At 42.5% G+C, this 144,179-nt stretch overlaps 2 protein-coding genes across 2 annotated transcripts; both read right to left on the bottom strand.

Moving 5' to 3' along the window:
* Positions 1-18,403: 18,403 nt before the first annotated feature.
* Positions 18,404-31,351, bottom strand: LOC112249962 (solute carrier family 35 member F6). Its single transcript, XM_024419723.2, has 6 exons — positions 31,156-31,351; positions 28,481-28,553; positions 28,119-28,290; positions 24,451-24,666; positions 19,602-19,712; positions 18,404-19,288 (listed from the first exon to the last, which is right to left on the bottom strand). Exons 1-6 carry the CDS (start codon positions 31,230-31,232, stop codon positions 18,810-18,812), a joined length of 1,128 nt encoding a protein of 375 aa, XP_024275491.1. The 5' UTR covers positions 31,233-31,351; the 3' UTR covers positions 18,404-18,809.
* Positions 31,352-77,899: 46,548 nt separating this feature from the next.
* Positions 77,900-128,516, bottom strand: kcnk3a (potassium channel, subfamily K, member 3a). The gene is made up of 2 exons (XM_024422650.2): positions 128,108-128,516; positions 77,900-80,065 (listed from the first exon to the last, which is right to left on the bottom strand). Exons 1-2 carry the CDS (start codon positions 128,388-128,390, stop codon positions 79,101-79,103), a joined length of 1,248 nt encoding a protein of 415 aa, XP_024278418.1. The 5' UTR covers positions 128,391-128,516; the 3' UTR covers positions 77,900-79,100.
* Positions 128,517-144,179: the final 15,663 nt, after the last annotated feature.

Here is a 144,179-nt window from a genome sequence, read left to right as displayed (position 1 = left end):
TGTTTTTCATGGCTAGGCCCCTTAGTTCCAGTGAAGGGAAATCTTAATGCTACAGAATACAATGTCATTATACACGATTCTGTGCTTCCAACATTGTGGCAATAGTTTAGGGAAGGCCCTTTCCTGCTTCATTATGACAGTGTCCCCCTGCACAAAGCGAGGTCCATATAGAAATCGTTTGTTGAGATAGGTGTGGAAGAACTGGCCCAATACTCCTTATCGCCCAACATCAGAGCCCGACCTCACTAAAGCTCTTGAGGCTGAATCGAAGCAAGCCCCTGCAGCGTGCGTGCGTGATACCGTGAGTGCCTATACATCTCACATATTACTAGAGCTGGATAACGTTCGATATCTATAATAGGCCTGGAACATTACCTAGGCCAAGTTATTTTGACTTCAGAAAATGATGTTGTTATACCTCTCTACTTGATTTGTGGTCGCTACCAAAACAATTAAATCAAGGTTATGATCGGGCGTGTTCTCACAAAGCGACATTTTACACCGCAGGTATCAACTTGATGGATTCCAGTTTTGTCAACGCTCCAGAGCTGTCTAAACAGACCGTGTTTTACGACCTCTGAAAGTACAGCTGTCAAAATTACGAATAGCCTAAATCGGAATTGTCATTAAAACAGAAACATCATCTAAGCAATGACAAAATGAAATAATAACATAAATTGAACACTCATGATGGTTATTTTGTTTAATTTCCGAGTCGTCATCGCGTCTAAATCCACATAGGCCGAATTCAATCACGAATCTGGGTATTAATTTGACATAGGCATAAATCAAATTGTATAGCGTCGAATATAGACTAAAGTAGCCTAGCCTATAGCAAAAACATGAATAAATTATTCATTTTTGTGAGTAAGACAAGAAGCCTACGTCCAATTCTTCCTATATGCTCTCGTGCCTAGGCCTATATATTATCCTCACGTTTTGAAAAATGCATATAGGCCTGGACGTCTTTGGTTGGCAATAGTGTTTTCTCTAATCAATAAATCAGCGTTTCCTTTTATTGTGCAGTTTTCATTATGGACGTCTGGACAGCCACAGAAGGCAACAATGCACTTTCACTTATCAGGATCACACCCCAGGGAGAAGAGGTCAGGAGGAGAACATCCATAGATCCAGTTAAAAACACAACAGTAATAGTTTTCCACACTATCCCAAGCGCCTTGTATTTCATGTACCGTTTTAATAGAAATTGCCTTTCGGAACATATTTTCTCCTGCCAGCCTAAGGGCACATCGACACGTCTTCACCTAGTCGGCTCGGGGATTCGAACCAGCGACCTTTCGGTTACCATCCCAACGCGGCCTCTTAACCGCTAGGCTATCTGCTGTCCATATACAGATACTACAGTAGCCAATTGTTTTATTATGAAATAAGTTACTTTGGAGGCACGTCAAACTACTTTGGCGCTATGAACTCTAGTGCCTTGTGCATATCAGTAGTCTAATTGAATTTATTCATGCTATTTAAATAAATTAAAGTGATTATATTACATTAAATGTGTTTATTGCTTGTCAAATAATAATTATCTCTAGAGGCTATCGTTTCCAAAGAAGGGTTATTAAATTAAGGCTTTTGGGCAAGTAAACTACACGCTATAAAATTATAATATGTAATGTGAAGACAATAACTTTCAATTATCCAATCAACAGATTTCAGGCCCACACACACATTTAAAAAAGTATAAACGCAACATACAACAATGTCAAACATTTTACTGAGTTACAGTTCAAATAAGGAAATCAGTCAATTGAAATGAATTCATTAGGGCCTAATCTATGGATTTCACATCACTGGGCTGGGGGTGCAGCCATGGGTGGGCCTTGGAGGGCATAGGCCCACCCACTGGGTAGCCAGGCCCAGCAAATCAGAATGAGTTTTTCCCCACAAAAGGGCGTTATTACAGACAGAAATACTCCTCAGATGATCCCGCAGGCGAAGAAGCCGGATGTGTAGGTCCTGGGCTGCGGTTGTGAGGCTGGTTGGAAGTACTGACAAATTCTCTAAAAAGACATTGGAGGCAGATTATGGGAGAGAAATTAACAATCAATTCTCTGGCAACAGCTCTGGTGGACATTCATGCAGTCAGCATGCCAATTGCACACTCCCTCAAAAGCTGAGACATCTGTGGTATTGTGTTGTGTGACAACTCTGCCCATTTTAAAGTGGCCTTTTATTGTCATGTTGTTTAATCAGCTTCTTGATATGCCACACCTGTCAGGTGGATGGATTATCGTGGCAAAGGAGAAATGCTCACTACATGTTGCATTTATATTTTTGTTCAGTGTAAAAAAAAAAAACAATTAAAACACTGCCTTTATTAAAATGTTTATAAGGTGCAGGCCTAGCCTCGTGATGATACCCTACTTATGAATTATTTAGACTACATTACTAAGATAATGGGATCACCTAAACTATTATCACAGAGCCTCTCCATTTTAATCAAACACACTACTTATTCACCGATTAGGCTACAGTATCTACTGCATCCTTTTAATATAGTCCAACACCACTCTTGAAATCGGATACATTTTTTGGTCATAAATCCATCTGTTATGCACATGATTGTTTTTTTTAATGCGCTCAACTATGTGATCAGACATTCTGATCCTCATGCAGGTCTTTACTTGGGGTCCTTATTATAGCATAATAAACTCAATACACAGGTCAACTTTAACAAAATGCTGTCATCTAGTGGTGGTTCTTAGAAACAATCTGGCATCTAAAAAATGAAAATGATCACGACAGCTTTCACACATGCAGCCCAAACCTGAGCTTTTAACCAATTATTGGCAAAATAGCTAATGTGATTGGTCAGTGGGGGGGTCAGGTAATTAGGCTACCTGTGTAAACGCAGCCGTAGAGACACAGGCCTATTTATGAGCGTTATGGCAGTGACTGTAGAATATTGCACATAAATAACGGAAAACTTAAACAAAATATCAGTCCGATTCGGATGCTGATGGCGATGCAATAAAATCTGTTGACCTGGGTTCAGTAATGTGTAGAACAACATGCTATTTTTCTCTAAATCATCACTGCACATCCCAACGTCATCTCAATCCGGATAACACTTTGGGCTATGTTTAGTGCATTGAGTGTGAGCCAGTTGAACAGGGTTCCGATATAGAGCCCATGAGACTCATTCAATCCAGGAGCAGTGAGCATATTTTGGACCAGGCACATCTTCACTTCAACACGTAGGCCTAGGCTAATGCACAACATGCTTGTCAAGTGTGAATAATTTACGACAGGTGGGATTCATCCCGTTAACTTATCCCAATAAACAATCTATTTGTCTTTCCTCATAGCACAAGTTCAGCTGTGGTAAGAATGTTAAAGATTCAGCTGTCCACTTGTGAATTGACAGTCTGCTGTGGAACTGAACTGCCCCTAAAGAGACACTTTCGATTCAGTTTCATTGTTCCATTTTAGGCTAAATGGTAAGTTTTAAAATGGGAGCACACGCGGTTTCTTTTGTTAGGCATGTGTAGTTTATCCAATTAGCCCATTTCTCTTTTCAGAATCGGCCATTAAAATTACATTAAGTCTTCTACTCTTAGGATGAAAACTTTGAGCTTGAATGACCAGGCATACCCAGGTTTTCAGAACAAAATTATATTGGGTTGAGTTGAAGCCATAGCCATTTTACTACATTACCACATATGTTACAACCAAGCCATGACATTTGATGGAAATATTAACTTTCAGTTTCCTGTAGGGGGAAACCCAATCTAATGGCACCACAAAATCTGAGAAAACACATCAGTCACGAAGTGGATTTTCCAGACGAGCCAGCTGCAGTTAGTCTATTGGAGATGGTTGGAGTTGGCATTGAGGTTGTAGTATGATCTAAAATAAGGACCCGCGACAATGAGGTTCTAGCTCCAGCCTGTTTATTAACCTAACCCTCGCATGTCATACATAGGTACGGATACCCCCAAGGGACATCCTACTACATCTTCCCCTCTCCCATGAACAAGAACTCAACATGCATAACCACTGAAGCATAACTGAAATGCAATTTGGAAACCAGTATTATTCTCTAACATGCTACTTCCCATCCTGAAACAGTATGAAAGCATTAAATCACACAATGTTCATACTAACTTAGGTACAGTCTCTTTTTGCTGGGTATGTTCCCCAGCAGTATGTTTTCTCTTCACGTAACATAGTCTTTCAGCCACTCTGGTGGCTTCACATCCCTTTTTGGGCGCGCTTGTGGCTCTGTGAGCATTCTCTCTCCTTCACCCTCTTTTTGTGCATTTTCTGTGGCCTCAGTTTGTGTGGCTGGTAGATCTGGAAGAGCTCTGAGATGTGTTTTGTTCCTTCGTACCTCTTCTGAGCCTGTGTCCACCACATAGGAGCGTGGGGCATCCGCTTTCCTCAGCACTATTGCTGGTGTCTTTGAGTTTGTAATCCACACGCGTTGACCTTCGGTCAGCTCTGGCCTCTCCTTAGCACGGTGTCTCCGATTAAAGTCTCCAGTTTGCATTTGTTTCAGACGTTTGTCCCTCTCAGCGAAGGCCTTCCTGTTAGGCCATCAGGGTTTAAGCTGAGCTGGCGAGACAGGCAATGGGGAACGCAGCCTCCTGCCCATCAGGAGCTCGGCAGGCGACAGCCCATGATGCAGTGGTGTAACTCTGTAAGCTAACAGAGCCCTGTATGGATCCTTGTTCTTTTTCAGCAGTCCCTTGACTGTTTTCACAGCTCTCTGCCTCACCTTTACTCTGTGCATGGTAGGGGCTACTGGTCACATGTATGAAGTCATATTCTGCGGCAAAAGCAGAAAAGGAGCTCGCAGACAACTGGGGAGCGTTATCTGTAACCAGGACCTCAGCGACCCCTTGCCTGAAAAAAATTGACTTCAATCCATTGATAACACCAGCTGATGTGGTTATGGGTGTCTTTGCTATTTCAATGTATCTTGAGTAGTAATCTACCACTAGCAGATAAGTGTCATTTTTCCAATAGAACATATCCGCCCCTACCTTTTGCCATGGCTGTTTTGGCAGCTCCGTTGCCATCATTGGCTCCGGATGACAAGGTTGACATTTTGTACAGACCTCAGACCAAGCCACCACACTGATTGTTGAGCCCTCAGTCTGCATTTGGTTATCCCCATGTGTCCATCATGCACTCTAGCATTTCTGGTTGTAGAGTCTCTGGGATAACTATCTGTTGTCCTTTCATGAGAAGGTCTCCATTACAGTGGAAGTCACTTTGATGCACCCAATAGGGCTTCAGCAGCTGAGGCAGTTCCTCCTGCCTGGGCCATCCCTTTTTGCACTGCTGCACTATCTGTTGGCAGATGTGGTCTCGTTGTTGCTCCTCTGCAATCTGCTGCAGTTTGGTCTGAGATGCAGGTAGACTGTCCCTTATTGCATTAATGGACACCTGTACCTCACCCTCTATAGACATTTCTCCTCCTCTGATAATGGACGTTTAATTGGGGCCCTGGAGAGTGCATCTGCTGTGATCAGTGCCTTCCCTGGTACATACACGATCTTGTAGGTGAACCTCAGTAATCTGAGGCGGAAGTGCAGAATTCTGGGAGGCAAGTCGTCCAGTGCTTTTGTCCCTAACAAAGCCAACAGTGGTTTGTGATCAGTCTCTGCTGTAAACTGCAGGCCAATAAGGTATTGGCTGAGCCTTTCACATGCCCATGGGATAGCCAACGCCTCCTTCTCCACTTGAGCATATCTTTGCTCTGTGTCGGATAAGCTTCGGGAGATGTATGCTATTGGACGCCACTCCATGTTGTCCTGCATCTGTGTGAGGACCGCCCCTAGCCCAAAGGATGATGCATCTGCTGATACTTTTGTCTTAGCGTGGGGACGGTACTGTAAATTTCGGTGTTCCTCAAGGTTCCGTTTTAGGACCACTATTGTTCTCACTATATATTTTACCTCTTGGGGATGTTATTCGAAAACATAATGTAAACTTTCACTGCTATGCGGATGACACACAGCTGTACATTTCAATGAAACATGGTGAAGCCCCAAAATTGCCCTCGCTAGAAGCATGTGTTTCAGACATAAGGAAGTGGATGGCTGCAAACTTTCTACTATTAAACTCGGACAAAACAGAGATGCTTGTTCTAGGTCCCAAGAAACAAAGAGATATTCTGTTGAATCTGACAATTAATCTTAATGGTTGTACAGTCGTCTCAAATAAAACTGTGAAGGACCTCGGCGTTATTCTGGACCCTGATCTCTCTTTTGAAGAACATATCAAGACCATTTCAAGGACATCTTTTTTCCATCTACGTAACATTGCAAAAATCAGAAACTTTCTGTCCAAAAATGATGCAGAAAAATTAATCCATGCTTTTGTCACTTCTAGGTTAGACTACTGCAATGCTCTATTTTCCGGCTACCCGGATAAAGCACTAAATAAACTTCAGTTAGTGCTAAATACGGCTGCTAGAATCCTGACTAGAACCAAAAAATTTGATCATATTACTCCAGTGCTAGCCTCTCTACACTGGCTTCCTGTCAAAGCAAGGGCTGATTTCAAGGTTTTACTGCTAACCTACAAAGCATTACATGGGCTTGCTCCTACCTATCTCTCTGATTTGGTCCTGCCGTACATACCTACACGTACGCTACGGTCACAAGACGCAGGCCTCCTAATTGTCCCTAGAATTTCTAAGCAAACAGCTGGAGGCAGGGCTTTCTCCTATAGAGCTCCATTTTTATGGAACGGTCTGCCTACCCATGTCAGAGACGCAAACTCGGTCTCAACCTTTAAGTCTTTACTGAAGACTCATCTCTTCAGTGGGTCATATGATTGAGTGTAGTCTGGCCCAGGAGTGGGAAGGTGAACGGAAAGGCTCTGGAGCAACGAACCGCCCTTGCTGTCTCTGCCTGGCCGGTTCCCCTCTTTCCACTGGGATTCTCTGCCTCTAACCCTATTACGGGGCTGGGTCACTGGCTTACTGGGGCTCTCTCATGCCGTCCCTGGAGGGTGCGTCACCTGAGTGGGTTGATTCACTGTTGTGGTCATCCTGTCTGGGTTGGCGCCCCCTCTTGGGTTGTGCCGTGGCGGAGATCTTTGTGGGCTATACTCAGCCTTGTCTCAGGATGGTAAGTTGGTGGTTGAAGATATCCCTCTAGTGGTGTGGGGGCTGTGCTTTGGCAAAGTGGGTGGGGTTATATCCTTCCTGTTTGGCCCTGTCCGGGGTGACCTCGGATGGGGCCACAGTGTCTCCTGACCCCTCCTGTCTCAGCCTCCAGTATTTATGCTGCAGTAGTTTATGTGTCGGGGGCTGGGGTCAGTTTGTTATATCTGGAGTACTTCTCCTGTCCTATTCGGTGTCCTGTGTGAATCTAAGTGTGCGTTCTCTAATTCTCTCCTTCTCTCTTTCTTTCTCTCTCTCGGAGGACCTGAGCCCTAGGACCTGAGCTCCAGGACTACCTGACATGATGACTCCTTGCTGTCCCCAGTCCACCTGGCCATGCTGCTGTTCCAGTTTCAACTGACCTGAGCCCTAGGACCATGCCCCAGGACTACCTGACATGATGACTCCTTGCTGTCCCCAGTCCACCTGGCCATGCTGCTGCTCCAGTTTCAACTTCCACCTGACTGTGCTGCTGCTCCAGTTTCAACTGTTCTGCCTTATTATTATTCGACCATGCTGGTCATTTATGAACATTTGAACATCTTGGCCATGTTCTGTTATAATCTCCACCCGGCACAGCCAGAAGAGGACTGGCCACCCCACATAGCCTGGTTCCTCTCTAGGTTTCTTCCTAGGTTTTGGCCTTTCTAGGGAGTTTTTCCTAGCCACCGTGCTTCTACACCTGCATTGCTTGCTGTTTGGGGTTTTAGGCTGGGTTTCTGTACAGCACTTTGAGATATCAGCTGATGTACGAAGGGCTATATAAATAAATTTGATTTGATTTGATTTACTGGGCCAGCACTCTCTGTGAGGCCAGATCTCCTTTGATTTTGTCAAACGCTACCTGTTGCATGTGACCCCATGACCAGTCATTCTCTTTGGCTAGTAAGTCTCTCAGAGGTTTGGTTGTATCTGAGAACTGTGGGAGGAACTTACCCACATATGTGGCCTAAGAAGGTCCTGACTTCAGCCACATTCTGGGGTCTGGGCATATCTGTGATGGCGCTGATCTTCTCTGGGTCCGGCTCTATTCCAGCTGCACTGATTTTGTGTCCCAAGAACAAGACCTCTGATTGTGCAAAAGTGCATTTTTCATTGAGTGTCAGGCCAGTCTCCTGGAGTCGGGTCAGAACTGCTGTGAGCCTTACATCATGTTCTGCTCTGTCCCTTCTGCACACGAGCACATCGTCCGCGTGGACTATGATGCCACTCAGCCCCTCCAACAGCTGGGACATGCGTCTTTGGAAATGCTCAGGACCGGAAGCGATTCCAAATGGCAAAACATGAAAACAGTAACGGCCAAACGGTGTTATAAACGTTGTGAGTGCCCTATTCTCTGATGACAGCGGTATCTGCCAGAAACCTGAGCGGCATCCAGCTTTGTGAAGACTTGTGAGCCATCCAACTGAGCCAGTGACTGCTCCACTGATGGTAAGATGTGTCTCTCTCTGCAGAGTGCCTCATTCAATTTAGTCATGTCCACACAGATCCTTATTTCCCCATTGGCGTTTGGGACCACCACCATCCCTGCACACCAGTCTGTGGGACTATCTATTTTAGACACCGCCCCAATTTCTTCCATCCTCCCCAACTCTTCCTTTACTCTGGCCAATAAAGGGATAGGCACCCGGCGGGGGGTGGTAAGGGCATAGGGGACAGCATCCTCTTTCAGGCGGATTTTGTAGTCACCTTCTATCCTTCCTAGACCAGAAAACACTTTTGGGAATTTCTTTTTGAAAACCTCACCTGGGTCCACCAGTTCACTCACTCTCTCAATGAGTTGCAATGCTTCAATTGCTGGCAGCCCCAGCAACGGTCTGGCTAGAGTCAATGACGAAGACAGGCTGGATGGCACTTTTGTCTTTACTCTCCAGTTTAATCACCAAGTGCCCTACCACTGGTAAAATCTTATTACTGGGCCCGTACAGTTTTTTGTTTGTAGAGAGCAAAGGGCCATCTCTGCTATAGCTATACAGCCTAGTTGGGTTAGCTGTCACTGCTGCCCCAGTGTCTAGTTTAAATGACACAACCTCCCCATTGAGTTTAATGTCTGACTGCCAGCCAGTATTGTTTCCCTTTACTTCTCCCAGAAAGATGCTGTCCTGCTGTACCTCCTCTGAAACCTCATGCATTTGCTTTAATCGACAGACAGTTGAAAAGTGTCCTCTCCTGTGACATTTCCTACATTCCACATCCTTTGCTGGGTAATCTTTCCATTTGTGGAAAGGGGATTTCCCACATTTGCAACAAACACTTGAACTAGCTACTGGTGCTGTCTGTGATTGTTTTCTCCACGTCTGTCTCTGTTCTGTGTTCCCCTTCGTTGTTTTAGCTCTGTATGAAAATGCATGTATTTCCCCACTCTCTTCGTTCTGCAAGGAGCTGCTGTCGCGCAGTATCGTCTGCTGTCTTTTTACTGTCTCACTCTGCCTAAACTGGTTTACAGTTTTGGACAAGGTAAACTGGGAATCCAACTGTAAATTTTCAGAAAGTGATATATTTATTATTCCGACTACAATCCAATCTCGGATCAGCTCTTCCCCGAGCGCGCCAAACTGACAATGTTCTGCTAGTTTGTGAACAGCTGTGATAAAACTGTCGGTGGTTTCACCCTGCTCCTGTTTGCGCATATTAAACCTAGCTCTCTCAAAAATAATGTTGTGTCTCCCTACAAAATGCGTTTCAAAACAGTCTTAAACGGCAATGTAGTTAAGTTTCTCTTCCTCGGTCACGTTGAAGCATTTAATATATCCTCGGCTTCATCACCCATAGAGTAGATCAGTGTATTAACTTGAAATGCCTCTTTTTTCACGTTTAAGCCTGATCCATTTCGGCCAGTTTTGAATGTCCACACAAACAAAATTCTCCGGGGGACTAATGCGAAATCCGTCAGCATTAGCCACTGGCCTGTCCGTGTTTGAGCCAGAGCCCGTTGAACTTGGAGTCGCAAACCCTGAAATCCCGCCAGCTTCTTCCTCTTGCAACATGTTGCTTAGCAGTAACTTAGTCCTTGCTCGTTAGCTAGCAAAATAATGATATGCGCTGTTTATCTCCAACACTGTGCCCTCCCTGCTTTGAAACAGCCTGAATGTATGATTTACTTGGTACGTCCTTCACGTTTATGTGAATTTTAAAACCATGCAGTATGATCTAAAATAAGGACGCCCGACAACGAGGTTCTAGCTCCAGCCTGTTTATTAACCTAACCCCCGCATGTCCTACATAGGTACGGATAACCCCAAGGGACATCCTACTACATAGGTTATGCTCGGGTTTAACCTCTGACCTCAATAAGGACCTAAACCATTAGGGAGGCAGTTCCATGGAAGCAGGCAGGACCAGGTTGACATTAAATCCAGCTGGTGGTCTGATAGGACACAGGTGACACCTGCACTGGATTTGATATTAATTTCACACATTAAAGCTGGAATCATTAATGGTGAAACGGCCACATCCCTTTGCGATATTACAACAACGTTACTGCAAACTTTTTGTCCCCTGGACATCATTGCACAGCAAAAAAAGAAGTTTTACCCTGATGCATGACACTCCCCACATCTGCCAACAAAACAATAACAATGGCCATGGGGTGGACAGTGCTGCTGTTTCCCCCTACTGCAGAGTCCATATTTCAAACCGAGGTAAGTTGGTTTTATAGTCACACATTCAGACATTTGGCAAAAGCCATTTAAAAATGTAAAAATCAATAACTAATTCACAATTTGTCACAGAATCATCAAATAGACATGATTTGTCTATAAATGTCTAGCATACTTTTACAACCTTTGTTTTGACTAGAAATTCCAGTTGACTTGATAGAAATACATTACATCTATAATATGCAATTTCAAGCGGTATAAATCTGTCATGTTGTCCCTAATAATGATGGTCGGACCAAGGCACAGCGTATGTAGAGTTCCACATATTTCAATGAATAAAGTGAAACTTAAGCAAATACAAAACAATAAAGAATAAGCGAACCATGACGACAATTCAGTGCTAACAGGCAACTAAACATAAACAATATCCCATAACCAACAGGTGGACAAAATGCAACTTAAGTATGATCTCCAATTAGAGACAACGATTACCAGCTGCCACTGATTGGGAATCAAACACAAACACCAACATAGAAAAATAAACTTAGAACCCCACAAAGAAATAATAAACTAGACTAAACACCCCTAGTCACGCCCTGACCTACTCTACCATAGAAAATACAGGCTTTCTATGGTCTGGACGTGACAAAATCAATAACTAATTCACCTTTTGTCATATAAACATCAAGCTAGGTCATCATACTTTTACAACCTTTGTTTTGAGGACAAATTACAGTTTTGACTTGATAGAAATACATACAATCTATAAAATGCCATTTAAAGCAGTATGAATCAATAACTACAGTTGAAGTCAGAAGTTTACATACACCTTCGCCAAAAATATTTAAACTCAGTTTTGCAGAATTCCTGACATTTAATCCTAGGAAAAAGTCCCTGTCAGTTAGGATCACCACATTATTTCAAGAATGTGAAATGTCAGAATAATACTAGAGAGAATGATTTATTTCAGCTTTTATTTCTTTCATCACATTCCCAGTGGGTCAGAAGTTTACATACACTCAATTAGTATTTGGTAGCATTGCTTTTAAAATGTGTAACTTGGGTCAAACCTTTTGGGTAGCCTTCCACAAGCTTCCCACAATAAGTTGGGTGAATTTTGGCCACCATTTGAACACCATTCAAACGTATCCTTCCTTCCAACTTTCCTTTGGGTAATCACTGATCAGACAACACTTATTTATTTTTTAGGTTGTAGATCAGCTTTAATATTACAGATGCAGTTGAAGTCAGAAGTTTACATACACCTTAGCCAAATACATTTAAACTCATACACTACATACACTGAATTAGTATTTGGTAGCATTGCCTTTAAATTGTTTAACTTGGGTCAAACGTTTCGGGTAGCCTTCCACAAGCTTCTCACAATAAGTTGGGTGAAATTTGGCCCATTCCTCCTAACAGAGCTGGTGTAACTGACTCAGGTTTGTAGGTCTCCTTGCTCGCACACACTTTTTCAGTTCTGCCCACACATTTTCTATAGGATTGAGGTCAGAGCTTTGTGATGGCCACTTCAATACCTTGACTTCGTTGTCCTTAAGCCATTTTGCCACAACTTTGGAAGTATGCTTGGGGTCACTGTCCATTTGGAAGACCCAACTTCCTGACTGACGTCTTGAGATGTTGCTTCAATATATCCACATAATTTTCCTTCCTCATGTAGCCATCTATTTTGTGAAGTGCACCAGTCCCTCCTGTAGCAAAGCACCCCCACAACCTGATGCTGCCACCCCCGTGCTTCACGGTTGGGATGGTGTTCTTCGGCTTGCAAGCCTCCCCCTTTTTCCTCCTAGCATAACAATGGTCATTATAGCCAAACAGTTCTATTTTTGTTTCATCAGACCAGAGGACATTTCTCGAAAAAGTACGATCTTTGTCCCCATGTGCAGTTGCAAACCGAAGTCTGTCTTTAGAATGGTGGTTTTGGAGCAGTGGTTTCTTCCTTGCTGAGCCGCCTTTCAGGTTATGTCGAAATAGGACTCATTTTACTGTGGATATAGATACTTTGTATCTGTTTCCTGCAGCATCTTCACAAGGTCCTTTGCTGTTGTTCTGGGATTGATTTGCACTTTTCGCACCAAAGTACGTTCCTCTCTAGGAGACAGAACGCGTCTCCTTCCTGAGCAGTATGACGGCTGCGAGGTCCCATGGTGTTTATACTTGCATACTATTGTTTGTACAGATGAACGTGGTACCTTCAGGCGTATGGAAATTGCTCCCAATGATGAACCAGACTTGAGGTCTACAATTGTTTTTCTGAGTTCTTGGCTGATTTCTTTTGATTTTCCCATGATGTCAAGCAAAGAGGCACTGAGTTTGAAGGTAGGCCTTGAAATACATCAACAGGTACACCTCCAATTGACTTAAATTATGTCAATTAGCCTATCAGTAGCTTCTAAAGCCATGACATAATTTTCTGGAATTTTCCAAGCTGTTTAAAGGCACAGTCAACTTAGTGTATGTAAACTTCTGACCCACTGGAATTGTGATACAGTGAATTATAAGTCTGTAAACAATTGTTAGAAAAATTACTTGTTTCATGCACAAAGTAGATGTCCTAACCGACTTGCCAAAACTATATTTTGTTAACAAGAAATTTGTGGATTGGTTGAAAAACTAGTTTTAATGACTCCAACCTAAGTGTATGTAAACTTCCGACTTCAACTGTATATGGTGCATTGGTTCCTCTCAGCAGTGACACTTTAGCTCAACGTGAGCTTTGTGGATTTAAAGAGTGGGTGGGATTTGCATTCAGCGAATGTAGACATTGTGAATGTACTTTTGACAATATGCAGATGTAATTTAATGAGGATGTTTTTGTGCAAAGGACATTGGACAGACATATTCGACAATGCTGTGAATTTGAAAAGGCCAGCACTGACTTCTTAAGAAACAGACTTCACACAACATATGGTATAAACAGAAAGAGCAAGCTAGTTGAATTCCCTGTTTTTAATCTTATACAGTAAACACGGCATTGATCCATTAGAAATGAAGTGTGTGTTGAAACACCTAGTTCTTTCAGGACAATTGGACTTGGACACTTTAAATGCTGCTCTCCTTGATTTCCCCTACTCTTCCCTGGTTGTAAGAGCTAATGAGTTTTAATGACTCCAACCTAAGTGTATGTAAACTTCTGATTTCAACTGTAATTCACTGTTTGTTACATAAACATAGGTATGATTTATTCTATAAATGCTATCATACTTTTACAACCTTTGTTTTGAATAGAAATTCCAGTTTTGATTGGATAGAAATACATTATCTTTAAATGCAATATTTGAAATGAAGAAATCTAATTCAGTGATTGTCTCAGAAAAAGAGAAAATATGCATTTATTTGCAATAACTTTAAAGAAATGTTAATTTGAAGTGCAATTTGCTCTATATGAAGTTAGACAATGTTTACATAAAAGATGTACAATGTTTACAATGTTAAATGTTATGCCAAATCAAGGTTCGCATTTTTTGTGCAACAGTTCCACATTTTAAAGTAGTTACAAAGGCACAACAGTCATTTATTTACATGTCTCTAATTTATCAGCAAAGAGGCCCCTTCCAATCATTTTCTATTTAAGTCCTTCTTTGTCATCCCCAGACAAGCTGAATGGTACCATCTTTGGCACACAGAGCATTCTATCTGCAGTATTAAAAACATAAACAGGGTTATATTCATTTACAGTTCTGGAATAGAGAGCAAATAGCATAGGGACAGCCTGGTTGAAGTCCTAGTTTTTAATGGTTAGTGCCAGTAGATTGCAGAGGGGTTCACATACAGTTCAGCGGCAAATCATAATGTATACATTTAGCCCAAAAACCAAACATGTACCCTTTACTTCTTATTTTACTTTAAAAAATCCATCCTCTGGTATCTTTCAGTATCCATGCTAATACACACACACACGTACGTTATGGTTTGCTCTTAGTTTTCCTTATCTCCACTGTGGAATGTCCATGTTGATCCTCTTGGTCTTCTTGATCCATCCACCGGTCTTCTTTGTTAGTCAGGCCTGACGTCTTCATCACATAGTTTTTTCCTGTAATCTAATTTAATATGACTGAAGATGCAGAATTTTCTGCCAGGCCCCTTCTAATAGGGTGTAACAGACTCGTTAGAACTTTGACCACACGCCCTCTAGACGGACTACATGCCCTCTATCAAATCAAAACTGGAATTTTTACTCAAAACAAAGGTTGTAAAAGTATGCTAGACATTTATAGAATAAATCATATCTAGTTTTATGATTGTGACAAACGGTGAATTAGTTATTGATTTTTACATTTTTAAAATGGCTATTGGCGAATGTCTGAATATAAAACCAACTTTACCTCGGTATATTACAAGTGGAAGTTCAAAGGGACATTAAAGCGGAATGCCAAGTTATGATGCCTGATTTTTGCCACAATTGTATCATGAATAACCTTTAGTGCACAATTGCTACTATACTGATTATTTTTTATTTTGTCATCATTTAGAAATAATACCCATTTCAACTCTATAATCTAGCACATTCTCCACACAAAACATTTTATTTAATTATTTTAAAAAGCATTTCACTGAAAACCCTCTCCATTTCCCTTTTTTTAAGCCAAGTTCATTGTATCCAGTCAGCATTTCACATGACACTGCAAATCACCAAAAAATCTATGTCCTAATCAAAAGGTACAGCATAGGTGTCAAAAAAAGCCTCAACATTAATATTCTATGTCCCGAAAACTGTTCCCTTTCACTTACGGAGACAGTGGTAGGCTGCTCAACTAACCTATTTAATCTATGGCAAAGCCTTAGTGATGGCGCCAGCTATATTCACAAACGCTACTCAATGATAGAAAAAGATATACCAAGAAGCATGTGCTTTTTACAACATTTACATGTGATAATGAGCCAGTGAATTAATATATGAATATAGCCAAAACCAATGCAATCATGCATGAATTATTGAATCATAGATCCCAAATCACACTTGAGGTAGTGCATTGATATTGGCACTCAAACAATGTCAGTCATTCTTCAACAAGTATCCGTTGGGGAACATTTCAGCTAACTGTGGTCGTTGGTAAAATGTACAGAGCAATAATGGAAAACCATTTTAAAAAGCATGAAACCAATAGCTCGCAAGTTCCATGTTGCAATATCTTGTCTAAAGGCTCTATTCACACTGTAAAACTGAAGAGTTACAAACACTGCAACTTTTCAGGGAAGTCAGGAACCAATATACTCAGTCAGTTAGGAAAGCTAAAGCTAGCTTTTTCAAACAGAAATTTACTTTCTGTTGCACTAATTTAAAGAAGTTTTGGAACACTAAAATCCATTTAGAATAAGAGCACCTCCTCCCAGCAGCCCACTGCACTGAGGCTAGGAAACACGGTCACCACTGATAAATCTAAAAAAAAATTGAGAATTTCAATAAGCATTTTTCTACGGCTGGCCATGCTTTCAACCTGGCTACCCTTACCCTGTCCAACATATCAGCACCCCTTGCAGCAACTTGCCCAAGCCCACCCCCCTCTTCTCCTTCACCCAAATCCAGACAGCTGGTGTTCCGAAAGAGCGGCAAAATCTGGATCCCTACAAATCAGATGGGCTAGACAATCTGGACCCTCTCTCTAAAATGATCCGCCAAAATGGTTTCAACCCCTATAAGTAGCCTATTCAACCTCTCTTTCGCATCATCTGAGATCCCCAAAGATTGGAAAGCTGCCGCGGTCAACACCCTCTTCAGAAGAGTGAGACACTCTAGAACCAAACTGTTTTATACCCATATCCATCCTGCCCTGCCTTTCTAAAATCTTCAAAAGCAAAGTTAAACAGATCACTGACCATTCCGAATCCCACTGTATCTTCTCCACTATGCGAGCTGGTCATGGGTGCACCTCAGCCACACTCTAGGTCCTAAACGATATAACCACCATCGACAGAACTGCGCAGCCGTCTTCATCGACCTGGCCAAGGCTTTCGACTCTGTCAATCACCGCATTCTTATCGGCAGACTCAAGAGCCTTTGCTTTTCAAATGACTGCCTCGCCTGGTTCACCCACTACTTTTCAGAGTTCAGGATGTCAAATCGGAGGGCCTGTTGTCTGGACCTCTGGCAGTCTCTACGGGGGTGCCACAGGGTTCAATTCTCGGGCAGACTCTTTTCTCTGTATATATCACGTCGTCACTCTTGCTGCTGGTGATTCTCTGATACACCGCTACACAGAGAACACCCTTCTGTATACATCTGGCCCTTCTTTGGCACTGCTAACAAACCCCCAAATGAGCTTCAACGCCATACAACACTCCTTCAGTGGACTGCAACTGCATTTAAAATGCTAGTAAAACTAAGTGCATGCTCTTCAACCTATTGCTGCCTGCACCCTCCCGTTCGACTAGCATCACTACTGTGGACGGTTCTGACTTAGAATATGTGGACAACTACAAATACCTAGGTGTCTGGCTAGATTGTAAACTCTCCTTCCAGACTCACATTAAGCATCTCCAATCCAAAATTAAATCTAGAATCGGCTTCCTATTTCGCAACAAAGCCTCCTTCACTCATGCTGCCAAACATACCCCCGTAAAACTGACTATCCTACAGATCCTTGACTTTGGCGATGTCATTTACAAATTAGCCTCCAACACTCTACTCAACAAATTGGATGCAGTCTATTACAGTGCCATCCGTTTTATCACCAAAGCTCCATATACTACCCACCACTGCGACCTGTATGCTCTCATTGGCTGGCCTTCACTACATATTCGTCGCCAAACCCACTGGCACCAGGTCATCTATAAGTCTTCGCTAGGTAAAGCCCCGCCTTCTCTCAGCTCACTGGTCACCATAACACCCACCCATAGCACGTGCTCCAGCAGGTATATCTCACTGGTCATCCCCAAAGCCAGCACTTCCTTTGGCCGCCTTTCCTTCCAGTTCCCTGCTGCCAATGACTGGAACGAATTGGAAAATCACTTAAGCTGTAGACTTGGATCTCCCGCTAACTTTTAGCACCAGCTGTCAGAGCAGCTCACAGATCACTGCACCTGTACATAGCCCATCTGTAAATAGCACACCCAACTACCTCATCCCCATATTATTCCTTACCCTCATGCTCTTTTGCACCCCAGTATCTCTACTTGCACATCATCATCTGCACATCTATCACTCGTGTTTATTGCTAAATTGTAATTATTTCACCTCTATGGTCTATTTATTGCCTTATCTCCCTACTCTTCTACATTTGCACACAATGTACATAGATTTTTCCATTGTGTTATTGACTGTACGTTTGTTTATGTGTAACGCTGTTGTTTTTGTCGCACTGCTTTGCTTTATCTTGGCCAGGTCGCAGTTGTAAATGAGAACTTGTTCACAACTGGCCTACATGGTTAAATAAAAGGTGAAATAAATAAATGTTGGCTCAACTGTAGTCTCTGCTAAAGGGGGACCATTGACATTTGTACTGACCTCTTTCTGACTTCCCCTGGTATGAAATCATGGACTTGTATTAACTTAGGTCTCTATTCGACCCGCATCGTGGAAGTTCAGGTTTACATTTTTAAATCAACGTTCTAGCTTTTTTTATGACTTGTTAAACAAAATCATTTATCAGAGTAATTGTATTAGTATAAAATATAATTTCCCACCAAAAATAGAAAACAATATAGCTCAGTATTTGTATGATTTATTTTAGTTGTTTTTGCTCATCTTTATAAAGTGTGCAAACAATTCCAGTTGTGATTGTATCTATCAATGACCACAGTATGGCACGGTGTTATGCTTAACGTTTTGGTGCTTTATAAAATGCCTGCCACCATTAACACACATATTTAACTGATGCTGCAACAAGCCATAAAGAAGGCTATTCCAAGATTCTATAAACATGTCACCTGAAATTTACTACCAGGATTGAACACGGTTTTAAAGACTGGGTCTTGTACAGTAATCTGAGAAATGTGGTGTCTTCATGTCACACACCCCCGGTGTGGTCAGGAGTATGGCGAGGTTGTCATATCGATGTCAGACCCCGCTCCCCCCACCACCACTTTCAGCATTTTGCAAATCATCATGTCAGTTAGGTCTCCTCCTGCACCCTTCCCTCATCCAGCAGTCTTGCCCTCTCTGCCGGGTTGCGCTCCTCTTCCTCCACCATGTTGGCGCAGCATGGAATCTTGGCCAGCAGGGGGCGATGAAGTCCATTATAAAGCGCTGCACCCACCAACAACACAATGAAACCCAGAACCTGTAAACCATGGAACTGCTCCCAGCCCAGAGCCAGACTGACCACCCAGATGACCACAGTGCGCAGACTGTCCAGCACCATGCGCGTGGTGGCGCTGATTTCCTTGGTGACGGAGATGCCGGCGAAGTTGAAGAAGGCGATGGACACTGTGTTGCCGAGCAACGCCAGAATGATCATGGGGTTGTGGCCGATCTGGCAGAAGGCGTCCAGCGCGTCCTCGAGAACGTGTCGGGGGTTGTTGCTAAAGCTCCCCACCGGGATGTAGAAAAAGGGGATGAGGAGCAGCGAGAGGATGAAGAAGCCAAAGAACCCTAGAGAGATGGAGAAGGAGGAGGCTGGAAATTAATGGAGTCTGGATGAATTACTAACGAACTACAAACATTCTGTCTTTGATACAGCGCTAAAGGTGACAACACAGACATTATGATTATTTTCACAGAAACAAAAGAGAAATGTCAAACAGGTTACTAAGTACTACTTACACATGTAAAAATCTGGTTGCTACGCTTGCATATCTTCACTGTAAGCTTCTCTCAAAGCTGTACAAACACCACTGCTACATTCTGTAGCTAGAGTTATACATTAATTGATGCATACACCCAGAAACGTATATGTTCACTGTACCTTCAGTGCCCACGGCCCGTAAAGGATGAACGTCATGCTTGTAGACAAACTTCTCCTCCAGAACCATCTGGACAGCCGCAATGACCTGGGCCATTATGATCAGAAGATCACCTGGGGGTCAGAAGAGATGGCCTTTACATGGTAGTTCCTCATTGGATATTTGTTTTGGCAAGATGTTGCTGCTGAGGGAAAACAAGTCTCTGGAGAAGTAAAATGTAAATGGTAAAAAGTAAATATTGACTCCAACTCAATCATGGGCCTTGTTTGAATTGAACACCATTCAAATGTATCCTTCCAACTTTCCTTTGGATAATCACTGATCAGACAACACTTATTTATTTTTTAGGTTGTAGATCAGCTTTAATATTACAGATGCAGTTGAAGTCAGAAGTTTACATACACCTTAGCCAAATACATTTAAACTCATACACGGAATTAGTATTTGGTAGCATTGCCTTTATGTTGCTTCAATATATCCACATAACTCCTGCAGCAAAGCACCCCCACAACCTGATGCTGCCACCCCCGTGCTTCATGGTTGGGATGGTGTACTTGCAAGCCTCCCCCTTTTTCCTCCAAACATAACGATGGTCATTATGGCCAAACAATTCTATTTTAGTTTCATCAGACCAGAGGACATTTCTCCAAAAAGTACGATCTTTGTCCCCACGTGCAGTTGCAAACCGTAGTCTGGCTTTTGGCAGTTTTGTAGCAGTGGCTTCTTCCTTGCTGAGCGGCCTTTCAGGTTATGTCGATATAGGACTCGTTTTACTGTGGATAAAGATACAGAAGTATCTGTTTCCTCCAGCATCTTCACAAGGTCCTTTGCTGTTGTCCTGGGATTGATTTGCACTTTTCGCACCAAAGTACGTTCATCTCTAGGAGACAGAACGCGTCTCCTTCTTGAGCGGTATGACGGCTGCGTGGTCCCATGGTGTTTATGCTTGCGTACTATTGTTTGGACAGATGAACGTAGTACCGTCAGGCGTTTGGAAATTGTTCCCAAGGATGAACCAGACTTGAGGTCTACAATTGTTTTTCTGAGTTCTTGGCTGATTTCTTTTGATTTTCCCATGATGTCAAGCAAAGATGCACTGAGTTTGATGGTAGGCCTTGAAATACATCAACAGGTACACCTCCAAATGACTCAAATTATGTCAATTAGCCTATCAGAACCTTCTAAAGCCTTGACATCATTTGCTGGAATATTCCAAGCTGTTTAAAGGCTCAGTCAACTCAGTGTATGTAAACTTCTGACCCACTGGAATTGTGATACAGTGAATTATAAGTCTGTAAACAATTGTTGGAAAAATTACTTGTTTCATGCACAAATTAGATGTCCTAACCAAATTGCCAAAACTATAGTTTGTTAACAAAAAAAAATTGGAGTGGTTGAAAAACGAGTTTTAATGACTCCAACCTAAGTGTATGTAAACTTCTGACTTCAACTGTAGATTGTTCCTTTTATCAATGTAATTGTCTGCATCATTTCCAATCCCACATTCATACACACACAAACTCAGCAAAAAAAGAAACATCCTCACTGTCTACTGCATTTATTTTCAGCAAACTTAACATGTGTAAATATTTGTATGAACATAAGATTCAACAACAGACATAAACTGAACGAGTTCCACAGACATGTGACTAACAGCATTTGAAAATGAAAAGTAAGTCAAAATGAAAAGTAACAGTCAATGCAGCTGGAGGCCACACCAGATACTAAGTACTGCAGTGAATCTCCTCCTCATGGACTGCACCAGATTTGCCAGTTCTTGCTGTGAGTTGTTACCCCACTCTTCCACCAAGTTCCCGAAAATTTCTGTTGGGGGGGGTGGCCCTGGCCCTCACCCTCCGATCAAACAGATCCCAGACGTGCTCAATGGGATTGAGATCCGGGCTCTTCGCTGGCCATGAAAGAACACTGACATTCCTGTCTTGCAGGAAATCACACACACAGAACAAGCAGTATGGCTGGTGGCATTGTCATACTGGAGGGTCATGACAGGATGAGTCTGGAGGAAGGGTACCACATGAGGGAGGAGGATGTCTTCCCTGTAACGCACAGCGTTGAGATTGCCTGAAATGACAACAGCTCAGTCCGATGATGCTGTGACACACCGTCCCAGACCATGGCGGACCCTCCCACTCCAAATCGTTTCCCACTCCAGAGTACAGGCCTCGGTGTAATGCTCATTCCGTCGACGATAAACGCGAATCCGACCATCACCCCTGGTGAGACAAAAACGGACTCCTCAGTGAAGAGCATTTTTTTGCCAGTCCAGCGACAGTTGGTTTGTACCCGTAGGCGACGTTGTTGCCGGTGGCGTCTGCCTTACAACAGGCCTACAAGCTCTCAGTCCAGCCTCTCTCAGCCTATTGTGGACAGTCTGAGCACTGATAGAGGGATTGTGCGTTCCTGGTGTAACTCGGGAAGTTGTTGTTGCCATCCTGTATCTGTCCCGCAGGTGTGATGTTCGGCTGTACCGATCCTGTGCAGGTGTTGTTACATGTGGTCTGCCACTGCGAGGACAATCAGCTGTCCGTCCTGTCTCCCTGTAGCGCGGTCTTAGGCATCTCACAGTACAGACATGGCCATTTATTGCCCTGGCCACATCTGCAGTCCCCATGTCTCCTTGTAGCATGCCTATGGCACATTCACGCAGATGATCAGGGACCCTGGGCATCTTTCTTTTGTGTTCTTCCAGAGTCAGTAGAAAGGCCTCTTTAGTGTCCTAAGTTTTCATAACCATGACCCTTAATTGCCTACCGTCTGTAAGCTGTTAGTGTCTTAACGACCATTCCACAGGTGCACGTTCATTAACTGTTTATGTTTCATTGAACAAGCATGGAAAACAGTGTTTAAACCGTTTACAATGAAGATCTGTGAAGTTATTTGGATTTTTACAAATGATCTTTTCAAGACAGGGTCCTGAAAAGGGGACATTCTTTTTTTGCTGAGTTCACATGAAATGAGTTGCAAAATGAATTGGAAATATAGTCAAGATGTTGACAGGGTTATAAATAATGATTTTTAATTGAAGGAATAAATTGTGTCCTTCAAACTCCGCTTTCGTCAAAGAATCCTCCATTTGCAGCAATTCCAGCCTTGCAGACCTTTGGCATTCTAGTTGTCAGTTTGTTGAGGTATTCTGAAGATATTTCACCCTATGATTCCTGAAGCACCTCCCACAAGTTGGATTGGCTTGATGGGCACCTCTTACGTACCATACGGTCAAGCTGCTCCCACAACAGCTCAATAGGGTTGAGATCCGGTGACTGTGCTGGCCACTCCACTACAGACAGAATTCCAGCTGACTGCTTCTTCCCTAAATAGTTCTTACATAGTTTGGAGCTGTGCTTTGGGTCATTGTCTTGTTGTAGGATGAAATTGGCTTCAATTACGCGCTATCCACTGGGTATGGCACGACTTTGCAAAATGGAGTGATAGCCTTCCTTCTTCAAGATCCCTTTTACCCTGTACAAATCTCCCACTTTACCACCACAAATGCAGCCCCAGATCATCACTTCTCCCCCACCATGCTTGACAGATGGCGTCAAGCACTCCTCTAGCATATTTACATTTTTTCTGTATCTCATGAATGTTGTTCTTTGTGATCCGAACGCCTCAAAATAACACTTTTGTCCAATCTTCCTCTGTCCAGTATCTGTGTTCTTTTGCCCATCTTAATATTTTATTTTTATTGGCCAGTCTGAGATATGGCTTTTTCCTTTGCACCTCTGCCTAGAAGGCCAGCATCTCAGAGTCGCCTCTTCACTGTTGACGTTGAAACTGATGTTTTGCAGGTACTAATTAATGAAGCTGCCAGTTGAGGACTTGTGAGGTGTCGGTTTCTCAAACTAGACACTAATGTACTTGTTCTCTTGCTCAGTTGTGCACCTGGGCCTCCCATGCCTCTAACTATTCTGGTTAGAGCCAGTTTGTGCCGTTCTGTGAAGGGAGAAGTACACAGTGTTGTACGAGATCTTCAGGTTTCTTGGCAATTTCTCTCATGGAATAGACCTTCATTTCCCAGAACAAGAAAAGACTGAGTTTCAGAAGAAAGTCCTTTGTTTCTGGCCAATTTGAGCATGTAATCGAACACAAATGCTGATGCTCCAGATACTCAACTAATCTAAAGAAGGCAGTTTTATTGCTTATTTAAAATCAGAACAGTTTTCTGCTGTGCTAACATAATTGCAAAGGGTTTTCTAGTGATCAATTAGCCTTTTAAAAGGATAAACTTGGATTAGCTAACACAACGTGCATTGGAACACAGTGGTGGTTGATGCTTGATAATAGACCTCTGTGCGCCTACTTAGATATTCCATTAAACATCAGTTTCCAGCTACAATAGTCATTTACAACATTAACAATGTCTACACAGTATTTCTGATCAATTTAATTTTAAATGGACAAAAAAAAAGTGCTTTTCTTTCAAAAACAAGAACATTTCTAAGCGACCTCAAACTTTTGAACGGTAGTATGTGTAATATATATATATATATATATACACACATTCCCCCTTTACTCTTTTCCCATAACCCTACCACCCCTCCCCTAATTGGAGCAAACTAATGGACAACAATACTTAAGCTTACACTGACAGCTTTGGAAAGCTTGCGTTCACATATACAATCATGAGTTAGATCTGTGAATAACTCAAGTGTGAAAGAAGGGAAAGATTATTTTCGATCAGGACCCTACCTTTGCCACTAAGTGGCTACTCATTATACTCTTAACAATGTGTCCTAATCCCAGGCCTACCCTCTTAACAATGTGTCCTAACCCAGGCATACCTTTGACACAGGAAGTATTCCCTTCCAACCACCATTCTTTCTCTCTTACCAGTGATGACCTCGCTGAGTTTGTGTGAGTCATCCTTGTTTCCGCTTATGAAGTCGGCCAGGCCCACCATCACCAGGCCCAGAATAGTGACAAAGATGCCCGTCCACTGACTGGCCACTAGGCGGCGCCCCAGGAAGGCCACCGACAGCAGGCCCGTGAAGATGATCACCGCCCCACGCAGCATCTGGAAGCTGGAGGCACTCGTCATGTTCAGGGCTGGGGAGAAAGGATAGAGTCACAGAGGGTAACAGACAGACCTTGGTTCAAATAGGATTTGTTTTATTTCTTGTTCCAGGCTGTATCACAACAGGACGTGATTGGCCCAGCGTCGTCTGGGTTTGGCCGGTGTAGGCTGTCATTGTAAATAAGAATTTGTTCTAAACGGACTTGCCTAGTTAAATAAAAAGGTTAAAACACACACACTACACACACACTACTCTGGATGGTTCTGACTTAGAATACGTGGACAACTACAAATACCTAGGTGTCTGGCTAGATTGTAAACTCTCCTTCCAGACTCACATTAAGCATCTCCAATCCAAAATTAAATCTAGAATCGGCTTCCTATTTCGCAACAAAGCATCCTTCACTCGTGCTGCCAAACATACCCTTGTAAAACTGATCATCCTACCGTACCTCGACGTACCTTGTCATTTACAAAATAGCCTCCAACACTCTACTCAACAAATTAGATGCAGTCTATCACAGTGCCATCCGTTTTGTCACCAAAGCCCCATATACTACCCACCACTGCGACCTGTGCGTTCTCGTTGGCTGGCCCTCGCTTCATACTCGTCGCCAAACCCACTGGCTCCAGGTCATCTTCAAGTCTCTGCTAGGTAAAGCCCCGCCACATCTCAGCTCACTGGTCACCATAGCAGTACCTACCCATAGCAAGCGCTCCAGCAGGTATATCTCACTGGGCATCCCCAAAGCCAATTCTTCCTTTGGCTGCCTTTCCTTCCAGTTCTCTGCTGCCAATGAATGGAACGAACTGCAAAATAAAACACTGAGGCTGGAGACTCAAATCTCCCTCACTAGCTTTAAGCACCAGCTGTCAGAGCAGCTCCCAGATAACTGCACATAGCCCATCTGTAAATAGCCCATCCAATTACCTCATCCCATACTGTATTTATCTTGCTCCTTTGCACCCCAGTATCTCTACTTGCACATTCATCTTCTGCACATCTACCCTTCCAGTGTTTAATTGCTATATTGTAATTACTTCGCCACCATGGCCTATTTATTTCCTTACCTCCCTTATCCTACCTCGTTTGCACATACTGTATATAGACTTTTCTACTGTATGTTTGTTTATTCCATGTGTAACACTGTTGTTGTATGTTTCGAACGGCCTTGCTTTATCTTGGCCAGGTCGCAGTTGCAAATTAGAACTTGTTCTCAACTAGCCTACCTGGTTAAATAAAGGTGAAATAAAAAATAAAAAATACATATATATAACAATAGCCTGCCTGAAGTGGCAGATGGGTGGGGGTTGCACTTTTGGAACTATTCAATTGTCAATTGTGTCAACTAGAGGTCGACTGATTATGATTTTTCAACGCCGATACCGATTATTGGAGGACCAAAAAAAGCCACTGCCGATTAAATCGGACAATTTTTATTTATTTATTTGTAATAATGACAAATTACAACAATACTGAATGAACACTTATTTTAACTTAATACATCAATAAAATCAATTTAGCCTCAAACAAATAATGAAACATTTTCAATTTGGTTTAAATAATGCAAAAACAAAGTGTTGCAGAAGAAATTAAAAGTGCAATATGTGCCATATAAGAAAGCTAACATTTAAGTTCCTTGCTCAGAACATATGAAAGCTGGTGGTTCCTTTTAACATGAGTCTTCAATATTCCCAGGTAAGAAGTTTTAGGTTGTAGTTATTATAGGAATTATAGGACTATTTCTCTCTATACCATTTGTATTTCATTAACCTTTGACTATTGGATGTTCTTATAGGCACTTTAGTATTGCCAGTATAACAGTATAGCTTCAGTCCCTCTCCTCGCTCCTACCTGGGCTCGAACCAGGAACACATCGACAAGAGCCACCCTCGAAGCAGCGTTACCCATGCAGAGCAAGGGGAACAACTACTCCAAGTCTCAGAGCGAGCGACGTTTGAAACACTATTAGCGCGCACCCCACTAACTAGCTAGCCATTTCACATCGGTTATACCAGCCTAATCTCGGGAGTTGATAGGCTTGACGTCATAAACAGCAGAATGCTTGAAGCACTGCAAAGAGCTGCTGGCAAAGCGCACAAAAGTGCTGTTTGAATGAATGCGTACGAGCCTGCTGGTGCCTACCATCGCTCAGTCAGACTGCTCTATCAAATCATAGACTTAATTATAAAATAATAACACAAAGAAATACGAGTCTTAGGTCATTAATATGGTCGAATCCATAAACCATCATCTCGAAAACAAGACGTTTATTCTTTCAGTGAAATACGGAACCGTTCCGTATTTTATCTAACGCGTGGCATCCATAAGTCTAAATATTCCTGTTACATTGGACAACCTTCAATGTTATGTCATAATTACGTAAAATTCTGGCAAATTAGGCAGCCCAAACTGTTGCATATACACTGACTCTGCGTGCAATGAACTCAAGAGAAGTGACACAATTTCACCTGGTTAATATTGCCTGCTAACCTGGATTTCTTGTTTATGGCATTGATGTTTATGGTTAGGTACACATTGGAGCAACGACAGTCCTTTTTCACGAATACGCACTGCATCGATTATATGCAACGCAGGACATGTTAGATAAACTAGTAATATCTTCAACCATGTGTAGTTAACTAGTGATTATGATTGATTGTTTTTTATAAGTTAAGTTTAATGCTAGCTAGCAACTTACCTTGGTTTACTGCATTCGCGTAACAGGCAGGCTCCTCGTGAGGCAGGTGGTTAGAGCGTTGGACTAGTTAACTATAAGGTTAATAGATTGAATCCCAGAGCTGACAAGGTAAAAATCTGTCGTTCTGCCCCTGAACAAGGCAGTTAACCCACCGTTCCTAGGCCATCATTAAAAATAAGAATGTGCACTTAACTGAATTGCCTAGTTAAATAAGGTGTAAAAAAAAAATGTGTACATTTTTTTGTATATATATATATATATATATATATTATTTATCGGCCAAATTGGTGTCCAAAAATACCGATTTACGATTGTTATGAAAATCGGCCATTCCGATTAATCGGTCGACCTCTAGTCTCAACTGGCAATTAATTTCTGTCAAAAGAAAGCAAATACTAATTGATCCCAGGTCCACAGAGAGTCAGCACAAACTTTCACTATGATGACTCAAAAATCGTGACTTCTCGGTTATTATGTCCAGTTCCTTAAAACAAATGGGAGACACTTCACAAGAACTTAAAGGGGAATACAGTTTAAAATTGTGCCTCTGACCATAATATTTTATAGATCATTTAGACTTTCTTGCAGTTTTTTAAGAATATTTTTTAAGAATCAAACTCAGAAGCCCTTTTTGGTGTGAATTGTCAAATTATGAAAATATTATGTAAAGTGCGAGGGAATTAAATGGTGGCGTAAGCAGCGAGCGACACATTCCCAGAAAACTCTGGAGCACGCTGCAACACAAAATGAAGATAAATATCTAGGATGTTCGGATCACGTACCAACATACATGATGGAGGTAGCGGTCATGTCACAGAGGGCAGGGGGGAGGAAGAGGAGGGGGTTGAAGCTCTGGCCCGTGTTCATCTTGGGCTCTGGTCTTCGTCTGTCGTGACAAAGCAGCATGTGGAAGACGACCAGACAACTGAGCTCCCCCAGGAACATCCCTACGGCCTAGAGAGAGACAGAGCGATGTGAGGGGGGGGAGGGAGGGGGGGGCAGTGAGCCAGAGACACACAGTTGAGACAATGACAGCATTTAGGAACCTTCCTATCAACACGGTTGATAAACATCAAGTAATTAATTTAGGTCTAGCTTATATAGTCATATTCTGTGTTTTTTATGAGGGGAAGGGAGACTGTACCTGTACAAACGGGTGGGAGAATGTGTGTTCAGGGGAGTCTTTGCAACCCTTTGCGGAGAACATGTCAGCCCATCTGGGGGAGAACAGGAGAAAGTTTATTAAGTTTGCTCAAGAATGTCACACTAACAGTCAGAAACCAATCTGTTCATGAGACCAATCTGTCTCCTTTCAAATACTTGCGCTTGATTGAGCTCGCTTTGCGCAATGGAACCAACAATATAGTCCCAAAAGTTCAAACCACACCCATCTGGCACTCCAGGCAGACTCAATCAAATGCTCAAAGTATGATACGGTGACATAGGGGTTAATGAGTGACTTAGTCGTCTGTGCCTAGCTACCTGAACATCCACTGACTTTTATAGTCCAATAGGCCTGATCAGTAGATGCATGACCAGCATGTGAGTTCTCCTTGCTGAGTGAATATAGACTAAGGGCTGTGGTCACAGCGCCTCAAAGTGATGATGTGGCCCTTTCCTCACAGTAGCAGTCTGAGCTCCATAACACCACTGTACCCAGTTGAGTATCTGTTTGATTGACTGAATTTAGCTGTTGATCTGAGAAAGTTTTACATTTACACATTGCCAAGTCCAATAACATATACAGTTGGTTAAATCAACTCAAAAGGCTACTGACATCTACATTTTTAATCAACAAGAGGAAACTGTCCTCAGCTCAAGATAACATTCTCCTCAGTGAAGCAGACAGTGAAGTGTTTGGTTTCTGGTGACCGCTCTGGAAAGAAGCCCAAAGAAAGCAGATGAAACGTGATCTCTCTATTTGCTACATTGTCTCATTGCACTGAGCAAGAGCAACCATGTATTTTATACAGTATTCTAGTACAGTTGTGACTTGAGACATACTGATGGGACTTGCCAGACTAGACCACATTGATAAAGTGCCATTTCCACATGACATAAAAAAAGCACACAGTAGCACAACTACGACCTATAGGCCCAGCCTATATCACATTTTGCATGACAGCAAAAGAGAAGTTGAGACACCAAGCCGTAGTTTAGAGAAGTCTGCTTCTTTTGTGGCAACTAAGCCAAGGTGATTTGCAGAGACAGCAGGGTCCTCGCGCTTCATGTCATCAAAATACATGTATTAATCAACAGTGACGCAAGAGCACGTGAAAGGTTTCCCTCCCTGTGTCTGGCACATGTCTAATGTCTAGAAATGTCACAATTTCAAATGTAGTCATACATTGCATTTAGGCACCTAAGCTAAGCTAGTAAGCAAACATACAGATTCTAATTCTCAACCAGGCATTGTTTACAGACAGATTGGCTCGTTGCTGACCAAAGCCATTTAAAAACAGGCATTTAGGCCTACAACAATGGCATCATGGAAATCTAGCTTTTTCCCAAAAGTACAATAAAATGTCAAGTAGCTTCACCTAATTTAGCCTACTGTAAATATACAAAGAGATTGAGCCACAATAATTCAGTTCACAAGGATTCAACAGTGCAATAAACACTGTGGCCCAAATCTTGATGTCTAGGACAGTGGTCACCAACCTTTTGAGTCAAGATCACTTTCTGAGTCAAAATGCAAGCAGAGATCTACTGCTCCGATGTATTTTTATTTTTAACATTACTTAAATGTAAGACTATGCAACATTATCCAATTAAAAACAGTTCTGTAACAATGAGGTTTGTGCAGTAGGCTATAGGCCCAATACAATATCACTGCATATTGGCTAAGCTTGAATTTCCCTGCCAATGTTCTTCTCAGACCATTTTGAAATTATATTTCAAAATTGTAGGTATATGAGAACATTGGTAATACATCATTTTTTGTATTACTTTTGAGACACAGCTGAGTGAGCATAATAATTGTATTTTTACTGGACTGATGGCCTGCATCTGATGGTCAGTATGAGAGGAGGGTGAGGCTGCCTCTCACCCGACTTACAGTGCCTCCTCTCTCTCCCGCCATAGGCTGAGAAAAGGGGACACAGTCTTCCAGCTGTTGGTGAAACTTAAATCGCACTGCATTACTTTGCCTCCTGCGCCAATTCAGGTTGTTACTCCTATAACCAGAGAAAGTGAAATATTCCTCGATATTAACAAATACACAAGCCACAAATAATAACAACGCAAGCTTATCAAAACACTGCTAGACTCATTCATTACAACTGCAGTGCTGGTAACGCGCATTTTATGACTAGTAAAACTGTTGGAGAAAAAAAAAGTGACAGTTCTGATCGAAAACTTAAACATGAATTTAGTTATATAAACAGCAGCTCTTTGTTGTATTCGTCGAGTTTTTCACTAGTCACGGTTTTAAAAAGGTTTCAAATCTCACATTATCGAGGAAACTGCAGACTCAGTGATCAAAACTATCGGATTGGCCAGCAGTAGAACTATAGGTCCACCTCATTTGCTATCTGGGACTACCGGGTAGGCAAAGTTCTATCTTCAGACACAAAATGGTTCAAAATTGGAACACTTTGCCTTCCCGGCGCTAGGACTACTGAATCAAGCGCACCTACCGCGAAACGAATAACACAATTAGGGACCCAATGCTTTATCGTTGTTGTTTTTTTACATAAATGTTTGTTGAACGAATAGGAATGGCTTTGCGATCAACCAGATGCTCAACACTGGCCTATGCCATTGGCTACATCGTAGACCGTGAAATCAATTGACAACGTGAATGAAGCGTTCACTTACTTTGCCGATAGCGTGTTGATAGAGCCGGTTGTGAGCATAAGACCCGCAAGAAAGAGTTGATACTTTGTCCAAGCCATGTTGGACGTGCCGGGATAGAAAATACAACTACTAGATACTTTGTTTCAAACGCAGCGACTTGTGTTCACGCTCTCTGCCTACAGGAATTAAATCACATGACTTCGAGTGTGTCAGCTGACCGAGTGCGCACAAGCAGTTAAAGGATCGTTTCCTGTTGGGGTTTTGTCAAAGTCCGACGGGTTGCCTCTTCTTGTCATTCAGTCCGAAGGACTGTCGTTTTTGTTCCCGAAAAATGACCTTTTAGACACATACGATTATAATGTATCAGGGAACAGTTCGTATTTATGGGTGAGATAGACAATATATATATATATATATATATATATATATATATATATATCTTAGCTGGTATGCCTCCTGGCATGGTTGGTAGATTTAAGAAAAGCAAGCAATAACTCAATCTACTGAATAAGATTCACATTCCTTTAAATATTTCACCCAGATTTTTAGCAGAGATGCAGAGAAGCATATTTAGTTTCTTAAAAAACACGAGTCAGTAGGATACAGACAGTTTAAGAGGTACAGTGGGGCAAAAAAGTATTTAGTCAGCCACCAATTGTGCAAGTTCTCCCACTTAAAAAGATGAGTGGCCTGTAATTTTCATTATAGGTACACTTAAACTATGACAGACAAAATGAGAAAGAAAATCCAGAAAATCACATTGTAGGATTTTTATTGAATTTATTTGCAAATTATGGTGGAAAATAAGTATTTGGTCAATAACAAAAGTTTATCTCAATACTTTGTTATATACCCTTTGTTGGCAATGACAGAAGTCAAACGTTTTCTGTAAGTCTTCACAAGGTTTTCACACACTGTTGCTGTTTTTTTGGCCCATTCCTCCATGCAGATCTCCTCTAGAGCAGTGATGTTTTGGGGCTGTTGCTGGGCAACACGGACTTTCATCTCCCTCCAAAGATTTTCTATGGGGTTGAGGTCTGGAGACTGGCTAGGCCACTCCAGGACCTTGAAATGCTTCTTACGAAGCCACTCCTTCGTTGCCCGGGCAGTGTGTTTGGGATCATTGTCATGCTGAAAGACCCAGCCACGTTTCATCTTCAATGCCCTTGCTTTCACTTGTTTTCACTCAAAATCTCACGATACATGGCCCCATTCATTCTTTCCTTTACACGGATCAGTCGTCCTGTTCCCTTTGCAGAATAACAGCCCCAAAGCATGATGTTTCCACCCCCATGCTTCACAGTAGGTATGGTGTTCTTTGGATGCAACTCAGCATTCTTTGTCCTCCAAACACGACGAGTTGAGTTTTTACCAAAAGTTCTATTTTGGTTTCATTTGACCATATGACATTCTCCCAATCTTCTTCTGGATCATCCAAATGCTCTCTAGCAAACTTCAGACGGGCCTGGACATGTACTGGCTTAAGCAGGGGGACACGTCTGGCACTGCAGGATTTGAATCCCTGGCGGCGTAGTGTGTTACTGATTGTACACTTTGTTACTTTGGTCCCAGCTTTCTGCAAGTCATTCACTAGGTCCCCCCGTGTGGTTCTGGGATTTTTGCTCACCGTTCTTGTGATAATTTTGACCCCACGGGGTGAGATCTTGCGTGGAGCCCCAGATCGAGGGAGATTATCAGTGGTCTTGTATGTCTTCCATTTCCTAATAATTGCTCCCACAGTTGATTTCTTCAAACCAAGCTGCTTACCTATTGCAGATTCAGTCTTCCCAGCCTGGTGCAGGTCTACAATTTTGTTTCTGGTGTCATTTGACAGCTCTTTGGTCTTGGCCATAGTGGAGTTTGGAGTGTGACTGTTTGAGGTTGTGGACAGGTGTCTTTTATACTGATAACAAGTTCAAACAGGTGCCATTAATACAGGTAACGAGTGGAGGACAGAGGAGCCTCTTAAAGAAGAAGTTACAGGTCTGTGAGAGCCAGAAATCTTGCTTGTTTGTAGGTGACCAAATACTTATTTTCCACCATAATTTGCAAATAAATTCATAAAAAATCCTACAATGTGATTTTCTGGATTTTTTTTCTCATTTCGTCTGTCATAGTTTAAGTGTACCTATGATGAAAATTACAGGCCTCTCTCATCTTTTTAAGTGGGACAACTTGCACAATTGGTGGCTGACTAAATACTTTTTTGCCCCACTGTATGCAAAACAATTGACATATTTCACTGCTCTATTTCACTAAGATGAGTTGCACAGAAAAAGCCATATCTCAGACAGGCCAATAAAAAGAAAAGATTAAGATGGGCAAAATAACACAGACACTGGACAGAGGAACTCTACCTAGAAGGCCAGCATTCCGGAGTCGCCTCTTCATTGTTGACATTAAGTCTGGTGTTTTGCGGGTACTATTTAATGAAGCTGCCAATTGAGGACTTGTGAGGCATCTGTTTCTCAAACAAGACACTCTAAGGTACTTGTCCTCTTGCTCAGTTGTGCACCTGGGCCTCCCACTCTTTCTATTCTGTTTTGTGGTTAGGGCAAGTTTGCGCTGTCCTGTGAAGGGAGAAGTACACAGCGTTGTACGAGATCTTCAATTTGTTGGCAATTTCTTGCATGGAGTAGCCATACTTTCTCAGAACAAGAATAGACTGACGAGTTTCAGAAGAAAGGTCTTTGTTTCTGGCCATTTTGAGCCTGTAATCGAACCTACAAATGCTTATGCTCCAGATACTCAACTAGTCTAAAGAAGGCTCATTTTATTGCTTCTTTAATCAGGACAACAGTTTTCAGCTGTGCTAACATAATTGCAAAAGGATTTTCTAAGGATCAATTATCCTTTTAAAATGATAAACTTGGATTAGCTAACACAACATGCCATTTGAACACATTAGTGATGGTTGCTGATAATGGACCTCTACGCCTACGTAGATATTCCATAAAAAATAATCAGTTTCCAGCTACACTAGTCATTTACAACATTAACAATGTCTACACTGTATTTCTGATCAATTTGATTTTAAATGGACCAAAAATGTGCTTTTCTTTCAAAAACAAGGACATTTCAAAGTGACCCCAAACTTTTGAACGGTAGTGTGTATGTTCATTAATATGTTATTAGCATATCATATATGTCATACAAATTTAGAATATCTCCACTACACAAAAATGCCAGCGTTTCTGCATCTCACTGGTAGGAACGGGCCAGCTACATTTCCTTGTTGTAAAGCAAACCACAATATGCAGAATTCATAGCGATTTCAGGATGTGGAGGACCGCTCTGTGGAGGTGTATCCAATTGATATGAGAAATAGCTAAATGTCTGTGTTCATAGCCAGCACTTTCAGCCAGAGGATTTCAAAACTGAACAGAAGTTTCAACTCATGGGTTGCCATGTTGTCGAACGTTGAAAAATGATGCTATTCCATCGATTTTCCCTTTCACTTTAAAGAGGAAGGCATCTGATCAGCTAACATCAGCGCAGCAGAAAATAAGCTAACATTACATAGCTAGCTAACTAGCGAACTACATTTGTTTATCTAAACTAAAGTCTAGCTAGATAGCTTTCATAATACGTTGGATAGACATTCCAAAGTATATCAATGTAAGCCAGCTGCTATCTGGCAATGTGATTTGTAACTTTGCAAGCTAACGTACTACCGCAGAAGCTAACGTAACTAACGTTATGTGTTCTATTTAGAGTCCGATCCCATCAAATTTGCAGAGGCATCAACATCAAGCTCAGCACCAGGAACTATTGTATGTCACCTTCTAAAATCTTACTAAACTCTACTAAATCTTTCCATGACTCCATGATGAGCAAATACATATATTGGAGCTAGGCATAAACATGCTCCATGTCTTGTTGTCATAGTTGGTGTGTTTACAAGTAGGCTACAACTTCTACTGTCGTTTCCTCTGTATTATGGAGGCTTAATTGATTGTTCATGCAAGGCATGAATTCTCAATTAGAGAAAATTAGCTATTAGCAAGGAGGGGATGGTGTGGGTGACTGACTGGTGATGGTTGGGGGTGGTATTGTGTCTAAAGTTTAGTATGAATGATCTATTGACATGAAAGGGGGGTGGATATTGTACCTTGTTTGAGTTTGTATTAATGGGGACAAAGTAGTAAAATGGTGTCTAATCACTGACTACTGTGTGTTCTACAGACTACTCCTGCTGTTGCTGAAGACCTTGATGCCAACTTTTGTAGTACAAGAGCCTGTAGACTCAGTGAATGAAAGCATTCAGCCTGGAATAAGCTCAAGCTCAACATCATCTGACTTTGAAACAAACCAGGATAGCCAAAGGTATTTATGAAATCACAATACCCTCTCGAGAAAACAAAATCACTAATACCCTAAACTGTCTACAAGTCAAGCCCCCCTCAAACTCTTCACATCTGTGTTAACAGCCCATCTTTATGCCCCAACATTGACTCTGAGTGTAACAAAAGAAATACCAGTACTGTACCCTTTTTGTTTACAGATGAACATGTTTTACTGTATGGTTACACATCCTCATGATCAGTCTTCATGTATTTCCAGGAGACTTGCAGTACATACAAATCTTCTACAAGAGTTCGATGCAGTGGGTGGTGAAGAATATAGCACCAAAGCCTGCTAAACCAGCTGCCATTACCCAACACAAGAACACATTCTGGAACCTGCCTGGAACATTCAACCAACACAACATCCATATTCAGTTAGACTGATATTGTAGTATAATATAGAATGCCTAGTATTGTTACACCCTGATCGGTTTTCACCTGTCTTTGTGCTTGTCTCCACCCCACTCCAGGTGTCGGTCATCTTACCATTATCCCCTGTGTATTTATACCTGTGTTCTCTGTTTGTCTGTTGCCAATTTGTCTTGTCTTGTCAGGTCTTACCAGTGTTCTTTCCCACCTTCCTGTTTCTCTAGTTCTGTTTCCAGGTTTTTCCCAGTTCTGACCATTCTGCCTGCCCTGACCCCGAGCCTGCCTGCCGTCCTGTACCTGCCTGACTCTGACCTGATCACGAACATCTGCCTGCCCTCGACCTGCCCTTTGCCTGCCCTGTGTTTCTACTAAATCATCTGAGAACTGTACTATCCTCCTCCCGTGTCTGCATCTGGGTCATATCCTGAGTCGTGATAGTACGAACTGACCATGACTGACCCAGCAGATTCGGACCAGTTCTGCAACGCCGTCTCCTTCCAGGGAGCCACCATTGGAAGACACAAGGAGTTACTTCAACGTCTTATGGAGGATTCCAGACCTTGACGGAACGCTAAGACCGTGCCTTCAACACATTACTGGAGCAATTCCGTGGATTGTATGTGAGGCAGCCTGCCACTACAGTAACCCCCCAGACTGTGAATTACCCCGCTACCAGCAGTGTTTCTTCCTATTCTACCCTGGCTTCCCAAGAATCCCTCTTACCTTTTACAGAGCACTATGCTAGAGATCCCAGATCCTGCCGGGTGTTTTTCTCCCAGTATTCTCTCATCTTTGAGCTGCAGCCCTCTTAATTTCGCTCGGATTGCTCGAGACTAGCGTATGTGATATTGCTGATGTCCAGGAGGGCTCTTGCCTGGGCTACGGCGGTGTGGGAGCAACAATCCACCGTTTGTCTCAGATTGAAGGAGTTTGTGGCGTTCACGGGTTGTATTCCAATAGCCGGCGGCTATGGGAATTGTAGGAGGGAGAGGGAGTCTGTTCCCTGTCGCCGACACTCGTCCTCGATTTCCACCTCGCCACCGAGGAATCCCGGAAATCCCTGAAGTCCAAATTTCCGAATGGATCCGATGTCGGCCGAAGTCTCTTCCGGAGCCCATGCAACTGGGCAGGGCTAGATTGTCTCCTGCTGAGCGCTTACGCAGACTTAACATCCACTTTTTAAAATCTACCTGTCCATTAAAGAACCAGGCTAATCAAGAAGGTACTAGTATGAGTACGCTGGTGAGCCGTACGGGGAGTTTCCCATCTTCCATTGCTCATACCCCTCTCCATGCTACCCTGTTGTGGGATGACTGGTCCAAATCTCTCTGGGTGCTCATAGACTCTGGGGCCGATGAGAGCTTTATAGACGCTACCCTGGTGTAAGAGCTGGGAATCCCCACACAACCCCTCTCCATTCCCATGGACATCAGAGCATTGGATGGGCGCTCTATTGGCAGAGTCACCCACACCACGTGTCCCGTTAACCTGAGCGCTTTGGTGAGTTTATGCAGTTCCTGCCCATCGAATCCCCTCATGCACCCAGAGGCACAATCCCCTGATCGACTGGGCTACTGGTTTATATCCTGGGTTGGAGCATGTTTTGCCATGGGCATTGCCTGAAGTTGGCATTGCCTTAAGTTTGCGCTGCCTGCCCTGGGACGTCTTCCTAAGGGCTTGGGAAAAGCCCTGGATCTCTACGCCATTCCAGCGGAGTACCAGGACCTCCGGGAGGTTTTCAGCAAGAGCCGTGCCACCACGCTTCCTCTGCATCGGCCCTATGACTGGGCCACAACCTTCTCCTGGGCACTACACTGCCTCGGGGTGGCTTTATTTCCCTGTCAGGTCCGGAGACCAAGGCGATGGTGACGTATATTGAGGACTCCCTGGCTGCAGTGTGGAATCCGTGCTTCTGCCTCCCCGCCGGTACAGGGTTTTTCTTTTTGGAGAAGAAGGACAAAACCCTGCGTCTATGTATCGGTTACCAGGGCCTGAATGACATCACGGTTAAAAAACGTTACCCGCTTCCACTCATCGCATCGGCTTTCGAGCCTCTCCAGGGGGCTACCATCTTCTCCAAGTTGGACCTCCGGAATGCCTACCATCTCGTACGGGTCCGGGAAGGGGATGAGTAGAAGACCGCATTTAACTTGGCTAGCGGGCACTACGAATACCTGGTGATGCTGTTCGGACTGACCAACGCTCCTGCTGTGTTCCAGGCCCTGGTAAACATGTTGTCTGGGACATGTTGAACTTGTTCGTATTCGTCTACCTTGATGGCATCCTTGTGTTTTCCCACTCGGCTCAAGGACATGTCCTCCATGTCAGACAAGTCCTCCAGTGTTTTCTGGAGAACCAGCTGTACATCAAAGCGGAAAAATGTGAATTCCATCACCCCACCATCTCCTTCCTGTGGTACATCATAGATGCAGGCAACATCCAGATGGATCCTGAAAAGGTGAGAGTGTTGGTGGATTGGCCACAACCCACCTCCAGAGTGCAGCTGCAATGCTTCCTGGGGTTCGTCAATATCTACCGCCGGTTAATCTGGGGCTACAGCACCCGGGATTCCCCCCTGTCAGCACTCACCTCTCCCAAGGTCCCATTTATGTGGGCTCCAGCTGCAGACCTGACATTCTAGGACAAACACTAATTCGCAAACCGCCCCCATCATAATCCATCCAGATCCATCCCGGAAGTTCATGGTGGAGGTCGACGCCTCGGATGTCGGAGTGGGGGCTGTCCTGTCCCAGCATTTGGCCCAAGACCAAAAGCTGCATCCTTGCGCTTTCCTCTCCCATCGTCTCAACCCCATGGAAAGGAATTACGACATGGGTAACTGGGAACTTCTGGCGATGAAGATGGTGTTAGAGGAGAGGTGACACTGGTTAGAGGGGGCTGAACACCCATTCATAGTATGAACAGATCACAAGAACTTGGAATATCTCTGCACAGCCAAGCGCCTCAACTCCAGGCAAGCTTGATGGGCCCTGCTATTCACCCAATTTAACTTCACCATCTCCTACAGCCTGGGGTCCAAGAATGTGAAGCTGGATGCGCTGTCAAGCCTCTATTGCCCCACTGCTAGACCATCAAACCCCAAGACCATCCTCCCTACCTCTTGCCTCGTGGCTGCACTCTTCTGGCGTATAGGGAACCGGGTCCGTGAGGCCTAGCATTTCCAGGGACCCGACTAACCGGATGTTTGTCCCGGACTCTGCCCGTTCCTTGGTTCTGGAATGGGCTCATTCCCCTCAATTGGCCTCCCAACCTGGCTCCCGTTGGACCCTGGCCATTGTTCGACAACGTTTTTGGTGGCCCACCTTGGTTCCTAACATCTCCGCGTTCATCGCCGCCTGCACCGTGTGTGCCCAGAATAAGACTCCTCTGCAAGCTCTGGCTGGCCTCCTTCAACCACTTCCCGTCCCTCACCCCCTGGTCACATATATCCCTGGACTTCATCACTGGTCTCCCTGTCTGATGGCAACACGGTTATCCTTACCGTGGTGGACTGGTTTTCCAAAGCCAAGGAGACGGTAGAGCTCATAGTGCAGCACGTTTTCCGGATCCATGGACTTCTGGTGAACATAATCTTCGATCAGGGTCCTCAGTTCTCGTCCCAGTTCTGGACGGCGTTCTGCACACTCATTGGATCGTCAGCCAGCCTGTCCTCCGGGTTCCACCCCTAGTCTAATGGCCAGTCTGTGCGAGCCAATCAGGACCTGGAGACGACTCTTCGCTGCCTGGTCTCCGCCAATCCCACCACCTGGAGCCAGCTGCTCGTGTGGGTAGAGTACGCCCGCAACACCCTCCCTTGCCCAGCCACTGGTCTGTCTCCTTTTTAGTGCTCCCTAGGTTATCAGCCCCCGCTCTTCCCGGTGCAAGAGGAAGAGGTCAGCATACCCTCAGCCCAGATGTTCGTCCGCCGCTGTCGCCGTACCTGGAAGAGAGCCCGGTCTGCTCTTCTCAAGACCACCTCCTGGTATCGACGACAGGCGGACCGCCACCGGACCCTGGTTCCCCGTTATCGTCTCTCCGGGTAGAGTCCCGCAAACTGTCCCCAAGCCTGCCTGCCGTCCTGTACCTGCCTGACTCTGACCTGATCACGAACGTCTGCCTGCCCTTTGCCTGCCCTGTGTTTCTAATAAATCATCTGAAAACTGTACTATCCGCATCCAGTGTCTACATCTGGGTCATATCCTGAGTAGTGATAAGTATGCTCACAACTGCATTGTGGTTTAGATATTGCTAACTGTTGTACATATGTATATAATGGTGTTTTATATAATATTTTTTACAAGTGTACTGACAAGTGACTAAATGATTCCTGCTGCGTCAGAAACAAATAGTGTTGACTTCAACTTCTGGATCAATTCATTGTGATATTCATGAAATGTATTTGAATAAACTAGCTTCAATCTTACTGCTAAAACTAATTATGCAGGGAGTTGGTTCATCATTTAAACTTGAATTTGTTTGCAAGTTGTCATGGCTGGCTGAAGGACTGGACCAAGGTGCAGCATGGTAAGCATGCATTTTCTCTTTATTAAAAATGACGCCGACAAAACAAAGAACAGAACAAAACCAAACCGTGAAGCTTTGGGCTATGTGCCCAGAACAAAGTCAAAGTTAACTTCCCACAAAACAGGTGGGGGAAAGGGTACCTAAGTATGGTTCTCAATCAGAGACAACGATAGACAGCTGCCTCTGATTGAGAACCACACCCGGCCAATCACATAGAAAATCATAGAACATAGAACATAGCCTGCCCACCCAAATCACACCCTGACCAAACCAAAATAGAGACATAAAACGCTCTCTACGGTCAGGGCGTGACACAAGTAAACATGTTTCAATAAAACAGTAGATTAGTCTCAATATAGCAAATAAATAGACATCCTTTATTCAAGACAGTTTATTTGCTCTGGAGACACAGCAGTATGCAGGAACATCTGTGGTAATGTATGATATTCACTATTGTGAATAATTATGTCTGAAACACTCTCTCATCACTCATAATTATGTAGGGAGACTCGAAAAACACCCAAGATCGTGTCTAGCGGTGAGTCTCCCTAGCGTCCCACCTGGCCAACATCCAGTGAGATTGTGGAGCACCAAATTTAAATACAGAAATACTCATGATAAAAATCCAGAAAAGATACAACTATTTTACATAGGTTTAAAGATGAACTTCTTGTGAATCCAACCACGGTGTCAGATTTAAAAATTGCTTTACGGCGAAAGCATACCTTACAATTATTTGAGAACATATACCAGCAGATAAATCATTACAAACAGTAACCAGCCAAGTAGAAGAGTTACACAAGTCAGAAATAGAGATACAATTAATCACTTACCTTTGATGATCTTCGTATGGTTGCACTCAGAAGACTTTCATTTATTCAATATATGTTCCTTTTTTTCGAAGTCTCTCTTTATATCCGAAAACCTCCATTTTGTTCGCTCGCTTTCTTCAGTAATCCACAGGCACAACAGGCAGACAAAAAATCCAAATTGTATCCGTAAAGTTCATAGAAACATGTCAAACAATGTTCATATTCAATCCTCAGGTTGTTTTTAGCCTAAATAATCGATAATATTTCAACCGGACAATAATGTTGTCAATATAAAAGGTAAACAAGAAAGGCACTATCTCGGTCGTTCGCATGAAAAAGCTCTGTGACACGGCAGGGTCCACTCATTCAGACTGCTCTTAATCCCTCATTTTTCAGAATACAAGCCTGAAACAATTTCTAAAGACTGTTGACATCCAGAAATCTGGCATTGGCTTCTGATTAAATTCAATTTTCACAGAACCGCTTGTTGCAATCTTTCAATGAGGCTCTCTTGTTCAGATATTGGTAAGTGGACTGGAGGCAGGGCATGAAAGGGATTACGAATCCAGTTGTTTGTGTCATCCGTTTCGGGAAAATACCTGCATAATTGCGAATAACCCAACGCACTCAGGTGCCTCGCTATATCACATTTGACATTGTCCGTAAGCTTGAGTTAATTTCCACGCAAAAAAAATCATACAATGATGGAAAGACCTGTGTGTTGTCCTTATAGTTGCAGAGAGTTCCTGTAATCCTAGATTTAGATCATTCATTCGGAAAAAAACACCCAGATAGGCCAGTCATGTGAGAAACTCGTCATCATGCAAGCGGTCAGACAAGTGAAATTATGGTCAGTAAAGAGAACTTTCAGCTTGTCTCTCAATTTAAAAAAATGTGTCAATACTTTGTCCTGATAACCTGCACACTTCTGTATGTTGTAAAATCGTTACATGGTCGCTGCCCATATCATTGCATAGTGCAGAAAATACACAAGAGTTCAGGGGCCTTGCTTTAACAAAGTTAACCATTTTCATTGTATTGTCCAAAACGTCTTTCAAGCTGTCAGGCATTCCCTTTGCAGCAAGAGCCTCTCAGTGGATGCTGCAGTGTACCCAAGTGGCGTCGGGAGCAACTGCTTGCACTCGCGTTACCACTCCACTATGTCTCCCTGTCATGGCATTTGAACCATCAGTACATATACCAACATGAGCAGCAGCTACGTTTGACTACATTCGGACCGTTAGTAGAGTTCCAGCGAGAGAGTAACGGTTAATGTGATTGTATGTTAATTATTTGACTAGGATACCTGTATTTGACATTGTGTTGTTATTTTGCTGAACACTAGATGGTTTAGTTGTATTTTTGGCAGTGAAACGAGGCTACTCAGGCGAGAAAAAAACCTAACCCAAATGTATAGCACCGTTGGAAAATATAAATGGACTGCTTGAAATAGGTCACATTCAACCTAGCCTGGTTGCTGTCTCTGTTCAGCTATTACATACCACTCCTTGCAACTCCTGTCATTTGCCAAAGAAACGTTCCCCTGCTCAAACGTTGCATGCATCAACCTATGGTGGAGTGCCACGTCGTCGACTGTGCAGCCTACGGACAGATTGCTATAACATACGTGATTAGTTGAAATGTAAAATACCTATCCAGGCATTTGTAAGATCTGACATGTGTCAACAATGCCTGGGGCAGAGGAACGCACCCTAAATGTTCAGATCATGATGGAGCTTACATCATGTTCACAAGTTTAAGGACCATACATTGAAATGGGTTTAGAATATTTATTAAGGCAATTGAATGGATGTGAGAAGAATTCAGGAGGGGAATGAGAATGGGCTAGATGAAGCTGAAGGCTGCAGATGAAGGATCCGGTGGGGACCCCCCAGGTTGAATTAAAATAAACAATTAAGTATTCAACGTTATCATTCATGGACTACATTATGACATAAAGTCATAATAGTGCATACAGCCCAATACATCACTTGGGCCAACCTTCCAGCCATCAAGGACCTATTTATTTATTTTTTACCTTTATTTAACTAGGCAAGTCAGTTAAGAAGAAATTCTTATTTTCAATGACGGCCTAGGAATAGTGGGATAATTGCTTTGTTCAAGGTCAGAACGCCAGAGTTTTACCTTGTCAGCTCAGGGATTCAATCTTGCAACCTTTCAGTTACAAGTCCAACGCTCTAACCACTAGGCTACCAGCCACCCCTATATACTAGGTGGTGTCAGAGGAAGGCCCAAAAAATGTTCAAAGACTCCAGTCACCCAAGTCATAGACTGTTCTCTCTGTTTCTGCACAGCAAGCGGTACCGGAGTGCCAAGTCTAGTTCCAAAAGGCCACCATTTGATCAAATGCACCCACCCACCCCTACAAATTACCTCGACTAACCTGTACCCCCACACATTGACCCTGTACAGGTATCACCTGTAAATAGCCTCGTTGTTGTTATGTCATTTTATTGTGTTCCTTTTTATATATTTTTTTAAACTTTAGTTTATTTAGTAAATATTTTCTTAACTGTATTTCTTGAACTGCATTGTTGGTTAAGGTCCTTTTAAGTAAGCACGTCACAGTAAGGTTTACACCTGTTGAATTCGGCACATGTGACAAGTACAATTTGATTTGATTTGAAATAAAGGTTTAATTAAATCAATAACAATTCAACTTTTCATTGAGTTATTCAATTTCTCAGAGAATAGAAACTACAGAGTATTTTTAATCCATGCTAACATCCAGACACAAAGGTCACTACACATTCTTACATTAATTGATCCATAGATAGCTGATGTAAACATGCATTCATGACATGAAGGGTTAATGTTTCTTCTGTTATTAGAATCAATGGCTTAATTGTCCTTAGTATAATTCTAGTACGTAGGCTAACTCAGGTAATTCAATTTCTGTGGCAAAGTATCAATATTGACATGTAAATCTCCCATGATTTGGCTTAATTGAGGTCACATGAATAACTTGCTCATCCTCCAGGTTACTTGCTGTATTCAAATACATTAGGAATCATTGAATGTTTCAAATATGAACAGCAGATGGCAGCCAAGTCCAAAGTTGTTTGGCTGGCTCTGGATTGTTCTGTCTCTGAGTTGCTCAGGGCTAGTGTTGATGTCAATCAAGGCAGGTCGGTGAGCAGAGCAGTTTTGTCAAGGACAACCATCATACTTAAAGAAAGGCCCCCCAGTCGTCACATAATACACACAGACCTGGCTTGATTGACATGAATACCCACAAGTCTTTTTCCTCAGACATCATTTCAATCCCATGATGTTCACTGCCTCAACTAATATTAATTCCTTAAAATATTGAGGCATGAAAGAAATGCATAACATATAAGTTAGTAAGATAAGATAGATAAGAGTCTAGGGTTTTAAGTTCAGATTGATTTAGAATGACCTCATATCCAGGGCTCAGGCCCTCTCATCTGATGATTATTAAATGAACTGAAATGGGCTGCCTGTTGCATTCCCTCCTGCCTGCGTGTCTGTGCACTCTCCACAGAAATAGCACTTGTGATGAGAATGGTTTCAGGGCAGGCAAATGCCAGGGACTACTTCTCAAGCCACTGAGCGAGTTAGGAACCCTTCTCACTCTCTGTGAAGCCACTTGTCTTTCGTCACTGCAGACTGGAGTCCTCTCATCTCTCACCACCACAAGGTCTGTTCAAGTGCCTCTCCACGTGACACAACAAATCAGCTCTCGCCTCGATCCTCTGAGAATGGTATTCCTATGTACTGTATCTTGTCAAAGTGTTTATGGTACAAGGTTTGCCCAGGCTTCCACTCTCATCTGGAGATGGGTATGGTAAATACTGCATAGCTAGGGCTCCCAAACGGGAACAGACTATTGTCCTCGGGTTGTTTACCATTTTGGGATAGTGTTTGCAGTCAACGTTGCATTATAACATTAAAAATGAAAGATCACACCAAGCAGTAAGACAAGATACTGTAGGTGCATCGTTGGATCACTTTGATGAGATTGTGTTACTGAGCGGCATACATTTTTCAGTGCTCACACAGTTTCAAATGCAGTTGAACTGACAGATGGTTGATGCGGCAAGGGCATTTTGAGGTTATGAACAGAGCAGGACAGGAAAATAGACAGTGTATTCATAATCATAACGTAATGGAGATTGCAAAAAAAGGGGGGAAGAAAACAAAAACACAACATGAAGCTTCCAAACAAACATTCAATCTCTAAAGGCACTAAACCATGAATAAGGTTTAGTGCCAACAAAAAAATGGGTGTGGAAGAAATCATAGGTAGATCATAGTTGTTCACTAAACCATAGTTCTTCATATCAATAAGTTGACAATGTCAATCAGTCATAGCATGCAACAAAACATTTGTGTACTGTGTACCTCACAAAAAAATGAAATGCCTATGCAACATATGCTGCAAAAATGTTTACCCCATCTACAGACGTGCCCTTGAAGTGCTGTAACATCTGTGTGAAGGAGACACATGAAAAAAAGATGAATAGCTAGAAGCATGTTGATTTCATACCGTCTGACCACGAAGAAACACTTGATTGACAGCTGCATCCAGTTTTGCCAGGTGGGACCTGAGGGAGAACTGGAGAAGAGGATGTCGGGGAAAACTGTACAGGCTGTTCTGTTGTCGGACCAAGTAGAACGCAGAAAGGTCAGATGGGGAGCTCTGTAGATGCCGGTTAAGGAGTTTGACGTAATGGCAAACCTGTTCTGTCAACCTGCCCACTAAATAATCTAAACCGAAATTTGAAGAAGTAGTCTATTTTCATGTTTTATGGATATAGACTAGATCAGGGATGGGCAACTTTGATGAGGGTGCGGGCCACAAAAAATCTGAACTCATCATGAGGGGCTTCAGTGGCAAGCAGGTCTGCATACCCACACCCACACATGCATTCAGAGCGGGCCAGTTGTTTATCCCTGGACTAGAGGCATGAAATGAAGGAGAAATAGACAGGAGATACAGTGTGGAAAAAGGACAGTGGGGCCGGGATTCAATCCCATGCAGGCAGGAGGAAATACAATAGGATATATCCCGGAGGCCAATGCCTTAACGGCTCAACCAAGCCTGGGCATCATGATCCTGCCACACATTAACCTAAGGTACACACATGATCCTATGGTCGTCTGATGCTCCTATGTTGTAGTTCAGTGTATGGGTGGATTATGTGCTGTCTGTGTATTGTGAGGGTAATATTATATTTGGTCAAATGAAGTAGGTTATTTTAGCTCTTCATCATATTATGCTCTTACAACATAGAGTTGATGAGCGTATGTATGTAGATGTTGTAACAGTGTTTGCAATTAAATCATGAATTAGTCCTACGTCCTACTACTGAGTGTGAATAAAAAATACAACCCCATATCCCCCCCCAAAAAGTAATGTACATTGGAATCACTCTGTCTGTGTGTGTGACACTGAGAGGCTAATTTGACAATGGATGCTTTTGATGAATAGTGATACGTAACACTTGCTCAGGTCACAGCCATCTATAAGCCTATCTAGAACCGAGTTATGTTAATTCAAGCTTGAGCATGTCCGCTGCCAGTTCGGAAGTCTTTAGAAAGGCTTACATAAGAGCCAGTAAAAATAAAAAGCTGTATTTAATATTGCACAGACCTTAACACAATACTGAGCAACCTTTTCAAGAGTTGCAGACCTCTTGGCATAATGGTTAAGATGTTGGCTTGACAGTTGCTGGACAGAGGTTCGAGTCCGATTTGGGGGTAATATTATTTTAAGCTAACCAGACGGCACAATTTTTGTATTTTTTTACGGATAGCCACTACACACTACAACACTCAGACATAATTTGCAAACAAAGCATTTGTGTTTTGTCATTCTGCATGATTACCAGTAGGGATGAACAGGGATAATCTCTTGATTATTGCGTGAGTTGAACCATTTTCCTTTCCTGCTAAGCATTCAAAATGTAATGAGTACTTTTGAATGTCAGTGAAAATGTATTGAGTAAAAAGTACATCATTTTCTTCAGGAATGTAGTGAAGTAAATATAAAAGTTGTCAAAAATATAAACAGTTAAGTAAAGTACAGACACCCCCCAAAAATACTTTAAGGGAGTTTTACTTAGGTACTTTACACCACTGCTCCCAAGTCGTCCTATAATAATGTTATAGGGCCTGCCTCAACTCGAGGCAGACCCAGTTACTCAGAAAAGCTTAACCCCGCTCTCTTGCCTCCTCTTCAATCAAGCAGCTTTTCCTCGCTCACCTAGAACCTAACACTTCAATATTGACTATATACGTATCATTTAATTTGGAAAATGTATTACCTTTTATACAGTATCTGGCATAAACACAATCAGTCACAATGTTTTATTCTGATTAGGCTTTTTCAAAAATTTCCTGTAGGCATGCGCATAAAAGATCCCAGAAATATTCCATAAGCACAAAAAGCTAATTTCTCTCAAGTTTTGTGCACAAATTTGTTTACATCCCTGTTAGTGAGCATTTTTCCTTTGCCAAGATAATCCATCCACCTGACAGGTGTGGCATATCAAGAAGCTGATTAAAAAGCATGATCATTACACAGGTACACCTTGTGATGGGGACAATAAAAGGCCAATCTAAAATGTGCTGTTTTGTCACACAACACAATGCCACAGATGTTTCGAGTTTTGAAGAAGCGTGCAATTGGCATGCTTACTGTAGGAAAGTCAACCAGAGCTGTTGCCAGAGAATTGAATATTCATTTCTCTGCGATAAGCCGCCTCCAACGTCATTTTAGAGAATTTGTCAGTACGCAGACCATGTGTAACCACACCAGCCCAGGACCTCCACATCAGCCTTTTTGACCTGCTGGATCGTCTGAGGCCAGTCACGCGGACAGCTGATGAAACTGAGAAGTATTTCAGGCCTGCCCATGGTTGTGCCCCTGCCCAGTCATGTGAACTCCATAGATTAGTGCCTAATTAATTAATTTCAATTGACTGATTTCCTTATATGAACTGTAACTCAGTAAAATCGTTGCAATTGTTGCATGTTGCGTTTATATTTTTGTTCCGTGTACATGTGAGGGACTTAGTATAGAGAAGAGAAACTGCTTTGTCACTGGGGTGGTACCCTAGAAAGACAAACGTGTAGATTTTGGCTCTTTTAAGGTACGAACTGCAAGGGTAAAACTATGCACGTATAACTAATGGTACAATGGACGTACCTTAACAGGTTACCACTACAGTGACAACTGTTTGTACTCCTTTAAGCGCAGTTCAGTACCTTTTTTTACAGAGAATGCAGGGCTAACTGACTGTATTCGAACTCCCATTGGAATGTGACACAGTCAGTCACTGATACAAAACTTTCCATTAAAATCCCATCATGTATTCAGTATGTATCACTGAGATGAGCAAGACTAGCAAAACTAGACAATCAACAAGTTATCATGTAATGCCATCAATGTTGATGATATTAAATCAGGATTGTTTCCCTTGTTTAAAGAACCAGACTCATCTTACATGATCTAACTAAAAAAGAGAATATAGCAAACGTTTTGCATTTACAGTACACATTCTCATTTACAGTACACATAAATATACAGTACCAGCCAAAAGTTTAGAAACACCTACTTCATTCAAAGGTTTTTCTTTATTTTTACATTGCAGAATAATAGTATAATAGTTTTCTACTTTGCAGAATAATAGTGAAGACATCAAAACTATGAAATAATACATATGGAATCATTTAGTAACCAAAAAAGTGTTCAACAAATCAAAATATATTTAATATTTGAGATTCTTCAAAGTAGCCACCCTTTGAAATTGATGATAGCTTTGCACACTCTTGGCATTCTCTCAACCAGCTTCATGAGGTAGTCACCTGGAATGAATTTCCATTAACAGGTGTGCCTTGTTAAAAGTTCATTTGTGGAATTTCCTTCCTTCTTAATGACTTTGAGCCAATCAGTTGTGTTGTGACAAGGTAGAGGTGGTATACAGAATATAGCCCTATTTGGTAAAAGACCATTTCATATTATGGCAAGAACAGCTCAAATAAGCAAAAAGAAATGACAGTAAACAAATTGTCTTAATTGACTGGTACTGGTACTGTACATTGTAGTCATTAGATGCTTTGTGTAGCCCAAATGATATCACCAAGGTAGTACTTCATAGGAACATATGTGCCATTTCTGTTATAGAAGGTGTAGTACGGGGTGAAATAAACAAGCTTTTTCACATTCTCCAGCTCAGTGGCCTGAGCAAGATTAGGGACCTCAAATTTATAGGACATACAATCTTTATCAAAGCACACAGTATTATATGCCTGAAACTCAAAGCAATACAATGTTAGGTTTATGACAAATATGTATCTTATAAGTCCAAATTCAGGCATATCACCACCTTTTACATTGGTAACAAACAACAAACAAGGAATTCTGACATACATTTACAATAAGCCATTTGACTGCATGGTCAACTCCCTCTATACCAAGGAAATCCCTCACTTTTGCTTGCAGATATTGCATATTCTTCACTTCTGACACTGGTCCCAACTCCTGCTTATTGGAAAAATAGGGTTGTGTAACTCATTAGCATTTTGACAACATTCAAACATTTGATTATGTTTTATCAAAGACTTATAGACGTTTCTGAAAATCAGGTTTGAGGACCAAGGTAAAAAAAAAAAAAATGATTGGACTCAAATCTCTGACCATTGGACCCAATAATTTAATCTGAGATGGAACATGAATCAAATTATGTTGATTTGGTATAATATTGTTTTCAGGGAAAATATCTTTCACATGCTTCAAATGCTACTCAATAACACATTTCCAATTTCATACAGTTTGAAGAGTAATAACAGGTACAAAGATAATCGGAACCATCTCTATCAATGTCAAAATAACTTTATTATATTAATTTCCTTCAACAGTGTCTGATAAAAATTGCAATATTTAAAGGCGAAAAAGCATGTGCCCTGAGGACTGCTTGATTTTATTATAATTTGATGCCAATGTTTGGTTACAGGGCATGGTTTAGCTCTTACAACCAGGGAAGAGTAGGGGAAATCAAGGAGAGCAGCATTTAAAGTGTCCAAGTCCAATTGTCCTGAAAGAACTAGGTGTTTCAACACACACTTCATTTCTAATGGATCAATGCCGTGTTTACTGTATAAGATTAAAAACAGGGAATTCAACTAGCTTGCTCTTTCTGTTTATACCATATGTTGTGTGAAGTCTGTTTCTTAAGAAGTCAGTGCTGGCCTTTTCAAATTCACAGCATTGTCGAATATGTCTGTCCAATGTCCTTTGCACAAAAACATCCTCCTTAAATTAAATCTGTGTCACGCCCTGATCATAGAGAGCCCTTGGGGTTCTCTGTGGTGCAAATGGTCAGAGCGTGACTAGGGGATATTCTAGTCTAATATTTCTATGGTATTGTGAGTATGGTTCCCAATTGGAGACAGCTGATTATCGTTGCCTCTAATTGGGGATCATACTTAGTGTGGTCCTTTTCCCACCTGCGTTTGTGGGATATTGTTTTGTTTTGGTTTAGTGCTATGTGCGCTACGAACTGCACATTAGTTTATTCTTTGTTGTTTTTTTGGAAGGTTCACTTTAATAAATATGTGGAACTCTACTCACTCTGCGCCTTGGTCCGCTCATTATGTATACGACGAACGTGACAATCTGCATATTGTCAAAAGTACATTCACAATGTCTACATTCGCTGAATGCAAATCCCACCCACTCTTTAAATCCACACAGCTCATGTTGAGCTAAAGTGTCTCTGCAGAGAAACCAATGCACCATATATATCTCTCTCCTTATTGACAGTTTGAATTTGAACACCATTGTACAATAGAACCAAATCCTCATGAATTCTTTAGAATGTTGCATCAACCCCACACTGTGCCTAAAGCATTACACAACTACATTTTATCTGTATAGAAAAGGATCTGTAAAGCAGTGGGTTTCACGGAAAACAACGGGTCTGATCTTATAAGGTACCGATCTACAATTTCATATAAGAATGCATAGGTGCATTTCTGAGGTCCATCTTCAATCATGGCTAATATTTTCGGGTGAGACAAGTGTTCCAAACTTTTCACTAGGAAGGTATGTAATGAAAGAATATGTCTTTGATGGCAAAGGCCACTGTACTGTACCTTTCAGCCTACATGCATTTTGCCCAATGTCCGATTCCACCATGCTAAACTGTTATTTTATGGCATGGTCCTGCATGTGTGTTGTTGAAAGTCTGGCAAAAAGATCTTCAAACATATCTAATATCTCTGTTGACTGAATTGTGATATAGCATTTTGAGCCGATCCCTCAGGTTGTTGAGTAATCCCTGGTACTGCTGCAACCCTGCCACAATGTTGTTAAGGCTTCTCTGAAAAACACAAGAACAAAATAGGGAGAATTGAACATTAATCAGACACTGCTGGATCATGCAGATCATGCAAAAACATTAAATGGAGGATGACTTGTGATGATGATATACGGTGCATTCGGAAAGTATTCAGACCTTTTGACTTTTTCATTGCAGCCTTATTCTAAATTGATACATTTTTCTCAGAATTCTGCACACAATACCCCCTAATGACAAAACCGTTTTTGGGAAATTTTTGCTAATGTATTAAAAATAAAAAACAGAAATACCTTATTTACATAAGTATTCAGACTCTTTGCTATGAGACTTGGAATTGACGAGTGACAATGATTGAAGGGGTCACCCCATTATCCAACATATAACAGTGGAAGACAGCTATGTTATTCCATTCAGTACGATATTTTATTATGACAGATATCTCTATTTTGGTTTGTGTTTTACCGTGAATTTGTGAATTTAATTGTTTAAAACATTTAAAAACATGCACAATCATCTGTATAGATGTGACAAACACCCCTTGGTTTGAGAATGAGAGTACTGTCTACAAGCTAGACAAGAAGCGCACCTGCCACCCAACGTTCCTTTTCAAATTAAGCAAGTTCAACTTTGTAGTTCAACTGTCATTAACAGCAGCCATGACATTGTGTGTGTGTGTGCCTGTGCAAACAATATAGATTTATCAGCAAACATCTACATCAAGTCATGGACAGATTTGATGATATTTCAATTGCAACCCTTCAAAGTAAACTGTTGATTTGAATTATTATCTAAGTTAGCGAGCTTGCTAATGCATTAGTGAGCTAGCTAGCTGACATTATTTATAAACTGGGTGGTTGATGCCCTGATTGCTGATTGGCTGACAGCGGTGGTATATCAGACCGTATACCACGGGTATGACAAATAATTTATTTTCACTGCTCTAATTACGTTGGTAACCAGTTTACAATAACAATAAGGCACCTCAGGGGTTTGTGGTATATGGTCAATATATCATGGCTAAGGGTTGTATACATGCACTCCGTGTTGTGTCATGCATAAGAACAGCTCTTAGCCGTGGGATATTGGCCATACACCAAAATCAAATGTATTTATATAGCCCTTCTTACATCAGCTGATATATCAAAGTGCTGTACAGAAACCCAGCCTAAACCCCCAAACAGCAAGCAATGCAGGTGTAGAAGCACAGTGGCAAGGAAAAACTCCCTAGAAAGGCCAAAACCTAGGAAGAAACCTAGAGAGGAACCGGGCTATGAGGGGTGGCCAGTCCTCTTCTGGCTGTGCCGGGTGGAGATTATAACAGAACATGGCCAAGATGTTCAAATGTTCACAAATGACCAGTCCTCTTCTGGTCATATTCCATTCTAGCTAAACGTTGGCAAGATGGTGTCGCAAGTCATTTCAAGCAAAGATCATTTAACCAAGAAATGATAGCTAACGTTAGCTAGCTAGCTAGTTCTTCAGTCAGTTTAATTTCATGTGTCATCTGTATGTGCCTTTTAAAATTCCCCATGATGTTGATATCAGCTGTGAAATATAATCCTACTATAACTTTATTTTGTAAATTTGCGTTTTATTTTATGTCAAATGTTCTAGTTGCAAAGTTGCAAAAACCATGAAACTTACTGACCAGCTACCATTAGCTACCTAATTAGCTAGATAGTGAACTAACCTATTAGCTACCACGGTATTGCTAATGTCAGCATGGTAATGTTATCATTACTAGCTAACCGTTAGCAAAATGGCATCGCAGGGGTTATCAAAATGGAAATGAGTACGGTTGGGTACTTCCAGAGTAACACATTGTAACTAAGGACATTGATGTCTATTTAATTGGGCGTATTTATTTCAGCTGCCAATATCACCGAAGACCTGTTAGCAAGCCTCTTCTGTGATGATATCAGAGATCTCTTACCAGGACCAGAACATTTCATAATGAGAAAAGCCATATTGCAAGTGGCTCATCAGGATCATGAGGAAATATTTAAATTTACACCAGCTAGTACACGTATTATTGCTATAAATGTTCACAGCTCTTAATTTTATTTCAAACAATGTAGAAAACCACATTTATTGCCTAAATGCAATCTCTATCCAATGCATGTTTTTACAGGGACCAGATTTAGATCAGCAAAATGTGAGACTTTGTGCACAAGGCACCTCCAGTACCAGACCCAGTGACCCCAGCGCTCTCCGGTCCAGTAATCCCAGCACCTCCAGAACCAATGGCAGTGACCCCAGTAGTCTCTGGTTCAGTAACCCAAATACCTCCACCAGAGCCAATGGATGTGCCTCCACGCCCAGGTCCCGTTTTATTTGCAGGTCCAGTGATAATGAAAGGTGTCCCTCCAAAATCATGAAGTTAACCCAGCCCAGAATGTCATCTACACAGACAGGGAGTTAGAGCAAGCCAGAAGATATTACTTTGAAAATCAGCTTGTTCGGCAAGAGCAAGTTTGCACACTCTCAAAATAACTTGGCTGTTGTCTACTCTGTAACACGATAACCAACATAATATCCATAATACGAGCTACAATAGAGGACTTCAAGTATCCATCGAAGCGTGAAGTCAATTCAATGGCCAAACGACTGGTAGAATATTACCCTATGCTGAATTAAAACCATTTTCCTGTCCTGCTAGGCATTCAAAATGTAACAAGTACTTTTGGGTGTCAGGGAAAATGTATGGAGTAAAATGTACATTATTTTCTTCAGGAATGTAGTGAAGTAAAAGTCATCAACAATATAAATAGGAAAGTACAGATGCCCCTCAAAAATATTTAAGTAATACTGTAAAGTAGTTATACTTAAGTACTTTACACCACTGATTGTAAATATGAATGGGTGAGTGTTGTATCTTGTATACTGCTATTTCGTCTAATCATTGTGGATGTGGCTATGCAGTAATTAACAGCAGTAATCTCTGCATTGTTGCATCATGTGCATTTAAAGGGATTCTTCAGGATTTTGGAAATGCAGACCTTTATCTACTTCCCCTGGAGTTAGATGTCTCTGTGTCCAGTATGAAGGAAGTTGGAGGTAGTTTTGCAAGCAATGCTAACTAGCATTAGCGCAATGACTTGGAAGTCCATGGATATCTGCTAGCACGCTATCAGACACCCATAGACTTCTAGTCATCATGCTAACGCTAGTTAACAATTGTGCTAGCACTAGTTAGCAACTTCCTTCAAACTGCATGCAGAGACATAAATAGTATTCAAGTTCTTTTTGCAAAATTACTTTTTGCAATCTTTACTAATGAATTGCCACTGGCTTTGAGTAAAGCAAGAGTGTCTGTATACTGATCACTCAACACTATTAGCTACTACAGTGACTGAAATGACTGCAACACTTATAAAAGAGATGCAGTTAGTTTCAGAGTGGGCAGCAAATAATCTACAACTAAAAGCATTGTATTTGGGACAAATCATTCACTAAACCCTAAACCTCAACTAAATCATGTAATAAATAATGTGGAAATTGAGCAAGTTGGGGTGACAATATGTCATGGTCAAAACATATTGATACAACAGTAGCTAAGACGGGGAGAAGTATCTCCATAGTAAAGCACTACTTTACCTTCTTAACAGCACTACCAACAAGGCAGGTCCTACAGGCCCTAGTTTTGTCGCACCTAGACAACTGTTCAGTTGTGTGGTCAGATGTCACAAAAAAAGACGAAGGAAAATTGCAATTGGTTCAGAACAGGGCAGCATGGCTGGCCCTTGGATGTACACAGAGAGCTAATATTTATAATATGCATGTCAATCTCTCCTGGCTCAAAGTGGAGGAGAAATTGACTTCATCACAACTTGTGTTTATGAGAGGTATTGACATGTTGAATGCACCGAACTGTCTGTTTGAACTACTGGTGCACAGCTCAGACACCCATGCATACCCCACAAGACATGCCACAAAAGGTCTCTTCACACTCCCCAAGTCCAGAATAGACTATGGAAGGTGCACAGTACTACATAGATCCATGACTACATGGAACTCTATTCCATATCAAGTAACTGTAAAATTAGACCTTATGGAACAGCGGGGACTGTGAAGCAACACAAACATAGGTACAGACACATGCATACACACACACACACATACACACACACACACACACACACACACACACACACACACACACACACACACACACACACACACACACACACACACACACACACACACACACACACACACACACACACGATAACATACGCACTATAAACACACGATTTTATACTGTAGATATCTGGTAGTTGTGGAGTATGGGCCTAAGGGCACACTGTGTTGTGAAATCTGTGAATGTATTGTAATGTTTTTAAAATCATATTATTTTTATTTTTATTTCACCTTTATTTAACCAGGTTGAGAACAAGTTCTCATTTGCAACTGCGACCTGGCCAAGATAAAGCAAAGCAGTTCGACACATACAACAACACAGAGTTACACATGGGATAAACAAACATACAATCAATAATACAGTAGAAAAGTCTATATTCAGCATGTGCAAATGAGGTAGGATAAGAGAGGTAAGTCAATAAATAGGCCATGGTGGCGAAGGAATTACAATTTAGCAATTAAACACTGGAATGGTAGGATGTGCAGAAGATGAATGTGCAAGTAGAGATACTGGGGTGTAAGATAAATAAATAAATACAGTATAGGGATGAGGTAGATTGGGTGGGCTATTTACAGATGAGCTATGTACAGGTGTAGTGATCTGTGAGCTGCTCTGACAGCTGGTGCTTAAAGCTAGTGAGGGAGGTAAGAGTCTCCAGCTTCAGAGATTTTTATAGTTCGTTCCAGTCATTGGCAGCAGAGAACTGGAAGGAGAGTCGGCCAAAGGAAGAATTGGCTTTGGGGGTGACCAGTGAGATATACCTGCTGGAGCGTGTGCTACAGGTAGGTGCTGCTATGGTGACCAGTGAGCTGAGATAAGGCGGGGCTTTACCTAGCAGAGAATTGTAGATGACCTGGAGCCAGTGGGTTTGGCGACGAATATGAAGCGAGGGCCAGCCAACGTGAGCATACAGGTCGCAGTGGTGGGTAGTATTTGTGGCTTTGGTGACAAAACGGATGGCACTGATAGACTGCATCCAATTTGCTGAGTAGAGTGTTGGAGGCTATTTTATAAATAACATCCCCAAAGTCGAGGATCGATAGGATGGTCCGTTTTACGAGGGTATGTTTGGCAGCATGAGTGAAGGATGCTTTGTTACGAAATAGGAAGTCGATTCTAGATTTCATTTTGGATTGGACATGTTTAATGTGAGTCTGGAAGGAGAGTTTACAGTCTAACCAGACACCTAGGTATTTGTAGTTGTCCACATATTCTAAGTCAGAACCATCCAGAGTAGTGATGCTGGACGGGTGGGAAGGTGCGGGCAGCGATCAGTTGAAGAGCATGCATTTAGTTTTACTTGCATTTATGAGCAGTTGGAGGCCACGGAAGGAGAGTTGTTTGGCATTGAAGCTCATCTGGAGGATAGTTAACACAGTGTCCAAAAAAGGGCCGGAGGTATACAGAATGGTGTCGTCTGCGTAGAGGTGATCAAAGAATCACCAGCAGCGAGAGCGACATCAGTGATGTTTACAGAGAAGAGAGTCTGCCCGAGAATTGAACCCTGTGCCACCCCCATAGAGACTACCAGAGGTCCGGACACAGGCCCTCCGATTTGACATACTGAACTCTATTGGAGAAGTAGTTGGTGAACCAGGCGAGGCAATCATTTGAGAAACCAAGGCTGTTGAGTCTGTTGTTTGTCAGTTGTGACTGACAGTGTCGAAAGCCTTGGCCAGGTCAATGAATACGGCTGCACAGTAATGTCTCTTATCGATGGCGGTTTTGATATCGTTTAGGACCTTGAGCGTGGCTGAACCAGATTGCATAGCGGAGAAGGTACGGTGAGATTCGAAATGGTTGGTAATCTGTTTGTTAACTTGGCTTAGAAAGGCAGGTTAGAATAAACTGCCTTCATTTTGTTGGAACACAGTATCTGCCTTGGCAGCAGCTAATGGGCATCCATAATAAATACAAATAGAAATATCAAGTTTTAAAAAATACCTTATTACTACTTTTGAGATCACTAGCGCTTTCTCAACAACTAGCTATTTCTACTCATTTCAAGAAATCTTGTCTAGTGAAATTTGCTCATGCCATTGCCAGAATGTTTTACTTAATTCAAGCAATTGTTTCCCCATTCTACGTTTAAAAAATGTATTTTTGAGGTGGATGTTTAGCAGTGCAGATGTAATGAAATTGGCAGCCCTCCATATCCCTTAAAGAATATGTAAACAATCAGTCTGCATCATCGTAATAACTTATTTCCAACTGAGGCATGCCGAAGCATTCCTGGATGCCATTTTCCTAGGAGATCAGAGATTCAAATTGGAAAGGCATTCAAACTCAACTGAACACGCACTGGGGACACGGTCATCATTGCCAAAGCTTGAAATCTCCAGTAGCTGTTGACATAAAAGGGAAAAGAAGGGGATAAGGGCTGGATGGAGAGAGAGAGGGAGAGAGAATACAACATGATGGCAAAGTCTTCTATGTAACCCTCAGGCAAGTATAAAAAAACTCTAATCAGTAAATCAGATGAAAATGTGTAGAGGAGATAAAACGGCCTCTTCGTGTTGTAGAAGAATAACATTGGTCCTGTCACTGTCAGTTGCTTTATAACTGTGTCACATTCCTGAAGTTGTTTGTCTGTGTTTTGCTTTCTCAGCAACAAGTGCAATCTCACGTTTCCATATTTGGCTGTGAAGACTGCGACAGATATCTCTCCAAGTTGGAGAGTGAGCTCACCTAATTTAGTTGGATCTTAAATCTCCAATGGCAAAACACAAACTCTGCAGCCCTCAAATCTAGGTACTGCAAAAACATTAAAGGGATAATTTGACAAAATTACATATTTAGAAAAACGATCTAAGTCAGTGTCAACTGTTTAGCATGTTTTTAATTTAATGGCCAAATCATCTCTTGAATGAATTGTGTTGGTGTTATATTAACAAGTTAGGTTTTGTGTGTTTGAGTCACATGGAGAATCTCAATTGCATACTCCTTGCGTCTCAGTCCCAGATCTCAATATGGGAGACAATGACAGGACTGATTCTAAGCAATTAGCCACTATTGTCATTCAGACCTTCTCTCTCACATGTAATAGGCCTACTCTATTATAAACTATTGTCACATGGCCTTCATGTATTGTCCAACAAGAGCATCACACTCTCAACGGTACACAGGTAACAAAAGTTGATCAGCACATGAGGCAGCCAACCCTTGGTTAGTGTGTCTAATCATCATGCATCAGCCAAAGTCACAGCAGGTTGTCATTGGTTACGCAATCACTCTCCAGTGATCCTCTATGTACTTTTGGATAGAATCGATGCTCTCAAGTTCTCGTGTTTGCCAGAGGAGGCTGTTGAAGGCACTTGTCCATGAGAGAATCACTGTGCAGGCATCAGCGCATCCCCTAAGAGATGGCAGAAAGAAACAACAACAACATAGGCCAAGGGCGAAATTGTGGTGCAGGAACGAACAGTAGACATGGGGTACTGCCCCAGATTATGAAAAACATTTTAAAACACATTTCCTACAATTCTACACAGTTTTACATGACTTATTATGCCTCTCTTGAGGGGTTATTGTGAGGGGTTTATGGAGGAAAACTGAAAACTCAGTATAAGTGGAAAGATAAGTAGAAGGCCCCCATTTTTCCCCTGCATTTCAATACATCTAGCCATGTGGTAGAGAATGATTTAATTTTCCATTTAATAATGCTATTCTACACATTTTGTCATGAATTTGAGAGAAAATGTTACATTTTTTGAAGCAAATTTTCTTCTACTCCACTGTCCAGTAGAAATCTCACTTTCAAAAGTTAATATTCTCTTAATTCATACCCAAATAATGTTGTTGACTCATCCTATACTCTTATTTGTGGCTAAAGCATACATTGGAGAAAAAAACAGTAAAAAAAAAACACCTCAAACTTGTATCTCAAAAATGCTTTCTATTTCGTCATTGAGGATGATGTCAACCTCCTGAGGAGGATGAGCTGGCCAGGGGCACACCCAGACGTCATTTACAAATTGTGCATTTGTGTTCAGTGAGTCCACCAGATTAGAGACAGTAGTGATGACTACGTGTTCTCTTGATAAGTGCATGAATTGGACCATTTTCCTGTCCTGCTAAGCATTCAAAATGCAATGAGTACTTTTGGGTGCCAGGGAAAATGTATGGAGTAAAAAGTACATTATTTTAATTAGGAATGTAGTGAAGTAAAAGTAAAAGTTGTCCCAAAAAATTAATTGTAATGTAAAGTACAGATACCCCCCAAAAACGACTTAAGTAGTACTTTGAAGTATTTTTACTTAAGTACTTTACACCACTGCTGTTGAGGTATGCCCACACCATTCCAACACAGAAAAGTACAATTTCTTACCAATCTCTACAGCTTCCATCCAAAAACAAATCCTGTGAAATGACGTCAACACATACTGGAGGATTTGCTGGCTAGCTACAAGTGTCTAGCTTAGGTAACGAACTAAGCTAGACATGGCATGCATGACCGGAATCCATGACCGGAATGACACATCGATGAAACACCAGTCAAGGGTTTTTCTTTATTTTTTACTATTTTCTACATTGTAGAATAATAGTGAAGACATCAAAACTATGAAATAACACATATGGAATCATGTAGTACCCAAAAAAGTATTAAAGAAATCGCAATATATTTTATATTTGAGATTCTTCAAAGTAGCCACACTTTGCCTTGATGACAGCTGATGAGTCCAAATTAGACATTTTTGGTTCCAACCGCTGTGTCTTGGTGAGACGCAGAGTATGTGAACGGATTATGTCCGCATGTGTAGTTCCCACCGTGAAGCATGGAGGAGGAGGTGTGATGGTGTGGGGGTGCTTTGCTGGTGAAACTGTCAGTGATTTAAATAGAATTCAAGGCACACTTAACCAGCATGGTTACCACAGCATACTGCAGCAATACGCCATCCCATCTGGTTTGCGCTTAGTGGGACTATCATTTGTTTTTCAACAGGACAATGACACAACACACCTTCAGGCTGTGTAAGGGCTATTTGACCAAGAAGGAGAGAGATGGAGTGCTGCATCAGATGACCTGGCCTCCACAATCATCCGACCTCAACACAATTAAGATGGTTTGGGATGAGTTGGACCGCAGAGTAAAGGAAAAGCAGCCAACAAGTGCTCAGCATATGTGGGAACTCCTTCAAGACTGTTGGAAAAGCATTCCAGGTGAAGCTGTTTGAGAGAATGCCAAGAGTGTGCAAAGCTGTCATCAAGGCAAAGGGTGGCTACTTTCAAGAATCTCAAATACAAAATATAATTTGATTTGTTTAACACTTTTTTTTGGTACTACAATAACACAATAACATTTATGAAAAAATCTGAATGACACAATATGTAAAGAAAACCTATGCATATTATGTGAATCAAAACGTTTTGCATGAAATATTGCATGAGAATCCATTCTGTTAAGCGTTATCTCATTATTTATTTATTTATTCTCTATTGCCATCAATTGTGAAGGACTACTGTCCTTTTCAGTCTCCAATGTTGTGTGTGAATTTCACTGAATCGTTTTGAATCAAGTCTGGCTAGTTATCTAACCTCCTCGATTCGAGTGGTAACATGATACAGAGAGCTGGAACCGTTGAGCGGGCTTCCTCAACATCTTCGGGGAGGACACCTAATCATAACTGACCCAGGAGCAACGCGGCATATTTGACGCTAATAGGCGGTGAAGTCCGAAACATTTCAGTGCTCAGCACTCTGTGGTACTCCATTTGAAAGAAAGTGCAGTAGGCACCATTGCCATGGAGTCATTAGGAACTTTGTGGTTGTATAATTCCTTCTGTACAGCGCTTACTTAAGCAGCAAGGAATGAGGGGGTGTCGTATATGGTCAATATATCACAGCTAAGGGCTGTTCTTTGCACGACTCAACGAGGAGTGCCGGGATACAGCCCTTAGCCGTGGTATATTGGCCATATACCACAAACCACCAAAAGGGCCTTATTGCTATTACAAACTGGTTACCAATGTAAATAGAGCAGTAAAAATAAATGTTTTGTCATACCGTGGTGTATGGTCTGATATACCACGGCTGTCAGCCAATCAGCATTCAGTGCTCGAATCACCCAGTTTATAAATATCTCTAGAACACACAGGGGCATAAAATCTATGTATGTTCACTCTCACAAACCCTGTTGCAACGTTGCCTCAGTAGGTGAGGTTTGATGAGGATGTTACTGCTGGGCGTTTCCATGTACAGTTGAAGTCGGAAGTTTACATACACCTTAGCCAAATACATTTAAACTCAGTTTTTCACAATTCCTGACATTTAATGCAAGTAAAAATTCCCTGTCTTAGGTCAGTTGGGATCAACACTTTATTTTAACAACGTGAAATGTCAGAATAATAGTAAAGAGAATGATTTATTTCAGCTTTTATTTCTTTCATTACATTCCCAGTGGATAAGAAGTTTACATACCCTCAATTAGTATTTGGTAGCATTGCCTTTGAATTGTTTAACTTGGGTCAAATGTTTCGGGTAGTCTTCCACAATGTTCCCACAATAAGTTGGGTGAATTTTGGTCCATTCCTCCTGACAAAGCTGTTGTAACTGAGTCAGGTTTGTAGGCCTCCTTGCTCGCACACGCTTTTTCAGTTCTGCCCACAAATTGTCTATAGGATTGAGGTCAGGGCTTTGTGATGGCCACTCCAACACCTTAAGTTTGTTGTCCTTAAGCCATTTTGCTACAACTTTGGAAGTATGCTTGGGGTAATTGTCTATTTGGAAGACCCATTTGCGACCAAGCTTTAACTTCCTGACTGATGTCTTGAGATGTTGCTTCAATATAGCCACATCATTTTCCTACCTCATGATACCATCTATTTTGTGAAGTGCACCAGTCCCTAATGCAGCAAAGCACCCAAACAACATGATGCTGCCATCCCCGTGCTTCACGGTTGGGATGGTGTTCTTCGGCTTGCAAGCCTCCCCCTTTTTCCTCCAAACATAACAATGGGCATTATGGCAAAACAGTTCTATTTTTGTTTCATCAGACCAGAGGACATTTCTCAAAAAGTACAATCTTTGTCCCCATGTGCAGTTGCAAACCATAGTCTGGCTTTTTTATTGCTATTTTGGAGCAGTGGCTTCTTCCTTGCTGAGTGGCCTTTCAGTTTATAGGACTCATTTTACTGTGGATATAGATACTTTTGTACCTGTTTCCTCCAGAATCTTCACAGGGTCCTTTGCTGTTGTCCTGGGATTGATATGCACTTTTCGCACCAAAGTATATTAATCTCTAGGAGACAGAACTTGTCTCCATCCTGAGCGGTATGACAGCTGTGTGGTCCCATGGTGTTTATACTTGCATACTATTGTTTGTACAAATGAACATGGTCCTTCAGGCATTTGGAAATGGCTCCCAAGGATGAACCAGACTTGAGGAGGTCTACAATTGTTTTTCTGAGTTCTTAGCTGATTTATTTTGATTTTCCCATGATGTCAAGCAAAGAGGCACTGAGATTGGAGGTAGCCCTTGAAATACATCCACAGGTACACCGCCAAGTGACTCAAATTATGTAAATTAGAAGCTTCTAAAGCCATGCCATAATTTTCTGGAATTTTCCAAGCTGTTTAAAGGCACAGTCAACTTAGTGTATGTAAACTTCTGACCCACTGGAATTGTGATACAGTAAAATAATCTGGCTGTAAACAATTGTTGGAAAAACTACTTGTGTCATGCGCAAAGTAGATGTCCTAACCGACTTGCCAAAACTATAGTTTGTTAACAAGAAAATTGTGGATTTGTTGAAAAACAAGTTTTAATGACTCCAACCTAAGTGTATGTAAACTTCCGACTTTGACTGTAATTCTGTTACCAAAAATCTGCACATCTTTAAGATATTTTATGATTTCACTCATAAACTCGCATGAAGAGGGAGGATAATGAAAGTTCACAGAAGTAACAAGTAATGGTAGACCTACCATTTAGTTGGAGTGATTTTGCTAGTTTTGCTTTTAGGAATTATTAAGTGATTAAAACTCATAATTCCATTACCAAATTGGTAATGCATTTACTGCAACTGAATTGGCTACAATGGGAAATCATAATAGTCACAAACCACAATAGGGTCATCTGCTACCTTCCACTGGCATTCTGTGATGCTCAGCTCATAACTGTTTTCTTTGTTTTTCTGTCATCTTATGGTCAAACTAAGAGTGTTGAAACAGTCTGAGTCTGGACAACCCCTCTCTCTCTGATTCTCGCTCTCACTCTCCAGTTAATGTCACCTTCTCCAGCTCTGGCACATACCCATGAGCCCCCTCTCTTTTCATTTACTGTAACCAGCATCCTCAACTGCTGGCTGTGCACCGACGGACAAAGGATGTCCATGGACATTGAAAAGTAGTAGAAATTTGGTCAGTCTACCTTGGCCGGACCAGACTGTGTCGAATCTGAACCTATGATAGACATACATTATGTTTGACAAATTGTTTAGTACAGTACAAGTACAGTGAGTAGAGCATAGTAGAATACAGTACAATACAGTACAGTGAGTAGAGCACAGTACGGTACAATACAGTAGTGCAGTACAATACAGTACAGTACAATACAATTCAATATAGTACAGTAAATAAAAGTAGAGTATAGTACAGTAGAGTACAGTATAGTGTTCCCAAACTTTTTTGATTACTGTGCACCCAAATAAATGTTGCTCTGCCCGGAGTACCTTTGAAGTACTCCCACATGTGCATTTTACCAGTAAGCCTATGGTCTCAAGTAGCCCGTGTGGATAGGCCAAGTACGCCCAGGGGGCCTGACCCCTGATTGGGAACCACTACTCTACTGTTCTCTACTGCAATGTACTGAACTCTACTCTTCTGTGCTCTGCTCTTCTGTATTGCACTACACTGTACTTCACTTTGGTGTGCTGCTCTGTGATGTCCAAACTTGTGAAACATGAGGAGAATTGCATTCATATCCATAATTGTAAATTTCTGTGTATTACAGATCAGGGAGCTGTGATGTAATTCCGTTACCGTAATTCTGTTACTGGAGGTAAATCCACTCCACTTACTGTAGTTCAATTTCATACTCAAGGTGCCATGTCAGAGCTGACACCACATTCTTTCTGCAGAGTTTCTGGAAAACGTTGACACATACAGTGGGGCAAAAAAGTATTTAGTCAGCCACCAATTGTGCAAGTTCTCTCACTTAAAAAAACGAGAGAGGCCTGTAATTGTAATCATAGGTACACTTCAACTATGACAGCTCTTTAAGAGGCTCCTCTGTCCTCCACTCGTTACCTGTATTAATGGCACCTGTTTGAACTTGTTATCAGTATAAAAGACACCTGTCCACAACCTCAAAACGTGAAACTCCAAACTCCACTATGGCCAAGACCAAAGAGCTGTCAAATGACACCAGAAACAAAATTGTAGACCTGCACCAGGCTGGGAAGACTGAATCTGCAATAGGTAAGCAGCTTGGTTTGAAGAAATCAACTGTGGGAGCAATTATTAGGAAATGGAAGACATACAAGACCACTGATAATCTCCCTCGATCTGGGGCTCCACGCAAGATCTCACCCCGTGGGGTCAAAATTATCACAAGAATGGTGAGCAAAAATCCCAGAACCACACGGGGGGACCTAGTGAATGACTTGCAGAAAGCTGGGACCAAAGTAACAAAGTGTACAATCAGTAACACACTACGCCGCCAGGGATTCAAATCCTGCAGTGCCAGACGTGTCCCCCTGCTTAAGCCAGTACATGTCCAGGCCCGTCTGAAGTTTGCTAGAGAGCATTTGGATGATCCAGAAGAAGATTGGGAGAATGTCATATGGTCAAATGAAACCAAAATAGAACTTTTGGTAAAAACTCAACTCGTCGTGTTTGGAGGACAAAGAATGCTGAGTTGCATCCAAAGAACACCATACCTACTGTGAAGCATGGGGGTGGAAACATCATGCTTTGGGGCTGTTATTCTGCAAAGGGAACAGGACGACTGATCCGTGTAAAGGAAAGAATGAATGGGGCCATGTATCGTGAGATTTTGAGTGAAAACAAGTGAAAGCAAGGGCATTGAAGATGAAACGTGGCTGGGTCTTTCAGCATGACAATGATCCCAAACACACTGCCCGGGCAACGAAGGAGTGGCTTCGTAAGAAGCATTTCAAGGTCCTGGAGTGGCCTAGCCAGTCTCCAGACCTCAACCCCATAGAAAATCTTTGGAGGGAGATGAAAGTCCGTGTTGCCCAGCAACAGCCCCAAAACATCACTGCTCTAGAGGAGATCTGCATGGAGGAATGGGCCAAAAAAACAGCAACAGTGTGTGAAAACCTTGTGAAGACTTACAGAAAACGTTTGACTTCTGTCATTGCCAACAAAGGGTATATAACAAAGTATTGAGATAAACTTTTGTTATTGACCAAATACTTATTTTCCACCATAATTTGCAAATAAATTCAATAAAAATCCTACAATGTGATTTTCTGGATTTTCTTTCTCATTTTGTCTGTCATAGTTGAAGTGTACCTATGATGAATTACAGGCCTCTCTCAGTTCTTTAAGTGGGAGAACTTGCTGACTAAATACTTTTTTGCACCACTGTATGTTTTGGGGGTTGTGTCCATTGCTAGTGCTTCCAATAGATGGTTATGCTGAAGTGTAGAGCAAGACGTACAGTTGTGTTTGATTTGCTCTGCTCACAGGTACAGTAGATACTTCCATAATACGAAAAGGTTGTGTGGTTACTGGACTGAATACCAGCTAACCCTTCCATAATATATCAAGGGTGTATGGTTACTGGACAGAATACCAGCTAACCATTCCATAATATATCAAGGGTGTGTGGTTACTGGACTGAATACCAGCTAACCCTTCCATAATATATCAAGGGTGTGTGGTTACTGGACTGAATACCAGCTAACCCTTCCATAATATATCAAGGGTGTGTGGTTACTGGACTGAATACCAGCTAACCATTCCATAATATATCAAGGGTGTGTGGTTACTGGACTGAATACCAGCTAACCCTTCCATAAACTACCAAGGGTGTGTGGTTACTGGACTGAATACCAGCTAACCCTTCCATAAACTACCAAGGGTGTGTGGTTACTGGACTGAATACCAACTAACTCTAACCCTAACCCTTCGATAAAACGACAAGGGTTTGTGGTTACTGGACTGAATACCAGCTAACCCTTCCATAAACTACAAAGGGTGTGTGGTTACTGGACTGAATACTAGCTAACCCTTCCATAATACGACAAGGGTGTGTGGTTATTGGACTGAAACCCTAACCCTTCCATAAAACGACAAGGGTTTGTGGTTACTGGACTGAATACCAGCTAACCCTTCCATAAACTACAAAGGGTGTGTGGTTACTGGACTGAATACTAGCTAACCCTTCCATAATACGACAAGGGTGTGTGGTTATTGGACTGAATACCAGCTAACCCTTCCATAATGCGACAAGGGTGTGTGGTTATTGGACTGAATACTAGCTAACCCTTCCATAAACTACCAAGGGTGTGTGGTTACTGGACTGAATAGCAGCTAACCCTACCCTTCCATTATAAATACATGTGAAATAAATAAAATGAATAATAATAATATGACAAGTGTGTGTGGTTAAAAAAAAGTTAATTTGTAAATTGTTATTTTTTTTGTACGGGCTACTGGACTGAATACCAGCTACTGTAAGATCACAAATATAGTGGACCAACAGTGCTTTCAGAAAGTATTCACACCCCTTGACTTTTTCCACATTTTATTGTGTTACAAGGAGGGATCTTGTCATACATTTTCAAGGATATTTAAGTAAAACCTGTAATTCGGCCACTCAGGAACATTCACTGTCTTCTTGGTAAACAACTCCAGTGTAGATTTGGCCTTGTGTTTTAGGTTATTGTCCTGCTGTAAGATTATTTAATCTTACAGCAGGAAGGATTTTGCCTGTGCTTAACAGGATTTAAAAATACCCTTTCATGTTGTCCTGGTTTCCAGTGGTTTGCAGAAGAGGATGTCTTCCTTAATTGACCCCCCATAAACGTAATGGACATATACCAGGAGCTGTGCCAGGCCCCCTACATCTGTTGACTCATCCAGCTATAAAGCATAGAATTCACTGGCTTGTATGCAAAGCATTGTCCCCTGTTTCAAACATCTCCTGCCATGTCACAGATGCGTCGTGAAACAGTGTTGTTTGATGAAAGCATTGTCTGTACAGGTTTTTGGGCCTTTTCCCCCAGCATTGTCCCAACCATATCAGCGGCAGCAGGAAGAATTCTCCAGAATAGTATGGGCCTGCCTGTCCTAGCCACTCGGTAGCTCACCATATCAGACACTTCGAGCCCCTTCTTATTAATGGTATCTGTTGCCTTTATACATGTCTTACTTCTCGAAAGTCGACTTAATTCTCGCTCAAAAAACTCCTAAGACTTATTTTCCAAATTGGCATGTTTGGTTTCTAAATGTCTGCGCAAGAGTGAAGGTTTCAACGCGTTGTGAGATAGTACTTTTGTATATATAACACACTGTGTCTGAGGAAAGGCACTACTCCCAATATAAGTGAACCCCAAATCAATGTAGTTCTCATCATATTTGTGCCTCTGATGGTCCAACGTCCCTGTCTGTTGTTCGGCGTTTTCCCGGGTAAGGGGGCAGTAGCTCTTCGGCTGCATCAGATTCACAACTGTCAGTGTCAATGCTAGCTGGACTTACAACAAATGTAGAATTACTGATGCTAGCATTGGATGTGCACGTGGAAGCAGAACAACTTGTGTCGTCGACAGGTGCAGGTGTAGTACTACTGGTAGTGCTGCTATGTGTCTCTATGGACGTGGGCCTTACTTTTCTTAACCATTTATCCGTTTTCAAACAAATGGAATGAGCAGCAGCTACGTTTGGCTTCATACGGACCGTTAGTAGAATTCCCACGAGAGAGTAATGGTTCATGTGAATGGATGTTAGGACCGTTAGTGGAATTCCCACGAGAGAGTAATGGTTAATGTGAATGGATGTTAGGACCGTTAGTGGAATTCCCACGAGAGAGTAATGGTTAATGTGAATGGATGTTAGGACCGTTAGTAGAATTCCCACGAGAGAGTAATGGTTAATGTGAATGGATGTTAGGACCGTTAGTAGAATTCCCACGAGAGAGTAATGGTTAATGTGAATGGATGTTAGGACCGTTAGTGGAATTCCCACGAGAGAGTAATGGTTAATGTGAATGGATGTTAGGACCATTAGTAGAATTCCCACGAGAGAGTAACGGTTAATGTGAATGGATGTTCATTATTTGACTAGGCTACCTGTATTTGACATTGTGTTGTTATTTCACTGAACACTAGATGGTTTAATGTTATTTCTGAATGTGAATGGATGTTCATTATTTGACTAGGCTACCTGTATTTGACATTGTGTTGTTATTTCACTGAACACTAGATGGTTTAATGTTATTTCTGAATGTGAAACGAGGCTACTCAAGCGAGACAAAAAACTCACCCAAATGTATAGCCCCTTTGGAAAATATATATGGACTGTCTGAAAATGTATTTTTTTTTTAAAATTTTAAATCAATATTATTTTATTTATTTTAAAAAATGCTTTAGGGGTTCCTGACAGTGCTGCGGTTCCTTTAGGGGTTCCTGACAGTGCAGTGGTTCCTTTAGGGGTTCCTGACAGTGCTATGGTTCCTTTAGGGGTCCCTGACAGTGCTATGGTTCCTTTAGGGGTTCCAGACAGTGCAGTGGTTGCTTTAGGGGTTCCTGACAGTGCTGTGGTTCCTTTAGGGGTTCCTGACAGTGCTATGGTTCCTCTAGGGGTTCCTGACAGTGCTATGGTTCCTTTAGGGGTCCCTGACAGTGCAGTGGTTCCTTTAGGGGTTCCTGACAATGCTATGGTTCCTTTAGGGGTTCCTGACAGTGCAGTGGTTCCTTTAGGGTTTCCAGACAGTGCAGTGGTTCCTTTAGGGGTTCCAGACAGTGTAGTGGTTCCTTTAGGGGTCCCTGATAGTGCAGTGGTTCCTTTAGGGGTCCCTGACAGTGCAGTGGTTCCTTTAGGGGTCCCTGACAGTGCAGTGGTTCCTTTAGGGGTTCCAGACAGTGCAGTGGTTCCTTTAGGGGTTCCAGACAGTGCAGTGGATCCTTTAGGGGTTCCAGACAGTGCTATGGTTCCTTTAGGGTTTCCAGACAGTGCAGTGGTTCCTTTAGGGTTTCCAGACAGTGCAGTGGTTCCTTTAGGGGTTCCAGACAGTGCAGTGGATCCTTTAGGGGTTCCTGACAGTGCTATGGTTCCTTTAGGGTTTCCAGACAGTGCAGTGGTTCCTTTAGGGGTCCCTGGCAGTGCTATGGTTCCTTTAGGGGTTCCAGACAGTGCAGTGGTTCCTTTAGGGTTTCCAGACAGTGCAATGGTTCCTTTAGGGGTTCCAGACAGTGCAGTGGTTCCTTTAGGGGTCCCTGACAGTGTAGTGGTTCATTTAAGGGTTCCATACAGTAGAGTGTTGATAGTAAATCTAGACCGTTCATTGGGTATGACTCAGTTTTGACACATCGACTGACCTCTATTTATTTGTCCTGGAGGATGTTTACTTTATAATCCTCTGCTTCGACTGAATGTTGAAATGCTTGTGGTGACGGTATTGCAAAACCATGCCTGCCGTTTGATCATGTGCGTAAGTGGTCCCCAAACCTCAGCTGAGTGAGCGAGCTACGTGCGTTAACAAAATGACATTTTTTTTTGCCTAGTGCCAAAAGCTTGCTGCATAGGGCCGCCGCACTGGGCTCGTCTCTGAAGCCAGGGGAGCAGAATGATTGCGAGAATGGGGGGGATCTGGAGAAGATGGGTGGGGGGAGGTGTCAGGCAGCAGCAACAAACACACACACAGCTAGGGGTGGGCTGGGGAGAATGGAGTGGGAGGGAGTGGCAGGGGGCAGATGCTGTGCTGTATTTTGTGTCAGTATAGCATAAGCCCCCTGCCACTCCCTCCCACTTCAAAGCTGGAGGTTACGGTTGCATAACACGGCTAATGTCAACCCCATTGCATGAGATGAGACCCTCCCCGGGATCCTTGACGCTGGCTGCCATTTTCCCTCTGAGTTCGAGGCATCAGCTAAACAATCACCCATTACAGTTGATTTGAACCATCTTTCATGGCCAAGCACTCTGTCACCGAGACCAGCCTGCTCAGTTGAATGGGTGTGAAATGAAAGTAAATAGCAGCGTCGGATAAGATTGAATGGGGTCAACGTGCCCTTATTCATCTGATCTATTTTAACACTTCTCTGTATATGACATTTATTTGTCCTGAGCCTCCGTATCCCCTGTGCACACACAGACAAGTAAACACACACATGTATGCCAAACACACACACTCACACACATACCTGGTCCAGTGGATCCTCTGCATATAAATACATCAGTGGGAAATCAGGCTACTGGAACTCTACTGTGAGGGAGGAAAGAGAGTGAGGAGAGGAGACAGGGAGTGAAAGAGAGAGAGAGAAGAGGGAGGGAGGAGAGGAGACAGGGAGTAAGAGAGAGAGAAGAGGGAGGGAGGAGAGGAGGCAGGGAGGGAGAGAGACAGCAGAGAGAAGGAGGGATGAGAGGAGGGAGGGAGAGAGCAGAGAGAGAGTGAGGAGAGGAGGCAGGGAGGGAGAGAAAGGGAGGAGAGAAGGAAAGAGAGAGAGGAGAGGAAGGAGAGGAGGTTGGGAGGGAGATAGAGAGGAGAGAGAGAAGGAAGAGAGGAGGTAGGGAGCCAGAGGGAGGAGAGGGAGAAGATGAGGTGGGCAGAGAAGGAGGGAGGTAAGAGAAGGAGAGAGAGAGAGAGAGAGAGAGAAGGAGAGAGAGAGAGAGTGAGCAAGAGACAGAGAGAGTGAGCAAAAGACAGAGAGAGAGAGAGAGAGAGAGATCAAGAGACAGAGAGAGAGAGAGAGAGAGAGAGAGAGAGAAGAGAGAGAGAGAGACAGAAAGGCAGACAGACAGAGACACATTAATTCCCCAGACTCCCCAGTCCTCTGCCAATACAGGGACACATTCAGTCCCCAGAGTCTCCCCAATCCCCTACTGCCCATCTGACTTCACATGGACATAGTGAACATAAGTTTTTTCTGAGTTTGTTCTGTGAATGTATGCAGAAACAGGACTTTATTTTAGGTTCAATTATCTGTTAAAGTGAATGACAAATGTTTCTATAGAATCATTCAAACTTTCTTCACTTTCTATATCAATATGAATATTAATCCCGAATAAGAATAAAAATGCGAATAATAATTTCTCATCTCAAGAAAATGACGACAGCATACAAATGATCTGCTTTATGTTTGTGTGAGGACCAAAACTCCCAACACAAAGACATAAAACATGAGAACCAAGTAAAACTAAGAAGACGGTGTGATTTGTGGGTGTTGAAAAGATTAGTTTTTACACCCCAATCTGGCCCATTCTCCTGGATGGATGAATTTCAGGGGCTGAAGCAACCATTTTGTGCCTGTATGATTAACGGCAATGAGAAGAGCCAGGTCATTAATGAGATTCAGTGCTGCTGTAATAAAGGCCTAGACAGACATGTTTTTCTGTTTCCTGTGGAAAATGAGTTGGCTAAACGCAACGAGCCCGGAGACTGGAAACGTGAGGAGCTGAATCATCAACAGTCACAAGTGGAGGCTCCAGATAAATCACAGTGTTGTGTGTTAACTAAAAGCTGGCATAATGTACCAGTGCCGCAACACTCACCACACCGTCACCCTCCCAGCGTTCATTTATTCCAATGAATGTGTTTTCCCACTTTTCTTAAGAGACTCGCAAAAGAAAGGATGCATTGCTAAGATGATTCTGTGAAATGATAATAGCCTGTTCTGAAGTTGCAACAAGGGATGAAAGTAGGGGAGGAGCGGAGACAGAGAGAGAGAGCTAGAGAACGAGAGAGAGAAAGAAAGAGAGAGAGAAGGGGAAAAAATGAACTAATCTATCTTCTCCACATTTGTTCCTTACACTCACTAAATTAATGTTGGGATTTGATATTATGGCCATGTCTCATTGATGGTATGATTTCAGATTGTTCTTATCAAATAAGAGTGAAAATATGATGCTTTCCAGCTGGTTTCTCTGCAGCTGCTTGAAACAACTGCTAGCACTCTGACCAGCTCCCATTGGATCAACAACTATCACATCCATCGAACATTTCCATTTCCAGTTGGAATTGAACCTGTGTGGCCTTGGATATGTGCTTTCTGTCAAATAAGGATTTCTGGCAGTTCTAGGAATGCAAATGTTTAATGGCATTGTAAAATAACCAGCACATTTGAAATAGGAGAGTTGAAACCTATGAACAGACTTAAAATGAGCAAAGAATGTACTTAGCTACAGTACAATCCGACTATATCCATTATTGACAAGAGCTATGCACAAATTAGACTGGTAGAGACTATTATGGACCAAGACTAAAATGCATTTTGGTACTGTTGTCTGCTGTTACTTGTTGCTTAAAAGGGAAGTTAAGGATTTTACAAAAATATTTTACAACTTGATGTTAGATGTTTTTTTAAACCCTGAAAGTAGTCTACGGACCAGGGTCTGTAGTCTGTAGTCCATGGTTCGCTTTTCTCTAAACAGCCACTACAAACTTCAGTTAACTTTAGCCACTGCTAGCTAAAAATCAATGTGAGTGATATGTGCATGTTTTTACATCAACTTGAAGAATCCTGAACGTCCCCTCTTATAACGATTTTGTGATGATTTTATTAACTTTTTCTTTGTCCAGAGCTACTTTCTCCATCCTTAAGCAATGGAGAATGATGAAAGGAAGAATTTCAGAATTCATTTCCTCCTTCTTCCAAGAAAATGACAACCCTGGGTTTGTGAGGTGGTGAGAGGTGAGCCAAAGACAGAGAGGTCAAACAACCAACCTTGATGATTACTGAGAGGAAGTCAAACAGCAACAGGGACCGAGCGATGGTCCTCGACAACAGTGAGTGAAGGATGCAAGGTAATGGCATAAGACGCATTAGGAGGAGCCAAGCCTGTCGCAGCATAGGCAGGTCGAACAGGAAATGGAGCGGAACGAGGACGAGGGGAGTGGAGAGGAGAATCACTCGAATCAAGGTGGGACTTTGTCAGCGCTTTGACATGGGCTTATGTAAAATGTGTCATGGCGTGGGCTTGGTCAGTTAAGGAGGAGTTGCCTAAACTTTTATTTGCCCTGCCTTGACCATATTTCCGTAACATTATGAAAAAGTTATCGAAAAAGGTTTGTAAAACTATACTGAAGAAACATGCTGATTCTGTTATAATGCATCAGATTTAGAAGTCATAAGTATCTATGAACTGCTTATAATACACAAAGAAAATAGTATATAAACTGATTTATAATACATTCTAAGGGACTCATACAGTACATTCTTAAAACAAGTAACAATACATTATAAATGTACACCCTGAGTAAAGTGTAACTAGTTTCTAATATAGGATTGTGATACAAACTACAGTATGTAAAATCCTCAATGCAATTGTTTTTTAAATGGTTGTTGTTGTTCAGAGTTCATAAGTTAGCTTGTTGTTTAGCTAAGCTGTTAAAAATGACCATTATTACACTACTTCTGGACAAACTGGAGTGTCTATTTAAGACACCAAACGTGCAGAGAATAGACTTGTATACTCAGCTGACAACTTTGTTTGAAGATCCTACTGCTATTTGTCTGGGGGCGGTATCAACGTGTGTGCAGGCGTGTGGAAGGCGTTGGACGGCAGATGCTGTAGTCATAGGAGGGATGGACCCTCTTCCTGATGTAGCAGCACCTACGGTTGTGACCCTCTGCTGATCTCAAGGTGTGAAGAAGATGTCTATGACTGGCTCTATTTGAGGAAATGTGGGTCTCCGTTTTGTTTCACCAAGCAGTTAAGAAATAATGTGATGAACTGAGATTTTGACTTTCAACTTGGGTAACCAGTACCACTGAATCATGATGCAAATAAATAAAAATGACAATAACAAAAAATTGTAGTCAATTTCCAATTAATAAACTTTATTAAGAAGATTAGACGAATCAGTGGTAGAATGATAAAAAAAATCCAACTCATAAAGAAATAGGACTGTCTTAAAAGTGTCTGTGGTTATATCTGGATCACAAATATGTGATTTACTGAATAGTCTTTATGCTGAAGAGGTCAAACAATGAGACGTTGTTTAAAACATCATGAGATGCTACTTATATTTTTGAAGGATTTTAAAAGCATTTCACTAAGGTTCATTGAAACTTTTTTTGATTGAATCACTTCAGATGGATTTGAATTAAAACACTTCTTAGGGATCTGCGTCTGGTCCCGGACAGTTGTAAATCATGCAGCGCCTTGTGTCACGATTGCAGATTTTAGAGAAACAACAAATGTCGGTACATATAAGTGTCTTATATCGGCTGAAAGCTTAAATTCTTATTAATATAACTGCACTGTCCAATTTACAGTAGCTCTTACTGCGAAAAAATGCCATGTTATTGTTTGAGGAGAGCTCCTAACAACAAAACACTTTTTCACCGCGATAGTTTTGATAAATTCACCTCTGAAGGTGAAATGTGTACTTATATTCTGAAATCTTGCTCTGATTTATCATCCAAAGGGTGCCAGAGATAACATGAAGTGTTGTTTTGTTAGATAAAATCCTTTTTCATATCCTAAAAAGGTCCATATAGCACGCACGATCAATTTTGTTTTTCCACTCGTTCAATTTGCAAAGAAAGGAATCTGTGAAACTCTAACCCTAAACATTGTTTCAGCCAGTCAAATCACGTTCGTATGTATTCGTCAGAGATCCTAGAACGTAACCAGACTTCACACATATTTGGTCAGAGAGCGAAACCTTCATGGCACGCTGAAGAAGCGGGCGGTCTTCACTTGAACGACTAAATTTGCCAAATAAGCACCAATCGGGGTCAAACAAATCCAGCTAGATAGCCAATGAGCTGGGCTTTATGGGAGTATCCAGAAACCATGTATCTGTTGGAAAATGTAGCTATTAACCTTGTGCGACAGCATGCCATTTCCTTTTGGACAAAAATTATAAGAATATTCAGAGTTATGAAGTTATGAAAACTGGTTGTTTTGCAAATTTTGAACTTATAACATGCTACTAATACTGGAAAAGCTAAATCAAAGTACAAGTATACAGATTGTACGATATTCTTGCAGAAAAACGTCATATGAATGCAAATGTCTCCTTCACGACTTGCCCAAATGTACCTGGGTGACTTCACACTAAATGTCATGTAGATCGCTCATACTTCAAGATATCCTTCGGAAACTTTGCACATACAATGCTGCCATCTTGTGGACACCATCGGAATTGCAACCAGTGGGACCTTTCTCTTGCATTTCAAAGATGGTGGTATTTTCTTCCACCAGATCTATTGTGTTATATTCTCCTACATTCAATTCACATTTCCACAAACTTCAAAGTGTTTCCTTTCAAATGGTTCCAAGAATATGCATATCCTTGCTTCAGGGCCTGAGCTACAGGCAGTTATATTTGGTATGTCATTTTAGGCGAAAATTGAAAAAAAGGGGGCTATCCCTAAGAATATGTGCCTTCTGACGTCATGAATCTGACGTCATGAAGATGCTGTTTTCTGGTTATAAATTTGTTTTCTAGTTGAGGAATCAGCAAATAAACAGATTACAAGCAGTTAAAGACACCCTTTTTCTTGATGTCATCAAGAAGTCATATTTTGGTTGTTATATAGTAAAATAACCAGATTACAGCCAGTTGTAGACATTTGTCTGGATCCTAAAAAGGCATTGAAAAATCTATTTTCAACCAACCCAAACAAAGACATACAGCGCCTTCAGAAAGTATTCATACCCCTTGACTTATTCCACATTTTATTGTGTTACAACCTGAATTCAAAATTGGTTAAATGATTGTTTTTCCTCAGCAATCTACATAATGAAAAGATGAAAACATGTTTTTAGATTTAAACATTTTTTTATTAAAAATGAAATACAGAAATATATAATTTACATAAGTATTCACACCCCTATGGCAATACTTTGTAGAAGCATCTTTGGCAGCAATTACAGCTTTGAGTTGTCTTGTGCAAAGCTGATACCCATCTGTATTTGGGGATTTTCTCCAATTTTCTCCAATCCTTGCAGATTTTCTCAAGCTCTGTTAAGGTAGATGGGGAGTGGCGGTGAAAAAGAATCTTCAAATCTTTCCACAGATTTTCAATGGGATTCAAGTCTGGGCTTTGGCTGGGCCATTCAAGGACTTTCACATTCTTGTTCTGAAGCCATTCCAGTGTTGCTCTAGCTGTATGCTTGGGGTCATTGTCCTGTTGGAACGTAAATCTTCGCTCCAGTCTGAGGTTGTTTGAATCAATCAGGTTCACATCAAGGATTTGCCTGTATTTGGCTCAATTCATTGTTTTCTCTATCCTTACCAGTCTCCCAGTCCCTGCCAGCTGAAAATCATCCCCATAGCATGATACAGCCACCACCATGCTTCACGGTAGGGATGGTGTTAGACGGGTGATGAGCTGTGCCTGTTTTTCTCAAGACAGCGCTTTGCATTCAGGCCAAAGAGATCTCAGTCTTTCACATGTTATTTAGCAAATTCCAGGCGTGCTGTTGTCTTTTTCTCAGGAGTGGCTTCCTTCTGGCCACTCTCCAATAAATCCCAGATTGGTGAAGTAATGTAGAGTCTGTTGTTTTTCTGGCAGGTTCTCCCATCTCAGACAGGGAACTCTGTAGTCCTGTCAGAGTGGTCATTGGGTTCTTGGTCACCTCCCCTCCCTTGACCGGTTGCTCAGTTTGGTCTGACGGACAGCCCTAGGCAGAGTCTGGGTACTTCCATATTTTTTTCAATTTCCCAATGATGCAGACCACTGTGCTCTTGAAAACGTTCAACACTTTAGAAATGGTTTTATACCCTTCCCCAGACATATGCCTCATCACAATTATATCTCAAAGATCTGTGGACAGTTCATTGGACTTCATGGTATAGTTTCTGCTCTGACATGCACTGTCAACTGTGGGACCTTACAGACAGGTGTTTTTCTTTCTAAATAATGTCCAAACAATTCAGTTGGCCACAGGTGGACTCCAATCAAGTTGTAGCGACATCTCAAGGATGACCAAAGAAAAATAAAATTGGATGCACCTGAGCTCAGTTTGGAGTGTCATAGCAAAGGTGTATCAATACTTATGTAAATGAGATATTCCTGTATTTGACTTTCAATACATTTGCAAAAATATATAAAAACACATTTTCACGTTGTTATTATGGGGTATTGTGTGTAGATAGGTGATACATGTTTGTTTTTTGTTTTGTTAATCTATACCAAATTCAGGCTGTAACGTAACTAAATGTGGATTAAGTCATGGGGTATGAATACATTCTAAAGGCACTGTGACTGTAACCACTTTTGCCTGCTGGGCTACGAGCCAAATCTCCCTCTGACAACATTTAAGAGCATGACATCCATAGGAATATATTATTTAGGTACCAAAACATCAGGTGAGTTAGCATAAATTAGGATCTTCAATTCCATGTAATGCACTGGTATCCAGCGCCCTAAAGCATACAATAATGTTATAAAGTGCAGCAGTGAACAAGATTAGACTGTCTACTATGCACAAAGTGAGCCCACATGATCTGAGTAAAACCCTATTATGAAAACATAAAACAGATGAATAGCAAACATACAGTAAAACAATTATACACACAAGAAAAAAAGCATTAAATAGAAAAGGACAAAACGTAGCACAATGTATGATTGGTTTTGTGGTTTGAGAGATAAATACAGTAAGAAACTAAAGCAAATCAAAAGTGTTTGACTTGAGCCAATTTAGTTTTTAGAACACTTTCACTAACAAAATTGGTTCTTCCCTAGTAAGTACATTGCTTAAATACAGTATCCATATTACAAATATATTTACATTTATTTAATGGATGATTATTGGGAGTAACACTTCAATACGTCCCTTTCTTCTTTGTGAAAAAGAGACAAACTTTACTCACCAAACTTAAAATCAGGTTTTGTTTAGTCATGTGGCTTATCATGATGCACAGTTTCTTAAAATACATAATCCCTCCATTTCGCATAAAAATATTTGTCTCTCACAGTGTAACGTGTCATCTTATCGTTCAAACAATCTGCACATGGTGAAGAGCAATAACTTCAACCTTAAATACGGCAAACGGTGAAGGGATGCTGAAAATATAGCAGGGATATAGTTCACAGGTGCAAAACTTCGGTCTTCGAGGCCTATTCTTGTTTTTGGAAAATCAGTGGCATTAATCGATCATTTAAAAGTGCCAGGCAAAAACACATCACCCCAGGACAGGGATCCCCTGAGGACTGTAAGTTGAGCACCCCTGATTTAGATCTTGGTTTAGTCCATCGAAAATAGTCCAACAGTATTAGGGTCCTTCCATGCGGTAGACAAGAGGTGTGGGTTGGTTCTTTTAAGCATTGAGTCCTCCAGACCTCTAGATGGAGCTGCGCCGCTTGCTGTGTCCTAGTCTGTACGGGGTGAGGCTGTGCAGGCCCGTGGACACAGAACTGATGACGGAATGGGGGTGGTGCATGCTGTAGACGCAGCCGTTGGAGTGAAGGGGGTGGAGGGCGTCGGAGGAAAAGGCCTCCCCCTGCTCCATGTAGGTGTCAGAGGTGGACAGGTCCCTGGGGATGATCATGGGGATGGAGTACTGCAGCTTCTCCCTGCTCTTGTACCACAGGCAGGAGCACATGGACTGGAAGTGGAGCACCTCCGCATACACGTTACGCAGCCCCCGCCCCGCTCCCCCAACACCACCGTTTCCGCCCCCTCCTGGTCCTCCCGTTCCTCCAGCTCCCCCACTGCACCCTGAGACAGCCGAAGAGGAGGAAGGCGGGTCGGGGGCGCAGCCCGGGTGGTTGTGCCCTCCTGCCTGGCCATTCTGGGAGAGGAGGGCGCGCTGCTCGGCATCCCGCTTCTCATCCTCCGCGTTCATGGTCATGAAGCGCAGCACAACCAGGTTGAGGAAGGCGCCAATCACAGTCAGGCCGGTGAGGATGTACATGAAGCAGAAGGCCACGTACTTGGGGTTTGTCTGCAGAGCCTGGTCCTTCTGCAGCGCCACGTAGTCTCCAAAGCCGATGGTGGTGAGTGTGATGAAGCAATAGTAGTAGGCGTGGAAAAAGCTCCAACCCTCAAAGTGGGAGAAGGAGAGCGCACCCACGCACAGCGTGCTCATGCAGGAGATGAAGCCGATGGCCACCATGTTCACCATGGAGACCTCGGTGCGCCGCATGCCAAGGCAGTTCTTCAGGCGGTGCAGCAGATAGCGCACCAAGGTGTTGATGCGCTCGCCCAGGCTCTGGAACATGACCAGCGTGAGAGGGATGCCCAGCAGGGCGTAGAGCATACAGAACACCTTCCCCCCGTCTGTGCTGGGGGCAGCATGGCCGTAACCTAGGACAGAGAAGAGACAGGGGTAGAGAGTCAGTGGGATGGAACAGACTAAATATAGGCAGTTTCTTCAGTTAGTTAGTCAATTTAGTTATTTGAGTTACTTAGTTTAGTTATTTGAGTTACTTAGTTGAGTCAATTGAGTTAGTAGGTTGAGTTGAGTTAGTTGAGTTACTAAGTTGAGCTATTTGAGTTACTTAGTTGAGTCAGTTGAGTTAGTCAATTGAGTTGAGTTAGTTGAGTTACTAAGTTGGGCTATTTGAGTTACTTAGTTGAGTCAGTTGAGTTAGTCGAGTTAGTTGAGTTAGTCAGTTGAGTTAGTTAGTCAATTGAGATAGTAAACCCGGTCAGATAGGTGAAGGTCGAGAATGCCAATTCACTACAATTGTATATTCTTAAAACAGCCCATCTGATTAATGTTGAGAGGCTCTGGGAGAATGCAAGGGAGTTATGAATGCACAGCAGTAGTGGTGATGAGATTGGCTCAGTATTGATGTCTTGTGGGAGAGAGAGGCCTTGAATTATTCATAACGAGTCAATCTCTCTGGGGTTTGGCGAGTATAGACCACTACGGACAGTTGCTTCTAATTAGCACTTTACATTTTTTATGATATTTAAATAAGATCGAGAGCCATGGGGTTTGGAGGAGATGCACTTGCTCTCAATATGAATGCTCATTCTTTTTGAATACAGATCAGTTAGGGGCATTGTTTTTGATCATGTTACTGGTAGGTGTACAAGGTTTGTATTATCATTAATTATACTATTACCAGGCCAACTGAACAGGCTGTGACAGGATTGGTCCAAGACAAATAAATACCAGAGGGAGAGTCCCAAATTAAGCAGAGAGCCCAACTCTAGAAGTCAATGTCATAATGAAATAATGACATATGATTCGACGATTGGCACAGTTCTCTTAAAAGGGTTGCTAGGAGATGATAAACCGATTTGAGTGATCTTGCACTTATTGAGAGAGACACTTAAAACCACTTGAGATGATGGAATAAGTTTTTTTTAACACTTCACAGCAGTTCCTAAGAAATGACTCATCCCGTGGACACTTGCTGAGCTGGCCGAACTTATAAACCCACCGAACGAGTGATCTGCCATGCACCCTGACACATTTCAGGTGAAGTATTGTTCAGGTTAAAAAATCAACCTTTAACCGACTATCAAAAGTGCAGCCAACCTCCATCCCACACACATCCTGTCCCACACACATCCTGTCCCACACACATGCTGTCCCACACACATCCTGTCCCACACAGGTGTAATATAACATGGTTGTCAAGGGAGATGTGTTTCCACGGGCAGCAGACCCGTTGCATGCGAGAGCCTTGCAACCCGGTCTTAGATAACAATGACGCTGCAAATGGAAAACACTGTCCAATTGTTTGAAAGTAATTACTTTGCCGTTTGATTTAAATTCAAGGGATATGGTTTTATTGTCACACCAACCTGTGTGGTTAACTAATCTGTCTCTCTGAAGGCAAATCAGTTTAAAGCCTTACCCGCCACGCTGCCAAAAAAAGACAACCATTACGAATGATACATTGCCTCTTGGAAAGGGAAAGCTGTCCTGGGCTTTGGCTCTGCATCCCCGAAATGAGAAGCCATAACTTTAACCTCCTGACGACACTTAGCTATTTTTAGTTCCATCTACTGTGCGTTAAACCATTTCTCTCTCTATCCTGAGATCTTGTGTTATTTTCCAATGAGTTTTCCATCTCTATCTTTCTTCACCTTGTCCAATAGGGGAGATGGAGAGGTTTTAATGGAGCAGAATGTTCTGTTTTCTCTTTTCAAAACTTGTTGAATTGATATTTCTACACTGTAGGTACCTGCCACTTACCACAGGTGCGATAACTTAATTTGGTTTGAAGTGAATAATCTCAATTTCAGTTAAGATTATAATTTTTGTGGGGCCCTGTGTGGTTGTATATCAAACAAATACATGTGAACAACAAACGTTTTTTCAATTTCAATTAATTTAGGAAGAAATAGTGAATCGTGCAAATATGCCAATATATTTGACCACATCTGTAGGAACTAAACTGTTTAACAAAAATGAATAATGAGATTGATCGACACTGGAATTTATCAAGTAAATGGCAATATTTTCACGTCTGAAATGTTCTATGTTTCATTCACTAAATGTACTGAATGTAATGGCTCAATCAGCCAGGGCTGTTGTCCGGCAGCCAGTCCTAATCTCTCATTGTCTTCTAATCCTCACGCTTTGTCACACCGGGCACCACGTCACAGGTCGCTCCCTGCAGCTCCACCCATCTCACACCGTTTCCCTCACTCCATTGATATGCTCCCTGTTGTCAACCTTGAGAAGGACTGTACCAAGGGATGAAGGTGCGATTACTTCACCAACTGATCAACAGGTTCTGTTGTCAATAACCTTGGGTACGACCTCGATTGGTCTTTTCAAGAAAATTGTACTGCTGTCGTGGTTATGTAAATTATTCTTTACTTCTCCTTTGCAACATTAGATGTATTAGCTCATTGCTGTATTCATAATTCAACATAGCCCCTAGTCAAAGCTGCTGTTGTTACGTCTGGACGACAAACTCCCTCCTGGCCAGGCAATCCACATGCATCATTAGACCTCTAAGCAGTAGCTCATGCAGAATGCCTTATGTCTAGTCTGCTGATGTTGGTGTTCAGCCTAGCCGAGGGTTTCAAGGTTTCTCCCCCATGTCAATGTTCATTTCCACAGTTCCTCAACCGAGGTCGAATGGAAATGGCTGTGTAGCGCCAACATAACTACTTACGGAAATATTTATATTGTATATCCTTTGTGTCCTGGGTACTACTCTTCAGAGTTCTTCACCCAGAATGGTATACTGTAGGCTACGGATAACTGTAGAACTGCTCTGTAAATGACCGTGCAGAGCTTGGTACACAGTCTAAGTACTCTGTTGGACTCTGTAATGCACAGTGCACACAGTCCTTCAACCAGGGTGTACAGTGCATTGGAAAGTATTCAGACCCCATGACTTGTTCCACATTTTGTTACATTACAGCCTTATTCTAAATGGAGTAAATACAAAAAATCCTCATCAATCTACACACAATACCCCATAATGACAAAGCGAACACAGGTTTTTAGAAATGTTTGCAAATTTATTTAAAATAGGTGTATTGTGTGCAGATTGTTGAGACAATAAAAACATTTTAATCGATTTTAGAATAAGGCTGTAACGTAAAAAGTCAAGGGGTCTAAATACTTTTTGAATGCACTGTACACTATAGATGATAGAATAAGTATAAGTACTCCCAGGCCTCGGGGGCATCTTGTGCTGCTGAACCAAGTCTCTCAGGTGACAGTTGAGGAGGCGCTGGTTGAATCCCGGGGCTGTCAGGAGCTGTCACGACCAAGGAACAACTCCACAGGACACAGGGAGGTTTGGAGTGACAGTCGGGCGGCTCGTCACTATCGGGCAGTGAAGCTGGAGGCGACAGGGCTGGGAGCCCCCGCAGTGGGAGTGTGGGGAGGCCCCTGTTACACAACAACACGCCCCCTTTACCCTGTGCCTGTGTCCCCTCGCCCCGACATGATGACTCAGGATGTGTCAGTGGCTCTGGCTGACTCTGGCTGGCACGCAGCGGTTGCTCCTCCAGGGCCCACTCACATTGTCCAAACTGATTACAGTCACTGGGAGAGGAGAAGTGCGCCATCACCCTATATGGCAGGTAACGAGTCCACTAACTGTCGACTAAGAGATTAGATTGACGCCTGCCTGACTGACTGACCATCCGACCGACCTATGAACCCATGACCAGCTATTGGATGCTGTCACTGAACCTTTGACCAGCTATTGGATGCAGAAAAATGTCCTCTGATTTTATTCAGGCATTTTTTATGCCTTTCCTACACACGCCTTTCCTTCTCAGTAGTTGATATTCAGACTTACCTGAACGGACTTTGCAGGTGTGGTTCCCTTGTGCATGCTGAATAAATTACATTAATCCGCTAAAAAAACATCCCACTTGCTGGCCAACAGATCTTTTTGTGTAGTTTTCATTCAATTGGGGTTTCAGTACATTTATCTAAAGCCATCCCTTTAAATTTGGTGTACCTTTAATTGGAATATTCTTGACAGACTCACTGGAATATATGGAGAGAGGTTCAGAATATTAGGGTTCAATGAAAGAAAGACATGTAAATACAAAATATTTGTCTTATTTTCAGCACCAATTGGTGGACTTAAAAAATACTCTGATCTTGTATATTATTTAGGGTTAGGAAAGTATTTATGAATAATACATTTTTTTTAAGATTTGGAGAGCCTTTAGGCATACATTGGTCATTCAAAAATAGTGGTTTGATTCATCCTGAATGTTGCCATAATCAATTGTTCAACCATAAAATATTGGAAAGTAGAAAAAAGTGTACAATAGAGGTTGAATAATAGTCCTATAAATCTACCTTAATCCTCACTAATCATGGAACTGTATGACAATGGTCCAGTCATGGTGAACCGTGCTCCAGGCTCCACGTTTAACCTGCTACATGGTCTGAGTTCCATAATGATTCAAATTATTACACAACGTTAGACTAACATGATCCACTAATGCTAGCGACCCTCAGCAACAACTACAAGTACGTGACAGAGGAAAATAAGGTAAACCAAAGGGAATGTTTCAAAACGTAAGCTAAAAATGTAAGGAAACTAACACTAAAGTGACAGTTCTAAACGTATTACTGACAATGGCTCCCAATAGTGGCTAATATTTAACATGATACAAATTGTAAAATAAAACATAGGAAAGCCAAGGCATATAATTATAACATTCTAAAGCGCGTACATCAACCCTACAGAAACCTATAGCTTGGGTCTCCACATTTCATCAACTCAGAAGGTTCAACCCTACAGAAACCTATAGCTTGGGTCTCCACATTTCATCAACTCAGAAGGTTCAACCCTATAGAAACCTATAGCTTGGGTCTCCAGATTTCATCAACTCAGCAGGTTCAGCCATATAGAAGCCTATAGCTTGGGTCTCCACATTTCATCAACTCAGCAGATTCAGCCCTACAGAAGCCTATAGCTTGGGTCTCCACATTTCATCAACTCAGCAGATTCAGCCCTACAGAAGCCTATAGCTTGGGTCTCCAAATTTCATCCATGGAAATTGAGGGTACGCAATAAGTATTCGGAAAAACGGCACAGGTTTTTATAGCCCACTTCACAGTGGAAAGTCATGTTGATATGATTTTCAGTTGGCTTCCATATGACTGGTTTCACATTCGTCTCCTGGGATCATAAGGAAAAATCATCTAAAACAATTGTTATTTGTATTTACAATCCCCTTCTCCAAGACAGATTACTAATTTACCTAGCTATTATAAATAGCTCATCAATGTATAAATTACAGTGCATGGAGAATGCTGTTATTTCTATGAGAAAACATAAGGTAGATGCTTTTCCCACTTGGAACCCGGCAGGTTTGCTCGACCTGGTGGAGGAATTATGAGGGAATTAAGTCATGGTCAGAATAACTGTAGACGTTCATTTCTTATATCTCCACCCTGAACGAATAGCGCCAGCAAGGTCAGCATAGGCATATAGAGAAAAGTGTATACATTTGGAATCATGTTCCATTTACGCACGCTTAACTTGGGTTGGAATTCTAAACGACCAGCTAAAGCATTAGATTCCATCTATTGTTTACTCAGTACTTATTGAAACAGTATAAACTGGGTGGTTCGAGCCCTGAATGCTGATTGGCTGACAGCCGTGGTATATCAGACCGTATACCTTGGGTATGACAAAACATTTATTTTTACTGATCTAATTACGTTGGTAACCAGTTTATAATAGCAATAGGCACCTTTGGGGTTTGTGGTATATGGCCAATATACCACAACTAAGTGCTGTGTCCAGGTACTCCGCGTTGCATCTTGCGTAAAGAACAGCCCTTAGCTGTGGTATATTGGCCACATACAGTACCACACCTCCTCGGGCTTTATCACATCAGTCACAGCAGATTGGTATGACCAAAGAAAGAAAAAAGGAATTTAGACACATTGTGGAAAGAAAAATAAATAGACAACACCTCCCTAACTATACTAACCATATATAATCATCTGGGAATGTTCATTACCAGTGAAAGAAAGGCCACTTTGTCCTAAAATGAACTATATACTTAGTTTCTGAATTACTAACCAAACACGACACATCAAAGCGAGACGCCACAAATGGGGCACCAGAGCTGATTGTGTCATTATACAATTTCCACAATTACCATCTGAATGAATGTATGAAAATTGTGAAAACAGGCTAAACGCAATTGGGGCCTTAAAAATACTAATTAGGGGCTCAGAGTTAGGAGAAGAAAGGACTTGATGAAGGTCACAACACCCAGGTGCACCCTACACACCACCTTGTCTTCACCCCAGCAATGGAGCAGTCCCTTATTGGAAGACCTAAAACAGTGAAGTGGTTGTATTATCATGATTCAGCCTTATAGAGAAGTTTATAGACTTTGCAATTTATTGTGTAGGTTAGGTGAAAGATTTTGTAAGGACAACTATATATTTGTCATACATGGGGCAGCAGAGAAAAACTCCTAAAAGTATACCATCATATAGGCAAAGCGATACGAAGGATTTCAGCGAGACCAAATAGCTTTGGCAGCCCTAAGAGTCTGCGTGCCACTTTACCCTTAGCCTTGAGGTACAGGACTGCGTTGTTATGCAATCACTCTGATTTCACCATTTTTAATCCGCCATATTCATTTTACCAGGCCTGTGCTCGGCTTTACGCAGCGTTGAGCCATATTAACCTTCATGCGGATTTTCTCAACTAAATTTCTGATATCTCCCAAAACGTTTTCCCTACAAAACCTGGAGTCGGGTTTGAAACAATGAGATCTGTATATGGGACTTTGGTCACCTTTTGTGGCTATGTCAGTGGGTTCAAAGGTTCAGCCTGGTCTACACATAAGAGTGTAGAGACTGGTTCCCTTGCATGTGATGTGTGCTTTTCCGAGGCATCCACCTGACGCATCTAACCGTCTTGATTATCCTGATTAATTGGATGGAGATAAAAAGAGGCTTTGAAATCACATCAAAGGAGGGCATTATGTGCCTGTTAGGACCCTCTGCCCCGGTCACTCTATTACATTTCCATTGATTACGGAGCACATTTTGTTCTCGCCATAAAGACGAGGAACGCAACCTATTTATTAACCCGCAGAGCACATCACCTTGCATAGTGGGCCGGGATTCTCAAAGAGGGTGATGAATCTATCAAAAATCCATTTAGGAGACATTCGTGAAAAGGCTAAGGTGTATTTCATACTGACCCAGGTCTGGCAAGGAGCTGGAAATCAAATAACCTTGTCCATGTGCTCAAGGCATAACATGAAATTGCAGACATTAGGCAATGCTTAATAGGCATTAGGTATGTTAAGATATTAGGTCATAAGTATTTTCCCATGGCAATGTAAACAAATGGGACTTGAAAAGGACTATAAAGATTACATATGAAGACATGATACACACATACACTCATCCATCAAGATTGCAAGCCATCAATATACAATAAGAGGGAGTATAGACAAGCCCCAGAGGAGGGGGGGACCATGACAGCAGAAGTGCCCGAGGTAGGGTCATGAAAAAAGATGGAGCCGGAGGGTAGGGCTGCCATCTTATCGGCTCTTTACCAACCATGCTATTTTGTTAGTTTTTTCGTATTGTTAGTAACTTCTTTGTACATAATGTTGCTGCTACCATCTCTTATGATTGAAAAGAGCTTCTGGACATCAGAACTGGGATTACTCACACCAAATTGGACGAGGAGTTCTTCTTCAATGAGTCGGACGCGAGGGATATACTACGGACACCCAACCAGGCCCAGATGCCCGTGACTCGCTGGAAAAGGAAACGTAGGTTTCGCAGAAAGAGATCAGGATACCTTGTGAGGATCAGGCGACGAGTGGCTAATCTGCCCTTGCCTTCTGTCCTGCTAGCTAACGTTCAAGCGCTGGAAAATAAATAGGACGAAATGAAAGCACATATATCCTACCAATGGGACATTAAAAACTGTAATATCTTATGTTTCACCGAGTTGTGGCTTAGCGATGACATTAACAACATACAACTGGCGGGTTATACACTCTATCGGCAGGACAGAACAGCAGGCTCAGGTAAAACACGGGGTGGGGGCCTATGCATATTTGTAAACCGTATTTGTAAACTGCCTGCTACTCAGTCCCAGTTGCTAATATATGCATATTATTAGTAGATTTGGATAGAAAACACTGAAGTTTCTAAAACTGTTTGAATGATATCTGTGAGTATAACAGAACTCATATGGCAGACGAAAACCTGAGAAAAATCCAACCAGGAAGTGGGAAATCTGAGGTTTGTAGTTTTTCAACTCTTGGCCTATTGAAAACACAGTGTCTATGGGGTCAAATTGCACTTCCTAAGGCTTCCACTAGATGTCAGCAGTCTTTAGAACCTTGTTTGATGCTTCTACTGTAAAGTGGGGGCTTAAGGGCTCTTTGAGTCGTGGTCTGGCAGAGTGCCACGAGCTGGTGACGCACGTTCACGTGAGAGTTAGCTTGAGTTCCATTGCATTTCTGAAGACAAAGGAATTCTCTGGTTGGAACATTAGTGAAGATTTATGTTAAAAACATCCTAAATATTGATTCTCTACTTTGTTTGACATGTTTCTACGGACTGCAACGGAACTTTTTTTATTTTTCGTCTGCTCGTGCGTCATGAATTTGGATTACTGGGTTGATCGCGTTAACAACAAGGAGGTATTTGGATACAAAGATGAACTTTATCGAACAAATCAAACGTTTTTTGTGGATCTGGGATTCCTGGGAGTGCATTCTGATGAAGATCATCAAATGTAAGTGAATATTTATAATACTATTTCTGACTTCTGTTGACTCAAACATGGCGGATATCTGTTTGGCTTGATTTGTCGTCTGAGCGCCGTACTCAGATTATTGCATGGTTTGCTTTTACCGTAAAGTTTTTTTGAAATCTGACACAGCGGTTGCATTAAGGAGAAGTATATCTTTAATTCTGTGAATAACACTTGTATCGTTTATCAATGTTTATTATGAGTATTTCTGTAAATTGATGTGGCTCTCTGCAAAATCACCGGATTGTGACGTAGATGTCCGTCACTGGCCGCGGGCAGCTTTTGGTTCTTTAACGCACGCACACATTCATCACTCCTCCCTGCTCCGTTATCAGATAAGGTAACAATGTGGTTGACTTCTCTATCTTAGTACATACATTTCACACTTATGTCAATGTTCATATTTAATATAAGCAATATGTATTTTACTTATCGATGTTATGGATGAGCGCATTGTTTGTTTGTTCTGTTCCTCTCTCTCTCCAACTCTGTAACTTCCGGGTATGCTGGATAAGGACCTGAGCTAGGGGAATTGGGCTGACTTTGTAGTGCCTGTCCCGAATGGTTCATTCATGTAAATGGGCATATTGAAAGACACTGTCAGTAGTGATGTAATGTTGTAAATGTTATATTGGGATATTGTTTCATAAAAACATGTTGCAAGGTATATCCTTTAGTATGTTTAGTTAATGGAAAATGTAGGTTTGACTAGGTAATTGCTTAATTAATTAGTGTTAATTGATCGGAGGGGAGGGGCTAGCCCTACAAAAGGAGCCTCGCTTTTAGTTCATGGAGAGGCATTTTGGATTGCGCTGTGGATGGGGCATCATTGTTTTTAGCTGTCCCATAAGGTATATGTTTGATGGCAGTACGGTTGTTTTTGTTCCGGAATCACTTTGTAAATAAACTTCCTTGCACAGAAGAACTTTTGCGGCTCCGCCATCTTTTTATTTTGATAGAGGTTAGGTTTTCCAGTATAGCCTTCTGGCCTACTCTACGTGACACGGATGTTTTGGAAGCAAAACATTACTGAACGTAACGCACCAATGTAAACTGAAGTCTACCTATGATAAAAATTACAGACCTCTACATGCTTTGTAAGTAGGAAAACCTGCAAAATCGGCAGTGTATTAAATACTTGTTCTCCCCACTGTATGTGAGAATGATATTAATTGACTACAGCTCAGCGTTCAACACCATTGTGCCCTCAAATAGCATCACTAAGCTAAGGACCCTGGGACTAAACACCTCCCTCTGCAACTGGATACTGGACTTCCTGACGGGCCGCCTCCAGGTGGTAAGGGTAGGTAACAACACATCCACCACGCTGATCCTCAACACGGGGACCCCTCAGGGGTGCGTGCTCAGTCCCCTCCTGTACTCCCTGTTCAATCATGACTGCACGGCTAGGCACGACTCCAACACCATCATTAAGTTTGCTGATGACACAAAAGCCTGATCACCAACAATGATGAGACAGCCTATAGGGAGGAGGTCAGAGACCTGGCCGTGGGGTGCAAGCACAACAACCTCTCCCTCAACGTGATCAAGACAAAGGAGATGATTGTGGACTACAGGAAAAGGAGGACCGAGCACACCCCCATTCTCATCGACAGGGCTGTAGTGGAGAAGCTTCAAGTTCTTTGGTATCCACATCACCAACAAACTAACATGGTCCTAGCACACCAAGACAGTCGTGAAGAGGGCACGACAAAACCTATTCAACCTCAGGAGACTGAAAATATTTGGCATGGGTCCTCAGATCCTCAAAAGGTTCTATAGCTGCACCATCGAGAGCATCCTCACAGGTTGCATCACTGCCTGGTATTGCAACTGCTCGGTCTCCGACTGCAAGGCACTACAGAGGGTAGTGCATAGAGCCCAGTACATCACTGGGGCCAAGCTTCCTGCAATCCAGGACCTCTATACCAGGCGGTGTCAGACGAAGGCCCTAAAAATTGTCAACAACTCCAAACACCCTAGTCAAAGACTGTTCTCTATGCTACAGTACGGCAAGCGGTATTGGAACACAAAGTCTAGGTCCAAGAGGCTTCTAAACAGCTTCTTCCCCAAACCACAAGACTCCTGAACAGCTAATCAAATGGCTAACCAGACTATTTGTATTGCCCCCACACGCTGCTGCTACTCTCTGTTATTATCTATGCATAGAAACTTTAATAATTCAACCTACATGTACAGTGTAGCTTTTATTTCTTTCAGCTTTTATTTCTTTCATCACATTCCCAGTGGGTCAGAAGTTTACACACACTCTAAGTATTTGGTAGCATTGCCTTTAAATTGTTTAACTTCGGTCAAACATTTCAGGTAGCCTTCCACAAGTTTCCCACAATAAGTTGGGTTAATTTTGGCCCATTCCTTCTGACAGAGCTGGTGTAACTGAGTTAGGTTTGTAGGCCTCCTTGCTCGCACACGCTTTTTCAGTTCTGCCAACACATTTTATATGGGATTGAGGTCAGGGCTTTGTGATGGCCACTCCAATACCTTGACCTTGTTGTCCTTACGCCATTTTGCCACAACTTTGGAAGTATGCTTGGTCATTGTCCATTTGGAAGACCCATTAGTGACCAAGCTTCAACTTCCTGACTGATGTCTGGAGATGTTGCTTCAATATATCCACAAAATTTGACCTCCTCATGATGCCATTGATTTTGTGAAGTGCACCAGTCCCTACTGCAGCAAAGCACCCCTACAACTTGATGCTGCCACCCCCATGCTTCACGGTTGGGATGGTGTTCTTTGGCTTGCAAGCCTCCCCCTTTTTCCTCCAAAAATAATGATGGTCATCATGGCCAAACAGTTCCATTTTTGTTTCATCAGAATAGAGGACATTTCTCCAAAAAGTACGATCTTTGTCCCCATGTGCAGTTGCAAACCGTTGTACAGAAGGTAGTCTGGCTTTTTTATGGCAGTTTTGGAGCAGTGGCTTCTTCCTTGCTGAGCAGCCTTTCAGGTTATGTTGATATAGGACTTGTTTTTATTGTGGATATAGATACTTTTGTACCTGTTTCCTCCAGTATTTTCACAAGGTCCTTTGCTGTTGTTCTGGGATTGATTTGCACTTTTCGCACCAAAGTACGTTCATCTCTAGGAGCCAGAACGCGTCTCCTTCCTGAGAGGTATGGCGGCTGCGTGGTCCCATGGTGTTTATACTTGCATATTGTTTGTACAGATGAACGTGGTACCTCCAGGCATTTGGAAATTGCTCCCAAGGATGAACCAGACTTGTGGAGGTCTACAATTTTTTCTGAGGTCTTGGCTGATTTCTTTTGAAAAATCCCATGATGTCGAGCAAAGTTAGGTAGGCCTTGAAATACATCCACAGGTACACCTCCAATTGACTCAAATGATGTCAATTAGCCTATCAGAAGCTTCTAAAGCCATAACATCATTTTCTGGAATTTTACAAGCTGTTTAAAGGCACAGTCAACTTTGTGTATGTAAACTTCTGACCCACTGGAATTATGCTACAGTGAAATAATCAGTCTCTAAACAATTGTTGGAAAAATGACTTGTGTCATGCACAAAGTAGATGTCCTAACCGACTTGCCAAAACTATAGTTTGTTAACAAGAAATGTGTGGATTGGTTGAAAAACTAGTTTTAATGACTCCAACCTAAGTGTATGTAAACTTCCGACTTCAACTATACATAATTACCTCAATTACCTCGACACCGGTGCCCTCTGCACATTGACACATTGACTCCCCTGTATATAGCCCCGGTATCCCCTGTATATAGCCCCGCTATTGTTATTTACTGCTGCTCTTTAATTATTTGTTGTTCTTATCTCTTACATTTTGGGGATTTTCTTAAAACTGCATTGTTGGTTAAGGGCTTGTAAGTAAGCATTTCACTGCATTTCACTCTACACCTGTTGTATTCAGCGCATGTGACAAATAAAATGTGATTTTGTTTTATTTGACTCTGGACTTCAACCCTGACTAGATGTTCTGAGACATCTGGAGCTCCCTTGAGACATATGTCAGACTGGATGCTGGATGTTTAACTGCCACAGCGGGAAGCTAAAATAATCTGTGTGTGGCGGTGGCTGGTTCAACTTTAGACGTCAGAGGAACTGTAAAATATGGGACACCTGTTGGATCAATAAACAAAGAATATCTTCAATGATAGTGGAGTTTGTTAGGAGGTCCCATAGCTTTACGATGCTGCTCAGCCATATTAGCTAGCCCAGTTTTCCAGAATTGATGGCCACTTCAATCTAGTCTGGTCATATTGTCACTGTGACCTGTTTACATTTGACCCATGTGAGATACCGTATTTAGTGGGAACGTGTAATCTTATAACAGCACACCCATTTAACATGTTATACGCCCTGTCTTCAAACCTACACCATCTCTAAACTCTCATCATGCATCATCCAGACCATTGTTTTAGCCTGGTGCTCCAGTCCATTGTGTTTTGGCCTGGTGCTCCAGTCTGGTGTGTTTTGGCCTGGTGCTCCAGTCTGTTGTGTTTTGGCCTTGTGCTCCAGTCTGTTGTGTTTTAGCCTGGTGCTCAAGTCTGTTGTGTTTTTGCCTGGTGCTCCAGTCTGGTGTGTTTTGGCCTGGTGCTCCAGTCTGTTGTGTTTTGGCCTGGTGCTCCAGTCTGTTGTGTTTTGGCCTGGTGCTCCAGTCTGGTGTGTTTTGGCCTGGTGCTCCAGTCTGTTGTGTTTTAGCCTGGTGCTCCAGTCCATTGTGTTTTAGCCTGGTGCTCCAGTCCGTTGTGTTTTAACCTGGTGCTCCCATCCGTTGTGTTTTAGCCTGGTGCTACAGTCCGTTGTGTTTTAGCCTGGTGCTCCAGTCTGTTGTGTTTTGGCCTGGTGCTCCAGTCCGTTGTGTTTTAGCCTGGTGCTACAGTCCTTTGGGTTTTAGCCTGGTGCTCCAGTCCATTGTGTTTTACCCTGGTGCTCCAGTCCATTGTGTTTTACCCTGGTGCTCCAGTCCATTGTGTTTTACCCTGGTGCTCCAGTCCGTTGTGTTTTACCCTGGTGCTCCAGTCCGTTGTGTTTTACCCTGGTGCTCCAGTCCGTTGTGTTTTACCCTGGTGCTCCAGTCCGTTGTGTTTTAGCCTGGTGCTCCAGTCCGTTGTGTTTTACCCTGGTGCTCCAGTCCGTTGTGTTTTACCCTGGTGCTCCAGTCCATTGTGTTTTACCCTGGTGCTCCAGTCCATTGTGTTTTAGCCTGGTGCTCCAGTCCGTTGTGTTTTAGCCTGGTGCTACAGTCCTTTGGGTTTTAGCCTGGTGCTTCAGCCAATTGTGTTTTACCCTGGTGCTCCAGTCCATTGTGTTTTACCCTGGTGCTCCAGTCCAATGTGTTTTAGCCTGGTGCTACAGTCCGTTTATGCTTCAGACAACTCCTCTCTGTGTTGGTTCATTGTGCCATGCTAAACAGCACAGTGTAGTATGACAATGTTAGAATGTCTATAACATGTACAGTGTGAGACCCAGGCTGGGACCTAGGCCAGTTGCGCCTGCCTAGCAACTGTATCGCTCTATGGTAGCTGCTCCAAATGCTCGGTTCGACTGGCGCCTAGCCGAACAAGTGAGCTCACATACAATACTTCCTTAAAAGACCTTTGTTTGAAAAAAAATGGCAATAGTACTGTTTGTCCATCTCGAGATGCAGTAGCCAGAATGAATCTCAGATAACTCAAGAAATCTGTCATTAATTTTGAAGATTTTAGTTGCGCAATTTTAAATCTAAGATGTTTGGTGCACTATTCTCAACTGAATAAATTAGCATGAAAACGAGTCGTCTATCGTTGCATGAAACACTTAATTGAAGAATCTCTATTGTTGACCAATGACCGATGAAGGTACGTAGACTTCGGCTAAGAACTTCGGATTGCCACGAAACCATTACAAGTTAAGTATAGCATTCCCAGACCTAATGTGTCTCCCCCTCACCAATTTAAACAATAGACCCCGGGGGGGACCCGACATGAATTTCTAATCATGGACAACTCAAACTCCAAACAACCCCCTGATTGTTTATTCATGCACTCCAACACGGCGCTGGCCCTCTCTTCCCTCCCCTCTCACCCCCCTTCCCTTCACTCCATTAGCCCAGCGAGATGTTGACCCATAAGAGACCCTTGCAAAACAGCTGCTCTCGAAGGGCTCACGGTGGTGTCCACGTATACACTGTGAGACCAAGAACGCTTGGAATGTGGATTAGTTGGAATAATAATTCAATTCAAGAGTCAATGAGTCTAATCATGTATCCTGAGTAAAAAACTAAACTGTACAAACTTTTACTGGCTTCATTAATGTTCAATCAGCTAAAAGAGGAAAAAGGAGAGGCGGGAGGGTCTTTTTAGAGGTAGGATATCTAAAACATGAATTATGTAATATAGTTTCTATTTAGCGCAGTTACACATTGCGACACAATGATCCAGGAGAAAAAGTTGACACTAGTATTTATTAAATACTAGTGTCAACTGAGTTGTTCTGTCATCAACTCCCTGGTTCAGCTCATTCAACCAGACATGACAAATACCAGCCCGGGGTCGTTACAACCAGAAACTGTACAACTAGTTTTGCCCACTGGGTCATTCAATGACGAAACCAACCTCCTTCATGACATATCTGTTGACGCTAGTAGAAAGTAGTCATTCCAAGCCCACATATTTTCCATGTGCACAAGTGACTTCAGCTGATAGGAGCCAGGGGCCGGATGGCTCTCATGGTTATGCCAGCCAGTGATCTGTGACCTCAGGGGCCAGTGAAGGTCCACCAGGAGCATTTATTATCTGCAAGCCAATGTGAAGCCGAGAGGAGAGACAGCACATTGGCAGCGCGGCACTGTTTTGGGTTAGGTTTAACTCAGTTACCCGTTCTGCCGGCTCCAGGCTCCTACGGCAGACCATTCAGCACCCATGTTGCTCTCATCACCAGGCTGTGTCAGTCAGTCCTCTAGTAGTCTAGATCAGGCTGTCTGTCCTCTAGTAGCCTAGACCAGGCTGTGTCTGTCCTCTAATAGTCTAGACCAGGCTGTGTCTGTCCTCTAGTAGCCTAGACCAGGCTGTCTGTCCTCTATTAGTCTAGATCAGGCTGTCTGTCCTCTAGTAGCCTAGACCAGGCTGTGTCTGTCCTCTAGTAGTCTAGATCAGGCTGTCTGTCCTCTAGTAGCCTAGACCAGGCTGTGTCTGTCCTCTAGTAGTCTAGATCAGGCTGTGTCAGTCCATCCTCTAGTAGTCTAGATCAGGCTGTGTCAGTCTGTCCTCTAGTAGTATAGACCAGGCTGTGTCAGTCAGTCCTCTAGTAGTATAGATCAGGCAGTGTCAGTCAGTCCTCTAGTAGTCTAGATCAGGCTGTGTCAGTCCATCCTCTAGTAGCCTAGACCAGGCTGTGTCTGTCCTCTAGTAGTATAGACCAGGCTGTGTCTGTCCTCTAGTAGTCTAGACCAGGCTGTGTCTGTCCTCTAGTAGTATAGACCAGGCTGTGTCTGTCCTCTAGTAGTCTAGACCAGGCTGTGTCAGTCAGTCCTCTAGTAGTCTAGATCAGGCTGTGTTAGTCTGTCCTCTAGTAGTCTAGACCAGGCTGTGTCTGTCCTCTAGTAGTCTAGACCAGGCTGTGTCAGTCAGTCCTCTAGTAGTCTAGATCAGGCTGTGTCAGTCTGTCCTCTAGTAGTCTAGATCAGGCTGTGTCAGTCTGTCCTCTAGTAGCCTAGACCAGGCTGTGTCTGTCCTCTAGTAGCCTAGACCAGGCTGTGTCTGTCCTCTCGTAGTCTAGATCAGGCTGTGTCAGTCTGTCCTCTAGTAGTCTACATCAGGCTGTGTCAGTCAGTCCTCTAGTAGTCTAGATCAGGCTGTGTCAGTCCGTCCTCTAGTAGTCTAGATCAGGCTGTGTCAGTCTGTCCTCTAGTAGTCTACATCAGGCTGTGTCAGTCAGTCCTCTAGTAGTCTACATCAGGCTGTGTCAGTCCGTCCTCTAGTAGTCTAGATCAGGCTGTGTCAGTCTGTCCTCTAGTAGTCTAGATCAGGCTGTGTCAGTCTGTCCTCTAGTAGCCTAGACCAGGCTGTGTCTGTCCTCTAGTAGCCTAGACCAGGCTGTGTCTGTCCTCTCGTAGTCTAGATCAGGCTGTGTCAGTCTGTCCTCTAGTAGTCTACATCAGGCTGTGTCAGTCAGTCCTCTAGTAGTCTAGATCAGGCTGTGTCAGTCAGTCCTCTAGTAGTCTACATCAGGCTGTGTCAGTCAGTCCTCTAGTAGTCTAGATCAGGCTGTGTCAGTCAGTCCTCTAGTAGTCTAGATCAGGCTGTGTCAGTCTGTCCTCTAGTAGTCTAGATCAGGCTGTGTCAGTCTGTCCTCTAGTAGTCTACATCAGGCTGTGTCAGTCAGTCCTCTAGTAGTCTAGACCAGGCTGTGTCTGTCCTCTAGTAGTCTACATCAGGCTGTGTCAGTCTGTCCTCTAGTAGTCTAGATCAGGCTGTGTCAGTCTGTCCTCTAGTAGTCTACATCAGGCTGTGTCAGTCAGTCCTCTAGTAGTCTAGATCAGTAATCAGGCAGGGCCATTATTTCCTACAGTCACTATGAAAACATGATGAAATGACAGGGGGCTATTTCCATACACTTTCTCCGTCGGTTCCTTTTCAGGGAATAAAAGAGGAAACCTTGGCAGATCCCGGTTTTCCATGAGGTCATCAAGCCAGGCATTCCGAGCAGAGTGTGAGATCCCAGGAAGGATTAAGTGATTAATCAGTCACATGATTTATAGACCTGACACACAGTGGATTGGGACACGTTGTCATCCACCGGTACAGGGCCCAGGGTACATTTAAGGCTCAGGTACGTATGTAGAAGACAGGAGGTGGAAAGAGATGGTGGAAAGATGGGGAAGAGAAGGGAGGGTTAGGGGAGAAGATAGGAAGAAGTGTATAGTTCCAGTCAGTTTAAAATAGAGTCCAAAAACAGTAAATAATCGTGTTCTATAATTCGCTCTCTATTTCCATACAAAGCAGTAGTTACTTTAATTATTAACCACTCAATCTAGTGGTTAGGAAGGCTCAAATTTGTTGTCATTTCTTATATACTGTACTGACTGTGTGTAGAGGTTTCTTTACAGTCTTTTAGACAGGTATCTTGATGGCCACTTCCGTTTCAAGCATCCCATTTGTGACATCCTGTGTGTGTGTGTGTGTGTGTGTGCGTGCATTTATACAATGGGAGGGTCTAATCCTGAATGCTGATTGGTTAAAACCTCATTCCAGCCGGTGTCTATTCCACAAGTTACCACCGGCTAAATCTATGACGTTAAAATACCTATTTACTCTGTTCCATCTGACTGCGCAATCCACTGTCTCATCAGCCCAGGCAGGGAAGTTATAAACTTGATCTCCACTATTAAAAGCATCTAGAAATTATCTCACATTTCTGTTAGACTAACATTTAGTTTTCAACAGCAGAGATGTGTATAAATCTTACTGTCTGTCTCTCCGACATTTGCAACATTGTTTCAATATTCAAATTCGATCTCTTGCTGTCCCATAGTAATGAATGAGTCGGAACGAGACAGACAAGCAGGCAGCGTTTCTCAGCCAGTCGAAATCATGAATCAGCCGGCATCATTTTTACGGATAAATATACAACAACAAAAAAATCTATTGAAAAAAGGTACAATGAAACGTAGCTAATTTGCATTCTTTCCGGCTTCAGTTTGAAGTGATTGGGATACTGTAGCTGTGTTGTTAGCTAGCTCCTCTGAACAACAGTGTCCTGACGAGTGAGCACATGTCCTATGTCAGTCGAAATCGCGCCTTATTCGCTCATTGTTATGGATGTATCCAAATAAATGTCACTTGAAAAAAGCTTAAATAAAAGCAAATGCAGCTACTTTGCTGTTATTCTTTTTGACATTACTGTAAGTTAGCTGAAGTTGGCTAGCTAGCAGGCAAGGGATAAGTACGTTGCTAGCCAGTGGAACATTTAGAACGAACGACTGGGTAAGGTCCACAGATACAGAACAAAAAGACTGAATGACTGGGTCACATCTCTAGCAACCCTAGATTTGTGTCGGGACTATATCTTGTGGAAGGATGAAATAATATGAATTAATTAATAAAAATAACGTTTTTAATGAAAATATGTGTTATGGCACTGTGTATGTATGTGAAAGCATATGTACATGCTTAACTGAGTTCTACATTTAAGGACCTTGATTGCATAGAATCATATCAGACTATAATAATATTTGCATTATAATATTTCGAGATGAAGTCACTATATTTTTTCTTCAGGATTACAGCAGAGTTAGTAATGCCTAAAGCCTTCTGGCCATTGTAAGCACTACACTCCACTTCAAGCATTGCCAATATTGGTCAGGACATTCCAAAACAAGTAATGTGGCCTGACCAGGAAAAACACTTTGTAACACTTTAGTTAACGTTGACAGGTATGTTTTATTACTTGTTATAAGCACTCATGAGCCCTTATAATGTCTCATTATAATGTCTCTTTATAAAGCTTGTAGCAATTCTACAATGGACTGAACATAGCTGTAATTTAGTCTGGGTCATTATGACATGATACTAAGAAATGGTAACGCTTTAGTTAAAGCTGACATGTAGAATGCTTGATTATAATAAAAGGGCATTGTCTCTATGTAACACATTCAACTGCCTGACATTACAGGAGTGTCATAGACACGTATGACAGATCATAGGCACTCATGTCTTATAATACAATATAATGCAGTCATAATGCATTATAAGACTAGATCTAAAACTAAAAGCACCTTAATAAGCACCTCCCCACGTTGAGTAATAAGTGACCCCTGTTTTCCTGCAGTGTCAGTGTAACCAATGTGAAATGGCTAGCTAGTTAGCGGGGTGCGCGCTAATAGCATTTCAATCGGTGACGTCACTCGCTCTGAGACCTTGAAGTAGTTGTTCCCCTTGCTCTGCAAGGGCCGTGGCTTTTGTGGAGCGATGGGTAACGATGCTTTGAGGGTGGCTGTTGTCGATGTGTACAGAGAGTCCCTGGTTCAAGCTCAGGTAGGGGCGAGGAGAGGGATGGAAGCTATACTGTTACATCAGCATAGCCCTGTCACAGATTACATGTGGGGCTGAGCGGTGATGTGCATACGTGTGTTGTACCCATTAACATTGAACGCATCCAGCAGGCTATTCATGGCAGGCACCCACCTGTGAACCCTTGACTGTGACACACGTGATCGCTAACATAACATGCATGTCGTGCATCACGCACGTGTAAATATAGGGAACCGAGGAATGAAGTAGTAAGTCTAATGGCTGACATCTTCACCGGCCCGGCTGATTGGTGATTGAGTAATTTTCACTGTGCAGCCGGTTAATGTTTTATTCAGTCAAATGCTTTAAAAAAATGGATAGTGCTTCACTCTTTCTCTCTCCTTCTCTCTGGCTCGCTCTTTCTCCAATGCTCTCTCTCTCTCACTCCCCCTTTCATTCCCTCTCCCTCTCTCTGGCAGACTGGCAGACACACTCCGATCCTTCTACTCTTGTCACAAATATAAGAATAAAAACAATGTAGAGCTCTCCTGGATGAAAGAGATACGGTTTCCAAGGTTGATATGTAGCCAATAGTACTTACACCTTCACTGGATGTGGTGGGGACAGGGAAGAGGGGTCTGGGAATTGGGATGGAAAATGGACCCAGAGTGGTTGGTTGAGTGGGTGGACTGGTGCCAGCAGGTCTTTTCAGGAGTGGATGGGTTCACTGTTTTAGATCAATGAGCTGGTGTATCAACACATAGACAGGCAGCCATGACAGTTGTCTAGGCTACGCAGTTTGGGTAGCACCAGGGGCATTTACTGTACCAAAACAGACACATGCGTGACACATCCCTAACACACACACTCACACTCACACTCACACACACACCGACAGCAGGTAGGCGGGCAGGCTCAGGCACAGACGCACACACACACACACACACACACACGCACAAATACTCACATTCATGACAGCTGGCTGATGCTGTATCACAAAGGCTCTATAACAGAGTCATGGATACCCAAACCCTCTCTTGCTTGGCTCTGAGCCAAATGTAAAAGCTATCACATTGCATTGCACAAGCCTATTATAGGGCCCCTGCATAATGACTTGACATGCAATTAAATCAAGCAACAGATCTTATTTAGCGGTTATATGAACCGCAATTGTTCCTCCTCTGTCTATAGTCTAACACATGTAACAGTACTGTAGTACTCGAGTCCTGTCTCGAGACCACATATTGAGTGACTCGGTCTTGTCTCGGTGTCGGATACATTTGTACTCGGTCTTGACTTGGTCTCGGACAGCGAGGACTCGTCATTTCTTTCTGAGACCAGCCGAGACCAGCGGAGGAAAAAACTCCTAATTATCAGCTTCCATTCTGTTAGCGCATACAACCCCTTCGGCAGGCCAAATATATACACTCCTTTCTTGAAACATGAATATCTTAACAGCCTTATCTATTATAGACATGTTTGTGCAGTGGCGAACCTAGAGGCCTTCAGTCCCTTACAAGAAAGATTGCAGTCAGAGTGCAGTGTAACTGGAGTACACTGTAATTAGAATGCAGTGTAACTGCAGTATGCTGCAAATACTGCAGAAATATAACACTGTTTTTTTTACTGCCGTAATTTTGCAGTGTAACTGCAGTTACAATGCAGTAAACTACAGTTCAACTGCACTAAACTGAAGTTATTCTGCAATTAATGCGTCCAAAATACCACAGTCGACTGCAATTACTGCACTTTTACTGCACTTTTACTGCAATTACTGCACTTTTACTGCAGTTTCAAAACGGCAATCTTTTTTCATAAGGGCTGTGTGACAGGTTCGTGATTCTGAAAGGACAGCAACCGTAATACCAGCGCACTCATGTAGGACAGAGCACTTTTTGTAAAACACAAAGGGTCAGTGTTGTAGTGGAGGGTATATGCAGGTATAAACTGTATACCCACTTTTTTGTCAGTGGGCATTGCATATACTCATTTCTTAATCCCTACTGATGTGCATCAAAGTAGTGTAGTGGAGGTATAAGACTTGTCAATTATGTAGTACAATGGAGAAATCATGCACAAAGTAGCCAACACAATCGCAATCCACCCACTGGGGAGCCAGGCCCTGACAGGCCCACCCAATCAGATTGATGTGGTTTAAGCATTATTGTGGACTTAGATTATAAGAAAACTCATTTAAAAAACATAGAAAAACAGGATTTTTCACACAGGGTGCCTTTCCTTCGCTGGGGGGCTGTTTGGGAACTTTGTGGCAAAACTATACCCACTTCTCCAGGCACCACTACACCCCTGCATAGAGCCGATGGAAAGACAGCAGTCACACACAGCGTGATGTTAAAGCACCACTACACCCCTGCATAGAGCAGATGGGAAGACAGCAGTCACACACAGCGTGATGTTAAAGCACCACTACACCCCTGCATAGAGCAGATGGGAAGACAGCAGTCACACACAGCATGATGTTAAAGGATAAGCAGTCCATAAACTCTGACATAATAAGCCAGTAGGTCCCAACCATCAGAATACAAAAACACAAGCATTAACCATTAATCGAAATTTACAACTATTACTTCCCATTGCAAAAAACATTTAACGAATGTAACTAAGGCTGGGAAAGTCAATACAATCAAACTAGCAAGGGCAATGAACACAAGTCATTCATAACGGTGCTAATAAACTAGCATAACTTTTTACGTAACAAACTAAAAATACGGAGCCTAACAATAGCTAGATAGCTAGCTGCTAGGAGGATGTCATGTCATGCCATTGAAGGAGTGGGTGAGTGACAGAATTTCTCTCTTCATATCGTTTTTTGGTGGCTATACACAGCTTTAGATGCAGGTGTCATTTGGTTAGCTAGCAAGAACTTGAGTGACTGTTGTCCAGTTAGCATATCTCTCGCATTCACAAATTCACTCTGGCTATCTACTCCGATTTCAAAGCACTCTATGTGAGTGTACCAGAGCGCAGAACTGATTCATTTACGAACGCGTAACACCTGCTGAATATGACCGGTGTCAGTAAACATAGGCAAAAAAAGTAATAGTTAGTCAAGTACACTCTAAATAACATGTAAACAGCCAGCAGCTCTGCTTCGGCAAGTAAAATCGTCAGAGTGAGGTGTTCTCTCATTTGTGTCTGGAAGTAGCTAGCTAGCAAGCTAGCCAACTTGGGTGATTGGTTGGGACAAGCATGCATTGGCAGGCAAGATGCAGAAGGACAAGGAGGGCTACGAATCCCAATCCCTTATCAGTGCAATTTTGACGGCCAACAAGCTTAAAAAGTGTTTATCTAATATTCCATCATTAGATTTGAGCTCATCTTTCTCCCGCTAGCATTAGTTGTTGACCTTGTTGTTGTTGAGGTGCATAACTGAGGGAGAGAGAGACGACCTTTTCATGGTTGTTTGAACAATAGGACTGTAAAGTTCCCAAATGTAATAGGTCTCCCATGATGTTTACATATTTGCAGAAATCCATTCAGGTGTATTTTGTGGCTTTTGGTGAATGCATTCTAATGATCTAAAGTTGTGCTGTTGCATCTGCCTGTAAACACACAGTCCAATTCCAAATGAATGATGGCAGGTCCGTTTGGCAAATGGCTTGTTTGTATATAGGCCTACTGTAGCTCTGATTGGTTATAGCGAACCCATCTGTGTAGACTCCAGTCCTGGACAAGTCAGATGTTTTTATTCGGTTGTATTTACTGCAGTGTCTATTAATTGGCCAAATACATGGCCGCTTTACCACTCTATATTGCTATAGAATTTTCGCAAACGCATTAGTTAATAGATAATAGATAATTCCTAAACATAAGAATTTATGAACACTTATATATGGTAATTTTAAGTTGTCGCTTGTTAAGAAAATGTTTAAGAAAGTGTTCCTGGGGGTGTAGAGTATATTAACAGATTTGAATAAGATTTCATGTTGCTGTCAGTTCCACAAATGCATCAATGTTTCACACACATAAGTTACTTTCAATGAGATGGCTAACAACAGTGAGCGCACTGCAATAAAAAACACAGTTCCACTCACCAGATGATCATTTGAAACTTAACTTCTTGTTGAAAGTTATTCTTGAAAAGGGCTAACAAATTAGCAACAACACCTTCTGCAGCTGCTGCAAACTAGAAGACAACAAAAGCTAGCTAGCTAGACCGTGGGAAAACTACTGCTCGCTATTACGCAATGACACGTTGGCCTTCAAGAAAGCAGAAGTTTCCAAACATTTTTGCCCTAATACAGTTGAATGGCAGATGTCTTTATTTAGCTTCTAAAGGCCTAGCCAATGGCTGACTTAGCTAGCTAGATTTATCTCCCCAGAGACAGCAAAGAAAAATCCTGAATGGATATGCTTTTCTCTTCGGTGTTAACCCTTTCCTTTCCAACAAAAACTGAAGAAATTAAATCAGAACATCATTGAAAATAGTTATAGAATTCAAATTATTATTAGAATAATTATTTTATAAATCCTTAGCCCTTCTCTGAAGGCATAGAAGGCCCATTGGGTTAGTAATCATTTGTAGAGTGGCTCTATTTTACCTCAGCATGCATTTTTTCACTATTCTGAATGTCTAAAGAATCCATATGTTGTTCTGAAATATGAACACAGAAATACCGGACATTTTGAACTCTTATTATGGAGGTGATTTGACAAAATTACAATCATGGTCTTAAATTGGACTCTGGTCTTGGTCTTCTGGTCTTGGTCTTAACTCGGTCTCGAACCCCTTGTCCCACTCCCGGTCTCGGTCTTGGCTTGGTCTTGAACCCCTTGTCCCACTCCCGGTCTCGGTCTCGGTCTTGGCTTGGTCTCAAACCCCTTGTCCCACTCCCGGTCTCAGTCTCGGCTCGGTCTCGAACCCCTTGTCCCACTCCCGGTCTCGGTCTCGGCTCGGTCTCGAACCCATTGTCCCACTCCCGGTCTCGGTCTTGGCTCGGTCTCGAACTCCTTGTCCCACTCCCGGTCTCGGTCTTGGCTCGGTCTCGAACACCTTGTCCCACTCCCGGTCTCGGTCTTGGTTCGGTCTCGAACCCCTTGTCCCACTCCCGGTCTCGGTCTTGGCTCGGTCTCGAACCCCTTGTCCCACTCCCGGTCTCGATCCGGTCTCGAACCCCTTGTCCCACTCCCGGTCTCGGTCTTGGCTTGGTCTCGAACTCCTTGTCCCACTCCCGGTCTCGGCCTTGGCTCGGTCTCAAACTCCTTGTCCCACTCCCAGTCTCGGTCTTGGCTCGGTCTCGAACCCCTTGTCCCACTCCCGGTCTCGGTTTTGGCTCGGTCTCAAACCCCTTGTCCCACTCCCGGTCTCGGTCTTGGCTCAGTCACGGACCCCTTGTCCCACTCCCGGTCTCGGTCTTGGCTCGGTCTCGAACCCTTGTCCCACTCCCGGTCTCGGTCTTGGCTCGGTCTCGAATTCCTTGTCCCACTCCCGGTCTCGGTCTTGGCTCGGTCTCAAACCCCTTGTCCCACTCCCGGTCTCGGTCTTGGCTCAGTCTCGAACCTCTTGTCCCACTCCCGGTCTCGGTCTTGGCTCGGCCTCAAACCCCTTGTCCCACTCCCGGTCTCGGTCTTGGCTCGGTCTCGAATTCCTTGTCCCACTCCCGGTCTCGGTCTTGGCTCGGTCTCAAATTCCTTGTCCCACTCCCGGTCTCGGTCTTGGCTTGGTCTCGAACCCCTTGTCCCACTCCCGGTCTCGGTCTCGGCTCGGTCTCTGGACTCGGTTTCTGTATAAGCACTTTGTGACAACTGCTGTTATAAGAAAGGGCTCTATAAATAAATGTGATTGATTGATTGATTAATTGATTGCGTTACTAGGGACAAGCCCTGACCCTGACACCCTTTTTTCACCACCATGCATATCCAAATGGATGAAAAGACAGTGAATAAAGGAATGGACAAGCCACTTTCACCACTTCTCTCCTATCCACAGCCATGATATCAGAGTGATATCTAATGGAGGTCTCCAAGCCCACATCTGGGTCCTAACAGTATTTATTTTCCTTAAAATACTTTGAGCGTTTGATTGAGCCTGCCTAGAGTGCCCAATGGACGGGGTTTAAACTTTTCAGACTATTCCATTATGTTCCATTGCGCCAAGCATGCTAAATCAACCGTAGTTAACGTATTTGATCAAATACACAACCATAAACAAATACTATTTCAATCCAGGATTTTCCAGACCGCTACTGGAACCCAGGAACATCTCAGTTAGGCCTGTGTGTCAGTGCTCCTTTCCCTTTGTCCCTTTCAGTCACAGAAAATCGATGTGTTCATAAGCTCCCTACTCCCTCAGGGATAAGCTTCCTACTCCCTCAGCCCCCAGGGGTAAACACCATTCACCTATTATTGTTATTGCTATTATCATTAGTGTGTGTGACGGTCTCCTGCATCAAAGGTGGCTCACAGAGCTTAAATCAAATGCAAAAACAAAATGGAACATATAGTTGTTGAAGGAGAAGACAATCGCAGCTAAGGTTTCAAAGGGACAATATATTACTGGTAACTTCCAAAGGGAGGGTATATTACTGGAAACTTTCAAAGGGAGGGTATATAACTGGTAACTTTGAAGTTTACTAGTGAAATATCAGAACTTTGGTAACTTTCAAGGTTTTTAGGGAATTTTCCCACGTGACATCTAGTGGCCTTTTGGGGTACTTCAGATTATCACAGGTGTCTTTAATTATCTCTGGCCATCTATGTGGCCTTATCATGTAAAATATATAAAATAATCTGTAAAAACATTATTTCGAATTATAAACTTTTTTTTTTTTTACACACTTTTATTTATTTTACAATGTTAATATGTCTTTGTTGTAAATGTTTTAGTGCCAAACTGGTGGCAGTTGTGAAAAAAGTTAATAGTTGGAAGAGATGCAGAATTATTCAAAAATAATACCATAGTTGATAAGATGCTTTTTTCATTAATTAGGCCTTTTTCTCTTGAACCATATGCTCTACCTAGAAACTCAAGGACAATATGGACACACATATAAAAAAATATACCATATGAATACTTAAAAAAATATATATACTTAAGTATAAATGACCAAAGTTACCATTGAGTGCCATAGATGACCTGTTAATTTGTGGACGCATAAATTCTACGCTCCAAAATGCGATGTGGTTTGATGAGAACACAACATTTGTGCCAAGGCAAAGTCGAGTGGCTGACACCGAGATGCCCACGGACAGCAGTGGATGTATAAATTCTGGCCTCATGTCATTACACTTTTTGGTGTTTTGTGTAAACCACTGTTTGGAGGCTGGAAATATGTTGCGAGTGGATGAACGTGCCTAGTAAAGGAGCACCTTTGAAGTGATAGTTTGGCTATCAGATGAAAACATCATGACTGGTTGTGTTTATGACACAATAAAAGGTCATCCATTTTAAAAGTGAAATGACAAATCTTTACGACTAGGTCCACAGAGATCCTATGATTAGGACAATACATTTTTGGGGTGTACATGCAAGTGCGCTTACATATAGGTCTCATAACAGGGATAAATGAACTCTACTTTCACCCCAGGCCTAATTGATCAAATCTATTTTATAAAGCACTTTTTTACATCACCAGCTGTAATGCACAAAATGTTTTATAGATAAAACCCCAAAGCGCAAGCAATGCAAAGGCAGAAGCACAGTGGCTAGGAAAAACTCCCTAGAAGGCTGGGTCCTAGGAAGAAACCTAACGAGGAATTAGGAAAAATCATTCTAATGCATTGCACTTTGTAAAGGATAGGGAAAATACGCTCTGTTACCATAGCAACCGAACACAACCTTGTTTTTAACATTGAACATCTTGTGAACCTGTAGACAGTTGGAACTGTGTACAAGGTGGTGAGTTGTGAGAAGGCCATCCCAGGTTTGTTATGATAAAGACAGCAAATGATGGTCATCCATTACTGGATCATAAACACACAGGGTTTGCGTCCCAAATGGTGCCCTATCGCCTATGTAGTGCACTATTTTGACCAGAGCCCTATGGGTAGTGCACTATATAGGGGATAGGCTGCCATTTGGGATGCAGTGAGGGGCAACGTCTCAGAGACGTCTAACAGCTTTCCACACACACTATGGGAATACTCTGTTTTGCAGCACGAGGGTTTGTGAGGATAGTCAAGCACTGGGATAGTGTGCTTAACTTGCCAACTCTATTGCATTGAGGTACAGGACCACAGAATTGCCAGGGCATCGATATTAAAATTGCCTTGGCTGATAGTGGTGTGAGAGGTGTGTGTGTGTGTGTGTGTGTGTGTGTGTGTGTGTGTGATAGAGAATAACATAGACACAAAAAGTTTCTAGCTAATAGTGATAAGGCCAGCTTCTTGCTAAAAGTGAAATGAGAGCAGCCTGTCTGTGTGAGAGAATGATTTATTCCATCACACTATGATGTCCCACTGTTTTCTTTAACCGGCTGATGCACTGTTCTGAGAGAGATAGTTGTTCCTAGGGATTACAGCACGCCACATTGTCCTTCCCAACATCCCAAACACAAACACCCTTCCATCCCTAGCTTCATGAAAGACATCACTTGCAGAACACACATATTCACAGCTCTGAGTATATTTTTTTAACTAGGCAAGTCAGTTAAGAACAAACTCTTATTTACAATGACAGCCTACCCCGGCCAAACCCAAACGACGCTGGGCCAATTGTGCACCGCCTTATGGGACTCCCAATCACGGCCAAATGGTATGCAGCCTGGATTTGAACCAGGGCCTGCAATGACGCTTCCTGCACTGAGATGCAGTGCCTTAGACCACTGCACCTCTCAGGAGCCACACACACACAGACACAGACACAGACACAGACAGAGACAGAGACACACACACACACACACACACACACACACACACACACACACACACACACAGACACAGACACCACACAACACACACACACACACACACACACACACACAGACACACACACACACACACACAGACACACACACAGACACACACACACATACACACACAGACACACACACACACATTTGCAGCACAGTAAAACAGAAGTGCTTTAGATCATTCAGAATTTCAGATGAAGCGCGATTGAACGTGTCTGGAAAAATAACCAGCAAGAGGGCTGGAGATTAAATATGTATATGTAGGGTATATTACCTCTCTCAGGCATTGCCTTAAAACTTGTGGACAGAGACTCAGTTGATAGACACACGAACATTGCCTGCGGTTTCTGACACCATCTTCAGCAGCATGCAGTTTGTAATATTCTTCCTTTTCGTTTACACAATCCAGCCCTCTACTCATGGGCTATCTCTATCTCCTCCTCCCCCTCTATCTCTACCTCCACCTTCTCTTCCTCTATCACCACCTACTCCACCTCATCCACGTCCACCTCCACCAGAATTTCCACCTCTATCTCCCCTCTATCTCCACCACAATCTTCATCTCTATCTCCACTTCTTTCTTCATATCTATCTCCACCTCCATCTCTATATCCACCTCCCTTCCACCCCCTCCTCCATCTCTTCCACTATCTCCACCTCTATCTCCACCTCTATCTCCATCTCCACCTCTATCTGCACCTCTATCTGCACCTCTATCTGCACCTCCTCCTCCTCCACTACCTTCACTCTATCTCCACCTTCATCTCCACCTCCATCTCCAATTCCACCTCTATCTCCACCTTTATCTCTATCATCCTCTATCTCCGCCTACCTGCCGCCTGGCGGCAGGTAGCCTAGTGTCTGGATCGAACACCCGAGCTGACAAGGTAAAAATCTGTCATTCTGCCCCCGAGCAAGGAAGTTAACACACCATTCCCTGGGCACCTGCAACTCTCTGATTCAGAGGGGTTGGGTAAAATGTGGAAGACACATTTGGACAACTGACTAGGTATCCCCCTTACCACCACCTCTATTTCCACTGTCTCAACCTCTTCCATCTCCACTTAAACATCTGTCTCTATCTCCACTATCTCCTTCTCCACCTGGCAGCAGATAGCCTAGTGGTTAGCGTGTTGGGCCAGTACATGGAAGGTTGCTGGATTAAATCCCTGAGCTGACAAGGTAAAAATCTGTTGTTCTGAGCAAGGCAGTTAACCCACTGTTCTCCAGGAGCTGAAGACATACATGTTGATTAAGGCAGCCCCCTGCACCTCTCTGATTCAGAGGTGTTGGGTTAAATGCAGAAGACACATTTGGACAACTGACTAGGTATCTCCAGCACTATCTCAACTTCCTCCTCTTCCACCTCTATCTCTAGTTCCACTTCTCCTCCACCTCCATCTCCACATCCTTCTCCACCTCTGTCTGTCTCCATCTCTATCTATCAGTGGTGTAAAGTACTAATAAGTAAAACGACTTTAAAGTATTACTTCAGTAGTTTTTTGGGGTATCTGTACTTTACTAGACAACTTCTACTTTTACACCACTACATTTTGAATGCTTAACAGGCCAGGAAAATGGTCACATTCGCACACTTATCAAGCAAACATCTTTGGTCATACCTACTACCTCTGATCTGGCAGACTTACAAAAAACATGCTTCATTTGTAAATTATTTCTGAGTATTGGAGTGTTCCCCTGACTATCTGTAAATTGAAAATGGTACCATCTGGTTTGCTTACTATAAGGAATTTGAAATTATTTATAATTGTACTTTTACTTTTGATACTTAAGTATATTTTTGCAATTACATTTGCTTTTGATACTTTCGTATATTTCAAACCAAATACTTTTAGACTTTTACTCAAGTAGTAGTTAACTGGGTGACTTTCACTTTTACATGTGTCTTTTTCTATTAAGGTATCTCTACTTTTACTCAAGTATGACAATACGGTACTTTTCCACCACTGCTATCTATCTTACTCCAGTGTTTCCCAAACATCTTCCCAAGTTCCCCCAAAGAAATCCATGTACTTGATGTGTTCTATTCAAATAAAATCAAAGTTTATTTGTCACGTGCGCCGAATACAACAGGTACAACAGACCTTATAGTTAAATGCTTATTTACAGGCTCTAACCAATAGTGAAAAAAAGGTGTTAGGTGAACAATAGGTAAGTAAAGAAATAAAACAACAGTAAAAAGACAGGCTATGTACAGTAGCGAGCCTATAAAAGTAGCGAGGCTACATACAGACACTGGTTAGTCTGGCTGATTGAGGTAGTATGTAAATGTAGATATGGTTAAAGTGACTATGCATATATGATGAACAGAGAGTAGCAGTAGCGAAAAAGGGGGTTGGCGAGGGGTGGGTGGCGGGACATATTGCAGATAGCCCGGTTAGCCAATGTGCGGGAGCACTGGTTGGTCGGCCCAATTGAGGTAGTATGTACATGAATGTATAGTTAAAGTGACTATGCATATATGATAAACAGAGAGTAGCAGCAGCGTAAAAAGAGGGTTTGGGGGGAGTTGGGGGGGCACACAATGCAAATAGTCCTGGTAGCCATTTGATTACCTGTTCAGGAGTCTTATGGCTTGGGGGTAAAAACTGTTGAGAAGCCTTTTTGTCCTAGACTTGGCACTCCGGTACCACTTGCCATGAGGTAGTAGAGAGAACAGTCTATGACTGGGGTGGCTGGGGTCTTTGACAATTTTTAGGGCCTTCCTCTGATCGCCTGGTATAGAGGCCCTGGATGGCAGGCAGCTTAGCCCCAGTGATGTACTGGGCGTACGCACTGCCTTCTGTAGTGCCTTGTGGTCAGAGGCCGAGCAATTGCCATACCAGGCAGTGATGCAATGCTCTCGATGTTGCAGCTGTAGAACTTTTTGAGGATCTCAGGACCCATGACAAATCTTTTTATTTTCCTGAGGGGGAACAGGCTTTGTCGTGCCCTCTTCACGACTGTCTTGGTGTGTTTGGACCATTCTAGTTTGTTGTTGATGTGGACACCGAGGAACTTGAAGCTCTCAACCTACTACTCCAAGACAGCCCCGTCGATGAGAATGGGGGTGTGCTCGGTCCTCCTTTTCCTGTAGTCCACAATCATCTCTTTAGTCTTGGCTATGTTGAGGGATAGGTTGTTATTCTGGCACCACCCGGCCAGGTCTCTGACCTCCTCCCTATAGGCTGTCTTGTCGTTGTCTGTGATCAGGCCTACCACTGTTGTGTTGTGTTGTTGTATTACAATCACACCTGATTCAACTGCTCAACTTATCCTCAAGCCCTTGGTTTGTTTAATCAGGTGTGCTGCTGATACTTCAATTGTGGAACTGGCTGGGGGTACTCGAGAATACGTTTGGAAAACACTGTCCTAAAACACTGTTCTACTCAGTTGCTACTTACAATTCGTTACTGGCTGTAAGCTACTGTATAAGTTTCCAATACCTTTCCATTTAAGGTCACGGGAGGAGAAACTTTACAGAGGAACCAAATGTTATCCCAAAGACAGTCATTTGATTACTGTGAGCGTAGCTGGACAGACAGACAACAAAAGGCTTACATTGTCTAGCCCTAGGGTATGTTCTGTTCAGTGGCTTTCAATCAATGGCTACTTACACTAAAACATTCTAATATCTACGACACAAATCCAAAGGAAAGTTTGAGATACGGGTTTAATATTTTAAATGCTCTGTACTGTACTTTCAGGTACAATGTAGTTACGTTCCATGAAGGACAGTTTATAGAGGACATTACCTGCCAAAAACTATTGTAAGGTATCAAAAAACTCCCCCTCCATCAAATCAATCAAATGTTTTTATTTTTCCCCAGAAAATAATATAATGTATGTTGTACTTCACTGACTTTTTGCGTTTTCTAGACTTCTTGTTTCTGTGACGGCACTCTCTTAATATCACATTTCCACTCAAAGGATTAGCACATAAATCATATCGCTAGCTATACCTGTCCAGGAGTCACTAAGAGAGAGAGAGAGTGTGTGTGTGTAAGCTCTGGGTAGACGAGCGGCCCATAATTCAATATTCTGGGACCATGAGATTATATCCGTTTTTTCATTCAGAAAACGCCACATGGAAAACCAAGTTCTTAAATCGGATTAAACAGACTGAACTGGAAGGCTAGAAAATGATACAATATTATGGTGATTTGCCTGACTGCAGTTGATGAATTGTATTTACTTATCCCTTGAACAAACCTGAATTTGTAAATGTCTCAGAGAGATTTAGATCCTATTTTGTCTAGTTTAAAGCTGATCAGATCCCGCTAGCTCATAGTTTTATGAATGAACATGGTCCTTTTTTTGTTTAACAAGGTAATCAAGAACTCATTCTTTGTTGAAAGAAAAAACACAACAGACAGACATTCTGCTAACATGTCAGCTGATCATGAGCACATTCTCCAGATATACTCAGTTTCACACGTGTGTCTCTCGGCAGAACGAGCTTTCGCAGCCCAAAATAGTCTGCATCATTTCATTATTGTTTCGCTCTCCACTGTACTGAAAATGTGACACTGAAAATCCATTAAATATTTTGACAAATCAGATACTGAGGTGACAAGGATTAATTTCCTTTAAGCTCTCAGTGGGTTACATGAGAGGTGTGTCATTTTGACCCTCCATGGTGTGAATGTGTTTTCATCTATTTGACGATAGCCCTTTTCTGCCATGCCAGGGCTATGCCAGGCTTGTTGCTGGTACAGTATTAGGAGTGGGTACTGCCTGACTCTGACTGGTTCTTCTCCAGCCTAGTGCCACTGACACTCAGAGCTCCTGAGGCCTTGTCACTTTTAATCTTAGTGTGTCTTGATCATTAGCAAAAGGAGGCAGTGCCTCGCTGGAGAGCACAGCATCAGGTTAAGCAAGGTTATTTGTTATGTTTTTCATTTGACTTTATGTAAGGGCTTGAGGAAGCAAGGGCTAGGAGGCCACTATCGGCTCTTAATAATACAGCTGATAATATAATGCTCACTCATCATGCCTCAGCAAGTACTCACGGTTATCATTTTATTTTCTGAAATTAGGATAAGTGCCTTGTCATCTTTTGGAGGGAGTGTTGTGATTCAGGATGAAAGATGAAGGTACAGCTAATGGGGTGAGGTGCTGGCATCGAAATGGAACCGCTGAAAGTGTTTTTTTTTTACATTTAAAGTCTTAAAAGGATAGATTAGAGAAAATTACATATTTAGATAGCCCTACATTGAAAGCAGTCTAGGAACAAAGAGTGACTGCAATCCCGACTTTGTTTTTCTAAACAAGCCACTATTATTAACATTTTCGGGCCCCAGAAAATGTTTGATCTGCATACTCCATCAATATAATGACTTGGAACCAAGAATGAAAAGCTAAATAATTGGTATAGTTACATAACACATGTAACAAAAGCAATGTATGGATAGAGGTTATCATACGTCATACCTAAACATTCCTAAACAGTCCTCATTGTCAGTCCTTATTGTCAGTCCTCAGCAGACCACCTGCTTTCTCTTGGACCCAGTCCCTTTTTCTCATCTCTCAACAGATGACTAGATTGTCATGGATCAACAGCAGCATCTCTCTGATTGGCAGAAATCTCTTAACATATTGAGCCATCTTGTGATCAAAAGGGTACCAGTTACTCCTGTACACTGGACCTAAAGCATACAGACATCTGAGCATTATGTATTCAGCCATGTACATTACAGTTAACATATACAGCATAGAACACATGCACAGTGCAAGACTAACATAGAAATGGACCTTGCATGTAAAAACAAAATGCAGGATGGAAGAGTTGGTCTCTATCCATGAGTTAAAGTGAAATGAGCAACAGAGTAGATTATTACTGTATATTATTAATGCATATTATTATATTATTCCTCCAGAATATTCAGAACAATAATTTAAATTCAGTTCATGACTTGAAACAATCCATTATGCTATATGATGATAAATGAACACGGTGACACTTATGTATGAATAAACGTTGAGTGTATTTACATGGCTAATTTGGTTGTTCTGTATGCTAATTGTTACTAAGACAAAACAAAAGGTCAAAGGTGAGGGGATAGGGTTTTGATAATTTCCTTGAATCAGCGTCACTGAATTAAAAGCAGCACAGTGGAGATGTTTTGATCTTACATTTATTATGAACCATTTACTGTCTCTGCATATAATGTACCACAGAAAAGGCCTTACCCACAATAAAAAACACTGTCCTAATTAAACAAATGCAAATGACTTCCACATTTTGCTGAGCATGAAATTACTGCTATATCAAAGGGATAGGCAGAGCAGAGACAGCTGCCCAGGGAGAATAACCCAGGGAGTCTGTGGCCTGGAATCACCTTGTTTTTGTAAATGATTCTATCACACAGCCATAGCTCCTTTATATCATAGGCACAGTCGCAGGTGAGCCCTGCCATCTATTGTAACACAATACACGGGGGGTAAAAAGAAACAAAGCACCAGCTCTGCTTTCGACAACGCTGCTATCTGCTATGTTCAGTTTGTTCCTAGCCTCATGGATGGATGGATGCTCTATAGGCCCGAGTTGCTTATAGGCAGTCAATAGTGTTCATTCAGTCAGTGTTCAGCCAGCCAGTGTTAATTTGGGAATGACAGCCTGGCATGGCTCTGTGATGCCAGCGGGGGCTTATGATGTGAACGTTCCCCCAGACTTGATCAAAACCGTCCCAGTGCCAAGAGGCCCCAGCTCTCTCCCCGGCTCTCTCCCCTGCTCTCTCCCCGGCTCTCTCCCCGGCTCTCTCCCCTGCTCTCTCCCCGGCTCTCTCCCGGCTCTCCCCGGCTCTCTCCCGGCTCTCTCCCCTGCTCTCTCCCCGGCTCTCTCCCCGGCTCTCTCCCGGCTCTCTCCCCGGCTCTCTCCCCGGCTCTCTCCCCGGCTCTCTCCCCGGCTCTCTCCCCGGCTCTCTCCCCGGCTCTCTCCCCCGGCTCTCTCCCGGCTCTCTCCCCAGCTCTCTCCCCTGCTCTCTCCCCTGCTCTCTCCCCAGCTCTCTCCCCTGCTCTCTCCCCTGCTCTCTCCCCTGCTCACTCCCCCGGCTCTCTCCCCGGCTCTCTCCCCGGCTCTCTCCCCGGCTCTCTCCCGGCTCTCTCCCGGCTCTCTCCCCGGCTCTCTCCCCTGCTCTCTCCCCGGCTCACTCCCCGGCTCTCTCCCCGGCTCTCTCCCCGGCTCTCTCCCCGGCTCTCTCCCCGGCTCTCTCCCCAGCTCTCTCCGGCTCTTCTGAGACTCGCAGAGTGCTTTCCAACTGGCTGCTTATTTATTCTCCCCTTGTGGGATTTCTTCCATCGAAACAATCTTTCCCAGGAGATGAGTGGACACCACCTCCCCCTCTCTTAGTATCGTCAGAGTGAAGACTCATTCCTACTAGCAGCCTTACTTAGACTTACTCCTTTCCTGTCTTCTCTCCCTTCCCCACTTCAGACAGGCATTTATACTGAGTTATTAGTAACATGCTGGAACCAATCTTTCTCAGGAGGTGGATACTGAATCTTTCCAATGGTGGAAACACATACTTATCTTTAGCAGGTTAATACTATGTCAGGATGATTTAATAAAGGAGTTCTTAGAAATGGGTCTTTAAGGGGGAGCGGAACAGAGATTTACTCAAGAGAGCAAGACACCCCCCCTGTTATTTGGGGGGGTTTCACAGATGTATGGTTCTATCACAGAATCCTTCTGTGTTCCGTGGAGAGGTCACTGAAACATTTTCCATGATCATCCTTAGATGTTCTCTCAGAGGCATTTACAAAGGACCACATGTGCCATTTTCCTTTTTCCTCCAAACTCTTGAACCTTATAGTGATATATATTGAACAAAAATATAAAGGCAACGTGTAAAGGGTTGGTCCCATGTTTCATGAGCTGAAGTAAACGATCCCAGAAATGTTCCATATGCACAAAAAGCTTATTTTTCTCAAATGTTGTGCACACATTTGTTTACCTCCCTGTTAGTGAGCATTTCTCTTTTGCCAATATAATCCATCCACCTGATTGCAGGAATGTCCACCAGAGCTGTTGCCAGAGAATTGAATGTTAATTTCTCTACCAAAAGCCACCCCCAGTGTCATTTTAGAGAATTCGTGGTCTCAGGCCTCACAACCGCAGACCACGTGTAACCACGCCACCCCGGGACTTCCACATCCGGCTTCTTCACCTGCAGGATCATCTGAGACCAGCTGATGAAACTGGAGTATTTCTGTCTTATAATAAAGCTCTTTGGTGGGGAAAAACTCATTCTGATTGGCTGGGCCTGGTGCCCCAGTGGTTGGACCTGGTTCCCAAGTGCGGCAGGTAGCCTAGTGGTTAGGGCGTTGAGCAGTAACCAAAAGGTTGCTAGATCAAATCCCCGAGCTGACAAGGTTAAATCTGTCGTTCTGCCCCTGAACAAGGCAGTTAACCCACTGTTCCTAGGCCGTCATTGTAAATAAGAATTTGTTCTTAACTGGCTGCCAGTTAAATAAAGGTTAAATCTTTTTTTTTTAAGTGGCTGGGCCTATTCCCTCCCATGCCTACGCATGGCTGTGCCCCATTGGCTGGGCCTATTCCCTCCCATGCCTACGCATGGCTGTGCCCAATCATGTGAAATCCATAGATTAGGGCCTAATGAATTTATTTCAATTGACTGATTTCCTTATATATGAAAATATGAACTGTAACTCAGTAAAATCGTTGAAATTGTTGCATGTTCCCTTATTGACGTTACTTGTTAAAACCACTTCAATCAGTGTAGATAAAGGAGGGACAGGTTAAAAAGGGACTTTTAAGCCTTGAAACAATTGAGACATTGATTGTGTATGTGTGTCCTTCAGTGGGTGAATTGTCAAGACAAAATATTGAATTGCCTTTGAACTGGGTATGGTTGTGAAGTAGTGGGGTTGGACCCAGGTGCAGAGAAGAGACCAGACAAGGAATCAGTGGTTAAAGATAAGCATAAATACTTTACTGATAAGCAGTAGCCACAGGATCACAGTACCATGGGAAAAACGACAAACACTTCATCTCAAAAACTCACTCAGGAAACAAACAAACACGGTAAACAATTCAAGCTTTTGCAAAGGAAACCAGAACACACACCTTTTTTAACAGGTAAATCATAATGAGTAGTAGGACACACCTGAGTGTCAATTAATGTCTCTAGGACGGTCTCTGCCGCCCTCTGTTGACAGGTGGAACTATGACAATGGTAGAAGGTGCCAGGCACACCGGTTTATGTCAAGAACTGCAACTCTGCTGGGTTTTCCCATGTGTTCCCGTGTGTATCCAGAATGGTCAATCACCCAAAGGACTTCCAGCCAACTTGACAACTGTGGGAAGCATTGCAGTGAATGTTTTCTTGCCTAACATCATTATTTGGAAATGGTATATTGATGATATTTTTGTTCTATGGAGTGGTGATGCAAAACAGCTCCATGCATTCCATGTTTTTCTTAACTCTTGTTCTGAGCATCAGAGATTTACCATGCAAGCTGACACACGTCAAATCAGTTTCTTTGATCTTCTGAGTTTATGTGAGGTTAATGTTCTATACATTTATCTTTAAAGGAAACCTACTGATCTTAACAGTTTGTTCAGGGCTGATAGCTGTCACCCGATTCCCTTGAAAAACAGTTTTCCCTACAGCCAATTCTGTAGAGTCAAAAGAATTAGCAAAAAAACAATCAGATTTCGACAGAAATCTGGCTGAGACGCAAAGAAAATTCAAGGAGAGGGGGTACAAAATGGTCAGATTAATACTGTAATTGAGAAAATCCTAAACAAACTGAGACATGATCTTTTTCAAGGACAGTCTCGCAAAAAGAAACATTCTTGCGTTCTAACTACCTGCTATTCAAAGTGCTCTGAACAAATTAAGGGAATCATTCACAAACATTGGCACATTCTAAGATCGAATGACAGTATCAGTATCATGTGTTTTCGGACCCTCCCTTAGTCGTATTCTTGTGGGGCAAAAATCTCAGAGATCAATTGGTAAACTCTGATTTAACACCCCAAGATATCCCTGCACAACATCTATTTGTGCCCCTACTGGATGGAAACTACAAGTGTAAAACTTCAAGTGTAATGGCTGTGCTCAATGCAATGGCACTTATAAATTTACAGTTGAAGTCAGAAGTTTACATACACCTTAGCCAAATACATTTAAACTACATTTTTCACAATTCCTGACATTTAATCCTAGTAAAAATGCCCTGTCTTAGGTCAGTTAGGATCACAACTTTATTTTAAGAATCTGAAATGTCAGAATAATAGTAGAGATAATGATTTATTTCAGCTTTCATTTCTTTCATCACATTCCCAGTGGGTCAAAAGTTTACATACAGTCAATTAGTATTTGGAAGCATTGCCTTTAAATTGTTTATCTTGTGTCAAACATTTCGGGTAGCCTTCCACAAGCTTCCCACAATAAATTGGGTGAATTTTGGCCCATTCCTCGTGACAGTGCTGGTGTAACTGAGTCAGGTTTGTAGGCTTCCTTGCTCGCACACGCTTTTTCAGTTCTGCCAAAAACAATTATATGGGATTGAGGTCAGGGCTTTGTGATGACCACTCCAATACCTTGACTTTGTTGTCCTTAAGCCATTTTGCCACAACTTTGGAAGTATGCTTGGGGTCATTGTCCATTTGGAAGACCCATTTACAACCAAGCTTCAACTTCCTGACTGATGTCTTGAAATGTTGTTTCAATATATCCACATAATTTTCCTACCTCATGATGCCATCTATTTTGTGATGTGTACCAGTCCCTCCTGCAGCAAAGCACCCCCACAATATGATGCTGCCACCCCCGTGCTTCATGGTTGGGATGGTGTTCTTCGGCTTGCAAGCATCCATCCCCCTTTTTCCTCCAAACATAATGATGGTCATCATGGCCAAACAGTTCTATTTTGTTTCATCAGACCAGAGGACATTTCTCCAAAAAGTACGACCTTTGTCCCCATGTGCAGTTGCAAACCGAAGTCTGGCTATTTTATGGCAGTTTTGGAGCAGTGGCTTCTTCCTTGCTGAGCGGCCTTTCATGTTATGTCGATATAGGACTTGTTTTACGGTGGATATAGATTATTTTGTACCGGTTTCCTCCAGCATCTTCACAAGGTCCTTTGCTGTTGTTCTGGGATTGATTTTGCACTTTTCGCACCAAAGTACGTTCCTCTCTAGGAGCCAGAACGCGTCTCCTTCCTGAGCGGTATGATAGCTGCGTGGTCCCATGGTGTTTATACTTGCATACTATTGTTCGTACAGATGAATGTGGTACCTTCAGGTGTTTGGAAATTGCTCCCAACGATGAACCAGACTTGTGGAGGTCTACAAATTTCTTTCTGAGGTCTTGGCTGATTTCTTTTGATTTTCCCCTGATGTCAAGCAAAGAGGCACTGAGTTTGAAGGTAGGCCTTGAAATACATCCACAGGTACACCTCCAATTGACTCAAATGATGTCAATCAGCCTATCTGAAGCTTCTAAAGCCATGACATAATTTTCTGGAATTTTCCAAGCTTTTTAAAGGCACAGTCAACTTGGTGTATGTAAACTTCTGACCCACTGGAATTGTGATACAGTACATTATAAGTGAAATAATCTGTCTGTAAACAATTGTTGGAAAAATGACTTGTGTCATGCAAAAAGTAGATGTCCTAACCGACTTTCCAGAACTATAGCTTGTTGACAAGAAATGATTGGAGTGTTTGAAAAACGAGTTTTAATGACTCCAACCTAAGTGTATGTAAACCTCCAACTTCAAATGTAGATCCTTCAAACATCCCCAAACAGGGAAACAGATCCTAATTAAAGGTGTTATCACATGCTCCGCTAAGGCAGTTATTTATCTTATAATTTGTCCTTGTGGTAAAAATTATGTGGGTAAAACAAAGTGTGAATTAAAAGTACAAATCTCTGAGCATCGTAGCACCATTAGGTGCAAAAACTCAACTTATCCAGTTGCGGCCCACTTTTGGGCAAACCACTCGATTTCGTCCCTACGTTATAGCGGCATCTAACATGTCACCCTCCCTAGGAGAGGGGGCGACCTCGAGAATTTATTGTTAAACCGAGAGGCTGCCTGGATCTTTAATTTAAAGACCCTTGCTCCCTTCGGTCTCAACGTAGACTTTAAATCTGAAGCCATTCTTGTGATTATTGTGATTGTTTGTAGGCCTCTGTTGCCAAATTGTATCTACGATCGTATGCTATCCATTCATGTTTTTGGTATGTTATTTTTATATCTGAGAAATAACCAATAATATCAGGCCACACCCGGCCATGATTACAGACACCTGTGTGTGTCCTTTGACACCATATAAACTAGTCACCCCGCAGTGTTTGCCATTATACCCTGATGAAGACAGCTTGTCTGTCGAAACGTTGGATATTATGTTATTCAATTATTGCATCTGGGCTCCTAGAGTGTGCGGCTCTCCTTTAATTTTTCAAGTGTTCTACTCCGCTAGCCAGCACCTCGCCTAAATAGATGTGTGAGTCAACATGGGCCAGCATCCCTATGGAACGCTTTCAAACACCTTGTAGAGTCCATGCAACAATTCCAAAGATTTACTGAGTTACAGTTCATATAAGGAAATCAGTCAATTGAAATAAATTCATCAGGAAATCAGTCAATTGAAATAAATTCATCAGGCCCTAATCTATGGATTTCACATGATTGGGAATACAGATTTGCATGTCTTGGTCACAGATACCTTTTTTTTAAAGTAGGGGCGTGGATAAAAAAAACAGTCAGTATCTGGTGTGACCACCATTTGCCTCATGGACTGCAACACATCTCCCTCGCATAGAGTTAATCAGTCTGTTGATTGTGGTATATGGAATGTTTTCCCAGTCCTCTTCAATGGCTCTGCGAAGTTGCTAGATATTGGCTGGAACTGGAACACGCTGTCGTACACATCAATCCATAGCTTCCCAAACATGCTCAAAAGGTGACATGTCTGGTGAGTATACAGGCCATGGAAGAACTGGGACATTTTCAGCTTCCAGGAATTGCGTACAGATCCTTGTGACATGCTAAAACATGAGGTGATGGCGGTGGATGAATGGCATGAATGGGCCTAAGGATCTCTTCACGGTATCACTGTGCATTCAAATGACCATTGATAAAATGCAATTGTGTTCGTTGTCTGTAGGTTTTGCCTGCCCATACGATAACCCCACCGCCACCATGGGACACTCTGTTCACAACACTGACATTAGCAAACCGCTCACCCACACACCACTATACAATGCTGTCTGCCATCTGCCCGGTACAGTTGAAACCATGATTCTCCAGTGTGCCAGTGGCTTATCGAAGGTGAACATTTGCCCAATGAAGTCGGTTACAACGCCGAACTGCAGTCAGGTCAAGACTCTGGTGAGAACGACGAGCACGCAGATGAGCTTCCCTGAGACGTTTCTGACAGTTTGTGAAATTCTTCAATTGCGCAAACCCACAGTTTCATCAGCTGCCCGGGTGGCTGGTCTCAGACGATCCTGCAGATGAAGAAGCCGGATGTGGAGGTCCTGGACTGGCATGGTTAAAGGTGTTCTGTGGTTGTGAGGCCGGTTGGATGTACACTACTGTTCAAAAGTTTGGGTTCACTGAGAAATATCCTTATTTTTTAAAGAAAAGCACATTTTTGTGTACTTGTCCTCTTGCTCAGTTGTACACCGGGTCCACCCACTCCTCTTTATATTCTGGTAAGGGCCAGTTTGCGCTGTTCTGTGACGGGAGTAGCACACAGCGTTGTATGAGATCTTACATTTCTTGGCAATTTCTCGCATGGAATAGCCTTCATTTCTTAGAACAAGAATAGGCTGACGATTTCAGAAGAAAGTTCTTTGTTTCTAGTCATTGTGAGCCTGTAATCGAACCCACAAATGCGGATGCTCCAGATACTCAACTAGTCTAAAGAAGGCCAGTTTGATTGCTTCTTTAATCAGGACAACAGTTTTCAGCTGTGCTAACATACATTCTAAATGGTTTTCTAATGATCAATTAACCTTTTTAAATGATACACTTGGATTAGCTAACACAACGTTCCATTGGAACACAAGAGTGATGGTTGCTGATGATGTGCCTCTGTACGCCTATGTAGATATTCCATTAAAAATCAGCCGTTTACAGCTACAATAGTCATTTACAACATTAACAATGTCTACACTGTATTTCTGATCAATTTAATGTTATTTTATTTTAATGGACCAAAAAATGGATGTTCTTTGAAAAACAAGGACATTTCTAAGGGACCCAAACTTTTGAACAGTAGTGAACTGGCAAATTCTCTAAAACAACATTGGATGCAGCTTAAGGTAGAGAAATTAACATTCAAGTCTCTGACAACAGCGCTGGTGGACATTCCTGCAGTCAGCATGCCAATTGGATGCTCTCTCAAAACTTGAGACATCTGTGGCATTGTGTTGTATGACAAAACTCCACATTTTAGAGTGGCTTTTTATTGTACCCAGCACAAGGTGCACCTGTGTAATGATCATGCTCTTTAATCAGCTTCTTGATATGCCACACCTGTCAGGTGGATGGATTATATTGGTAAAGGAGAAATGTTCACTAAGAGGGATGTAAACACATTTTAGCAAAAAATTTGACATCAACTTTTTGTGCGTATGGAAAATGTCTGGGATCTATATTTCAGCTGATGAAACATGGGACCAACACTTTACATGTTGCATTTATATTTTTTTTCAGCATATATATCAACACTGCTCATACATATACTAACTAATTAAAGTTGTGAAATGTGAGACATTTTGCATCATGTGATGTTTCTTTCATCAGTGCATAAAAATAATAAAGATAAAAAATGTACTTTTATTATATTATATCTTCATTTTTTTTTTTTTTGCTTGGTCCTGACCGCAATAAGTCCATATAAAGAGACTGTGGCTTTACCAACAAAATAAATATTACAATTGGAATCAGTAATGCTGAAACTGCCACATCCATTTGCAAAGAAATTAACAAAGAAATTACTTCATACAATAGGTTAGGTTTAGGTTTATATCCCTCTCATTGCACATCATTGCATGTACAATAGAAGAGAAGAGTGTGTAATGCACAGGTTTTCACCACCATGCTGGATGCTCTTCTCCTCCGTTTCCTAAACACTAACAAATGTGCCTTGGGGCTTTGTGTCCAGGTTATGGGGTTTCACTAAAGTTGTAGCTGTGTGTCTACGTCTTCTGTGATATGGTTCGGTGTGACTACACACAGGGTCATGACTGTGTTATTGTGTGTGGGGTCATGACTGCGTTATTGTGTGTGGGGTCATGACTGTGTTATTGTGTGTGGGGTCATGACTGCGTTATTGTGTGTGGGGTCATGACTGTGTTATTGTGTGTGGGGTTATGACTGCGTTATTGTGTGTGGGGTCATGACTGCGTTATTGTGTGTGGGGTCATGACTGCGTTATTGTGTGTGGGGTCATGACTGTGTTATTGTGTGTGGGGTTATGACTGCGTTATTGTGTGTGGGGTCATGACTGCGTTATTGTGTGTGGGATCATGACTGCGTTATTGTGTGTGAGGTCATGACTGCGTTATTGTGTGTGGGATCATGACTGTGTTATTGTGTGTGGGGTCATGACTGTGTTATTGTGTGTGGGGTCATGACTGCGTTATTGTGTGTGGGGTCATGACTGTGTTATTGTGTGTGGGGTCATGACTGCGTTATTATTTGAGTGTGAGGGGTCATGGGTTATTGTGTGTGGGGTCATGACTGTGTTATTGTGTGTGGGGTCATGACTGTGTTATTGTGTGTGGGGTCATGACTGCGTTATTGTGTGAGTGTGAGGGGTCATGGCTGTGTTATTGTGTGTGGGGTCATGACTGTGTTATTGTGTGTGGGGTCATGACTGCGTTATTGTGTGTGGGGTCATGACTGTGTTATTGTGTGTGGGGTCATGACTGCGTTATTGTGTGTGGGGTCATGACTGTGTTATTGTTTGTGGGGTCATGACTGTGTTATTGTGTGTGGGGTCATGACTGTGTTATTGTGTGTGGGGTCATGACTGCGTTATTGTGTGTGGGGTCATGACTGTGTTATTGTGTGTGGGGTCATGACTGCGTTATTGTGTGTGGGGTCATGACTGTGTTATTGTGTGTGGGGTCATGACTGCGTTATTGTGTGTGGGGTCATGACTGTGTTATTGTGTGTGGGGTTATGACTGCGTTATTGTGTGTGGGGTCATGACTGCGTTATTGTGTGTGGGGTCATGACTGCGTTATTGTGTGTGGGGTCATGACTGTGTTATTGTGTGTGGGGTTATGACTGCGTTATTGTGTGTGGGGTCATGACTGCGTTATTGTGTGTGGGATCATGACTGCGTTATTGTGTGTGAGGTCATGACTGCGTTATTGTGTGTGGGATCATGACTGTGTTATTGTGTGTGGGGTCATGACTGTGTTATTGTGTGTGGGGTCATGACTGCGTTATTGTGTGTGGGGTCATGACTGTGTTATTGTGTGTGGGGTCATGACTGTGTTATTGTGTGTGGGGTCATGACTGCGTTATTATTTGAGTGTGAAGGGTCATGACTGCGTTATTGTGTGTGGGGTCATGACTGCGTTATTATGTGAGTGTGAGGGGTCATGACTGCGTTATTGTGTGTGGGGTCATGACTGCGTTATTATGTGAGTGTGAGGGGTCATGGCTGTGTTATTGTTTGTGGGGTCATGACTGCGTTATTATGTGAGTGTGAGGGGTCATGACTGCGTTATTGTGTGTGGGGTCATGACTGCGTTATTATGTGAGTGTGAGGGGTCATGACTGCGTTATTGTGTGTGGGGTCATGACTGCGTTATTATGTGAGTGTGAGGGGTCATGACTGCGTTATTGTGTGTGGGGTCATGACTGCGTTATTATGTGAGTGTGAGGGGTCATGACTGCGTTATTGTGTGTGGGGTCATGACTGCGTTATTATGTGAGTGTGAGGGGTCATGACTGCGTTATTGTGTGTGGGGTCATGACTGCGTTATTATGTGAGTGTGAGGGGTCATGACTGCGTTATTGTTTGTGGGGTCATGACTGCGTTATTGTGTGTGGGGTCATGACTGTGTTACTGCGTTATTGTGTGAGGGTTCATGACTGCGTTATTGTGTGAGTGTGAGGGGTCATGACTGTGTTATTGTGTGAGTGAGAGGGGTCATGACTGTGTTATTGTGTGAGTGAGAGGGGTCATGACTGTGTTATTGTGTGAGTGTGTGTGGTCATGACTGTGTTATTGTGTGAGTGAGAGGGGTTATGACTGTGTTATTGTGTGAGTGAGAGGGGTCATGACTGCGTTATTGTGTGAGTGTGTGGGATCATGACTGTGTTATTGTGTGAGTGAGAGGGGTTATGACTGTGTTATTGTGTGAGTGTGAAGGGTCATGACTGCGTTATTGTGTGAGTGAGAGGAGAGTCATGACAGTGTGTCATTGTGTTAGTGAGAGGGGTCATGATGACTGCGTGTCATTGTGTTAGTGATAGGGGTCATAATGACTGCGTGTCATTGTGTCAGTGAGAGGGGTCATGATGACTGCGTGTCATTGTGTTAGTGAGAGGGGTCATAATGACTGCGTGTCATTGTGTCAGTGAGAGGGGTCATGATGACTGCGTGTCATTGTGTTAGTGAGAGGGGTCATGATGACTGCGTGTCTTTGTGTTAGTGAGAGGGGTCATGATGACTGTGTGTCATTGTGTCAGTGAGAGGGGTCATGACTGTGTGTCATTGTGTGACTAGAGTATACACTACACAATATAGTAGAGTGGATGAGAGGCCAGTTAAACACTACAGCTCTGGTGTTGCCATCAATATTTAATGGCGGAGTGAAAAGCCAAACACTGTGTCATTGCCAGCCCGGTGGGCTCACAATTACAGCATGCCGTTTCAGCCCCCCGGATCGGGTTTGCATCCAATTAGTCCTCTACATGTGGTAGGGTTACCACCAGCACCCTGGGTCACCAGCTACAACTGGCCCAAGTGGCTCCATACAGAGCGAAGGCTGAGGTGGAAGTGAGGACTGGGATGAGGGCATGGGACAGGCTGGGGGTGAGGGTGATGGTCGGGAGGGGGGGTTTGAGAGTGAGGTGGGGAATAAAAGTGAGGGTGAGGTATAAGGGAGGTAAAGGGTGATGGTAGGGGTGAGCTTGTGTGTGTATGAGAGAGAATGTGAGTGAGTTAGTGAGGTTGATGGATAACAGGTGATAGTCGGAAATGTGGGAGTGAGGGATGAGGGAGAGTGAAAGACGAGGGAGAGTGAAGGACGAGGGTGAGTGGGGGATGAGGGTGAGTGTATTTTCCTAATCATGTAGGCTACATTTGTCTTTAGGCAGTAAAAACAAATCACCCGCGGAAAACAAATACTGTAGCAAGACCCCTAATGGTTACACATGTCCAGTCATTTTCCAAAGATTGACTCCTTTTTATTCTTGGTCATGTGAAAAAGGAGACCAGACTATTCTCTTCTATTTAAAAAATGTTCCTATCCTTTTGTCATTAGGGGTAATATCCAAAGGGGGCAGTTGACATTAGCCTGTCTACTGAGCTTATGATACACCAGGCCTGGTTTTTACTAGCACTTTCAAATTTAAATATTATGATGAGATGATTTTGATTAACATACAAAATATTATTCGTAGAGACTTTTAGAAGACCACCTTTTGGTTAGGCTGAGCATTTGCACCTGATGCTGCTGAACAGCCATTATTAGTCCAACGGCTCTTGAAAGGATTAGGACTGCAACCTGTTAACGATCATATTTGTTCTAGGGTTGTGACGGATTGCTTTGTAAGACATACTCCAAAGCTTTAGTGTTAGTGTTATGTTTTGTGAAGTCCATCCAAAAAGCAGCAGGGTCATAACACGATTAAACACCACGTTTGTGATGATATCTCACTATTACACAGATAATAATAAAGTTTATCTTAACGAGTCCCAAACTTGCTGCAAACTCTCATGCAACCATTTAGAAATATGCATATGTGCATATATATATGCATATCAAATATGCATTTTAAATGTATTTCTCTGTTTGCTTCAGACATGCCTCTGCTAATAATAATAATGTGTTCTAATAGACAGAAGCAAATAATATTGATTGTCAACTAAAAATACATGAAACATGATGTCATCTTCAACAAGGTCGTAAAGGCAATAGTTTGAATAACTTACCGAACTTGCAAAGCGATGGAGCGTAGCCTATGCATAGCCTACCTAGGTTTTTGCTTTGATTTATGAAGCACAATCAAGTGCAACATATTCAGGTAAGATTTACGTCACTGTTTAATAAATCTTACCTATGGTCGTGATCACAGTGATTGCGAAGTAAAATGATCCAGCGAATTTCCACTGTAACCCGGCTTTATGAGGCTTCAGCTGCAACACCACTTCCTCGAGTTCATCGAAGTTGAGTTTAGTGAGATTGTATTTGTTCCTAAGCTCTTGTTTTCTGTCGTACACTTTCTTCTTCTGAGTCGTCTCCTTCTTAGATTCCAAGGCATCGAAGACAGCCGCACCGACTAACAGGTAGATGAACGTGCAAATGATGAGCGCAAGGGTCCTCACGTTTTGTCTCTTCATGGTCAGGGTGAGTAGACGGGCTCCAAAATTGTGAAAGCGAATCTTGAGGATGGGGAGCTCGGCTGGTTCATTGCGAGGCTGGCTCTATCAACAGGGACAGTGGCGCGCCGAAAGCTCTCTGATGACTTTATTTGCCCAAGCGCACATTTTCTCTCGGAGCTGTTCGTTTCAGCACCACCCCTTCCAACCGCCCTCCCACCGCGTGCTCGCCTGAATGCGTTCTAAGGTCTGTGCGTATATATGTACAGTATGTCTGTATGCAGAAGAGAGTGGGAGGGAGGCTACTGTAGACGGCAAGTTAGCCGTTAGCTAAAATAGTGCTGCTGTTGGAAAATGCATTATAAGGAAAAACATATGTGTCACAATTACTCGTTTTATAATTTAGGCTAAGCAATAAGGCAACCCTCTCACATGCAACAGATGAATGCAGAACAGACAGCTAGCTACATGCTACTGAAGCCAATTCCCGCCACCCCAAATATTTATAGTCAAAATGTTGACTTGTGTATCTCTACATTTGTAGACAGTAGCTCAAAAGTTTTACTTACTTATCAAAACATTTCGAGATAGGTATGGTAAGTCAAAATTGCGAGATCCTATATCAAAATGTAATAATACTGATGGGAAAGGACAAGATATTAGACCTTACTTTCTTAATTTGTTCCATTGTGTGGTGATTACAGAGGTGGCATCCCAGAGTGGTGGGGGGGGATTTGTTTTCCTGGGACCCAGAGTTTTTCCTGATCTGGTAGGCTAACCTAACAAGGTAAAATTCTGGACCCTAGTTGTAGGGTATGACATCATTCGGGAAGTATTCAGATCCCTTGACTTTTTCTACATTTTGTTAAGCTACAGCCATGTAGTATCTCATAATGACAAAGCAAAAATGTTTTTTTTAGAAATGTTTGCAAATTTCTATGAATAAAAAGGTATTCAGACCCTACTCAGTACTTTCTTGAAGCACCTTTGGCAGCGATTACAGCCTCAAGTCTTCTTGGGTATGACACTACAAGCTTGGCACACCTGACTTGGGGAGTTTCTCCCATTCTTCTCTGCAGATCCTCTCAAGCTCTGTCAGGTTAGATGGGGAGCGTCACTGCACAGAGATGTTCGATCGGGTTTAAGTCCGGGCTCTGGCTGGGCCACTCAAGGACATTCAGATACTTGTCCCGAAGCCACTCCTGTGTTGTCTTGGCTGTGTGCTTAGGGTTGTTGTCCTGTTGGAAGTTGAACCTTCGACCCAGTCTGAGGTCCTGAATACTCTGGAGCAGGTTTTCATCTTTCCCTCGATCCTGACTAGTCTCCCAGTCCCTGCCACTGAAAAACATCCCCACAGCATGATGTTGCCACCCCCATGCTTCACTGTAGGGATGGTGCCAGGATTCCTCCAGATGTGACGCTTGGCATTCAGGCCAAAGAGTTCAATATTGGTTTCATCAGACCAGAGAATCTTGTGTCTCATGGTCTGAGAAGCCTTTAGGTGCCTTTTGGCAAACTCCAAACGGGCTCTCATGTTATTTTTACTGAGGAGTGGCTTCTGTCTGGTCATTCAGTCATAAAGGCCTTGGTGGTGCTGTAGAGATGGTTGTCCTTCTGGAAGATTCTTTCATCTCCACAGAGGAACTCTAGAGCTCTGTCAGAGTGACCATCGGGTTCTTGGTCACCTCCCTGACCAAGGCCCTTCTCCCACGATAGCTCAGGAAGAGTCTTGGTGGTTCCAAACTTGGGGACCTTCAATGCTGCAGACATTTTTTGGTACCCTTCCCCAGATCTGTGCCTCGACACAATCCTGTCTCAGAGCTCTACGGACAATTCCTTCGACCTCATGGCTTGGTTTTTGCTCTGACATGCACTGTCAACTGTGGGACCTTATATAGACAGGTGTGTGCCTTTCCAAATAATTTCCAATCAATAGAATATACCACAGGTGGACTCTAATCAAGGATGATCAATGGAAACAGGATCCACCTGAGCTCAATTTTGAGTCTCATAGCAAAGGGTCTGAATACTTATGTATATAAGATATTTTGGTTTTTAATTTTTAATACATTTGCAAAAATGTCTAAAAACCTGTTTTTGTTTTGTCACTGTGGGGTATTGTGTGTAGATTGAGGAAAAACATTTCTTTAATCAATTTTAGAATAAAGCTGTAACGTAACAAAATATGGAAGAAGTCAAGGGGTCTAAATACTTTCAGAATGCACTGTATACCAAATTTGTGCTGTGGTTGTTAGCTATGGTTGTTATCAGTATGTTTCACTTGATAAGACAGAAGCACATATTCATTGTGCACAAGTTGACAAATCATGAGGCAAATCAGTCTTAACAACCTCTTCCTTTCTGTCAATATTTTATTAAACCAAATCAAGAGTGCTGAGGCAAATGTCAGCTCACCACATGTTTTGCCTTTGGCCTTGCTGTGAGGATCTCTGCAACGTGGACAGATGTAAATCCCCACACAATGCTACAAATGAAAACAACACATCCTGTATGATCTACCATCTCCAAATTTTGAGAAAGTGTCTCGAAATGTTTGGCCTTACGTATATCTCGAAATGTCGAGATAGTATTGACAGGTAACAATGGCACCGGAGAAGAAGGCTGACGTTTTACGTGTCCCCAAACGATTGTGTTTTTTATTTTTTTTATTTGCATTGTTGATAACTTGTTTTTTTACTTATTTTGTACAAAATGTTGCCGCTGCCATCTCTTATGAATGAAAAGAACTTCTGGACATCAGGACTGCGATTACTCACCATGGACTGGCAGAATCCTTTTTTTCCTTTAACAAGTTTGATGAACCCGACTCGAATGATATACTGCTTTCTCGGGAACAGGCGCAGATCCCCGTGATTTGCGTGAAGAGGAGGCAGAGAAAAAGGGGCCAGAAGGCGGGCTGCCTTCTGAAAATTCGTAGGCGATCGAATAAACCTTCACTTCCTTCCATTCTGCTAGCAAACATGCAATCTTTGGAGAATAAAATAGGTGACCTACGCGGAAGATTAAACTACCAACAGGACATTCAAAACTGTAATATCTTATGCTTCACAGAGTCGTGGCTGAACGACGACACTATCAACATACAGCTGGCTGGTTATATGCTGTACCGGCAGGATAGAACAGCGGCGTCTGGTAAGACAAGGGGCGGCGGACTATGCATTTTTGTAAATAACAGCTGGTGCATGATATCTAAGGAAGTCTTGAGCTATTGCTCGCCTGAGGTAGAGTATCTCATGATAAGCTGTAGACCACACTATCTACCACCACTCTACCTACCTAGAGAGTTTTCAACTGTATTTTTCGAAGCTGTTTACATCCCACCACAGACTGAGGCTGGCACTATGACAGCATTGAGTGAGATGTTTTCCACCATAAGCAGACAAGAAAACGCTCACCCAGAAGCGGCGCTCCTAGTAGCCGGGGACTTTAATGCAGGGAAACTTCAATCTGTTTTACCAAATTTCTATTAGCATGTTAAATGTGCAACCAGAGGGAAAAAACTCTGGACCACCTTTACTCCACACACAGAGACGCATACAAAGCTCTCCCTCACCCTCCAGTTGGCAAGTCTGACTATAATTCTATCCTCCTAAAGCAGAAAGCACCAGTGACAAGATCAATAAAAAAGTGGTCAGATGAAGCAGATGCTAAGCTACAGGACTGTTTTGCTAGCACAGACTGGAATATGTTTCCGGTATTCCTCCGATGGCACTGAGGACTACATCACATCAGTCATTGGCCTCAGCAATAAGTGCACCGATGACTGTATGTACATACCCCAACCAGAAGCCATGGATTACAGGCAACATCCGCACTGAGCTAAAGGCTAGAGCTTCCGCTTTCAAGGAGCGGGACTCTAACCCGGACGCTTATAAGAAATCCCACTATGCCCTCCGACGGACCATCAAACAGGCAAAGCGGCAACACAGGACTAAGATTGAATCGTACTACACCGGCTTTGATGCTCGTTGGATGTGGCAGGGCTTGTAAACTATTACAGACTACAAACGGAAGCACAGCCGAGAGCGGCCCAGTGACATGAGCCTACCAGACGAGCTAAACTACTTCTATGCTTTCTTCAAGGCAAATAACACTGAAACATGCATGAGAGCACCAGCTGTTCCGGAACACTGTGTGATCACACTCTCCACAGCCGATGTGAGTAAGACCTTTAAACAGGTCAACATTCACAAGACCGCGGGGCCAGATGGATTACCAGGACGTGTACTCTGAGCATGCGCTTACCAACTGGCAAGTGTCTTCACTGAAATTTTCAAACTCTCCCAGTCCAAGTCTGTAATACCAACATGTTTTAAGCAGACCAACATAGTGCCTGAGCCCATGAACACTAAGGTAACCTTCCTAAATTACTACTGACCAAAGCACTCACATCTGTAGCCATGAAGTGCTTTGAAAGGCTGGTCATGGCTCACATCAACACCATTATCCCAGAAACCCTAGACCCACTCCAATTTGCATAATGCCCCCAACAGATCCAGAGACAATGCAATCTCTATTGCACTCCACACTGCCCTTTCCCACCTGGATAAAAGGAACATCTATGTGAGAATGCTATTCATTGACAGCTCAGCGTTCAACACTATAGTGCCCTCAAAGCTCATCAATAAGCTAAGGACCCTGGGACTAAATATCTTCCTCTGCAACTGGATCGTAGACTTTCTGACGAGCTGCCCCCACGTGGAAAGGGTAGGTAACAACACATCCGCAACGCTGATCCTCAACACAGGGGCCCCTCAGGGGTGCGTGCTCAGTCCCCTCCTGTACTCCCTGTTCACTCATGACTGCACAGCCAGGCACGACTCCAACACCATCATTAAGTTTGCTGATGACACAACAGTGGTAGGCCTGATCACTGACAACGACAAGACAACCTATAGGGAGGAGGTCAGAGACCTGGCCATGTGGTGCAAGGACAACAACCTCTCCCTCAACGTGATCAAGACAAAGGAGTTGATTGTGGACTACAGGAAAAAGAGGACTGGGAACTCCCCCATTCTCATCAACGGGGCTGCAGTGGAGCAGGTTGATAGCTTCAAGTTCCTTGGTGTCCACATCACCAACAAACTAACATGTCCAAGCACACCAAGATGTTCGTGAAGAGGGCACGACAAAACCTATTACCCCTCAGGGGACTGAAAAGATTTGGCATGGGTCCTCAGATCCTCAAAAGGTTCTACAGCTGCACCATAGAGAGCATTCTGACGGGTTGCATCACTGCCTGGTATGGCAACTGCTCGGCCTCCGACCGCAAGGCACTACAGAGGGTAGTGCGAACGGCCCAGTACATGACTGGGGCCAAGCTTCCTGCCATCCAGGACCTTTATACCAGGCGGTGTCAGAGGAAGGCCCTAAAAATTGTCTAAGACTCCAGCCACCCTAGTCATAGGCGGTTTTCTCTGCTACAGCACAGTAAGCGGTACCGGAGTGCCAAGTCTAGGTCCAAGAGGCTTCTAAACAGTTTCTACCCCCAAGCCATAAGACTCCTGAACATTCAATCAAATGGCTACCCAGACTATTTCCATTCCTCCCCCTCCCACTGTTTTACACCGCTGCCACTCTCTGTTGTTACCATCTATGCGTAGTCACTATAACAACTCTACCTAAATGTACATATTACCTCAAATAACCGGTGTTCCCACACATTGACTCTATGCCGATACCCCACTATATACAGTATAGTCTCGCTATTGTTATTTTATTGCTGCTCTTTAATTACTGGTTACTTTTATTTATTATTATTTTCCATATTTTTTTAAGCTGCATTGTTGGTTAGGGGCTCGTAAGTAAGCATTTCACTGTTGTATTCAGCTATTATGACTAATACAATTTTGAGTTGATTTGATTTGACATTGTCCTTTTTTTGGTGGCAGGAATGAGCTTCCATAACATGCAGAGCTACAGACACAAAAAGCTAGGCTAACAGTACTGGCATGTCCCTGTTGACAAGCAATCTGTAATTTCTTATCTCTTATGCCTGCTGCTCGGCTTGGCTTTTGCTCAAGGCTATTTCACACCTGCCTAAATGTCAGTCAACTATTATTTCATCCACAAGACATTTCGTAGAAGAGCCTCACTTTGCAACTCTATACAGTACACTGGGTGAGAGACATGACTAGCCATTGTTTGATATGCATACTTTATTTTATTTTATACTTACAGTGATGGTCATGGATTGTCATATGTGAATGGTTGGACCACTCTGTTACATTTGTAATTCATGGAAGTTGAAGATGTGTACTTGGCAGGTTGTCTATAAGCCAAATAAAGGTACATCTACAAGCATCAGCCAACAATTTAAGAGTCCGCACCTAAGTTAATAAGATCATCAGTCATGCTTATGAAGGTTCAGTTAGAGATAAGCATGGGAGGCTAGGGTTGCAAAATTCCAGTAAAAACTGTGTCATAACAACCTAGGATCTCTCGCTCTCTGATAGGCTTTGTCAGTGGGAGCTGGAGAAAAATTGAATAATTACAATGTTCAATCAAATAGGATCCACAGTGTCATATCCTAGAATCTGGTCTGTGATACGTCAATGGGAGCCGGGGACCAATAGATGATGAGTGTGATGCTCAATCAACTGCCAAGGGAGCCATTTGAAATCATTCAAATAGACTTTAAGTGTTTGCTTTAGCCTGTCTGTGGTGCCTGATGGGCAGGGTTTACTTTTTAGATACATTTGTATTGGTTGTATTGCAACAGGCAAGCTCAAATAAGCAAAGCTAAAGTATTTGTAATGATTTCAAATGCAATTTGAACCCAGGTCTGCAAGGGAGTGCTGACTGAGGGCTCAGATAGAAACTGAAGGCTATCTTTATCAGCTTTTATTATTTCCTGTTGGTCCTCATTTTGATTTAATGTTGTTCCCGCTACGATAAGGATGTGCGCTCCCCTGCCCCTTTGTTTCACCATGTCACTGTATTTATCTCGTCCTGTGACGTTGGCGATTTAGATGTGTGCACCGATAAGTTTTGGGAGTGAATAATAGCTTACAAACACTTTTTTCCCCTGCTGTGTCATCGCCTAGAATCTAGCTAGTGTCTCAAGGCATTTCATGAACAATCATGAATGACGCACGCACAGCATGTTGGGAATGCAACAGGAATAAACCTGAATTCATAAAAATGGAAGAGAATATTAGAACATATCTTAAACACTGATTCTCTATGGTCTTTGTAACATTGTGGCAGTTCCTGGTGCAGTCAGTGTTTTATTGCACATGTGGGGCATGTTAAAAATAGCTTTATCTTCAATATTCAGCTCAGTGTATTGAACCGAGACTGAGCCCTTTCCATTGTGGTCCAAAGACCACAGGCTCTGAAACGGTCGATACGATCAATGAATCAATGACATTTAATTCCAAAAAGGTGCCTCTTAAAAATTGTTTTTCCACGTAGCCTTGACGATTGTGATAAATTTAAACCACGAAAATGTCCACATCGCAGTAAATACTTTCACATTAGTGAGAGTGCTGTCGTGCAAACCAGGACAAGACATTTACGGGCTGTATTTTGGCCAAGATAAAGTGTAACTTAGGCCAAGCTCTTGTGGGGATCCTTCAAGCACTCCAAAAGTAGAACAACAAAAGGACCCATTGTTTTGTGAAAAGATGTGCTAAATTAAAGCAGGATTGGGTACCATGCAGGATATAATTTCACCCCTTGACCTTTCCGCAGTATAGCAAGCAGTACTGTATGTAGACAGTGAGCATCTAAATATGCACAAACACAGAAAAAACCTAAGCAGTAATTTAAATCCAAAATCCCCCCAAAAACGATTAATTTTAGTTCAATTGAAATGCAGCAGTGTCCATCAACAAAGGAAACCTCAATCTGATATGCTCACCTCTCATTGGTGATGATAGGAAGTCCTTATAGGCTAGTGGCCAATCCTCAAAAAGGGGATTCGATTTTGAGATATCCCTACCCAGGTAGAACAAAACACAACCATGTTTTTTCACATCTCTAATGTCTCCCATTTATTAAATGGATGGTTGTGGAAAAATATTTTACATGAAAGTTTGTAAATTGATAAATATTGTGACACAAACTCAAAAAGTCCAGAATAATGCCTAGGTGGAAGGGGGGATGGGCCATCTAAGCTCAGTTAACCCAATATGGCAAGCTCTGATGTTGCAAAAATGTTGAATACAAGCAGTCAGTTGTCTTCCCTACATACACAAACAACATTATATCTTAAAACCTCTTAGGATCTGCCCCTTTTATTCAATTTTCGCCTGAAATACTCAAATCTAACTGCCTGTAGCTCAGGCCCTGAAGCAAGGATATGCATATTCTTGGTACCATTTGAAAGGAAATACTGGAAATGTGAAAGGAATGTAGGATAATAACACAATAGATCTGGTAAAAGCTTTTTCATGTTTTTTTTTGTACCATCATCTTTGAAATGAAAGAGAAAGGACATAATGTATTATTCCAGCCCAGGTGCAATGTACATGTTGGCCACTAGATGGCAGCAGTGTATGTACAAACATTTTGACTGATCCAATGAACCATTGCATTTCTGTTCAAAATGTTGTATGAAGACTGCCCAAATATGCCTAATTTTTTTATTAAAAACTGTTTATGCTCAAAATTGTGCACTCTCCTCAAACAATAGCATGGTATTATTTCACTGTAATAGCTACTGTAAATTGGACAATTCTGTTAGATTAACAAGAATTAAAGCTTTCTGCCAATAACAGATATGTCTATGTCCTGGGAAATGTTCTTGTTACTTACAACCTCATGCTAATCGCATTAGCCTACGTTAGCGCAACTGTCCCGTGGAAGGGAAACCGATCCCAAAGAACTTTTAATGCATCTTGGAAATATAGACCTGTAAACACAGAGATAAAATACGTTGAAATAACAACTATGAATATGCATGATGAATGTAAGATTTACTTTTTGGTAACTGTTTAACAGACACCTTTCCATGCCAAATGTGTTCTCATTCAGTGCTGTGTGGTCCTGTCTGACAAAAATGCATACAGTTACACAGGTTTTTTGATGTTGTGATAATCTAATCGTCTCTAAGGAAAACAAGTGGGCTGAGACAGTGAAAACTCTAATTTCTTGTCAGTTCAAGGTTCCTCTCAGGATTTATATGTTCAGCCTCTTGCAATTACGTTGGGGGGCCCCCCTAGGTTTGACTCCAAATCCATTGTGGTGTCCAAAATCAAATATGGCTGCCACAATACCATTAAATGGTGGTTTAATAATGTGTTTTAAATTAGAAACATCTTTCAGATTTGTGTACCTGTACTCAAGAGTATTTTTTTGTGTAATTCAACAATGTTGGTAATCCAGTAGGCCAGCCATGATGACACTAAAAGCCCATTGTCTGGATATAGATAAGGCAACAGACTGCTTGGCATGGCAAAACCAAGTATTCTAAGTCACGAGCCTCTGAGGATCAATGAGGCAACTGCGAGGCTCTGACGAAAGGAAAGAGCATCCAACCCCGGACTCAGACACCCTCTCCCGAACTCTACAACTTGCCAAACACTGTAGTATAACTTGTGCCTCCAGGATTGGGCTCATAATCACCTCATTATTTAGAAGTGAGCTTTGATTAATTGCTAGCCTAAAACGTCTGCCTGAATCCAACATGACTTTCCACTGGCTCACTGCATTTGTGATGCACATTGGGATGTTCCGGTGTACCCTTATCCTGTTCCGGTTGAGCTGGCACATAGCTTCTTCCAGACAGTCTGTGATACAGTAAATTATAAGTGAAATAATCTGTCTGTAAACAATTGTTGGAAAAATTCCTTGTGTAATGCACAAAGTAGATGTCCTAACCAACTTGCCAAAACTATAGTTTGTTAACAAGAAATTTGTGGAGCGGTTGAAAAATAAGTTTTAATGACTCCAACCTAAGTGTTTGTAAACTTCCGACTTCAACTGTAAATAATTCCAACCACAGGTCAATTAGGTGTTGGAAAGTTCTGTCACGGCCATCGTTAAAGGAAGACCAAAGCGCAGCGTGGTGAGCGTACATATCTTTATTATTATGTCTCCAACAAAACAAGAAACGGCCGTGAAGCTGACAAGGGCTAGAGCGCCCATAATAAAGACAACTTCCCACAATGACAAAAGGGGAAAAGGCTGCCTAAGTATGATTCCCAATCAGAGACAACGATAGACAGCTGTCCCTGATTGAGAACCATACCCGGCCAAAACATAGAAATACAAAAAAATAGAAAACAGAACATAGAATGCCCACCCAAATTACACCCTGACCAAACCAAAATAGAGACATAAAAAGGCTCTCTAAGGTCAGGGCGTGACTAGATCTAAGCGGAGTTCTGTTTGTGACAGACATTTCACAGATTCCTTCACAACCAGAACACAATCCATTCCACTACTGGAGTATCCTCAGCACCATTCAGGCTGAGGTAACATTCTGGGTAGTCAATGGGTCTCGCTGGCATGCAAGCTGCATCTGTTGAGTGCCTGCACTCAACTGTTGTAGAAATTGAAATTGATCACCACACAGCCCTGAATACCCTGTCAAACATACAGGAATGATCCTGCTCTGCAGCTTGCCCAGAATGACCAGTTAGCTGTGCAACCTGGTCAGGCTCCAGAACTACAACCCCTACTGTTAGCTGTACAACCTGGTCGGGCTCCAGAACTACAACCCCTATTGTTAGCTGTACAACCTGGTCAGGCCCCAGAACTGCAACCACTACTGTTAGCTGTACAACCTGGTCAGGCTCCAGAACTACAACCCCTACTGTTAGCTGTACAACCTGGTCGGGCCCAGAACTACAGAACTGCAACCACTATTGTTAGCTGTACAACCTGGTCGGGCACCAGAACTACAACCCCTATTGTTAGCTGTACAACCTGGTAAGGCCCCAGAACTGCAACCACTACTGTTAGCTGTACAACCTGGTCAGGCTCCAGAACTACAACCCCTACTGTTAGCACTAAAACCTGGTCAGGCTCCAGAACTACAACCCATACTGTTAGCTGTACAACCTGGTCAGGCTCCAGAACTACAACACCTACTGTTAGCTGTACAACCTGGTCAGGCTCCAGAACTACAACCCCTACTGTTAGCACCAAAACCTGGTCAGGCTCCAGAACTACAACCCCTACTGTTAGTTGTACAACCTGGTCAGGCTCCAGAACTACAACCCCTACTGTTAGCTGTACAACCTGGTCAGGCTCCAGAACTACAACACCTACTGTTAGCTGTACAACCTGGTCAAGCTCCAGAACTACAACCCCTACTGTTAGCTGTACAACCTGGACAGGCTCCAGAACTACAACCCCTACTGTTAGCTGTACAACCTGGACAGCCTCCAGAACTACAACCCCTACTGTTAGCTGTACAACCTGGACAGGCTCCAGAACTACAACCCCTACTGTTAGCTGTACAATCTGGTCAGGCTCCAGAACTACAACCACCACTGTTAGCTGTACAACCTGGACAGGCTCCAGAACTACAACCCCTACTGTTAGCTGTACAACCTGGACAGGCTCCAGAACTACAACCCCTACTGTTAGCTGTACAACCTGGACAGGCTCCAGAACTACAACCCCTATTGTTAGCTGTACAACCTGGACAGGCTCCAGAACTACAACCCCTACTGTTAGCTGTACAACCTGGACAGGCTCCAGAACTACAACCCCTACTGTTAGCTGTACAACCTGGTCATAGTAGTTACCCTACTATGTGCTTGTGTCATGAAAGAGTCTTGTGAAACCATTTTAAAGACAGAATAACACCTGGGCAATTTATATGCAGGTGAAGGCATTTGAGTGTAATTATGTTGGCCATATTGGATTCAGAATAAAATAGATTTATACCAAAACATTCTTTATGGACATGAGTGTTGTACACAATTCTGGAAAAAAAGCCTGTCATCTACAAAATTCATATTTACACGTGATTACCATCAAATGGTATTATGGAAGCCATTTAGATTTTGGACACCATTTTGGATTTGAGGCTAAATCTAGGGTCGTCACAAAGATAATCTGTCGTGGCCCCCTTACTAAATTGCAGAGTAGGGGCTGTATGTGATGAATACAATTTGATTTGATTTGAGTTGTCTATTATTCAGCTACCAAAATGTAATGCTTACATGCATCTTAAATATTAATAGTTGATATTTCTGCCTATTGTATCTCTGTGTTTATAGGTCTATATTTCCAAGACTAATTAATGCTGTTTGTTTGTGTATTTAGGGCAGACAACTGACTACCTGTAATCAACATTTTAGGAATATCAGAGCTTGCAATATTGGGTTTCATGAACTTACAGTGCCTTATGAAAGCATTCACACCCCTTGACTTTTTCCACATTTTGTTGTGATACAGCCTGAATTTAAAAAGGATCAAATTTAGAGTTTGTGTCATTGATCTACACACAATACCCCACAATGTCAAATGGAATTTTGTTTTTAGAGTTTAGATTTTAATAATACATTTAACGCTGAAATATCTTGAGTCAATAATTATTCAACCCCTTTGTTATAGTAAGTATAAAGTATAACAAGTCGCATGGACTCACTCTGTGTGCAAAAATAGTGGTTAACATAATTTGTTTACGATTACACCGTCTCTGTACCCCACACATACAGATAATTGTATGGTCCCTCAGTCGAGTGGTGAATTTCAAGCACTGATTCAACCACAAAGACCAGAGGTTTTCCAATGCCTTGCAAAGAATGGCACCTAAATCAGGACACCGAATATCCCTTTGAGCATGGTGAAGTTATTAATCAATCAATCAATCAAATGTATTTACATCAGCCGATGTCACAAAGTGCTGTACAGAAACCCAGCCTAAAGCCCCAAACAGCAAGCAATGCAGGTGTGGAAGCACGGTGGCTAGGAAAAACTCCCTAGAAAGGCAGGAACCTAGGAAGAAACCTAGAGAGGAAACAGGCTCTGAGTGGCCAGTCCTCTTCTGGCTGTGCCAGGTGGAGATTATAACAGAACATGGCCAAGATGTTCAAACGTTCATAGATGACCAGCAGGGTCATATATTAAGAATCACAGTGGTTGTAGAAGGTGCAACAGATCAGCACCTCAGGAGTAAATGTCAGTTGGCTTTTCATAGCCGATCATTCAGAGTTAGAGACAGCAGGTGTGGTAGAGAGAGAGTCCAAAACAGCAGGTCTGGGACAAGGTAGGATGTCCAGTGAACAGCCGCTTTGGATTGTGTATCAATACACCCAATCACTACGAAGATACAGGCGTCCTTCCTAACTCAGTTGCCAGAGAGGAAGGAAACCACTCAGGGATTTCACCATGAGGCCAATGGTGATTCTAAAACAGTTACAGAGTTTAATGTCTGCAATAGGAAAAAACTGAGGATGGATCAACAACATTGTAGTTACTCCACAATACCAACCTAAATGACAGAGTGAAAAGAAGGAAGCCTGTACAGAACAAAACATATTCCAAAACATGCATCCTGTTTGCAATAAGGCACTAAAGTAATACTGCAACAAATTTGGCAAAGAAATTAACTTTTTGTCCTGAATACAAAGCATTATGTTTGGGGCAAATCCAACACAACACATCACTGAGTACCACTCTTCATGTTTCCAAGCATAGTGGTGGCTGCGTCATGTTATGGGTATGCTTGTCATCGGCAAGGATTAAGGTTTTTTGGTTGGGGATCAAAATAAACAGAATAGAGCTATGCACAGGCAAAATCCTAGAGGAAAACCTAGTTCAGCCTGCTTTGCAAAACAAAGACAAATTCACCTTTCGGCAGGACAATAACCCCAAAATTAAGGCCAAATATAAACTGGAGTTGCATACCAAGATGCCATTGAATGTTTCTGAGTGGCCTTGTTACAATTTTGACTTAAATTGTCATGAAAATCTATGGCAAGACTTAAAAATGGGTGTCTAGCAATGATCAACAAGCAAGTTGACAAAGCTTCTGTGAGAAGCAATGTGAACACTTCAAACACCAAGCTCCATTCTTCAGGCCCCAGGCCCTAGGCTCCAGGCAATGCGGATGGGGGGGTCCAATGCCATTTCCCCCCACAGTCAGCCAGACACAGGCATGATCCCGGACATGTCCTGGGCTGTGGCTGCACGGATCATCGGTCCAGTTGGTAACCAGGCTTGACTCCTGACTGGGGGCGATAGGGGTTGACCGGGGCCTTTTATTAATACAATTTGGGCAGGCGACAGGAAGTAGAGGAAGTGGGGCAGGGAGAGCCAGGGGGCCCAGGGACATCACTCTCGGGAGTGTATTACTGTAGAAAAACTTTTACAGTACATTAGAGTCAGACTCATCATGTGCATTGGTATAATTAAGAAAGTGTAACTTTGTAATTTTGGGGATTGGACTCTGAACACAAACACTCCCCTGTTACCTCAATGACTTTAATAGGAAAACAAGACTGAAAGATTTCATTATGCATACAATTCCTCCCAAATGTACTGTACAGTGTTCTTTGGAAGCGGTAAGGGAACATGGTAAGCTGAGCTAGCATTAGTTACCACAAATCAAGTCAAATTTGCTTGCATCTCATTTCAGTCCATGTTAAGTCATGTTTAAAGGCCCACTGAAGTGTCAACTTGTCAGCTCTAAAAACGATGTCCTGAGCTTACCAATGTTGTACAACAAAATATTTGTGGTTTTATTGGTGATTCTCTATAGATCAGTTGGTAGAGCATGGCACTTGTAAAGCCAGGATAGTGGGTTTGATTCCAGGGACCACTCATACATAAAACATACATAAAATATGTATGATCGTAAGTCGCTTTAGGTAAAAACATCTGCTAAATGACATATTCTAATATATATTATTGGAAAAATGTTTTATTTCGGCCACAACATATCAGAATGCCATTCAAATGGAAAAGTGATGTGTTGTTGTGTCGCAGGTTTCTATTATGATACGCCAGTATCTGATATGTACAGTAGATACAGTAGAAACTGTACAGTAGAAACTATGCACTGATGAGGTCAGCAGGAACCCATTTGTGGGAAAGGAGGAAATAGCCAGCCCCAAATAGCATTATTTATTTATAAGATACCATCTTATTGCTCTGTTCTTATCTATATTTCTGCAAGATGTTACAAAGCTAGCTCAGATTTTCAGTCAAGAAATCAAAAGGAGCTCCGCTATCTCAAAGCAGCAGACGCAAAAGAAATAGAACAGGATAAAGGCTGTGAAACCTTATAGCCACATAGATGAGCCTACACTCGTTTAAAAAACAAAGCACACTATCCTCCATTCTAGCCATCCTCTCAAGCCTTGGTGCCTCCTTAAAGGGGAAATCTTCAGTTGCTACATCCATTTTTGGACTTATTGATATGTACCCATTGATTCTTGAAGAATATAAATGCCCCATGAGCTTAGTTCAAATATCGTACCCCATCAAAGCCCAAAATATACTGTTTTTTTAAAACAAATAATTGTAAACAAATAAATGTAAACAAACACTGTATAGCCTAGGGGTGGCAGGTAGCCTGGTGGGAAGGAGTGTTGGGACAGTAACCGAAAGGTTGCTGAATCAAATCCCCAGGCTGTCGTTCTGCCCCTGAGCAAGGCAGTTAACCCACAGGGTTGTCAGTGTTTCAACTGTTGATTGGCCCTTTAAAGGCCCACTGTGATCATTTGAGCCCATTTCTCAGTCCTTGCATCCATAGACCCATCTACAAATTTTAGAGTGGTTACATTTCCCCAGTAGCAGGGCTGCTGTTTTGTTGTTTTTCAGAATTTAGGAGTGGACCTTTAAGACTGTGGGATCTTAAGCACTAAGGAGACATACTAAGGG

This window comes from Oncorhynchus tshawytscha, linkage group LG05 (genome assembly GCF_018296145.1).
Source record: "Oncorhynchus tshawytscha isolate Ot180627B linkage group LG05, Otsh_v2.0, whole genome shotgun sequence".
NCBI classification, from domain to species: domain Eukaryota; kingdom Metazoa; phylum Chordata; class Actinopteri; order Salmoniformes; family Salmonidae; genus Oncorhynchus; species Oncorhynchus tshawytscha.
This window is presented reverse-complemented; position numbering and strand designations above follow the sequence as displayed.

Bases quoted from the DNA above. Each gene is read 5' to 3' on its own strand.
- LOC112249962 (XM_024419723.2), bottom strand. From the start codon at position 31,232: ATGGCTTGGACAAAGTATCAACTCTTTCTTGCGGGTCTTATGCTCACA. The intron at 28,291-28,480 runs GTACAGTCTCCC...GTCTCTCTCTAG, and splicing joins TCTCCCACCCGTTTGTACAG to GCCGTAGGGATGTTCCTGGG. The intron at 24,667-28,118 runs GTACGTGATCCG...CTTTCTCCCCAG, and splicing joins TACCTCCATCATGTATGTTG to CCCTGAACATGACGAGTGCC.
- kcnk3a (XM_024422650.2), bottom strand. From the start codon at position 128,390: ATGAAGAGACAAAACGTGAGGACCCTTGCGCTCATCATTTGCACGTTC. The intron at 80,066-128,107 runs GTAAGATTTATT...TCTCTGTCCTAG, and splicing joins CACTGTGATCACGACCATAG to GTTACGGCCATGCTGCCCCC.